Source organism: Meriones unguiculatus, chromosome 4 (genome assembly GCF_030254825.1).
Source record: "Meriones unguiculatus strain TT.TT164.6M chromosome 4, Bangor_MerUng_6.1, whole genome shotgun sequence".
In the NCBI taxonomy this organism is placed as follows: Eukaryota; Metazoa; Chordata; class Mammalia; order Rodentia; family Muridae; genus Meriones; species Meriones unguiculatus.
Window position 1 is genome coordinate 76810864 of NC_083352.1, and position 126941 is coordinate 76937804.

The window sequence follows — 126941 nt, forward strand, 5'->3', positions numbered from 1 at the left end:
AAGTGGAGTCTGCTAGCCACGAGCACTGTCCACACCCGGAAAAGCTATGGTGGCATTAACCCCAGCACTCTGGAGGCTGAGGCAGGAGGATCAATAGCTGAAGGGCACTAGGGCCCTCAAAATGGTCCAGTGGGTAAAGGTGCTTGCTGCTAAGGCTGAAGATCCAAGTCTGATCCATGGATCCCACAGGAAAGGAGCAGAGAACAGACTCTTACATGTGTCCTCTGACCTCTGCCTGTGCAGCACGGCCTGTGTGAGAGTGCACACACACAAAGCTGAAGACTTGGAGCTGTGGAAATGGCTCAGTATGCAAAGTCCTTGCTGCGCAAGCAAGAGGACCCAAGTTTTGATCTCCAGAGCCAGGGCTAGAAAGGCAGACACACATGGCTCCTTGGGGCTCATTGGCCAGTCAGTCCAGACAAACAAGTGAGCACTAGGCACTGAGAGACCCCATCTCAAGGGTGGGAGGGGCTGAGAAAGATTTGGCCTCCACATTCGTGTGCACATGTGTGCACACACACATATCACAGGAAGGTTAAAGTTCAGTAGAGGATACAGAGTGAGTTTTTTCCTTTTAAATATTGTTAAATGTTTTTTTAAATTTATTTCGTGCTCATTGGTGTTTTGCCTGCATGTATTGCTGTGTGAGGGCGTCGGATTCTCTGGAACTGAAGTTACAGGCAGTTGTGAGCTGCCTTGTGGGTGGTGGGAATTGAACCTGGGTCCTCTGGCAGAGCAGCCAGTGCTCTTGACCACTGAGCCATCTCTCCAGCTCCAGAGTGAGCTTTTAACCTTTTCAAAATCATCCCAGATTTCTAAGCCTGTATTTCCCCAAACTCCAAAGTTGAGACTTTCTTGTTCCAAATTTGCATACAAAATGCAGCACTCACCACCTGTCCTGGTGGACGTCATCTGCAAAACCTTTGACTCGCTTTAAGCTTACTTTTGAGGGTGCTGAATTACATCTGAGCACCAATCCTTTCCACCTCCCCAAACAGAGATTATAGGATCAGTTTTCAAGCGCGGTAAGTAAGCCTATCTTCGCTAGCCGTTTCCTGCGAATCCCCCACCTAAGCATGCAGGTTAAAGAAGATAAACCAAGCAGGTGACATACACTGACCAATTACCTCTAGTACCATAGGAATGAGCTGCCAGGAGGAGAGCGGAGCAGGCAGGGGGAAAAGATGGGGGGGGATCTTATTTCTCGGGAGACCCTGGGAGAATCACAGCAGGCTTTTTGGATTGGAAGTTTAAGCAAGAGAATAGAGATGGTTGGAGAGCTAGCTCAGTTGATAAAGTGCTTGCTGAATGCTCTTGTTTGTTTTCTGTTGCTGTGATTTAAAAAAAAAAAAAAAAAAAAGCATGACCAAGCCAGGTGGTGGTGTGTACCTTAAATCCCAGCACTTGGGAGGCAGAGGCAGGTGGAGCTCTGTGAGTCTGAAGCAGAAACCATGGCAGAATGGAGTCCTTCTTCTTGGCTGGATCTCTAGCTTCTGCTCAGCTAGTTTGTTGATTTGTCTGTTTATTCTTAAATTATATGAATGGGTGTTTTTCATGCATCTATGTCTGTATAAAACAAGGATGCCTGGTCCCCACAGAGGACAGAAGTGGGTATCAGATACCCTGAGAATGGAATTACATAGAGTTGCAAGCTGCCATTCAGGTGATAGGAACTAAATCTGGGACCTCTGGAAGAGCAGCCGGTTCTCTTTGCCACTGAGCCGTCTCTCTAGTGTCTCAGTTAGCTTTCTTATGCATCCCTGACCCAGGTTCCCCTGCCAAGGGATGGTACTGCCCACAGTGGTTTGGGCCTTCCTACTTTGACTGCAGTGGTGGTGCATGCCTTTAATCCCAGTACTGGGGAGGCAGAAGTTGGTGTATGTCCATGAGTTCAAGGCCAGCCTGGACAAATTCAGTACAGCCAGTGCTACACACAGAGAAACCCTGTCTCAGAAAACAAACAGCAAACAAACAACAAACAAACAAAAAGAAAACAAACAAATAAAAATGGTCCCATACACTTAACCACAGGTCAATCTGATCCAGGCAATAATTCCCTAATTCAGACTCCCTCAAATAACTGGACTATGTCAAGTTGACAGCTGAAACTAACTAGAGACGCAGCGTGAGGGCCTTAGAACCCAAGTTAACAGGTGGGTGTGATTAAACATATCTAAACTCCAGAGCTGGGAATGGGGACGGAGGGTCATGGGGGGCCAGCCTCTAGCAGAAATGGTGATGTCTAGTTTCAGTGTCTTAAAAACTGAGAGAAGCATTTGACATCAGCCTACACGTACACACACACACACACACACACACACACACACACACAAACTCGAGGCAGGTGGGCAGGTAGAATCCCAGTCACTTAGGAGGCTGAAGCAGGAGGATCTTGAGTTCAAGGCCAGCCTGGGCTACAGAGGGAAGAGCGGGAGGAGAGAAGTTTTGGGGAGTAGCTCTGTCAGAAAGGTGCTTGCTGCACAGTCTTGAGGATCTGAGTCTGAGTCCTAGAACTCACATTAAAACAACAACAACAAATGTAGTGATATATGTTTGTAATCTTAGCACTAAGGAGTCAGGGGTCCCCTGGGCTTACTGGCCAGCCAGCCTGGCCGGATATGAGAGTCCTAGGTCCCAGTGAACAACCCTGTCTTACCAAAAAAACAAGACACAGGGTGATCTCTGACTCCATGTGCGTGCAAACATGTCCACCTCCACGCACGTGTGCGGCCCTCCCACACAGAACAAAGCCAGAAATCATTCGTGGAGTTCAGGTTCTTCAGAGGCCAAGGTCGGGCCGAGTGAGACTTTAACATCGCTCATGTGAGGAGAGTGACTGCCTCTCCCCTTCCACTTCTCTCTGATGGTGGGACTCATCCCGAAGCTGTCTCCTACCCCATGTCATCTGTCTGTCATCAGAACTTCCTGCAGAAGCAGGAAAGTAGAGACGACCAGTTAATACCACTCACTACTCTTCCCGAGAACCTGGGTCCAATTCTTAGCACTCACATGGTGGCTCATCGCCTTCCATAATCCCAGTTTAAGGCCATCTGCGATGCCATTTTCTAGCCTCCTGGGTACCAGTCATGCACACGGTGTACAGACATATATGCAGGCAAAACACTATACATAAAACAACTAAAAATATTTTTTTTTAAGTGTGTGAGGGCAGGATTTTCTTCCCATCCCATCAGGGAGAAAAACAGAACAGAGTTGTGGCCAAGGTCAGACCTATGATTAGGCTCGTGATTTTTGACCCTGGACATCTGAACTTTGTTGACCCGAGTTGCCTGGCTTTGTGGGGTCATCTCAGCCCTGTGGGGCTAGCACCTCTTCAGGTTCATTTACCTCACACTACCCCACATTCTGGGTGAGCACGGGTAGCGCTTGAAACCGTGTTTATCTATCTAGTTGCTTTTGTTTTCAGGGTGCTCCTGTGTGGAATACATGTGAGGTCAGTAACAGCCTGTAGGAGTCAGTTCTTCCCTCTCATCTGGTGAGTTCTGGGATTAAACACAGGTCACCAGGTTTGGCAGTCTCACCGGTAGGATCTTTTTTTTTTTTTTAAGATTTATTTATTTATTATTTATATAGCACCCTGCCTGCATGTGTGCCTGTGCACCAGATCTCACTACAGATGGTTGTGAGCCACCGTGTGGTTGACTGGGAATTGAACTCAGGACTTGAGGAGCAGCCAGTGTTTTTAACTTCAGAGCCACCTCTCCAGCCCCCACAGGCAGCATCTTAAAACTGTGTTAGAGGGCTGACGTGACATTTGGGCTTTTATTCTTGGAGGGGACAGAGCTAGGTTCTCATGAATGCTAAATGCTCTACCAGTGTGTGTGTGTGTGTGTGTGTGTGTGTGTGTGAGAGAGAGAGAGAGAGAGAGAGAGAGAAGGGTTCTGTAGCCCAGCCTAGGCTGGAACTCATGTAGATTAGGCTACTCTCAAACTTGTAGCCATTCTGCTGCTTCAGAGTCCCAAATGTTGGGATTAGAGGCTTTAGCCACCATGCCTAGCTTTTACTGTAGTGTGTGTGTGTGTGTGTGTGTGTGTGTGTGTGTATGCTCACACACATGTGTATGTGTAGAGGCCAGAGAGCAACATCAGGAATAATTTCTCAGGAGCCTTTCACCTTTTAAAAAATACTTTATTTATTTTGATTTTATAGGTATGAGTTTTACCTACAGTTGCATTAAACAGGCCATGTGCATGCAATACCCACAGAGCCCAGAAGAGGGCATTAGATCCTTTGGAACTAGAGTTGTAGATGTTGTGAGCTGCAGTGTGAGTGCTGGAAATCAAACGACGGTCCTCGTCTGTGTTCTTAACTCCTGAGCTACCTCTCTAGCTCTTCTGCCTTATTTTCTGAGACACTGTGTCATTAAACTTCCTTTCAGGGGAAGACAGCTACCCTTCCTCCTAAAGACTTAACAACAACCGAGGCACAATTCTACTGGAGTTCACTCTGGAAAACCAACTTCTTGAGCTTCCTTACTGAGCATAAATGAGGGGCTACTTACAGGAGTGAGTGTGGGTGTCCCTCCACCAGAAGGCCACGCTGGGAAGTCTTGACCCAGCAGGGATGAGGACTTCTCTATAACCACATAGATAGTCATAGATCTTCCTTAGTCTCCCCAGTTTATATACAGCGGCTCCTTCTCCAGGCTGCATGCAGTTAAGGCAGAGCTGCTTATATCAGGTGGCAGGAGGTGGCTAGGTAGTCAGGTGAAGTTCTCGTGGTCCCTCCCTCTTCCATGAAAGGATATACCTGGTCAACAAGCCCAGCCAGGAACAATCTTTTTGCAAAGGGGAGTAGCTGAATCCCAAGATGTCAGTTGCCTGGCTCAAAGGACAGTCACACCCAATAACAGGCCTGGAGTTTGAGAAGCAGGCTAACTTGGTTGGCCAGCCAGCTCTAAGAATCCTCCTGTCTCCACTTCCCGACAACTGGGATTCCAAGTGGGTGTGGGATCTAACTCAGAGTCTAGGCTTGCAACACGAGCATTTTACTGAGTGAGCAACTCCCCAGCCCTGGTTTGTACTTTTTTAAAGGAAGAGATCTTGCCAGGAGGTGGTGGGGTAGGCCTTTAGTTCCAGCACTTGGGAGCAGAGGCAGGTGGATCTCTGAGTTCAAGGACAGCCTGGTTTACAGAGTGAGTTCCAGGACAGCCAGGGTTATATAGAGAAACCCTGTCTTAAAAAACAAAACAAACAAACAAACAAACAAACAAAAAGAGGAGGAAGAGGAGAAAGAAGAGCTCACATAGCTCTGGCTGGATTTGAACTCATAAAAATCTTCCTGCCATTACAGAAATACCACTCTGTTTTCTGGTTTATACTTTTTGAAAACCAACTGCTCCTCTTTGGCATCTATGAGGGACATTAGCACAATCACGCTAATATGGGGCCCTCTTTTTCTTCTTGTACAAAGGAGCAGCCACTCCCTCTCAGCTTGGGTAAGAGGGCTGGTTACATAGCCTTAGAGATGCCTGGTGACCTTGGAATACCTGCAGCTTCTATACACCCAGGAAGGAAAAGCAGCCAGAATGTAAAAAGCATAGAGAAGTCTGGGGCCAGAAACAGGGCTCCTGAGAATCATAGCTGGAGAGGGTTCCCTGGCTGGGAGCATAGAAGCTGTTCCGGTCTGAGAAATAGTGTCAACCCAAAGCAAGAGTGGAACAGAGCTTGCTGGGCGCTGAGTGGGTGGCCATGGAGAGCAGCTCTCAGGGGAGACACGGGGGAAGGCAGGCTCTGCGGGAAAAGCAAGGCTGGGATGGGTTAGATCTACTTGACCAGCCCAGGGGTAGTAATGAGGCTGGGTCACAGTACATCTTGCTGGGGATCTTCAAACACCTATGTCCCAGTTTCTTCTTTTCCTGTTGCTGTGATAAAAATACTCTGATACAAACAAGAGAGAAAGGGGTTGTTCTGGTTCACAGTTCTAGGACGCAGTCTATTGCACCCACAGCCAGGAAGCAGAGAAGAAAACACGCTACTACTCAGCGCCTTTTCCCCACTTACACAGCCCAGGATCCCATCGAGGGAATGGTACCCTTACATCAAGATAACCCCCCCACAGGCATGGCCATGAGCTCATCTTGGGGCTCATTCTAGATTCTGCCAAGTTGACTAATAGCATAAACCATGACAACCTATTAGTTGGGGACCTTGAAACAGCTACCAGATGAGATATTATCACCTGGAGACCTTTAGACACCTTCTAGCTGGGGAGCTTGAAACAACAATTAAACTAGGGATATTGACATACTTACTAAGCTGGGAACCTTAGGGTAAATCCCTTGTCTATACTCTGAATTTCTATACTCTTCTGTCAAGTATATATTTCAGAGAGATTTGCTATAATATGTAGAACACATTATATTTCAGCAGTATAGTACCTGCTTAGAATCCCACAGTGAGAGGCTGGGGTGAGGCTCAGGGGTGAGCACCTGCCTAGATTCACCCAGTAATGGGTTGTAGTGTGGCTCAGTGGTAGAGCACCTGCCTAGAATCTCCCAGTGAGGGGCTGGGGTGTGGCTAGTATTAAAGCATCTGCTTAGTATGAATGAAAGCCTGAGTTCTACTTCCAGTACTGCAAAGATAAGTGTTTTGCCATAGTTTGCTAGAGAGACCATCCAGTCCCCCCTGTAGATGCCCTAAGAAATGGATTGGGGTTGGTGGGGCTTGGGACTGTACCAACTGTAGCAGTAACAGGTTTACTATTCCTGGGGCTCCTCATGCCACTTCCTGAGCAGTCTTTTTGGCTACCACACCTGAACTTACACTAGGACAAACTTCTTTTCTCTTATTTTTGATGGTGAAGGTCCAAAAGATACAAGAAGGAGCCACGTCTTGGGGCAAATACAAAGTTCTTATAGAAACTAGTAAATGTTCTGAGATGAGAAAGTCCAGTCTCAGCCAGAATGTCACCCAAGCTTGGGCTCTGTACTACCAACAATTTTTCCAGGGGTGGGGGTGGACCGCTTTTGTTCTTGTACTTGGCTCTTTCTATATTTGTTCAGTTTGCACACACATACCCCCCGCCCACCTTAAGACAAGTTTCCTGTATGTTCTGGCTTAGAACTCACTATGTAGCCCAGGTTGAACCTTGGTCCTTCTTCCTCAGCCTCCCAACGGTTAGCATTATACACATGCCTCCTGGTCTTGCTTCCCATAACAAGCCTCCTGGTTTGGCTTCCCATCTGGACTCTTAATGATTCCTAGAGAAATGTTATGGAGATCCAAGTGGAAAGACAGATCAAGGCCAGACCTCCAATCCTTTGCATTCTAGGCTTAGCTGACCCATTCATTCACCAAATAAGGTAATGCATATATAATGAGAATGGCATTAACCAATCAGGATGGAACACAGAATTGTCAGCACTGGAGGCCCCATCCATCCCTGGAAAAGTTTTACAGCAGCAGCTTCAAGGAAAATCTGTCTTTCTTTTATACCTTAAGTTTGTTTCAGTGCTGGGGTTTGGACCCAGGAACACTGAGCCATGCCCCCAGTCCCTCAATGGGTTATTCTAGGCAAGTGCTCTATCAGCTGAGGTTAATTCTATTGGATCCTTTTAAACAGTGCCAGCGAGCCTCCAGGCATGGAAGGGCTGCACAGAAAGCACTTTGTGATTCTCATTTCAGGGATGATTGGAGAGGTATACAGAAAGAAGCACAGTGTGACAGCAATGTCACCACTGCCCACCTGACCTTCAGTTTCAGCTGCAGACCACGGAAAGAAAACCCATTTAGAACACAGATGCTCTGAAGCCTAAAAACGCAACACAGAGGCCCTGATAGTAGAAGCTGGAGGCAGTGATGGGGACAGAAGCAGGGCAAGGTGTACATTGCATAATGTTAAGAGATAGCGTAACTGTGACCAACTGCTCACGGATCAAAAACTAAAGGTCCAAGGCTGCCTCTTCAAGCAACATCGTGACTCAGAAGAACTAAATTAGATATTTAAGTGATTATATGGGAAAGATACGGGGCTGGGGTGTGTGGCGGTGAGGGTGAGCTCACCTCAGTATAACCTTAGTCATGAGTAATACTTAAACAGTTCTGGTCTACATAGTGAGTTCTAGGAAAGCCGGGGCAAAATGCAAGACCTTGTCACAAACAAATAAACAAGGAAACCCCCCAAGGATTTGATGACTTAAGAGACATCTAATATATCAGGCGTAGGGGGTGCTGAGGTGGCTCAGTGGATAAGGATGCTTGCCACCAAGCCTGACAACCTAAGTTCAATCCCTGGAATCTGTGTGGTAGAAGCAGATTGTCCTCTCATGTCCTCACTCATGCTGTGGCACATTTGTGCCAATTCACCCCCCCCCCACGATAAAATAAGTAAAAATATTAAACACACACACAACAACAACAAAACAGGCATAGTGCCGACCCTGGTGACAGAGACTTGTCATTCCAGCTACTCGGGAGACTGAGGTAGGAGGGAGCAAAGGTCTAAATGCCTGTCTGGGTTACCGTGAGTTCAAGGCCAGCGTGAGTAACTTAGTAAGACCCTATTCCAGAAGAAAAAGTTTTCAAAAAGAGAGCTGGGGATATAGCTCAGTGTCAGTCTATGGGCCTGCCAAGAGGTAAAAGGAAGGTTCTAGGTTCTAGAACATTTCGAGCATTACAAAACAAAACAAAAAAAAAACAAAACAAAAACCTAGCTTAGGGCAAAGCTGGTCACACAATCACCAATTAAAGTAGCTTCTGTGGAGGTCATTAGGCCTCACAAAAACAAAAACAAATACAAAACAACAACAGAAACTGATTTAATCAATCAGGTTTTTTTTTTTTTTTTTAACTTGGAAAATAAAACCAGAAGAAAGCAGGGAACAGGAATTGATGCCATCTGGGCAATAAGGAAAAGAAAATGGTATGGAGTTGACAGGCATCTAGAGTCTGGAACCACTCCGTAGGCATATATATATATATATATTTTTTTTTTTAAATTGAGAAATGTAAAGTATGATTTAGGTAAAGACTATGTTTAGTTATGTCTTTGTGTAGGGAGACACACGCCAGGACGCGTATGTCATGGTGTATACTGCGAAAGTCAGAAAACCACCTGTAGCAGCCGGTTTGGTCCCTCCACCTTGTCGGTCCTCTGAAGTCAGGCCATTGGGCCGAGCTGCAAGTGCTTTCACTGGCCGAGCCATCTCACTGGTCTCCCACCAAAGAAGGCCAAGTATGTCAGACTGCCATGCATCAGCCAGGAGCTTCTTTCCCTGTCCTTTCGTTCTTCAAGTAGCTGGGCGATCCTTCCTTTGCCTGTTTCGAAGACCTCTGCCAACCACCTGTCACCGAAAGTCTGCTTTTGGCTACAGTGCGGAAGCAGCCTTCCTGCTTAGCCAGGCTGCAGTTCACTTATCTTCTCTGTGCAAAGTCGGACACTTCATGTGGTGAGTGTGAGGTTTCAAATCTGGACAAACGGCTGAGGTGTTAAATGGCTGTCAGGTCCTCCCTCACCCCATCCCTCAGTCCCTACCAGTCACAGAGCCTTCCTGCCTGCTGTATCCCACCTCCCACCCTGAACTCTCCAGCCCAGGGGACCCAGAGCTGCTCTTCCCCAGAGAATCCAATCATTTCCCTCTTTGACCCTTTGGGCCACCTGGCTGCTGCACCTGCTTTCCTTCTCCCCTCTCCCTCCAGGGCCCAGTTCAAGATTCCGCCTGACTCCCAGCTGCCCCTGCCTCTGGCTATGCTCTAGGTGTCTATAATAACCCTTCCCCTCTTCCGTACCTAAGGCCTGTCATGTTTCCTTTCTTTTCCTTTTTCTTTCTTTTTCATCCAGTTAGCGTAGTTTGTACTTCCTTTTCCGGGAACTGCTGGGTTCTGTCTTTGCCCGCTTATGTTACTTAATCTTGCTTATTTACTAACTAGTAGGGACTCTATTGTGGACATACTCTTTGCCTGCAGCTGCAAATACTTTCCTCTAATTAGTTGTCTTGGAAATGTGCTTGGTAATTTCCACATACATTAAGTATCTAAAAGGAACTTTTATTCACCTGTTTCAATTGTTGTGACTGCTAACCTAGGCCTAGAACATTTTCAGCCTCTGAGACTTCTTAATAAGCTCACCCTTCCTTGTTCTTACTGAGCTCTAGGCCGGCTGGTTCATCTCAGTTGTTCTGGCTCAAACTCCTCTCCCAGCTGATTTATTCAATCTGGCTTCTCTTTCAGCTGCCTGAATTACTCTGCTTGTCCTCAAACTAACTCCAGTAATCTTCTCTAGTTATCTGGCTCCTTCTCATTCTCTGGCTTATTCAGTCTTCATCTGAGTTCTCTCTGCAACCTGTTTCCCCATTACTGTCCCAATAAAAATTGCCCTTCTCTCTCTCATTCTCTGTGTTGCCCCTTTAGTAGCTTCCTTTCCTCTCTATTCTCCTGAGAGCTAGTCATATCTTATTCTGTCAAATCTTTCTCTGATTTGTTACTTTTTTGCCACTCAATTAAACATCACTTTCAAACATGGGCACTTCCTTCTACAAACTAACTTTACCCTCATTGTTTGGGATTAAAGTCATGAATCACCATGTCTGAATCTAAGCTTTTTTTTTTTTTTTTTCTAGAAACTTGATCTATACCAGACTGACCTTGAACTCAGATCTACTTGCCTCTGTCTCCTGGACTAAAGGCTTGTTTGTACTCTAGCTGGATCATACAGACCTAGAGGGTCTTTGGCATATGATCTCTTGCCAGAACAGCCATGTTCTGAATTAACATTCCTCTACAATTGTTTGCTTTTGTTTTGTTTTGTTTTTTCTTTGAGATGGGGTTTTTCTGTGTGTAGCCTTGGCTATCCTTGCCTCACTTTGTAGACCAGGCTGGCCTTGAAGTCACAGAGATCCAGCCTCTGCCTCTCTGAGTTCTGGGATTATAGGTGTGCCCTCCCCCGGCTTGTTTCCTTTAATTTATTTTGGGTATGGAGGGGTGTGCAGTGCCTTGGCGAGTGTGAGGAGGTCAGAGAACAACTTTTGGCAGTTGGTTCTTTCCTTCTGCTGGCTGAGTCCTGTTGATCGAACTCAAGTTGTCAGGCTTAGCAAAAAGTGCCTTTACCTGCTAAGCCATATCTCACCAGCCCTGATTTGTTTTTTATAGATGAAATCTGATTTTGTAATCTAGGCTGGCCCCAAACCACCATTGCCCAGCTTCTTTATATCCTCCTCCTCCGAGACAGGGTTTCTCTGTGCAGCCCTGGCTGTCCTGAACTTGATTTGTAGTCAAGGCTGGCCTTGAACTCACAGAGATCTACGTGCCTAAGTTCTGGGGTTAAAGGTAAGGTGTACACCACCAAGCCATTTTTTTTTTTTTTTTTTTTTTTGAGACAAGGTCTTATAACTCAAGAGCGGCCTTCAGTTCTCCTGACCCTCCTGCCTCGGACTTCTGTGTGCTGAGATTACAGCTATGCACATCATATTTGTGTAGGCACACATGTGCCTTCTCATTTGATTTTTATGGGATTTCTTTTCTCCTCATCTTTGTCTTCCTCTTTCTGAGACAAGGTCTTGCTATATAGCCTTCTCCAGCTTGGAACTCACTATATAGACCAGGCTAGACTTGAACTGGTAATCCTCCTGCCTCTGTCTTAGAAGTGTTGGAATTGTAACTATTTACCACCATGCCTTCTGGCCTTTACTTCATCTTAAAATATATCATTTTATTCATGTAGAATCTGAGTGTGTATTAGTGTGAGGTATGTATCCAACCTACAGGTTTGTGGGTTTTTTTGGGTTTTTTTTTTCCTTAGCAAGGCAGTGATCAGGACAGTAAATGAAGAAATGTCATTGGCTGGGGAGTGTTGATGTGCTTAAAAAAACTTTTAAATTTACATTTCATTTATCTTTTTCTCCCTACTCCACCCTAATTCCTTCCAACACCCCAACACCAGGTAGGAGAGAGAAAGGGTTAGTGGGAGAGGGGCACAGTTCTCTTAGCTGCTTCCTGCTGGTCAGGGTCGTCAGGTTCCTTGGAGTCAGTCCAGTTCTCTTTTCAGAAGATCTCCAACTTCTTGTCTCACAACAGCAACCAGGAACAGCAAGGGGGAAGCAGGAGCAGCATTGTTCTTTGGGCTCTGGCATTTATTTTCTCTCCAGAGTTCTCAGATTTAAACTATCTGCAGCTGGCAAAGAGCTCCTCTCAGAGCCAGCAAGAAGCAAACAGTCTGCTGCTGTGGACCATCTGAATCAGTCCCACATCCCACGCCTGGGACCAAAGCAAAAACATGTTTCTATCCACACCAGGGGAGCACAGGAGAAACTGGAGGCAGCATACAGTCAGGACGTTTCTTGGAGTCATTTAGGTGAAATGTGAACTTATGTACATTGAACCAGGTAAAAATCAGCCAGAGGTGTGACTCAGTGGCAGATCACTTGCCTAGAATTCCCCAGGATGCTGGGGACATGATTTAGAGATAGAATACTTGTCTAGTATTTAGAGGCCTTGGGTTCAGTGGCCAGCACAGAAGGAAGGAAGGAAGGAAGGAAGGAAGGAAGGAAGGAAGGAAGGAAGGAAGGAAGGAAGGGGAGAGAAAGAGAGAGAGAGAAAGAAAGAAAGAAAGAAAGAAAGAAAGAAAGAAGAAAAAAAAAAAGGAAGAAGGAAGGAACCCCCCATCTTAATCAGACATATGTTTGTACTGTAAAAGCAGAAGCAGGAAGTAGGAAGTGTAACACCTACAGAGCATCTGGGGAGACATCCAAAGGGTGTTGGAAGGATGACACAGAATATCAGGCATGGGTTTCTTGTACAGCAACGCGCTGGGCTGCTGTGAGAGTCCCCTGTTGCTCATTCACCCAGCTGGACTGGGCCAGCCCTACCCTGAGGTCTGCAGCATTCACCAAACCAAGTCAATGGGGTTGACTCCATTTTTGTGTCGGACTGGTTCCTTCCTAGCAGTAGGAAGTGCAATCCTGGGTGCTATCATAATAATCTCTCTATGCAGGATTATACCATTTTGTTGTTGGTTGCCCGTTTTAAGAATTTCTTGTTGGATGAGGTGGTGTAAGCCTTTAAGCCAGCACTGAGGTTATTAATAATTATGTACTAATTAAGGTCTCTGAGAGAACTTGCTCACTGGCCCAAGAGGAATTTGTAGTAGAATACATATGTATTATTGTTATATTTTTATTATTCGGAGACAGAGTCTCACTATGTAGCCTTGGTTGGCCTAGAGCTCTCTGCGTCGACCAGGTTGGCCCTGAACTCATAGAGATCCACCTGCCTCTGCCTCTCCTGCGCTGGGCCATTGCAGAACCTTAATAATTTTTTTCTTGTGTTTGCTTATTCATTTGTGTGTTGTGCAGGTGGCATGCATGTGTCAGAGGACAATCAAAGGTAATCAGTTCTCTTCTTCCACTGTTTGTCCTGGGCATAGAATGAGTCAGGCTGAACAGCAAGCACCTTTACCCAGACAGCCATCTCGTTGGCTCAAGAACCTTCACTAATAATAGCAACAGGCACAAAGTTGTTCATTTCCAGAACACTCACTGTTGTCCCTAGGAACAAAGGTTCTGTCACCCAACCTTTATGTTTCTGTTACTCCAAACCTATAGGGGGCAGAGGTGGGATTCTTAACTCCAAGACAGCCTACTTTTCTGTTCTTTTCAGACAGTGACAAGTAGCTCAGGCTGGCCTCAAAGTCATAGGTGAGGGTGATTCTCCTATCCACTCAGTTCTGGGTGCTGGGGTGATAAGGCATCAAGCACGGCTGTTCGTAGCCAGATTTCCAAACCAGGTTGCCTTCGCCTCTTCCCGAGCCACTTCTCTCTCTTAAGCAAGCTAGTTTGCAAATCTCGGCGGAGGAACCCCGGGACCGACGGAGCCTCTATTAGCCTCTCCATCTTCAACTGACAAAGATATGAGACCACAGGTGAGCGGAGGCCGGCAGCAGGAACCCACACGAACAGCCACGACCCCGCACTGACCCAGGAGACCGAGCTCGGCTGCCTGGGGAAAAGCAGGGTTACGCAAGCACGAACGGCAGCGCCAGGCAGGCGGGCAGCCAGACCCCAGACCTAACCCAGGACTGGGCGGAGCTTCCTTGAGAGCCCGGGGGGACTTGGCCCTGAAGCAGAGCGAGGCCTGGGGGCGGGGCTTCTCTGAGGACAGATGAGGGGCGTGGCCTAGAAACTGACCGGGCGAACTGACGCCGCCAGGCTCCAGGGCGTGCCTTTTCCGAGGAGACGTGAGGGGCTTGTCCTAGGAACTGGGAGCTCGGCTTAGGGGCGGGGCCTTTCCGAGGAGCGAGCTAAGGGGCGTGACCCACGCGGGCCGTACCAAGAGCACGGACTTCGAGGGGTGCCCAGGGAGGACGGCTGGCCTCGAGGGCGCGCGCGCGGCTCTTGTGGGAGGGGCCTGGCCGTGTTGGCCACGCCCCACCCCCGCAGCCTCCCGGGCGGTGGTAGCGCCTCAGTGGTGCGGACTTGCGTCCGGCCCCGGAGCCTTAGAGATCTGCCCGGCCGCGCGCGGTGTGTGAGCGTGTCGGTACCGAGGAGCACAGGGTGAGTGAGGACTTGGGGACCTGAGGGGAAGCTCCGCGATCCCGGGTCACCTCCTGTCGTTGCGACTATCCGGTTTGTGACTCCCGGGAGGGTTTGTAGGCCGTTCTCCCCGCGTCTCACCCTGTGCGGAAGGCGACACTTCCCACCTCGGCCCATCTCCTGGGGTGGCGCTTCCCACCAAGACCTAACCTGTCGCGGGGCGCTTTGAGGGTCGTCGTTTCCAGACCTCACCCCATAGCTGCCTTCACCTGAGGATCGGATCTTTGCATCTGCGGGTGGAGATCCGGTCCTCTCGATTGCTCTCTCAGGCAAAGCAACATTCCCTCTCCAAGCCTCAGTTTCCCCACCTGTATGACGGGACGTTTGGGAAGCAGATTATGAAGACCACTCACATTAGAATGAGCTCCATGAGGGCAAATGGGACCCGGCAACAATCTGGTGGACTCCATTGAGGTGTCACCCAGCGCGCATCCCTGGGGCAGGCCACCTCTCAGGACAATGTCTGCGACACACCTTTGTCGGGCTCGCTTGAGCAGCAGTGACACCCTGAGCTCTTGTGAGCATCTGGGTGAGAGGTTCAGATCTACCGGACGGCAGGAGCGGGGCATCTTCCAGGGTACTTGACCTGGACTGACTTTTTCCTCGTCTCTCTCTCATTTTCTCTTCTCAAGACGATTCAGCATTGTGTAAGCTAGTGACCGGGATTGAGGATTTCGGGAACGCTTCAATGAAAGCAGTGTGTGTTTGCAATAGAACCGTAAAAGTTCAGCGGTTTGCTCCGAGCCCGGTCATGCTGGGGGGATGAAAACGCAAAGGGAGGCTCAACTGGTGGGGGTGGCCCTGGGTTCGATCGTGTCTTGCCACCTTGGCAGGATACAGAACTTCTTTGGGCTTCTGTTTTGTCCTTTAGTGCTCCAGCTACCCACCCATAGGGTTGACTTTGTGTGTGTGACAAAGTTTTATTACGCAGCCTAGGCTGGTCTTCGCTTTGCTTTGTAGCCCTTGAGATGAGTGATTCTCCTGGCTTAGCCCGAGTACAGAAATTATAGGTGTATGCCACTTAGCCTGGCCAGGGTTGTGACATTTTTTTGAGGACAAGAGATAGTCCTGGAGCTGTTCCAATACTCAGGAGGCTGAAACAGGATTATTTGAGTTCAAGGTCAGCAAGTTTCAAGTCATCCAGGGCTGCATAGTGAGACCCTGTCTCAGTAAAACTGAGAGGAAAGAGGGTCCTGGCCAGTGGATTGATTGAGAGCTGGGCTGTTCTTTGTTAGCCAAGGGGTTATCTAACCCAGGACATTTGTTTTTACTCTACAGAGCAGTAATTCCTGGAGCTGTTCGTAGCTTCGGTTCATTAACCTCACACAAACTCTACCCATATAGATCCCCTTTGAATTGTAATCTTTGAATTGGCTGCTAGTGGGGAAAGCCCAGATACTGAAACCAATAAACCCAGAATGGTCCAGCACAGTGGCCCCTTTAAAGAGTTTTCACTTTGGAAAAGTGAGTGATTCTTTTATACTCTCTGATAATGGGGATTGGTTTCATTGAGCACATTGCTCAATCAGTATCAAAAAGTGGCCAGACTGGAGAGAAGGGAATACTATCGTATTACCCTCAAAATTGGCACTTGAGAAAATAAGGTATATGTATGGACTGCAGAAGATTGCGGAGTTAGACTTTGGTACCTGAAAAGCATAGGTTTGATGGCAGCCAGGATATCTTAGGTGAAGACATCCTGGTAGTAGGAATTTTAAAACATCCACAGGGGATGTCTATGGCCTGATAAACCTGAAATTGTAGGACCATTCACTGTGCGTTGAGGTTTTCTTAACTCCTTGAAAATCAGGATTTGCATTCATTAGGTAACTCTCTGTGTACTTAGCAGGTAGACTGTTTGAAAAGAACTGCCTGCCAAGAACAAAACATTTACTTACTAAATCCATGGGACATTTCAACATCACAACAATAAATCTAGTTGTTTTGAGACACTGAATTCTTAAGTGTCCTGCCTCTGCCTCCTAAGTGCTGGGATTATTGCCAGCTGGATATGTAATCTAGTTCTTAGGATCCCCTTTACTTTGTGAAAGCTTACACAGTGGTAAGCTTTTTGTCAGTCTAGAGCTCCAGCAGCAGTCATTGCTGGTGTATAATCACTTGACACTGAAGGCCAGGCCTCTGGGCCTCCGTTGAGTGAGATGTAACGTTTGTACTGATTTTCATACAAGCAACTATTGTATATTGAGCACATTCCCTCACACTTACACACCCATACAACTCTATTCTTCCTTTTCCCATTTACCATGTGCTAGACAAATAGTCTCCCAGTTCACTCCAGGCTTGAGGGCTTGGTAATCTCCTCTCAAAAAAATAGAACCACTCTGATAAAGCACAACTGAGCACACAGCACCTCATATGTCTTACTACATATTTTATTACAGTAAAAGAAGCATAGTTTATATCTTCTAGAGACAGAAAATACTGTTTCATAGTTTTTTGCTTTGTATTTTGTTTTTTTACACTCTTTGTCTTGTAACAAGGTCTTACTAAGTAGCCCTGATTGGCCCAGAATTCTAGAACCCAGGCTGGCCTCAAACTTGTAGCAATGCTTTTGCCTCAGCCACTCATGTGTTGGGTTTACAGGGATATGTCCCAGCTTCCTAAGGCCAGATCCTCATTATCATTTACTTAACACGGGCTACAGTGCACAGCTGGTCTCTCCAAACAGTTCTGTTGTTTGGCATTTGCCAGAAATCTGGACTTGATGCAGCAGGTGTAGAAGCACCAGGTCAAAGGTAGCTGGGATGAGCCATAGGTACACGCCATGCTCTGATTTCTTCATCAGTAAAGTTGGAGAAAGAATCCCTATCCCATCGGTCTGGATTAGCTCAGAAACTTGCTTAATTTGTATTTTAATTAGTTAGTTTTATTTTTGTCATTTGCTTTTTCCTCATGCAGCTCAAGTTGACCTTGAATTTAGTATGTAGCTGCAGATGGCCTTGAACTCTTGGTCCTTCTGTCTCCATCTTCCACAACTTAGGGTTTTTTATTTGTTTGTTTTTTGTTTTAAATAAGGTCTTGCCTCCAAGTAGCAGTCCTCCTGCCTCAGTCTTAAGAGAGATGGGCTTTCAGGTGTACATCAGCCCAGGTAGGGAGTTGCTGTCGATTTTTGCTGTTCTTGGCAGGCTTAGGTCCCTATGGAATGACACTTCTAAGGCCCTCAGGGTGTATTTATGTGGGCTCTGGTTCAGCCCCTTGAGAACCTTGCTGAGAAGGGAAGCAAACAGAAAACTAAGTACAAATGGCAGAAGGATTTTACCCTCAAGGTGACAGATGTGAGGTCTTTGTAGTGCTGAGTGTTCAGTTGCCACCTGAAACAGAACATGAGCAATGGAGCATGCAAGAGGAGTTGCCTTGGGAGGTAGGGAACTATGCCAGGCTCTGGGCAGCTACTGCCATTTGACTCTTGCTGAGTCAGTAGGAATCCCAAGCCCATCAAAGAGTCCTGGTGCACCCTACCTCTGGAATTCCTAAGGTATAGGTGGCAGAGGCCACAGTTGCATGGTGGGCCTACCTGCAAGGATTTTATGAAGTGTGTGTGTGTATGTACCAAAAGTCACCCTGGGTGACATCACTCTTTTTCTGAGGCAGAGTTTTTCATTGACCTGACTCTCTGATTTGGCCAGGATGGTTGCCCTATAGCCTCAGGGATCCACCTGTCTCTGCGACAGCAGTGGGATTTTCAAGCACATGCCAACATGCTGGCTTTTTGGTTTGTTGTCACTTTTTAGTTTAGTTTAGTTTGTTTGTTTTTTGAGACAGAGCTTCTCTGTGCCCTGGCTATCCTGGAACGTACTCTGTAAACTGGGCTGGCCTAGATCATATAGAGATCCGCCTACCTCTGCCTCCTGCCACCTACATTTGTTAAAATTACATTTATTTATGGGGTGGGCGCATATGCCATAGTATATATGTGGAAGTCAGAGCACAACTTGGAGAGTCAGATTCTCCTCCTACTCCAGGATACCCAGGGATCAAACTCAGGTTCTGGTGCTGAGCGCCTCTACCCACCGGAGCCTCCTCATTTTCCTCCTTGATTTTTCTGTTATGGAGTCTTATGCTGTAACCCAGGCTGGCCTGGAATCACTGTGTAGCCCAGGCTGGCTTTGAACTCATCACAGTTTCCTTTAGCCTATCAAATGCTGGGAGGCTGGAAGAGGGCATCTAGAATTCAGATGTTCCTGAGTCACCTGCCATGGGTTTTGGGAACCAAGCTTGGGCCACTAGGAGAGCAAGTGCCCTTAATTGTTGAGCTATCTCTCCCGTCCCAGTCAAATTCCCCCACTCTTTTTAACTTTCATTTGTTCTCTGAACATGAAAACACAAAAATTATACATAGTATAAATAACCTGATGTTTTATTTCTGTCAGGTTTGGCAGCAACCTCTTTTACTCTCTGAGCCATCCTCCTTGTCCACTTATTTCAGTTTTATGTCTTAGGTGGAGGCCAATCTCAGAATTACCTTTTAATTGGCATGCTGGGGGTTGAGACCTCTGATCTCCTTTGTATACTATAGCTAAGAGAATTCTATGTGCTTTCCAGAAACCCAACAGTTTCTGACTGGGAATATGGCTCAGTAGCTAGAGTACTTACTTGGCATGTCTGAAGTCCTGGGTTCCATCGCCACCCCTGCAAAAGTGAGGCATAATGGTGCATGCATATCTACACTCCAACATTCAGGATGTGGAGGTGGGCCTATCAGGGGCTCAAGACTATCCTCAGCAACATAGTTAGTTGGAAGCTACCCTGTTTCATGGGGAGGGAGGGAAGGAAGGAAGAACAAGAAAGGAAGGCATTTGAAGGATAGAGGATAATTAGATGTCACTGTAGTCTGTGGTACCTTGGTAGCGCAGTAATCTGGGAAAGTTGTCTTTTGTCTGCCTGATTGTATAACAGAAGAATAATAGACAAGGGTGTGCCTAAGAAGGTGGAACTTACGTCATTTCACTTGTAAGTGAAACTTACAGGTGGTTTTGAGTAATTTGACTTTATGCCTCCTGGTCATAGCTTCAGTGTCTTTGGCCTCTTTCTGCCTAACCTTTTCCCAGAGTTCAGTCTCCACACTATCCTCCCTGGGACAGTTCATGTTCCTAACACCATGTACTTGTAAGACTTTGACCTTCACAGTGTGTATTGCATGCTGGGTCTGTATAAAGGTAGACTGGGTAGATATACACAAACTTTTGGTAACCTTCCCAGCACACAGATACAACGGTTGATGGTCACCCAGGTCGGTTTTCAACACAGTAAACAGATGAAGGCCCAGAGATATACAGATTGCATTAGCCGATTGTGCCAGGCTCGTTTGGGTTGGACTGAGGTAGGTACACATTCCAAGCATCACAGAGGTTTCTGACTCCAGTTTGCAGTCAGGTGAAGAAGGTGGTGTGTTGGCCCTGCTTAAGGGTTCAGTGCCTTTCTGGTTGTTTATGAAACCACAGAACCACTTGACCAGGTCAGTGGGGGGGGACCTTATATAATGTGATTTGAGGCCTGGGAATGTGGGTTAATATGTGCCTGTCATGGGTTTGCTTACTGGTTTTTCATTTAGTGTGTGTGTGTGTATGTGTGTATGTGTGTTTTCATCTGCCATGACAGTATGTGGAAGTCAAAGAAAAATTTTGTGAAGTTGGTTCTCCTGGGGAGAACTTATACAGCTCCTGGGGATGGAATGCAGGTCTTCAGACATCACAGCAAGCACCTTTTCCCAATGACCGGTCTCACCTGGCCCTGAAACAATATTTCTGGGGACTAGGGATGTCCCTCAGCATTGGAGCACTTGCCTACTGTGTGGAAGGGTCTGGGATTCCATCCCGAATACCATACAGATAATATAAAATAAAACACTTGCAGTATGATCTGGAGGTCACAGAGTACTTGAACAGCCATAAACTGCCACCAGCATTATCTCTGTTTCTTACAGTGAGTGGTCCTGCCATCTTTATGTTCCTGGTCCTTAGAGTTCTCTCGGGCAGAAGCTACCTTCCCTTTTCTCTTTTATTCTGGGTCTGCAGCTGCTATTAAGTCTTGTCTGGTTTTGGTCTTCAAATCTTTTTCTATGATTGCATGGTCTTACAGTACCTGTTGTTCTGGTCCCTAGATAGGCCTTTTTTTTTTTTTTTTTAAGTATTTTTATTTGTTATAAGTATGCATGTATGTGTGCATTTATAATGTGTGTGTGTGTGTGTGCCATAGCACAGGTGTGGAGGTGAGAGGACAACTTCTTAGAATCAGGCCTCTCTTTCCACCTGTCCATGGATCCAGGCATGAAACTCACATTGCCAGGCCTTTATTCACTGAGCCATCCTGATGCCCACTTTTCTTCTTTGAGACAGGATTTTTCCGTGTTCCAGGCTGGGCAGGAATTCATAATTTTTCTCTGCTTCTCCCCTCACCCACTTCCCAAGATCTGTCCGTTGTACCATTGCCAGATTGGTGTGTTTCTCCCCATAGTTTTAAAGTTGTGTTTGATTGTTTTAGCTGTATCAGTGCTTTGTCTACGTGTATGTATGTGTAACATAAAGTGTGTGGTTCTGGTGGAGCCAGCGGAGGGTGTCAGATCCCTTGAACTGGAGTTACAGATAGTTGTGAGCTGCCACATGGGCGCTGGGAAGTAAACCAGGTCCTCTGAAGAGCGGTACGTGCTCTTAACCACTGAGCCATCTCTCCAGCACTTGCTAGGCTGATCTTAAGGACCCATTTTTTTTTTCTATTTTTCTTTGTTTCTTTCATTTATTGAAATAGGTTCTCATATAGCCCAGGCTGGTCTTAAACTTAGCTCTGTAGCTAAGGCTGTTCTTCATCTCCTGGTCCTCCTGGCTTTACCTCCTAAGTGCTGGGATTTCAGGCACATACCACCACAATTCGCTCCAGTGCTGCTCTTTCCCATCCCTTCAATTTGCTTAAGGATTTTTGTGTAGCCAGAGGCAGGAGGCTCTCTGTATATTTAAGGACAGCCTGTTCTACAGCATGAAATCCAGGACAGCCAGGGCTGTTACATAGAGAGACCCTGTCTCAAAAACAAAAAAGTTTTTTTTTTTGTATGTTTGCAGGGTGGTACTGGAGGAGATGAAATCAGGGATTCATGTGTGCCAGTACATTCTCTACTTTTGAGCTATATCTTCAGCCTTGCTCAGGAATTTAAAACCATCCTCCTTATCTATTGAGTACATGTTTTTTTTTTTTTTTTTTTTTTTTTTTTTTTTTAACCTTCTGTAAAGCAGCCAATAACAGAAGGAGTCTAGCCAGGCATTCAGCTCATAGCGTAATCCTAGCCTTTGGCTGAGGTAGTCTGGGGCTAGCCTGGGCTACATAGTGAGACAGTGTCTCAGAAAATGAAATTATATATTTTATCCCAGTGCCAAAATAGTTGGAATGGAAGGTGAGTTCAGTGAGAGCAGTGGACTTGTAGATATTTCTATAAGGATAAGCTAGTGCCTGGAATAGTGCCAGGCATAAACTAGAACTTCAGTTGATAGTGACTAGATGAATGAATGAATCTGACCTCACTCTCCCAAGAACATTGCTGACCTTTGTCCTGTGCGTTGGCTGAGCCCAGATGTTCAATTAAGTCCTACCCATGTTTCATTGAAGATTGGTACTCTAAGATACGGTAGCTGTGGAATTTTTTTTTCACGGCAGGGTTGGCTGTCCTTGAGCTCAGAGATTTGCCTGCCTTTGTCTCCCGAGTGCTGGGTTTAAAGGCGTGCACCACCACCACTCGGCTATTTTAACTTTTTTATATTAAAAGTTGTGTGTGTTCATGACATGTGAGGACATCAGATCACCTGCAGCTGGGGTAACAAGTGCTTGTGACCTACAGGATGTGGGTGCTCGGAACTGAGCTCAAGCTCTCGGAAGAGCAGCAAGTTCTTTCAACCACCGCGCCATCTGCCCAGCTCCTTAGTTCTTTTTGTCGGAGCATTTTCTCACAGTTGGAAAGTAACAAGTATCCATGAAGCCCGTGCTGTCCTGTGGCACAACTGGCTTACAAGTTTATGAATCCCACACACTTTTCCTAGCAAAACCAAGAGTTTAGCAGGACCTGGGAGGCAAGTGGTTATAGCAGATGGCAATCAAGAGAAGCTATTGGACAGGAAAGATGGCTCAGTGGCTAAGGACACTGGCTACTCTTTCAGAGGACCTGAGTTCAATTCCCAACACCCACATGGCAGTTTATACCTGTCTGTAACTCCAGTTCTAGGGGATCCCACACCCCCACACAGACATATATGAAGGCAAAACTTACCAGTGCACATAAAATGAAAATACATCATTTAAAAGAGAAAGAGAGAGAGAGAGAGGAGCACAGAGCTGTCTAGAAGTCCAAGTGGAGGAAAGTGGGACGCACAGTTGACATTACTGAAGGCACAAGGCAAGTAGGTCTGTCACCAGGCATACATTTCCTGGGCCTTCCTTTATGTAAGGATCGTTGGCCAAAGCAGCCAGCCAAAGCCTCATGCTCAGGACTTAGTACCTGCCAGGCTGTCTCTTGACATGCAAGGATTATGCTTATGTGAGAACAAGACCAATGGGATGAAAGGTGATAATAGTGCGGTCAGAGCAATGGTTAGAGTATTCCGAAGGACAGAGGGTAGGGAGCTGGAGTGACGGCGCAGCACTTAAGAGCATGTGCTGTTCTTCTAGAGGACCCTTCAGTTCCCAGGGCCCACATCCTGCAGCTCACAGCTGCCTGCAGTCCAGCCCCAGGGGATCCAGTGTTTTCTTCTGACTTCCGTGGACAGGGTGCTCAGGTGCACATCCTTCCCACCCAAGAGTTAAAGATAGAATAGTTTTTCTTTAAAAGAAGGGATGATGGAGGAGTGCTACCCTACTGAAACCTGAGCAGCTAAAGGCGTGAGGCTTCAGGCTCCACCGAAACTCTTTAAGGGTAGAGCTTAGGATTCGAGAAAGAGGGCAGGGTCAGAATGGTGTGCTGTGGCAAGCAGGGCTCCAGCTCAGGGATCTAGGGCAGTGAGTGGGAAGAGATGGAAGTGACCAGTCTCCTGTGGAAGTGTTAGCGGCCTAGTTCTGCCCAGGCAGCTTCTTGTCATTCTTGTAGGGTACACGTGTGGAGGTCAGGCTGGCTGCAGGAATCAGCACATAGATCCCGGGGATGTAACTGAGCTCATATTGTCAGGCTTGGCAGCAAGCACCTTCACCCACTGAGCCGTCTTCCCTGGTGGGCAGACTGTAAATGGTTTATTAATTACAGATGGTTTTATAGACATCCCGAGAGGAGGAGGCTCCAGTTAATACTGATGTGTTCATGTTGTAGACTTAAAACACATGGCAGAACTCAGTAGACGCAGGTACTTAGTGATAGACATCACCTTGAGTTGATGCTTACAGAGACAGGGTCTTATGTAATGCAGGCTGGTCTTGGATTCCCCCCTGACCTCCTGCTTCCACCTTGGCAGTGCTGAAATGACAGGTGTGCACCCCACACCCGGTGTGTCCCCAGACAGACAGCGGCTTTTAGTGCTTAGCTGTGGTCTAATGTTAAGGAAATGCAAACAGACTCTGGAGTGAGGTGGGCCTCCAAACAGCATCATCAGAAACCTCAGTGCAGTGGCAGTCTTTGGCCCAATGCCTTGATCAAAGTCTGGACTCCGTTTTTTTCTGAGTCCGATGAATTCTGACTTATACAAGAGACGGTCAGAAGCCATTTTTGGGTAGAAGAAAGGCTTCTAAGGCTTTGTGTCTCTTCGAGTTGTAGGAGAAGCACTGCTCTTGTTGATGGCGTAGCCTGATGAATAGTCAGCCCTGGAACACCGGGCACTGTCGTAAGCTAGCAGTCAGGTCGCCTTCCCCGTGGTGCATAGCAAGTGATAGCTAGGATGGCAGCAGAAGGAGCAGAGAGTCCTTGCACCTTGCCCTGAAAGTTGCTGGCTGCGGGGCTCTGGGTAATTTGCTTGGCTGAGTGTTGGTCTGTGAAATGAAAGATTTCTCTAAACAGGGCTGTCATACAAAAGAAAGGACTTGTGTAGCGTGCTTAGTGTGGCGGGTGGTGTGCAGAGGGTTAGTGAACGTTGGTTCTGTTCAGTGAGCTGCCAGTCACACAGTGCTTTTTTGCTCTCGGCAGGCCTTCTGTAAGTCTGACCGTTTGTCTGTTTATTTGCAGTACTGGAGCTGGAGCCCGGGGACTCAGGTTTGCCAGGCAAGTGTTATACCTTTGAGCCACTCCTCTCGCCCCTCCCTGGGTGAGTCCAGGCAGGTGCTTCACCACTGAGCCCGATCCCCAGCCTCTTTTCATTTCCTGTTTTGAAACAGGGTGTTAGTGAGTTGTCCAGGCTGGACTTGAACTGTGTAGAGCATGCTGGCCTTGAACTTTCAGCCATGCTCCTGCATCTACCTCCTGAGTGCTGAGATTTGAGGTATGTGTATCACCATTCCTGCCCCCTTAATTCTGCATCTGTGTGTGTGTGGTATGTGTTTGTGTGCATGTGTGTACATGTAGAGGTCGGAGGAAACCTTACTAATTGTTCCTCAGGAGCTGTCCATCTTGTGTTTATTTAGTATTTTGCCTGAGTATTTGTCTGTATGCCAATTGTGTGCAGTGCCTGTTGGGGCTAGAGGAGGACATTAGAGCCCTGGAACTGGAGTTACAGATAGTTGCAACCTGTTTCCTCTGCAAGGGCAGCAAGGGCACTGAGCCATATCTTTGGCTTCCCATCTTGTTTTTTGACACATGGCTCATTGGCCTGGGACTTACTGACTTAACACTTGGGTCAGACTGGCTGAGCGATGAGCTCCAGAGATCCTCCAGCCTATTGCTCCTACTCCAAGTCCAGGACACCCAAGGCTAAAGGAGAGCACAAGCTGAACCCTCTGTGCATGGGTCCTGGGGATGGGACTCAGATCCTCATGTTTTCAGCGCAAGCAGTTTACTGACTCAGTCATCATCATTTCCCAGCCCTAAGTATTTAATCTTAGTCAGTGTTCTCCTACAGGAACTTGCAAAATATCAGTTTCTTTGTTTCTCACCAAGCTTTCCTGATGCTCATGTCTTACATAATATGCACACTGAAATGATCAGGAACCGGAAGCAGCATCATCGGTACAGAGTGGTTAATTAAGTCAGACATGCTGACAGACTTCTTTGTGAAGGGCCAGATAGTACAAGTCTTCTGAGCTATAAGATCAGGTGAGCAACTGTTTTATTTATCGAGAAGGCAGCTGTAGGTGGCATGCTAGCGAATGGGCATGGCTGTGCTCGAAATAAAAATATCGTAGGTACTTTTATTAAATAAAAAAAAAAGTAGCAGTGTGCTTTGAGTGCGGCCAGACCTTGCTGATGCATGAAGATGCCTCATTAGAATGGCACCCCCTTTTCAGCTTTTGACCCCTGCTCTGGTGGTTAGTGTTAACTGCCAACCTCACAGAGGGTAACTGCGAGATGGGCCTCTGGCTGCTGGGCTTGATCGTGTCACTGATGTTGGGACCCACCTTGACTGTGGGTGAGCCTATGCTATCATGAACTATATAAAATGGAGAAAGGGGGCTGGAGAGAGCCTCAGTGGACCTAAGTTCGGTTCCTAGCACTCAGATCAGGCAGTGCACAGCAGCCCAGAACTCTAGCTCCAAGAGATCTCACAGCCTCTTTTGGCCTTAAACATCTGAGCTCGTGTACACATAACCACATACATATACACATAATTAAAACTGAAAAAAATATATATACATATATAGCAAATGCTACCTTACGGTGGAGAAACTGAGCTGAACACTAGCCTGCATTCGGTGCCATCTTTGATTCTGGGCATATTGTGACCACTGCTTCACTGTGTAGCCCAGGCTGGCTTTGAACCCATGCTCATTTCTCCTGCCTCAACTTGGATTACAGGCCTGAGTCACCATACTGAGCTAATTTACCCTATTTTCCATCTGGCCTTTGTGTCTTCCGTCCTTCCTCTTTTGTCACCTGCCATTCCTTTGGTCAAGAAACCTTCCATGACATCGGAGGCTTATTTTAGACTCAGGCAATCAGGCTCTTGGTATCTGGCTTGTATATTTTGGGCAAGAAGTAAATGAATATCTTCCTCTAAGAATGGCAAAGGTCCCACTCTGGCTTGGTTTGTCCTTTCTTTTGGGGCACAGGTGTCCTGGCCTCCTTGGACTGTTCCCTGTAGGTTATAGCTAACTGACTTGTCTTCCCAGGCTCCTGTCGTCTTCCACAGTAGCAGGCAGTATGCTGTGACAAGGAAGGACTGTTGGAAGGCAATTGTTTTTTCAAAGCTAATTTGACAGTAAGTCAAAAGCCTTCAAATAGTCCTTTTGATTCAGATTTATATGTTTGTGTGAGTGTGGTAGACTTACGTACACGTGTGTTTGTATTTGTGTGTCTCACTGTGTTCTGTGTATATATTTAGAAATATGTATGTGTATATGTATGTGTGTCTGTTAATGTGTGTGTTTGTGTATGTGTGTGCTTCTGTGTGTATGTGTCTGACTGCATGTGTCTCTGTGTGTATGTATATGTGTGTGTGACAGAGTAAGCTGGTGTTGGAGATGGGGATAGAGCCCAGAGCCTCATACACTATTCAGTCTGAGCTTTACCTCTTTTATGTTTATTTTCTACATAAATTTCAAGTCATTTTCTCCCATAACTGTAGTGCAGTGAATCCACATCAACAGAAGAATGCTGTGTGGGAGTTAGCAAGGCACAACCCCTTCACAACTCCTCTGTCCATTCCTTTGTAGAAGTCTGCTTTCCAGGCTAGGATCACATGGTAGACCTAGTTCACTTATCATTTCCTTTAATCTGGAGGACTTTTGTTTGTTTTCCTTTTATATATATATTCCTGTAGACCAGGCTGGCCTTGAACTCACAGCCTTCCACTTGCCCCTTCTTCCCTGAGTGCTGAGGATGAGTTCTGGCTCATCCTGGCTGATGAGTTCTTTTTTTGTCTTTTGTGACCCTGACATTTTTCAGAGAGTAGGACTGTGTGGTCGGTCAGTTTGGATTCCTGTGGTGGTTTCTTATTGTAAGATTCCAGTTAGGTATGTCAGTTCTGGGCCTGTCAGTCAGCTTTTATCCATTGATTCTTTTAGTGCTAGCCATGTTCTCTGCTATGAAATTCAGGTTTCCTCCTTGTTTGTTTGTTGAGACAGGGTCTCTCTACATAGCCCTGGCTGTTTGTCCAACTACTATGTAGACTAGGCTGGCTTCCAGCTCACAGATATCTTCTTGCCTCTGCCTCCTGAGTACTGAATTAAAGGTGTGCACCACCACTGCCTGGCTTCAGATTTTCCCTTTATGTTCAGGAATTTTCCTATTATTCCTCAAAGTTCTGGGATGGAGGCAGGAGCTGATGTCTGCTGTCTTCCTTGACAGTATGCTGCTTTCTTCTTTGAGACAGGGTCTCTCAGTGAACTGGCTCATCAAGCTATACTTGCTGGCCAGCCGCCCCCAGCACGCTCTGTCTCCAGCCCCTGCTGCTGAGATCACAGACAAACACTACCATGTTCAGCTTTTTACACGTTGCCGTCAGCACTTTAGCCGCTGAGCTGTCTCCTCAGGCCAACCGTTACAAGTTCTAATGCTCCTGGTTGGTCACAAGGGTCAGAGCTTGTGATTTGGATCTGGCTGTGTCCCCCCAGTGGCTCACGTGTTAGAAGGTAGCCCTCTGGTGTCCTGATGTTGGCATTTTAAGATGTAGGGCCTATTGCAAGTAACTGAGTCAGTGAGGGTACTGCCTTCAGGAAACTTTAAAAATGGATTTATTTTATTTTTAAATTATGTGTTTATGTGCACATGAGTGTAGTTGTCCCTGGACCCCAGGAAAGGGTGTTGGATCTCTGGAGCTGGAGTTACAGAGATTATAGACTGAGCACCAAGAAGATAATGTGATTTTTTTCCCTATGATTAATTACAGAATATTTGATAATCATACAGTTTTCATGTGTTTGGGCATTCTTTCTGTGAGAGGCTGTAGTTTATATTTATTTTTTAATTTGCTGCATTTGTTTAGATTGAGGTCTGAATGCCACAGTGAACAGGCTACCAGGCCAAGTAGGGAGACTTCTTCCAAGCAGAGTTAGTGAATCCAAGGGACTGGCATTCCTACCCTACCCCCATGAGAAAATAGCCTTAGAGCTGGGAAGATGGCCCACAAGGCCCAGCACTGGAGAGGCAGGTGTGGCTCAGGCAGAGATCACTTGCCCAGAATCCTTCTCTGAGGGCTGGGGTCATGGCTCAGCAGTAAGAACACTTGCCTGTTTATCGGCACACGCCAAGTGTTTATTTCTTTACCTACCTACCTTTCTAGTTTTCTTTCTTTTCTTCTCTCTTTCTTTCTTTCTTTTATCTCTGTGTGTATAAATGAGTACAGGTGTGCCTGTGCCACAGCCTGAAAATGAGCAAAACCAGAAATCTGTTCTCTCCTTCTCCCCTGTGTGGCCCAGGGATGAAACTTAGACCATCAGGCCTGGTGGTCATTAGTGCCCTCACCCATTGAGCCATCTCACCAGCCAAAGTGTTTCTGAGATCTCACATACTATGTAGCTAGGCATGGTGGTGCAAGCCCTTAGTCCCCAGTGCTTGGGAGACAGAGGCAGTCGAATTTCTGAGTTCAAGGCCAGCCTGGTTTGTCCACCAAGTTTCAGGATAGCCAGGGCTACAAAGAGAGACCCTGTCTCAATCCGAAACACAAAACAACAACAACAACAAAACAAGTCACAGTATGACTAGTTATATCAGGCTTTGGTCAGGATATGTGTCTGCATGTTTATATATTATGTGCTGCTTATATAAGGTAAGGGAGATAAATTCTAAAGAGAAAATCACCCCCCATAGGGTGAGATTCTGGCTGGACTTTTTATCCTTGAACCTATAATGGTTTTTGTTTGTTTTTGAGACAGGGAATTCTCTGTTTAAAACTCACTCTGCAGACCAGGCTGGCCTTGAACTCAAGAGATTCACCTGCCTCTGTCTACCAAGTGCTGGATTAAAGGCATGTGCCACTACCACTTGGCAACTTTTTTTTTTTTTAAATGAAAATGTTTTATGTAAAGTCTGAGAACAGCTTGTGGGAATGGGCTTTTTCCTTCCACCATGTGGATCCCCGAGATTCTAAGCTCATCAGACTTTGTGAGTGCCTTATACACTGAGTTCTGCCCAGAGGGAGGGAGTCTTGGCTCAGCTGGTCGACAGCTGGAGGCTGGAATGCCACTTGGCAGAATGGGTGGGTGCTGCGGCAGGAAGGCCTGCAGCCTGGGATCCCGTCCTCTTTGCCAGAAGGAGCACGTCTTTTGTCCCTGGAGATCTGGCGGGGGGGGGGGGGGGACATGCTGTTTATTTACTCCTCTAGTTTGTTAGAGCCAGATTCCTGGTTCTGAGCACAGGCTGTTCTGGAAACTGGTGGGGTTTTTTGGGTTTTTTGTTGTTGTTGTTTTGTTTTAAGTGTGTGTGTGTAGGCTAAAAGAGGTCATGATTCTTGGAGCTGGAGTTACAGGTAGTAGTCTGTGCTGGGAAACAAACCTGTGTCCTCTGCAAGAGCGGTACTTACTGTCCCCTTAATCTCTGAGCCATCTCTCTACCCGCCCTCCCCCCAGTGTGGGATCCATGTTTTAACTAAAGAAGTTACTGTCTTTCTTTTACTTCCGCCTTTCTTGAGCTTAGGATCTGCCAGGGGCTTCTGTGCTCATTGCCCACCTTGTCTTTCTGTAGCTCTTTGTGTTTGTTTTCTGAGCCAAGGTGACCAGAACTCACAGCCCCTAGTGGATTGCAGGCAAGCACCATTATGTCTAGCTTGCTCTTGTTTGACACGTGCATATAGGAGAGGTTAGAGATGAATGTCTGTTTTGTTTGTTTGTTTTAAGACAGTGTGTCTCTTTGTAGTCCTGCTGGCCTGGGATTCACCATGTAGACCAGGCTGGCCTCCAACTCCCAGATATTCTCCTACCTCCCCACCTCCCAAGTTCTGGTATTTCAGGTGTGCATCCCATGCTGGGCTTATGCAGTGCTGGACATGGAACCAAGGGCTTCATGTGTGCTGGGCAAGTGTTCTACTCAGCCACACCACCAGCCCTAGCCCAAGGCCAAATCATTCCCTGAACTTGCTTAACTGTATCTGTGCAGGAAGAATGCTTCATGCTAAGTCATGCTTTCACTGGAGCCTCTGGTGGCCAGCTTCCTCTTTCACAGCACTGCCTCAGCCACGCGTCAGTCACGTGTTTCCAAATTAAGCCCTGTTATGCAGGGGAAAGGCCATCACCCAGGGGTGTTGCACACTTGGCTGGGAAAGCTTCTCTAGGATGCTGAAGTGAAGGCCAGGCTGGTTGGCACAGGAACTGTGAACATTGACCTTCCTGGAGAAGGCTTCGAATCAGGCCACTGCTCACCCAGTCTCCTGTTTCCTCGGACTCTAACTTTGGATTTACATTTAGGTCTCTTGGTTTGGCCTTGGGCCATTGTCAGTGCTCAAGTTGTAATTCACCTCCTGTCCACCCCTCCCACAAATACTGCCTTTTGCTCCTTACTGAACTCTGACCATGTTCAGCCAGCCCAACGAGTTTGTGCTTCCAGTTCTGTCAGAAAGCAAACAAACAAACAAACAAAAAACCAAAACCTCAGATAGCCCTGGCTAGCCCAGAACTTGCTATGTAGTTTAGGTTGGCCTCAAACTCAAATCTGCCTGTGTTTGGTGTGTGCCAGCATGCCCGACCTGTCTTGGTATTTGCCTATCATGTATGTTAGGTGATTGGTCACTTCCAGTGAGACATTGTGTGGAAGTCACCAGTTGTCTATAGTCAAGTGGATTTTTAAATGTGGGACCTTCCTGAACATATTTACCTAGAATCTCCCAATGAGCGACTGGATGGGTGGCTGATACAGTGCTTGTCTTCCATGCACAGGCCCTGGGTTGCCATCCTAGCAAAAACAAGAAATTTTCTTTGTGCTAGTATCTGAGGAACTTTGCTGGAAATATGGTTTGAGCTCAGGGGAAAAAAAAAAAATATATATATATATATATATATAATTTTTTTAAAAATAGAATTGAGATCTCATTTCATGGTTTACTCTTGACCATCCAGAAACTGTATACAGTTAGGTTCTGCTTATAATTTATACCATATTTGTTTCATTATTGTAGTATAATCTTCACAGGTAATTTTAGATTAGTCTTGTTGAAAAATCAAGGTGTCCTGGTTGCATGCTTTTGATCTCAGCACTTGGGAGGCAGAAGCAGGCAGATCTCTGTAATTCTGAGGTGAGCCTGGTCTACAGAGTGAGTTCCAAGACAGCCAGGGCTACATAGAGAAACCCTGTCTGAAAAATAAAAAAGAAGGAAGGAAACAAAAAATCAAGTTCACAGCAAAAACTACCTTCCAAGGACATTCAGTGTTATTCTTTGTTTAGAGAAATCTCCATCTAGGTACAGACAGAGTAGTCGCACCAGTGCTGGGCACACAGTGCAGTTGGTAGAGCACTTTCCAAGCACACAGGCAGCTCTGGGCTCTATCCCCACCACCACATAAACCAGGCATCTCAAGCCTAGGATCCCAGCACCCAAAAGGCAGAGGCAGGGAGATCAGAAGTTCAAAGCTAGCCTGGGCTACAAGGCCTATCTTTAAAAAAAGAAAAAAAAAAAAGTGAAACTTTATCCTTGCCATTCCCTTAAGTGCTGCAAAGAGAGACAGGCTGGATATTCAGCTCCTGGTTCTGAAAATCTGTAGAACACAGAGAGGTGAAGCATTGAGAGCCCATAACATGCAATGGTGACATTTATGATTGTGACATCATACTTTAAATACTATCAGTGCATTGCTTGCCTGAAGAAAGAAAGATAATCACAGCCTTTGAAAATTTGTCCAGCCTGCTCAACCTTCCTAATGTTGACTTTTTAATACAGTTCCTTATGTTGTGGTGACTCCCCAACCACAAAATTATTTTCATTGCTACTTCATGACTGTAATTTTGCTAGTTATAAATTGTAATATATGGGACTGGAGAGATGGCTCAGAGGTTAAGGGGTCCTGAGTTCAATTCCCAGCAACCACATGGTGGCTCACAACCATCTATAATGAAATCTGGTGCCCTCTTCTGGCGTTCAGGTGTACATGCAGGCAGAAAATTGTGTACATAATAAATTATAATATAAATATCTGGTATGCGACCCTTGTGATAGGATCATTCACCCCCAAATGGGTCTCGATCCACAGGTTGAAAACCATTGGTTTAAGGCCTTCCCTGCTCCATGATTGGCTTTTTAAACTATGGTATAAGAACTCTTAGCAGAGCCCACTTCAGCTTGTGTTAAGCTAGTAGGTAGCTGTGCTGGTCAGTGTTTTGTCAGTTAGACACAAACCAGTCACCTGGGAAGAGGGAAGGCCCTTCAGTTGAGGAATTACTTCTGTCAGATTGCCTGTAGGCAAATCTGTGGAGCATCTTCTTGATTAATGATCAATGTGGGAGGGTCTAGTGCCCAGCCCACTGTTGTCAGTACCACCCCTAGGTAGGTGGTCATGGGTGGTATAAGAAATCAGGCTGAACAGCAACCTCACAAGAAGACCAACAGAGACAACTAACCCAGTCCCATGGGGACTTACAGGGACTAAAACATCAACTATGGAACATGCGTGGTCTGGACCTAGGCCCCCTGCACATATGTGGCCAGTGGGCAGCTTTGTCTTCATATGAGGCGCCTGGCGAATGGTGGGGGAGCTGTTTCTAACATGGGCTCTGTTGCTCACTTTTGGATCACTCCCCCTGGCAGCACTGCCTGGCCTCAGGAAATGAGGATATGCTCAATCCTGATATGACTTGATATGCTGGGGAGGGTTGATGTGGGATCGACGACACGGGATTCCCCTCTTCTGGGGGAAAAGGGAGGGGCAGGGAGGAGAGAAGGGAGGGGGCACCCTTGGGATATAAAGTAAATAAACTGAAAAAAAATCAGGTTGAGTTACTAGGTGGTGGTGGTGACACATGCCTTCCCAGCACTGGGGAGGCATAGGCAGGTGGATCTCTGAGTTCAAGGCCAGCCTGATCTACAGAGCAAGTTCCAGGACAGCCAGAGCTACATAGAAAAACCCTGTGTCAGAAAAAAAAAAAAAAAATCAAGTTTAAAATAAAAACAACCAAAACTCAGGCTGAGCAAGCAAGTATGCAGTGCTCCTCCATGGTTCCTGCTCCTGTTCCTGTTTGAGGTCCTGCCTGACTTCCTTCAGGGATGGACTGTGATGAGGACGTGTAGACCAAATGGACCCTTGCCTCCCGCAGTTGCTTTTGGTTACGGTGTTTATCACAGCAACAGGAAGCACATGCATACAATGGGTGTGTGTGCTTGTGTGTATGAAGTACAAGTGTTACTGAAAGTCCCTCCCTGGGGAGAACCCCTCCTCCAACATTCCAGTGATGATCCAAGGAACAGTTCCAACAGAGTTTACCCTGGGAACCAGTGAGGTCATTGGAGTTAGCTGACAGAATGGGAGTGGAGCTACTGACAGAGTGTGGGTGACCCCAAAGCAAGGACCCTGGGAGGGTGGGCTCCTTACTACTGCAGAGACAGATCCCCACCCCCACCCCAGCCCATATAATGAGGCTTCATGCAGTTAGGGCAAAATTGTGTATATATATATGGCCAGGAAGAGTGGCTCACTTAGGTACAGTGACCCTCCCTGCCCCTCCTTCTGTGAGGTAACTAACTTCTTAACAGCTCACAGGTTTGACTGTTGAAAAGTAGGCACAGCTGATCTCATGAACAGGACAGCTGTTCGGCTCTGGGGATAACAGCAGCACCTGCTCACATTGTTCATATGAAACACAAATAACCTTGAGCATTGCTCTTCAGGCGCCTTCCACCATTTTTGTTTGGTACTGAAAGGCTCATTTCTTCGAGTTTGCCAACTAGGTTAGTTTCACTGACCAGTGAGCTCTGGGGAGCCCCCGTCTCTGGTTTCAGTGTTGCCACTGTTGGGATATAAGTATGTGCCACCACATCTGGCTTTCCCCCGTGTTGACTTGTAGTGTGTGGATGTGTGTACTCCCATAGCATGTGTGGAAGTCAGAGGACAACTTTTAGGAGTCAGTTTTCTCCTACCACCGGGTGAAACCCTGGGTTCTAATGTAGTTGTCAGGCCTGGTGGCAAGCACCTAATCATCTCAATGGCCAACCATGCTGGGCTTTTTCTGTGGGCTCTGGGAAATGAACTCAGGTCCTCTCACTTGAGAAGCAAGTGCCTTACTGACTTAGCTGAATCCTCTGCAAGAGGCCAGTATTCTCTCAACTCCTTCCAAGGCTGTCTCATGTTGATTCCAGAGTCTCATCGAGCTTGCTCTCGGTGCCATGCACAGCCAAGCATTGTTAGTAATAGCTTTAGAGTCATCAAAAGCCAAAGAAATCTCATTTCTTCGAGGAAGCCATTAAATCACTCTGCTTAGGAGAGAGACACCACAGGAAGCCTTTGGCTGCAGCATCTTACTATCTGACAATACCAGCATGACAGAAGATGTCAGTGGAAGCCTGTTGAGGAGCCATAATCCTTCAAGAGAATTTTTCGCCTTGTATGAAGACTAAATTCTCTCCCAGAGCAACAGGTTGGCACCAGCTAGCCTTAAGCCCCAGCAGGCGACAGAAGAGTCCTGCTGAAAGAGAAGAATCAAATAAAACCCAGGGTCTTACAGCATAATATTCAGAAACAGCCAGGGTCCACTCGTGGTGGCTCATGACTGTCATCCCAGCACTTGGGATGTGGAGGCAGGAGGATGGGAGCTCAAGGTTGTCATCAGCTACATAGTGATTTAAAAGCCAGCCTGGGCTACATGAGAGTCTGTATTTATTTAATTATTTATTTTTGTTTGGTGTTTTGAGACAGGGTCTGTTTCTCTCTGTAGCCCTGGCTGGCTGTCCTGGAGCTTGCTGTATAGGCCACCCTGGCCTTGAACTCAGAGATCTTTCTTCCTCTGTCTCTCCCAAGTTCCAGGATTAAAGATTGCACCACTGTGCCTGACCTGAGACCCTGGTTTTTGTTTGTTTATTTGTTTGTTTGTTTAATCCAGGATGCAATTTAAAAAATTATATCCAAGAACTAGGAAAAGCTGAGCTTGAATGAGAAAAGGTAATAGGTAAATGCAGACAGCAAGATAACAAAATATAAAAAAAGAACCAAACATGCTGGGTCCACATGGTTCAGGCCTGTAATCCCAGCACTCCCCAGCACTCAAAGGCAGAAGCAGGTGGATCTCTTGTGAGTTTGAGGCCAGCCTTGTCTACAGAGATTGTAGAACTGATGAAAATGACAGAGGAAGCCAGGCATGTTGGGGCATACTTAACGATCCCAGCATCTGAGGCCAGCCAGGGCTACACAAAACATTCAGAAAACAAAGAGTCAAAAGGACTGGGGAGGAAGATTGCCTAGCATGCACAAGACCTTTGGCTCTGTTCCATATTCCTTGTTGTTGCTATGTTAAAATACTCCAAACTAAAACCACTTAGGGAGGATAAGGTTCATGTCACCTTTCAGGTCACAGACCATCATTGACAGAAGTCAGGGCAAGAACTCAGGCAGAAACCATGGAAGAACTCTGCTTCCCGGCTTGATTATTTACTCATGCTTAACTAGCTTTATCATCCGTCTTAGTACTGACTGTGCAGGGAATGGTGCTGCCCACAGTGGTCTGGACTCTCCAGTATCAATTAGCAATCAAGACTGTCCCACAAATATGCCCACAGGCCAATTTGATCTCAATGAAAGCTTTCCTCCCAGATGAATGTAGGCTAGGTTAGGATGACAAAGCTAACTAGGACTTTTTCCAACCCCCATCACTGGGGCACGGAGAGGCGTCTGAATATACATACCATCAATGAGCTTGAAGATAGAGCTTTAGACTCTCTAGTCTGAACAAGAGGAAAACTGGATTTTTTGTTGGAAGAGGGAGCCTCACAGGCTTCTGAGAGCAAGAATAAATCTTAAGGGAACTGGAGAGAGGGCTCATTGGTGAAGAGTGCTTGTATCCACATCAGCCTGTAACATCAGTTCCAGGGAATCCTACACTGGTTTCTGGCCTGGCAGGCACATGCACCCACATTTCATCTACATACTCATCTACATAAATTTTTTTAAATTTTATTTAAAGATTTATTTTATTATGTATATAATGTTCTGACTACATGTACAACTGCATGTCAGAAGAGGCCACCAAGTCTCATTATAGATGGTTTTGACCCGCCATATGGTTGTTGGGGCTTGAACTCAGGACCTCGGGAAGAGCAGCCAGTGTTCTGAACCTCTGAGCCATCTCTCCAGCCCCCTACATAAAATTTTATCTTAAAAAAATAGGACTTAGTATGTAAGGAGAAGAAAGGGGTTAGAGCCAGAAAAAAAAAGTTGAGTAAGTCATGGCTAAAAAGATCCCCAAAGTGACAAAAGACATAAACTGACAGACTAAAAAAGCTGTGAGAATGGATTAAAAAAAGCATCCACCCCGGGAAAACACAGTACCACCCCAACAACACATGGGTTCAGATGCAGACTTCTGGACAGCATGGACACAGCTCGCAGTAAGCCTTGCGGGCAGGTTGACGTGGGGAAGTTTCCCTGAGTATCTGGCAGGGGAGCTGTTTATTATACAACAGTATAATGTGTTTCCTTGAAGGTCTCAGTCCCCTGAAAGCCTCCAGACCTAGGCAGAGTTTTGTGAGCCTAAGCAGACCCTCTTTCTTTTCCTCCCTGAAGCTGCAAGGTGGCCGGGTCCCTTGTCTAGGCATCTGTGAGTTGACAATGACTGCTACTAGGCAACAGCCTGTGCAGTGTGAAAACATGGAATGGCTAGTGTTTTCCTCCCTTTGCTGTTTTTGCACAAGTGTTGGTTTCTCCTCAGTTTGGTATAATGACCAGAAGTTGGACCAGTGCTGACTGCAGGATGACCTGTACTCCAATGCTGTGAACAGTCTCCTGGAGAAAGAGAGAGGCTTTCTGTTACTCAAAAGACCCATCTTTTAATCCCAGATCTTGGGAGTCAGTGGCTGATGGATCTGTTGAGTTCAAGGCCAACCTTGAAGCTCCACTAGTGTCTGCTAGCATGAACACCTTGCACTCTTGCCACTCCTTACTAGGGTAGATGGTGTGAGCCGTCGCTCCCGGATCTAAATATTTTCTGAGGTTGGCTGAATCACACACATAGCTCCCGAGGGTCAACCACACACTGTGGCTTGATTGTCAGTCTTCCCACTTTCACCAGCTTCCTATTTCCACCAACCTAGTAAGGCACAGGGGTGGCAACTCCGCTCCAGGACACAGCAGAGCAAGTTGGACAGATATTTCTGCTAGTGGATACTTGCTGAAATAGCTCAGTAGATCTACAGGCCTGTACCACCAAGCCTGGCTACTTCTCGAGTTCAGAGTCAAGATTAAAGACTCCTGCTCAGCTGAGGAAATGAAGGAAGGACAGAGATAAGCAGTTGAACAAAAAGGTGAGCTTTTTGAATCAGGGTCTCATATAGCCAAGGCTGGCCTTGAACTCATTATGTAGCTGAGGAAGACTTGAACTGTGACCCTTTAGCAGCTAGCTGCTGGGATAACAGGTGTGCCTCTGTACGTGGCTACTTTTTATTGTTCTTCTCTGAGATGAGGTCTCACTGTGTAGCCCTGGTTGGCAACTGTGTTAAGTGTGTTATGCATTGCCGTGACAAAACACCCGACTAAAGTAATGGAAAGGGACGGTTTATTTTGGTTCAGGTTCAAGGGTACAGTCCATCATGACAGGAGAGCATAGTGTGAGCTTGAGGAGGTGGTCACATTTCATCCATAGTCAAGAACGGGGAGAGATGAATGCTGGGACCCAGCTTTTCTCTTTTCACTCAGCCCAGACCCCAGCCCATAGAGTAGTACTGCCCATATTTGGGGTGTCTTCTTACTTCAGCCAACCTTATCTAGAAGCTTCCTCACAGACATGCACAGGGGTTTGTTTCCATGGTGATTCTGAACACCGTCAAGTTGGCCATCAGTGTTCGGTCACTCCAGGTGTGGTGGTACCTGTCTGTGACCCTAGCACTCAGACTGAGGTGGGAGGATCTCTCTCACCTTTGGAGCCAGCATGAGCTACATTGTAAAAAATAAAACTGAAAAAAAAAAAAAAAAGTAATAAAAGGACCCCTGTGTAGGGAGTGGTCTGACCATCAGACGCTCCTTGCAGTACAGTTTGGGGGATAGCAGGTACACCAGTAAGTACCCCATTTCTCAACACTCTGCTGTCTTAGGAACTGCCCACAAGGAAGGCACTTCTTTTGAGTTTTGCAGGCAGCCTGTGACTTAGCTCTGTTTGGATCTGTCTACTTTTCTGGAAAGCAGGGGTCCAGGCTACCTGGTGTGGCAAGGAGTCAATATTGCCTGCTGCCCCTCAGGGATCCAAGTGCCAGCTTTTCTGTGTTGGCATATCAGTCCCAAGCAGACCCAGACCGGCTGCAGTTGACTCTGAACGTCTGTTTCATCCCACTTCTGTGAGATAGACTCTTCTAGAACCCGCCATGAAAGCAGGTCCTAACCACCTCCTGGTCTGATTTTGTGAATGTTTGACAGAAGGTGCGTGGGCTTTTCAGAGACAATGTTGGACAGACACAACCAGCCCCGAGTACATAGTGGAGTTGAAATATTTAATACAGTGTTCTTGAGGACAGCAGAATTAACTTTGTCCGTGAGTGTCGGGTGTCAAAAAGGATAAAGGCTGGGGGCAGGGGATGCCTCAGCAGTACAGTAGAACCCTTTACTGAGGCTGGGAGCTTTGCTCAGTATTAGAGGGCCCGCCTAGAACTCCCAGTGAGGGCTGGAGGGCTCCGTGGTAAGCACCTATCCACAGTGTGGGAAGGCCTGGGTTTTATTCCCAGTACCACCCCATAAGGACAAGTAAGGATTGTGCAGCTGTGGGAAAAGCATGTCTAAAATCAGAGAAGGAGGCTGACTCTTGAGTGGGCTATAGAATGGAAGGACAGATAGCCCAGATTGAGGCTGGCTCCATGCTTGAGGCTATGACAGCAAACGGAAGCTGATAGGAAGCCACCTCTATTGGCTTACATTGCTGAGATATGACTCAGGCATTTCCAACTGAGTTGTAACTGGCAGGTCACAAGACTGTGAGAAAACAGAAGGCGTGCCTGCTCGGGTTCAAGACCTTATTATGCTGTTCAGCTGTGACTCTGAGCAGATCTATACCTACCTGCCAGGTTTCCATGCTGACTAGGCCAGCCTAGCATCCTCAAGACCAACTCAGGTTAGATGTCTCCCCAGAACTAGGAATTAAGGAAAGCTTTCTAAATTTAGGATTGTGGCTTATTATAGCGTGAGAATGAAAGCCAAAACATGGAGGAGAGTACAGGAGAGGCAGGGGCTGCATTTCCGAGTGGCCTCTCCTTGTGGGGCACGTGGATCATTGCGTTTCATTGCAATGATGGATGACTTCCTGTATGAAGCAGAGATGGTCCCTGCTTTACAGTGACATGAAAAGTTCAAGTCAGCATTTTAGTATCTCATAGGCTTTGCGGGGGCTGGTTTTGTCCAACAGACCATGGAAGTGATTAGAGCATGTCTCATGAAGCCAAGATGTTATAGTATTTGTTGGGTTGATTAAATGTTGTGTGCTGTGTGTGTGTTTGTATACACATACCCATGCATGTACATACCAGAGGACAACGTGTGCAATGAGCATGTATACACCAGAGGAAAACCTTAAGTATTTGTTCCTCAGGAAGGCCAGTTACCTGATTTTGAAACAGCCCCAGGTCAGCAAGCCCCAGGAGTCCTCTTGCCTTCCATCTACCCAGCACTGGGATTACTGCCACAGCCGGCTTTACAATTTTTTATTGTGTATATGTGTGGAAGCATGAGTGTGTATGTGCTATAGCACCCATGTGAAGGTCAGAGGATGACTTTCAGGAGTTCATTCTCTCCTTACACTGTGGGTTCCAGGGATGCTACTCAGGTCATTGTGCTTATACCTGCTAAGCCATCTCACCAACCCTATCCAGTTTGTTTTGTTTTGTTGTTTTTTAATATGGGCTCTGGGGTTGAACTCAGTTCCTTAGACTTGCAAGTTCACCCAGCCTCTTAAATACACTTTTAAATCAGTGAGGTTTTCCATTTATGATGGCAGTCTCAGGACCTGACCCAGCATCAGTTGAGAATCAACTCTGACCAACTGTAGATGTCCCTAGAGCCTTGACATCAGGGTATTGTGGGAATGAGACTTACAGATGTGGCAGCCTGCACTGTGTCACTAGGGCAGTGGATGTCAAGCCGGCCCAGGGTTTCCAAGTGCGAGGTGTGTGTCACGGTAAGCCTCATTGTTAGTTTCTCCTGTTCTTGAGGCCCAGGGTCTCAGGTAGATGCATTCCAATGAGCCAGGATCTCCAGGAGCCTTCCAGGGCCAGTCCCAAAGCCTGAGGAGCAGGTCCCCTCAGACAACTCAAAAACCCAGCCTTTGGGATAACATAGCTATCTCTCTACTGGGGTCTTTGTGTCTTTCTTTGTGGGCTTGTGTGGGGGTCACAGCCACAAAAGTGTCAGTCCAGGGGAGGCAAGCGGGAGATTCGACTCAACACCACTCAGTAGGCAGGCTTGGTTCAAATTTCAGCCAGTTTAGGCATATTTAAACACAGTACACTTTGGAAAAAAACAATTCCTGGTGGTAGTTAACTCAGTCCTGTTTGTGTAACAAAGCTCAAGACATGATTACATTGGAACTCTTGTAAAGTACAAGTGACATCTTCCATAAAGGTAGGTTCCATAGATTAACTAGGAAAGCAGCTTCAAGGTAAACAGTGCTCATGATAAGCGTCTCCGGAAGGATAGTGGTATAGATTGAGTGAGATAAACATAGGAGTCTGGGGGAGCCGGTGCGGCCTGTCCATACACATAACACAGAGGTCACCAGGCTATTAGGAAAGCAGGTTTAAAGAGACAGCCTTGTATATTTAACCTTCCTGGTGTCCCTGGTGCTTAACTGTGAGCATAAGGACCTACATGTCTCCTACAGGGACCTTGGGAGCCCATGGTTTCTGTTCTCCTTGGCTAAGGGGCTCATCCTGACTTTGGCAGAGCCGACTCCATTGGGGTAATTTGTGGTGTTGGTTCTTTCCTAGGCTGTAGCTGCCTGGACTGAAGCCTTGCTGAATTAGCTTCCTTCGCTCAGTCCATGCAGCCCTCATAGGAAAGCGCTCAGAACCTCTGCCAGCTTCATGGCCACTGTATTCCTCCTCACTAACATCTGTTTCTTTCCTGACAGTTCTGTCACCAACATGGGGGACTCTCATGAGGATACCAGGGCCACCATGTCTGAGGCAGTGGCTGAAGAAGTGTCTCTATTCAGCACAACGGACATGGTTCTGTTTTCTCTCATCGTTGGGGTCCTGACCTACTGGTTCATCTTTAGAAAGAAGAAAGAAGAGGTACCAGAGTTCAGCAAGATCCAACCAACGTGAGTGGTGCCCCTCAGAGTTTCTTGGCTATCCCTTTCGCTGAGCATCCTTGGCACCTCTTCCTTCCATGCTGTTCTCCGTGCTGGGGCTACAGGCTGGAAGAAGGCAGCTTCCTAGGAATTTGAGGCTTTTAATTTGGGGTATGACTCAATGGGTAGACGATGCTTTGTCCTCTTTAATAATAAGATACACCACACACACACACAGACACACACACACAATAACAAAATAGAACCGCATTCGGTCTTACCTTCTTCATCAATGATTTACTGAGATGGTGTCTCCTGGTATCTTTGCCCCACTATGTCCCAAATCCTTCTAGGATTTGTGGCTGTGACTGACGTAGACTTCTGGCTTTCTTGAGTTTATGGTCTCTTGATAGACCAACCTGGTGAGTTGCTGGACCTTATTCTCTCTCTGTGATTTGGTCTACTTAGTGGCCCACAGCGCCACTCTCCTGGGCTCTGTGAGCACTTTATGAGGTCATGGCATGAACTTATGCACTGAGCCAGGATCTCCTTGCTGCTGCATATGTTAGCATTAAGGTATAGTTTGAACAAGGCATCCTAAGGACGACTAAGATTATATCACATGAGAGAAAGCTGAGGCCTACAGTCCCAGCAATTAAGTGAAGGCAGGAGGATCAGGAGTTCAAAGTCATCCTCCTAAGCTATATGCCAGCCAGCCTGAGCTATCAGAGTCTAAAAAAGAAAAAAGCCGGGGTGGTGATGGTGTTCATCTTTAATCCCAGCACTTGGGAGACAAAAACAGGCAGATCAGATCTCTGAGATCGAGGCCATCCTGGTTGTGTTCCAGGTCAGCCAGGGCTGCAAAGAGAAACCCTGTCTCAAACTCCCCCACCCACCCATAAAATGTAGATGGTTGAGAGTGATGGCAGTATTTGTAGAGAGTAGTTTATGGAATGCTTTACTCTTCACTGTCTGCCTGGGAGTTCACCTTCTGCCCCTTTTCTCTAGGCAGTGACAGGCCCGGGTGGCTAAAAACTAGCAGAGCTAGACTAAGGGACACATTCCAGGACTCCCCTCTGTACAGGAACTTGGACCCTGTCCTACAGGTTTGGTCACAGTAGAGACTGGGGACGTAGGAAGGGCAAGTGAGTTGGAACAGCTGGTCAGGATGCATTGTGGGTGGAAGGAGGGCAGGGCTTGTGGTGAAAATGTGTCCTATTGAAGAGAAGATGAACGGTTACCTGGTCCCAGCTTCCAAGCTGTCCCCACCATCTTCTCTGAACAAGACTGTGGGGCCTGGAGCTGCCTCTTTATTTAATCACCCATTTATTCTCACCATCACTGGCTTTGGCCCTGTAAGATGGCCCAGCCTCGAAACCCGGCTCTATACCATCCACTCGGGAGACTGAGGCAGAGAACAGAAGGCTTACCAGCACAGCTTACAGAGATCTTGTCTCAGAAACAAAAAGTAGGGTCAGGAAAATGGCTCTTTGGGTAAAGGCGCTTGCCACCAAGCCTGGCAACCTGAGTTCAATTCCTAGGCCCCACCTGGCAGGAGGGAACAGGCTCCTGCAGTTTGTCCTCTGACTTCCACTAGTGCACTGCTGCTCAGCACCATTCTCTCTCTTCTGTCTCTCCCACACAATGTATATAAATAAATGTAAAGTAAAAGGCCGGGAGCACATGTGTCATCACAGAGCTTGGGAGGTGGATGCAGAAGGATCAGGAGGTGAAAGTCATTCTCAGCTCTTCCTTGCGAGTTTGAAGGTAGCTGAGAAGCCAGGGTAATGAAAGGTGCTTTGTAGAAGCAGGTGATAAAATGTTACTGTGTTCTGTCTAAATAGGGCCTTGATGCTACAGCCCTGATCTAGGCTCTTCCTGAGGCTCAGACAGAGCCTCTGCCTGCTGCCTGGGGAATCTTGAGGGTGAAACTAGGAGACACATTCCTGGAATGAGAAAGAAAGAGTTTCCTTCTGCTTAAGAATCCAGGCCCCTGTCCTGAGGGTAGAGCCACACCTAGGTTGCTAAGGGAGCCTAACTAAGGGAGGACCTGGAATCCAGCCTCTCTGGTGTGGGCTGGCCCTAGATACATTCCTGTGGTGGGGACACTGTTTGTGGTGAAAATGTCCACACCTGGAGATAAAGGGATCAGTAGCCTGGTCCCACCCTACAAGCTGGCTTTGTTCCACCATTTATAAAATGGAGGTTCTGCTGTTCCTCAAAAGGGATATGAGATGCAGAACCACCCAGCCTTTTTCAGGGGATAGGCTCAGCTACAGAGCAAGATCAAGGCTAACCTGGGCAACTTCAGCAAGATCCTGTCCCAAAAATCAAAAGTTGCCAGCCTAGATGGCATACACCTGTAATGCCAGCATTTGAGGGATGTAGGAAGATCAAGAGTTCAAGATTCAGAAAAGGTGGCACATTCCTTTAATCCCAACACCTAGGAAGCAGAGTTAGTTTTTGGTTTTGGGTTTTTTGTTTTTGTTTGTTTTATTTTGTGAATATCAGAGTGAGTTTATAGGATTTGTTAAAACACATTAAACACATCTTTTTTGGATTCTTTGTTGTTTTAAACAGTCTCATGGTACAGCCTAGGCTGGCCTCAAATCAGTGATCCTCTCTGCCTCCCCATTTCTGGGGAAAAAAGGCATGTGCCACCTGGTCTATTGTGCATTTCAAGAATTATTTATTTATGGGTTTTCAAGACAGGGTTTGGGTGTTCTAGAACCTGCTCTATAGAGTAGGCTGGCCTCCGTGGCCTCAGACTCATAGAGATCCACCTGTTTCTGCCTTCCAAGTGCTGGCATTAAAGGCATGTGTCACCCCTCAGTCCCCTTCCCCCCCAAATCATACATTCTTATCATGGCTTCTGGTGATTTCTAGAAATGAGGTCTCATAAGGTCTCTAAAAGCCTTAGGTCATGGTGCATGAAACCATCAAGCTTGGGTTATGAGTATTTTCCTGTGTGTGTGTATGTGTGTGTACATATGTGTGTGCCATGTTGCACATGTTAAGGTCAGAGGGCAGTGTGTAGGAGTCAGTTCTCTTCCACCATAGGGGATCCTAGGTGTCCAACACAGGCCATTCAGCTTCTTAGCAGGCACTTTATACACTGAGTCATCTCACTGATCTTACTTACCTTTTGAGGGCAAGTCTTATGTAACCTCTGACTTGCTCTATTGGATTCTGATCCTCCACCGGCCAGCTAGTGTTACAGGTGTACACCACCTCGCCTGACTTATGTGATGCTCAGCACCAAGCCAGGCTTTGACTTTGTGCATAACCGGCCAACACTTTTAAACTGAGTTACATCCTTAGCCTCAAGGGTATGGCTGTTTATACAAGCCAAAGGGATGAGACAGCTGCAATCTGGCCAGCAAGCACTCTTGAGTGCAAAGAGGTACAAAACAAGTCAGGAGGTGCCCCTGGCTGCCCAGGCGACTCTGCCACAGATCTAAATGTAGCTCTCTGAGTCTCTGAACCTGAATACTGTCCCTGCTGCCACTGACCATGTGTGGCAGGTCAGGACACCAGCTGGGAACCTTCTGCAGGCTGCATCCTGTTGTCATACCTCTACCTCCCCTCCAACCCTTATTCCTTCCAATCCCCCAACACTAAGTAGGAGAGAAAGAAGGCTCAAGGGAAAGGAGATGTAGACCTCTTTAGAACTACTTCCTGACGATTAGGGGGTCTTGGATTCCTTGGGGAAAGTCCAAACTCCGTATCAAGATATTTTAAACTTCTCATCAGACTGCAACAGCACAAACCAAGAGCAGCAGGAAGAGAGCAGCATCGACTTTCTTCTTCTTTGGAGTGCTCCCCGGCCCCTCTGGGGGCTCTCCCATTTTTACCGTCTCTAGCGTCCCCAGAATTAAAGTTTTTGCAGCTGGCAAAAATCATGACCCCTGCTAGTGCACCAGGCAAATCATAATCATCTGCTGTTGAGCAACCTCTTAATTCCCACCTAGGATTGAAACGGAACCATAGTCACATGATGTAAGTGGTTTTAAAAGAAACCCAAACTCTCACTACAGCACCCAGAGCCTGGAAGTACCTGTTTCCTGGGCCAGGTCAGCATCATTGTGCCAGGAAGCCACTTGGACTAGTTCACCCTCCTGGGACTGAGAGATGGCACATTGTCCTGAACTTTCCTTGAACCCTGGGCAGAACTCCTGCTGAGAATTCTACAAAATGGCACCCACAACAAAATGGAGTGTAGAGCATATCCCAGGCCTCTCTGGTACAAAGAGAGGGTGGAGATGGTGGGTGCTATTGAAAATCTTGGGACACACTTGCAAACATCTGTGCCAAAGCCTCAGAGCAGAGCAGTCCCGGTCCTGCACACAGATCCTCTGGGGTACACTGTACTGGAACCAAAGGTGCACAAACTTAGGGAGCCTAAGAGGTGGGGAGAGATTCTGACTGACGATGGGGAAAAAGGGTCTAGAAAGGTTTGCATTATGACTCTAGCTCCAGACGCAGAGCACAAGATTTAGGAGCAATGATACTGTCTAGCCACAGTTGGAGGATATGCTAGGGTAACAGGCTTATTTGGGGAGCGGCGGGGGAATGTGGGAAGTTCAGTTAGAAGGGGCAGGTTGGGGCTTGACACCAGAGGGCTGTGGAAGCAGCAAAATGACCAATCCTGATTTCACAGTGGCTGCATCCAGGTGATGGAGGAGGCGGGGTGAAGGCAAGGGCAGGGAGGAGGCTGGAGAAGCCCTTCCAGAATATGGTCTCTGGAGAGATGATGCTGTCTCTCCAGAAATGAGCATCTGAGGTTGAACTGTGGATACCTGGAGTAGATAGGAGGGACTTGGCTGTGCTGTCCAGGCTGGAGCAGATTTGAGAAGGAGGGTCTGAAGGGTAGAGTTTGGGGATCTCCTGGAACATTGCATATGGCCTATTATGACTATGGATTGAGGAAACCCCAGATTTCAGAGATTCTCCCACTATCAGAAACAATGGGGAATAAGGCATGGCTGAAGAGAAGAGAATAGGGGGGTTCTAAGGGAAAGGGTAAGGGCCAATTAAAAGAAAACAAGTTAAGCCAGGTGTTGGTGGCACACACCCGTAACCCCAGGTAAGAGAGTGAGGAGATGACTCAGTGGGCCACAGTGCCTGATGTGTAATCGTGGGTACACAGGTTCCCAGCACCTGTGTAGTAAAAGCCAGGCACTGCCAGGCATCACTCTGCCCTGATTGCCAAGAGCTCAGAGGACAGGTCCCAGGAATTGGTTCTCCCCTTTTCCCATGTGGGCTCCAGGGACTGAACTCAGTTATCAGGCTTGGTGGTGAGTGTGAGTTGTCTCACTAGCCATTTTAGACATCACTCCACTCACATTGCTTTAGACATCACACAATTAATTCTACCCTCACAATCCCCAAGGTAGCAGTAGTTCTTCCCCAGGCAGCATTTGTTCTCATCTCTGATTGGCTGATCAGAGCTTTGTTTTTAGATTTTTTAGGTTGGATTTTTTAAAAATTTAGCATCTAAACCCCATTTTTTGCAGTTGATTAATACATCGTATGTCTCTCTCTTCTTGGAAGGGAATCAGATATATTCAGGTATAATTTGCATATAATAAAAATCCCTCTTCTCATCTTTTGGTGATGGGGATGGAACTCTGAGTGGTGTACACTCAGCAAGTGCTTTACCTCTGAGTCACACACCCAGTTCTAAGCCCCCTCTTTAACAATACACACGGGTCTCAGGGATTGAACTCAGATCATCAGGGTTGGCAGCAAGTGCCATACCCATTGAGTCACTTCCACAGCCCCATGGTTGAGTCTTGACATATACACAGTTACGCAACCAGTATCACAGTCAGCAACGTCCCGCAGTACCCACGGCTAGCCCCCAGCTGTAGTAGATCTCCAGTGCTGCCTGTCTGAGAATGGCAACTTTTCCTAAACACAGCCTCCATTCCATGTCAGTCCTCGGCTTCATCCATTCTCCTGTCTCCCTTGAAATACTTGGATGAAAGAACTCCAGCCTGCTGTTTCATAGTTTCCTACGGTCGGGATTTGGCTAAGGGTGCCCCTCTGGGGCTTGTTTAGAAAAGCCGCAGAGACTCTCATTTCCTCAAGCAACCTTTATTTTGAGATCTGATCTCCTTTGAAATCACAGCACTGCCGAGAGTCAAGGCTGTGGGCAGCTCTTACGTCCGTCTTTATCTTGGCTCTTCAGCAGATGGAGGAATATCAGGGGGCTCTTGCACTTTCAGTCAGGGCCACCCTTTTTTATGTCCTTGTACTAGTGATCACAAAGCTAAAATTACAGATGTGTTTCTCAAAGAAAAAGGCACGGCTGGAAGGGTGGCTCGATGGTTAAGAGCACTGGCTGCTCTTGCAGAGGACCTGGGTGGCTCACAGTCTCCAGGGACCTGATGCCATCTTCTGACCTCGGTAGAGCACATGGTGCACAGACAAATGCAGGCAAAACACTCGTACACATAAAATACTAAAATGAATAAATCTAAAAAAATAGTTTTTAAGAGAGAGAAAGCCAGTTGTGGTGGTACATGTCTTTAATCCCAGCACTCTGGTGACTAAGGCAGGCGGATCTCTGGGAGTTCAAGGCTAGCCTGGTCTACAGAGAGAGTTCCAGGACAGCCAGGGCTACACAGAGAAACCCTGTCTTGAAACAAGAAGGAGAGGGAGAGAGAGGGAGGGAGGGAGAGAAGAGGAGAGGAGAGGGGTCCTTAGGAGGTACCTGTCCATATAAAGGGCGGGCAGGGCACAATGTCTGCCCCAGAAGTGGCTAGAAGGGGCCCCTCTGCAAGCACAGGTCTGGAACCTCTTCTGCCACCTCCTATCAAGTGAAGTCTGCCCTTCTTGCCCTTTCTGTTGACACATCTGTCTCAGGATAGCTATGCAACAAAAGCATTTTAACCCACTAAGTCATTTCATTGGTCTCTTAGTTGGGGTTTCTACTGCCGTGATGAAACCCCATGACCAAAAGGAACTTGTCAGGAAAAGGGTTTATTTAGCTCACATATCCTGAGTCACAATCCCTTGAGGGAAGCCACGGCAAGAACTCAAAAGGGAGGAAAATGTAAGTAGCTGATGCAGAGGCCATGGGGGAATGCAGGGAGGGGTCTCTGAGGCCAGCCACCGCAGCCAGTAGAGTAATGATCTACAGGAAGCAAAGATTCAACACCACTAAGCAGCCAGGGTTGAGTGAAACTTAGGGAGTCTGACCCTGAATGGTTTGCTTTAGGCACATTTAGGTACAGGAAAAACTTTTCTAGTGATAGTTAACTCAGTCCCATGTATACCTCAAAGCTTAAGACATGACTGCATAAAAATTCTTTGGAAAGTACATGTGACAGCTTCCATAAAGATGGGCTCTGTAGATTTGACTCCATGTGACACCTTTCATAAAGATAGGTTCCATATAATTGACATGCTCATGGTAAGGGTCTATGGTGGATCTGGTGTGGCCTCTGTCACACAGATGGCACAAAAGCTCACCAGGCTATTTATTAATCAGCCTTCTGGGTGGATGGCAGAGTATGCAGTGTCCTCCTACAGTAAAGTGCTGCTTACCGGATTGCTCCTCATGGCTTGCTCAGCCTGAGCTCGTACAGAACCCAGGAACCTGCAGCCTAGGGATGGCCCCACCCACAGTGGACTGAGCCCTCCCATATCAATCACTAATTAAGGAAATGCCCTGTAAATTTCCCTACGGTCTGATCTAATGGGGGCATTTTCTCAATTGGGGTTCCTGCCTTTCAGATGACATTTGCTTGTGTCAACTTGATAAAATTAGCCAGCACATTGGCCCTGGTTTTTTGTTTTTCCTCTTTTGTTGTCTCATTAGCTCAAGCTGGCCTGTCCTTTTTTGTGTACCTGTGTAGAGGATGACATTAAACTCCCATTCTTCACCTCCTGAATGGGAGTTGAAGGCACACGTCTCTGTGTCTTCCTGTCTCCAACTTTGAGTGCTGGAATCACAGTGTATTCCCATTCATCCCTTTGTTAGTTTACGTGGTACTAAGGGTGGGACCCTGGGCTTCCGTGTATGGTAGAGAACTACTCTGCCCACTGAGCTACACCTCCAGCTATCTTTGGCTTTTTGAGAAAACAAGACCTATAGTCTAGACTGGCCTTGAACTCTGTGCTCATGATTTAGCCTCCAGAGTGCTGGGATTGGAGATGGTCACTGCTGCCTGACCCAGCCCTTTCTTGAATTTGGCCTGAGGCCCCTGTCAGCCCTCCACCTGCCCTTGGGTAGCTCCCAGCTCCCCTCGGCGGCGCTTGACCCTGTGGAGAGCTACCCATTTTTCTCTCAGCACTGCACAGACCTGGTGACAGCAGAAACTCCTGGGATCTGCCGTGCTGCTTCTGCTGCCACCGTTGTCATCCCCTTTCTGCCTGTTTACCTTGTGACCTGGAGACAGTCGTTGCCAGACAGCCCGGCTCTATAAGTTCAAAAGCAGCTTCTCAGGGGCCCCCTCCCCACCCCTCGGCAGATCCCAGGAGGAATCAGTTCTACCACACAGAAAATTAAATTTGAGTTGCCTCAGCTTTTAGAAGCGCTTTTCCTCATTGCCTGGGACAGAGGCAAAAAATGCACCCTCTTGAGGCAGCTGGGTTCACCCTGTGACTCTGCCTTCCCTGCCCCTCTCCTCCCCTTCTTCTCTTTGGCCCACTCTGGTGGCCTGCAGCTGACTTCAGAGGCGCCTGCTCCCAGTGGAGGGCTGGTGTGGGGGCGCTGATTGGAACCGGTCAGGCTCTGCTTCAAAGCCATGTGGTGTCTGGGCTCCCACAACTTGGGCCAGCTGCCACCTGCATAGTGCTCTGGGGTCTGAGCCTGGGTACGGAGAAAGGAATTTCTTAAGGCATGTATGTAACCCTGTGCCGGCTGCTGCATGGGGCAGGAGGGGAAAACATATCTCCCTGTAGTGCTCAAGATGTCCCCAGATGATGGGGTCCCAGTTGTCTTTTGGGGGTCTGGCAGCAGCGATGGCTGCCTTGGCTCTTATTGTTGCAACCTGCACACGTCTCTGTGTCAGGGCTGGGACAGCTTTGTTCTCCATCCTTTTTTTTTTTTTCTCTTAATGGGAAAGGGGGAGGGTGTGGGGAGCAGGGCTTTGATATAAACAGTTACCAAGGAAACTGAGTGGGGCTGTGTGTAGAAAGGTTCTCTGTTTCCCTCAGTCCATGGGGGGGGTGTTACCCCTGCCGCAGGGGATCATGGGAGGCTGCAGTCTCAGTTCCGAGTCCTGCTGGAGCTGCCAGATGTTACAGAGTTCATAGGCTCGTGGGGACAGAGGCAGGCAGAGGTGCCGAAGGATTCTGAGAGGACTTCCGGGATGTCTGGTGGCACTTTGGGAGTTTCTGCGCTCAAGCAGCCTACCCCACCACACTGAGAATGGACAGAGCTGAACTTCCTTTCTGTGGGCTCCCAGCCAGCTGCAGCAGAGCTCAGTGTGGGACCCTCCTTTTTCCTTAACCCCTGTTGGGAACAGGGGCACCATGGGGTGTGCGTACTCATCTCCACCGGACGAGCCCACCCTGAGAAGGTCAGTTCCAGCCCTAGTACAGATGTGTGGGTAGCCCACGGGCAGGGGGCACGTGGCTTCTGCCATCCATTGCCAAAGGGAGAGGCAGATCTCTGGGCTTAGGGTCAAATGGCCTGCTGTGAGTTTGGTGCTACTGGCCCTGCTTCCTTGAGCTGGTGGGGAGCTGCTCAGGAAGGGCTGGGACATAGTGGGGTTGCCCAACACAGGGTCCCCTGACTCTACTGCCCCTGTAGATCTGCGTGAGTGAGGGAAGCAGATGGAGAGTTCTTCCTGTCCCCCCAGGGCCATAGCAAAGCTAATCAAGGGACAGGCATTGGGCCTCAAGTGCTCGGGTGGGTGGGGAAGTGACTCTGTAAAGCAAACGCCTGCTATACCAGCATGAGGATCTTTCTGAGTTTGATCCTCAGAACCTGTGTAAAAGTGCTGGGCATCCCAGCGCTGGAAGGCGCTGGACAGGCAGCTCCCTGGGGCTTGGTGTCCAGTCACCCTAACCAGAACGTTGGACTCCAGGCAAGTGAGAGACCTTGTTTGAACAAAGGTGGATAGGGTTTGAGGATAGATACTCAAGGTTGACCTGCCTCCACCCCCAACACACATGAGGACAAAGGAAGTTCTCAGTGTCATAGTCTTCGACCCCAGGGTCAAGGAGAGTGTTTCCAGGCAGACCTGTCCAGGGCTCTCCCCTTACCATGGCCAGTGACAGCTGGCCTGGAGATTGGCCTTTCACCTATATCAGGAGACTAAGATCAGGACCTATGCAGTCCACCCCAGCTATGTGTCTGTATCCCATGCCCTTGGGAGCCTGCTGCTCAAGTCTCTTGAGAATGGAGCCCAGCCTTTCCTGTCTTTGGCACTGGGCACCAGTACCTTTGTGGCCCTGTGCCACCTTAGGTTGCTGAGTATCTGAAATCACAGACTGGGCCAAACAGCTATTCACTTTCCAAGAAAAACCTTTGTCCTCTTGAGTGTCACCCAAGTTCCAGGTGCCTGACTGGGCACAGAAGACACTGTGGAAGTCAAATTCAGTAAGTAGCCGAGACCTTCAGAGATTTGGGCTGGGACGTCTCATGCCTATGTGGTGACAGGACCTAGATTTGCAGTCAGCTCTATCCCTAATGTGGCTTCTCTTCTTCTGCTGTGATTCCCCTGGGCTCTAGTTCAGGGATAGGACAGGCCCTTGTAAGACAGAGATGGCACTGGCATGTTCTAGTTCCCACCCTCAGCACCTGGCATGGTGCCCGTTCCCGCCCTGCGTGCCTGGGCTGGAGACATGAGTCCTAAAAAAAACATCTGTCTTACGAGAAAAGCCAGAAGCTGGCTTCTCAGCCCAGAATGGGAAGGGAGTGAGAAATGTCCCCAGAGGCCTCCGGCTACCTCTGCCTGCCAGATGCTGGGTGGGAGACCAGCCATTTGGGAAAGCCATGAATTGTGTGCCGAGTACTAGGCAGACACACAGACACCTCCCCTCAAGTTATTAAAGCCAGTTCTCAAGAGAAGTGATTTGCATATGTGGTGGGAAGTGCTCCATGGACCTATGTGCTGTCAAGGACAGTGCCCTTGATGATGTGGGAAGGCAGAGAAGGGTTGCTCTGAGGAAGCTCTGATGTTGTGTTGAAGGACAGTGGTAGTTGGTTGGAAAGGGTCAAAGAAGGCCAGGCTAAGCCCAGGAGACATCAAGTCCACGTGTCCACTCACAAGGGTATAAGGAGGCTGTGGCTTGGCCGGCCAGAGACTCAGGAGCTGGGGTTTTCTTCTGGAACACCTTCTGTCACACCAGTCTCTACCCAGTCTCTCTCGCTCCCATCCCAGGCTGGCCTTGAACCCATAGAGATCCTCCTGCCTCTGCCACCTGAGTGCTGGGATTAAAGACATGTGGTGGCTTCTCAATTTTAATTGTCTTTTTATTACTATTATTATTATTAGTTACATTTTATTAACTCTGTATTCCAGCTGTAATTGTCTCTATTTTCTTATGCATTTGTGTGTGTCTGTATGAGGATGGGTGTTCATGTCCCTGAATGTGATGCAGGTTTGTAGAGGCCAATAGTCACCTCAAGTGCCATAGCTTGCACACAAAAGCTGAAAGGGTACACAGGACGCCCAGCTTGTCGAGTGGCATCCTGTGCATCCAAACTCTTGTCCTCATGAGTGCGGATCAAGCCCACCTAATTGCTGGGCTCTCTGCCTCCCCAAACATGCTTTTTGACAGAGTCTCCCACTGGCTTAGTGTCTCAGGCTACAGCTAGAGCATCTTTCAGCTTGTGCCTTGTTTGCCTGAGGTGAAGGCAAAGGAGGAGAAGGGACAGAAGGTGGAGAGGGAGAGAAGAGCCAGACATTGAGAAGGAGAACATGAGCAAATCAGCAGGCTAGACCTGAGCGGTCCTGAAACTGACTGACCTCTGTAAGCTCATTAATGATTCAAGGCACACAGAGGAGTAAGTAGAACAGTCCCAGCTGTTGGCTTCTTCACTACGGCCTAGCACAGGTGGGCTGTCCCTGACCGACTGTCACAGCCTCTCACACTGCTACAGCCTATCACACCCATCCTGTAACAGCTGTATCTGTGCCCATCAGACTGTCTTGTTTTTCAGGGCCTCACCTGTCAAAGAGAGCAGCTTCGTGGAAAAGATGAAGAAAACGGTGAGAGTGCTGTTCTGCTTAGTAGAACCTGGCCTTGGTGGGTACCACTAGTCTTCCTGACACGAGGGCTGAGGGCTGTTGGAGCGAAGCAGGTCAGAGTACTAAGGGCATCCTCATCTTACCACTGCACAAGGGCCCCTACTTTTGCTGGAATTTTCTTGAATAAACTGAGATAAAAGAACACATCCTTCCTTATCAGAGTTTACATTTTGAGTCATTCCTAGAACCCACATAAAGAGCCAGACCTGGCAGCACTTGTAACCCCAATACTCTGCATTCCTGGGATGCACTGGTCAGCATAGCCCGTAGCTGCAGACCAGAGAGCTTGACTCAAAAAAAAAAAAAAATCCCAAAACAGTGATGGCACCTGAAGAATGACATCCACAGGTCCATGCTGACACATACATACCAGTACCACATACAAGTCTGGTATATTGGAAGCCAGGTATGGTGATAGATACCTGTAATCCCAGCACTAAGGCTGAAGCAGGAAAATCAAATATGGAGGCCAACCTGGAATACCATAGTAACTCCTAAATTTTTTAAAAAGAGGACCAGAGATGTTTCAGTGATTCAGAGTGTTTACTGCTCTTGCACAGGACCTGGCTTAATTCCCGGCATCCACATGGGTAGCTCCCAACCATCTGTCTGTCACTTCAGTTCTAGGGGGTCAGATACAACTGGCCTCCAAAGGCTCCTGAGTACACCTGATGCACACACACCGAAGACAAAAAGAAGTATAGTTAACAGTTTGAGAAGTATAAAGCTCCTGTGAAAATGCCTGTTTTAAGATCTGTTTTTGTTTTTTTGGCGGGAAGGGTTGTCAAGACAGGGTTTCTCTGTGTAGCCTTGCTGTCCTGGAACTCACTCTGTAACAGGCTGCCTACAAACTCAGAAATCGACCTGCCTCTGCCTCCCAAGTACTGGGAATAAAGGTGTGTGCCACCCCTGCCTGGCTTCATTTTATTATTTAAATTACGTGTATAAAGGAGGGCTGTGCACAGGAGTGTAGGTGTCCACTGAGGCCAGAGGCCATTGGATCCCCGAAGGTGGAATTACAGGTAGCTGTGAGCCATCTCACATGGGTACAGGAACTGAACTAGGTTCCTCAGCAAGAGCAGCAAGTGCCTTTAGCCACTGAGCCATCTTTCCAGCCTCAACCTCATTGTGTTATTACAAGAGACTTTAGCTCCAGCAGAATTTGTTATCCTATGTGTGAATGGGGATCATGAAACCCCACAGACACCAAAGGATCCCATTCACTGCCTGTGGGTAAATACAAACATACGTAAAGCAAGAAGGAGGGCTGTTATCTGTATTTTATCAGTCACCGTCCTTTTTTATACTCTATGTTAGGTTGTGTTTTTTCCAGGGTAGGAGCTTCAGTGCTATGCATGAGATTTACTTGGACTCCAGCTGGAGTCTTTCAGGTGATGTCTGTCCTCATTCATCCTAGCATCTATGACCCCCAGATCTCAGATAAGAACTGGGCCAGGAGAGAGGGCCCTTACGAGGGCTCCGCTTGCCAGGCCTGTGTCCGCTTGTCCTGTGTCTCCTGGAATTCAAAGGCTGCTCTGTCCTAGGCCCCTTACTGACCCTGTGTGTCTGCCTCCTCCCCAGGGAAGGAACATTATCGTATTCTATGGCTCCCAGACGGGAACCGCTGAGGAGTTTGCTAACCGGCTGTCCAAGGATGCCCATCGCTATGGGATGCGGGGCATGTCCGCCGACCCCGAAGACTATGACTTGGTGAGTGAGCTCTGTGCGTCCCACGCTGCCTCTTCCCTGTCTCTGGAAGGTGCTGGATGGGGTCATCTCAAAGAGCTCTAAGTCTGCCTTATGTGGAGGCACGTTAAAGCCGACGGAAGAGGGGGCAAGGCTGAGAATTTGGTGAGAGTCTGTGGTTAGGGGCAACGGAGTCCCATATCCTATCCATAAGCCGGGATGGTCATCCTGCCTTGTTGTTCCTCTTAAGCCAGTGTAGGATATGACAGACCCAGCCATGTCCTTAAGGGCAAGGGCCAGGGGCATGATTGCCTGCCTGTTTACTGTCTGCCTCCATCCCTAAGAGTGGCTCTGTGCAGGGCACCAAACTGTCACCAGCCAGGGGTAGAAGGGAGGGAGCAGATGGCCTTGGAGTCACCTCTTTGGCTCTCATGTAAGGCTATTGGCAGTGTGCACACAAGCACTGCCCAACTGAAGAGATGTCCAGTATGGTGTACCTTCTCTCAGAGTCTCCCTCCCCTGAATGCCCGATCCTTCCCTTCCACCCATCCACTCTCCCTCCACAGGGGTCTTCTTCCGTCTCCATTTAAATTCGTGAGAGGCTTTCTCACCTGCTGTTCTGTTTATCAGCAGCTGCGGGCTCAGGCCACAGTGGTGACACCCCTGTCTCTCTAGGCCGACCTGAGCAGCCTGCCTGAGATCGACAAATCCCTGGTAGTCTTCTGCATGGCCACCTATGGTGAGGGCGACCCCACTGACAACGCCCAGGACTTCTATGACTGGCTGCAGGAGACTGATGTGGATCTCACTGGGGTCAAGTTTGCTGTGAGTCTCTACAGAATCCTGCGGGCACATGCTGGCCTCTGGCAGCTCTCCAGAACCCTAGGATTCTCCTTTACAAGCTGCCTCTTCTGTTCCTCTATGGTTTTGTAGCGCAGCGGCTTCCAGCAGAGGGCCTGGTCCCTACTCTGCTGGAGTCTCCCATACAGCATCCCACGTTGCTGGGTGATCCCTGGAAACGTTAGTTACTGGACAAGAGGCCAAAACTCTAAATTGGATTGGAGCTTCCAGCTAAGCTGGCTACTTGGGTTTGAGATGTCAGAGCTGGTTATAAAGAGCCACCGTAAACTGCAGGTCCCCTAAATAAAGCCATTGGCTCCTGCCAGTGCCCACAGTGCTACAGGCTCCCAATGTAGGGTACAGTGCCCCCAAGGACATCAGATCCCACCCGGTGGTCTGCAGTCCTGACCTCAGAGCCTCCCCTGCTGCCCACACAGGTGTTCGGGCTGGGGAACAAAACCTATGAGCACTTCAACGCCATGGGCAAGTATGTGGACCAGCGGCTGGAGCAGCTCGGCGCCCAGCGCATCTTTGAGTTGGGCCTTGGTGATGATGATGGCAAGTAAGTGCCCCACCCCAGTTGCACAGGTCCCCACCTGGCTTTTGGGCCACCCTCTTTGCCCTAGCAGAGTTAGCCACAAGAGTAAGAGCAGGCTTGCTAACCCTCTCCTCTCTCCAGCTTGGAAGAGGATTTCATCACATGGAGAGAGCAGTTCTGGCCAGCCGTGTGCGAGTTCTTCGGGGTGGAAGCCACTGGGGAGGAGTCGAGGTACGTGGAGGGCCACAGCTGGGGCTGGGTGGCCCTAGGGACACAGCATGGTGTGGTGGCCACAGCTCCGGCATAGGAGCTGGGAGATCCTTGTTTCAAAGGAAGGGGCTCCCTGAAGGTGAGGGGGCGAGGTGGGGTCTCCCTTACTGTTCCGTAGCATTGCCAAAACGCTGGCTTCCCTCCTTCCTGTGCGTCAGGGCCAGCTAGTTCTCTCAGGTTCTTGGGGGTCAACCTCAGCCCTTCTCCTGCCTTGTGCTTCTGTAGGTCCGCTTCAGGGTCCCCTGCATCCTACGGTCATACGTCTTGTACCTGTGTCCCTCTGTAGTTGAAGCTTTTTCTCTATGGCTGACCCTGAAGCTTCGATCCTCCCAACCCTGACCCCAGCCTTGGTTTCCCATTCCTAGCATTCGCCAGTATGAGCTCGTGGTCCATGAAGACATGGACACCACCAAAGTTTACACGGGTGAGATGGGCCGCCTGAAGAGCTATGAGAACCAGAAACCGTGAGTAGGGGAAGAAAGTGGGGCAGACAGCTCTGGGGCCCCTTGTGTATCCCCATCCCAGGTAGATGTGTGCCCCTCTAGACTCAGTGAGTGAGCACAGTGCGGGTGCCATGCTTTCATGTCCACTGTCCAGAAGGGCACAGGATGCCCAAGGGACAGGTGGTACCCCCCACCCAGGCCTTGGGAGCCATGCCCTGGCAGGTCAGACTTGGGCAGAAAGTCCCCTTCCTTTCCTTAGGATCCACCGCCATCGGGCATGTGTGAGTGCTTGCTTATGTGTAGGGCCCTGGGTTCCATCCCCAGGACTGTATAAACTGGGCATGGTAGCACAGACCTGCAGTCTCAGCACACAGGACTGGAGGAAATCAGATCCAAAGTCCAAGTTCCTCATCTGGGTGCTGCCCAGATTCACGCTGGAGCCTCCCAGACATCCTGCTCACACTGAGTCAGTCCTGCTTGGGGCAGACCCCTCCACCTGTCCCTTCTAGCCACGCTGTGGTCTCTGAATGTGATTGGAAAGCCAAGTGCTCTGCAGATAGGCAGGGCCTAGGTAGCTTCCGCCTTGTGGCCAGGACTCCTGAGGCAGAGCGCAGAGGGTCGTACACGCTCCTTAGGGCCCGCTTTCATGCCTGTGTCCCCTTGCACTGCCCACCTCGTTGCACTTACAGGGCTGAGACAGCCATATTCAGTTTGGCTCCCTCATTACCCTTGATGGGTCAGAGCCTCCCCCACCCCCACCTCCACCAGCTCTTGTTCACAGTGTTTAGTATAAGCAGGTCACAAGCCAATCACTTGATCTTCTTTCTTTCCATCAGCCCCTTCGATGCCAAGAATCCATTCCTGGCTGCTGTCACCACCAACCGGAAGCTGAACCAGGGCACTGAGCGGCATCTAATGCACCTGGAATTGGACATCTCAGACTCCAAGATCAGGTACCTGCTGCCTCCCATCTCTCCTGGGGCAAGCCTGGCACTGAGTCAGCTGCTGGCTTCCTCCTGAGCCTTGCACCTCTATCTAGGTATGAGTCTGGAGATCACGTGGCTGTTTACCCAGCCAATGATTCAACCCTGGTCAACCAGATTGGGGAGATCCTGGGGGCTGACCTGGATGTCGTCATGTCTCTGAACAATCTCGATGGTGAGTTCTAGAATCCAGGGCGGTGTCTAGGCCTGAAGGCTGAGCTTCTGCTGTGGTCTGTGGCCCAGGTGCTAACGGCTCGAGCCCCCAAGACACCATCTCCACGTGTAGAGGTCATAGTGGACACCTGCGGCCAGGAGGCAGGGCCAGCCCTGCTTCCCAGGCAGCTAGGAAGCCACGCAGCCGGCACAGCCTCCTGGAGAGGTGCTGGATGCTGCCGAATTTTGGGGCCTTTCACTGTGGACACAGCATCTTGTACCCACCATGGTCCTGCCTTTGCCCTCAGTGACCCCCAGTCAGAACACATGAACCAGGAGCTGGTTTCTGTTCAAGCTGGCTACACTGCCTCCTGCCCCCCCCCCCATACTGCCTCTAAGGCCTGGCAGCCTACAATGGGCACTTCCTGCCTGGCCTGAAGTTCAAGTCTGGAGAAAGCCTGAGCCTTGACACAGTGTCTAAGTGGCAACAGAGAGCAGGCTGGGATGCCAGCTTCCTGCTACAAAGGCCTGCAGTGTCCCTACCCTCCATCCACTCCACCCTACCCCGGGGGGTGACTTCACCCCAATCCTATTTATCTTCCCTGCTGCAGAGGAGTCCAACAAGAAGCATCCATTCCCCTGCCCCACCACCTACCGCACAGCCCTGACCTACTACCTGGACATCACCAACCCACCACGCACCAATGTGCTCTATGAGTTGGCGCAGTACGCCTCGGAGCCCTCGGAGCAGGAGCACCTGCACAAGATGGCGTCATCCTCAGGCGAGGGCAAGGTGAGCCCTGCACCCTCTGCCTCCCCGCATGCCGTGTATCCACACCTCTCCCCAGTCTCCCGGCTGCCCACACCTTCCCGCCCTGTCTCCTCAGGAGCTGTACCTGAGCTGGGTGGTGGAGGCCCGGAGGCACATCTTAGCCATTCTCCAAGACTACCCATCGCTGCGGCCACCCATCGACCACCTGTGCGAGCTGCTGCCTCGGCTGCAGGCCCGCTACTACTCCATCGCCTCATCCTCTAAGGTGAAAGGCACCAGCTCTGCCAGGGAGGCCCCACGCAGGGCGGTGGACTCTGGAGACGGCAAGGAGAGCCGCTGAGGAAAGGCTTCTAGGGGGTTGAGGCCAGGCTCACACCAGTCCTTCCTCCAGGTCCACCCCAACTCCGTGCACATCTGTGCTGTGGCTGTCGAGTATGAAGCTAAGTCTGGACGAGTGAACAAGGGGGTGGCCACCAGCTGGCTTCGGGCCAAGGAACCAGCAGAAGAAAATGGCCACCGGGCCCTGGTACCCATGTTCGTGCGCAAATCTCAGTTCCGCCTGCCTTTCAAGTCCACCACACCAGTCATCATGGTGGGCCCTGGCACTGGGATTGCCCCCTTTATGGGCTTCATCCAGGAGCGAGCCTGGCTTCGGGAGCAAGGTAAGCCATGAGGCTCTGGTTCTGTGCTCAGCCAGGCCAGGCCAGAGAGCTCCCTTTCAGCACAGCCTCACCCCTGCCCAGGCAAGGAGGTTGGAGAGACCCTGCTCTACTACGGCTGCCGGCGCTCGGATGAGGACTATCTGTACCGAGAAGAGCTGGCCCAGTTCCACAAGGACGGCACCCTCACGCAGCTCAATGTGGCCTTTTCCCGGGAGCAGGCCCATAAGGTGAGGCTGCGCTGATGTGCTGGGCTGCCCTGGGAAGAGGCGCTGCTGTGGGGTCCAGACCCTGCTCACAGCTGCCCCCTCCCCCAGGTCTATGTCCAGCACCTGCTGAAGAGAGACAGAGAACACCTGTGGAAACTGATCCATGAAGGTGGCGCCCACATCTACGTCTGCGGGTGAGTAAAAAGGACTGGGCCCAGGGTGCTGTCCACCTACCTACAGGGTGGCTCCAGTGAGACCCGTCACACCCTCCTGTCCCCTCTCCACCCAGGGATGCTCGGAATATGGCCAAAGATGTGCAGAACACCTTCTACGACATTGTGGCTGAGTTTGGGCCCATGGAGCACACCCAGGCTGTGGACTATGTTAAGAAGCTGATGACCAAGGGCCGCTACTCACTGGATGTGTGGAGCTAGGAGCCGCAGCCCGCCCGCCCCTCGCTCCCTGTAATCACTTCCCTTACTCCCTTCTGCCAACCTTCGCCTCTGGTGGTTCCTGCCTGGCCTCAATACAGGGAGGCCCAGAGACTGACTCCTCCTGGCCTGAGTGATGCCCTCCTGGGCGCCTAGGCTGAGCCTGGTCCACTGTACCAGGCAGCCCAGCCCCAGGGCATATGGCAAGAGGGACTGGCCCCACCTTTGGGTGATGGGTGCCTTCGGCCCTCGGCAGCTGCACAGAAGGGGCTCTCCTCTCCACTGACCTGGGGTGCAGCCCCACTGTGTGATTTTGAATGAGTGTACATAATTTTAAATAACCTGGCCCTTGGAATAAAGTTGTTTTCTGTACTTGCCTGGTGTTGCTTGAGCTGCTATGGGGTCTATGATGGGATCTGTTTCAGTTACACAGCCCCCTAAACCAGGAGCCAAGAATCAGTGCCATGTTGGGGGCCCAAGCCCCGCCACCTCCCCTGGAAGGACACATCCACAACTTATCAGGCATGTCCATGCCTCTCTTCCTTTATTGAGGCCCAGAGCCCAAATCCTGCACGCTGGGCTCCAGGCCCAGGCTTTCCTCAGGGCCCACAGAGCCCACGAAGCCCAGGGGGCACAGAAGGGAAACCCCAATACATACAGGGCACCCCAGCCTGCCACCCCACTTGGCACACAGGTCAGAAGCCCCTTTGGGGCTGGCATCACATCTGTCTCAGTCCTTCTTGCTCTCGTGCTGCTGGCTGTGGAACTTCTGATGGACCACTCGGAGGGTGGTGAAGAAGTTGCCGAGGAAGAGGAGGAGGAAGGGGAGGCCGCACATGAGTACCTGCAGGGGCCAGGGAAGCCAGGGTCAGGACAGGCGGGGTCAAGATGGGTTCTCCTGGGCACCCCTTCCAGACCCCTGGCTCACCTGCCACTCCTTGCACTCAGGGTCCCGGGCCAAGTTAAACAATGTCAGCGCATTAAAAAGCTGCCAAAACTGTAAAGGAGGGAGTCTGTCAGTGAGCGCAGTGTCGCTGGGGCTCAGAGGCAGGTGGACACCCACGGGGAGGATGGGGACACCCAGGTGTGACTTACATGGCCAAAGAAGAGGAACGGAAGGAGGAAGGTGAGGCCTCTCCACATCCAAGACTGGAAGCCCTCTGGGGGGGAAGGGAAAGCTGAAGTAGTGACAGGCTGGAAGGGACAGGGCGCCTCCACTCGGGAACCCCCTCCCCCTCCCGTCCTCTGCCCAGGCAGAGCAGGGTCACCCGACTCACCTACGGTGAGATCCATGGTGTGTCGTTCGCCCAGGGCCCGCAGGCGGTACAGGCACCCGCTCTGATAGTAATACTGCAGGAACTGCACAAAGCCTGGGTGGCCCGGACCGGTGGCCATGTTAGACCCGCTCTGGGCCACAGGCTCTCTTCCCCCTCGTCCCCTCCCTAGCAAGGAAACTCACTCTGGTACATGGAGAAAGATAGAAACTGGTTCCGGAACTTCTGGTACATGAGGCCATCTGGCCTAAGTTTAGGGGGAAAGCAGAGAAAGGGAGGTATGAGAGCCTGGACCTCCCCCCTCCCCCCCCTCCCCTGCCGCTGAGCTCTTGGTCACTCACCAGGTCAGCATGACTCCTGACAGGAACGTGGACACGTAATGATGGAAAACCCACCAGCCTTTGATCCTATAAGAGGGCAACAGTTACTCGATGCGGAGTGGCCCCCACAGACACAAAGTACCCGTGTGCCGCAATCCGCCCCACTGCACGCGCGCACCTGGAGCCATTGTTGATGAGGATGCTCTCTCGGATGGTCAGTGTGCAGTAATACCACACCAGCAGGAAGTTGAAGGCAGCATCTGTCACCCTGGGGAGCAGGGTACAAAGAAGTGATGCCAGAGCCTTGTCTCTGATGCTGTCCCAACCCACACCAAGACACTCACCTGGAGTTGAGCAGGAAGCGGCAGGTGAAGGAGATGACAATGAGGATGATAGTGAGGTAGAGCTTGAATTTCTCATACTCGTCTTTGTAAGCGAACCTGGTAGGGAGAGGGACAGGCCTTCTCACTCATGGTGAGCAAACCACCTGGGAGGTGGAGGGGTTGGGGCTCTGTTTGCCACCATGCCCAGAGGTCACAGAAGAAGACCTAGAACCCAAGACCTCACCAACCAAAGTCAAGGCAGAGGTTTTTGGGGACCCTGGGTGAAACCCCGCCCTTGACAACCACCACCACCACATACTTAGCCTGCTTGCTCAAAAGTGTCACGTTGACATTCCCCAGAACCAGACTCAGGTACAACCTAAGGGACAGAAGAAGGCCTGAGTGGCAGAGAAACAGACCTGCTGCCTTCCCCGCAGCCTTGGTTTGTCGTTCTAAACTTAGGGGGTGCCACTGACCAGCCACACACACTGTCCCCTGCCTCTCTCCCTGCCTGCTCCTGAACCCTGTCCTTGGGGTGAGCAGTGTCTCCAGCCTGGGACCTCCTGTTGGCACCCTGAGAGCCCTGACCATCCTTCCCCATGAGAAACCATCCCCACGTGCCAGACCACCCCTCAGACCTGGGCATGGATTGGCATCTGAGCTGATGGTTGCTGTCTCATAATTCTTTGCTTTCGCTTTTTTTGTTGTTGTTGTTTGTTTGGTTGTTGTTGTTTGTTTGGTTGTGTTTGATTTTTGGGACAAGGTTTCTCTGTGCAGCTCTGGCTGTTTTAGAACTACTCTGTAGACCAGGCTGGCCATGAATTCGGGGATCCGCCTGCCTCTGGCTGGAATCAAGGATGCGCTGCTGCCCATCCACCCACCCTCACACATAGCCCTCCCCAGCTAATTCTTTTCTTTTTCAACCCAAAGAAGCTTAGGCCGCAGTTCCTTCAGGGCTTCCATACAGCCACACACAGACCTCATCCCCACTCAGTGCCTCCTTCAAAACTGCAGTCACATCGCTGTGATGAAACATGATCAAAAGCAACTTGGGGAGGAAAGGGTTTATTTGGCTTACATATCCTGGACTGAATTTCACTGAAAAAAGGCAGGGTGGGAATCTGGGGGCAGGAGCAGATGCAGAGGCATGGAGGAGTGCTGCTTACTGGCTTGTGCTTCATGGCTTGCTCAGCCTGCTTCCTTCCTTCCTTCCTTCCTTCCTTCCTTCCTTCCTTCCTTCCTTCCTTCCTTCCTTCCCTTCCCTTCCCTTCCCTTCCCTTCCCTTTCTTTCCTTCCTTCCTTCATTTTCTTCCTTCCTTCTTCCTTTCTGTTTTGTTTTTTGAGACAGGGTTTCTCTGTGTAGCCTTGGATGTCCTGGACACACTTTGTAGGCCAGGTTGGCCTTGAACTCACAGAAATCCGCCTGCTTCTGCCTCCCTGAGTGCTGGGATTACAGGCATGTGCCACTACTGCCTGGCTGCTCAGCCTTTCTTGTAGAACCAGGACCACCAACCTAGGGATGGCACCTTCCACGATGGGCGGGCCCTCCTCCTCAATCACTGATTGGAAAATGCTCTACAGGCCTCCCCACAGCCTTATCGTACTGAGGCCATTTCTTAACTGAGGTTCCCTCATCTCAGGTGACTCTAGCTGTGTCAAGTTGACCAAAAACTAGCCGGGACAACTGACCCCTTGTCAAGCTGACACTGCAACACTATTTAACAATAACCTTTCCTTTCTGGTTCATCCCCAAGATCGCCTATTAATAAATATCACAATATAAGACATATTACCAACTTGAAATTAGTACAGACTTGACAAACTCAAACACTTCAGGAGTTCAGCCTCTTTTACAAAATCCCTTTTAAGAATCAAGTCTCTGTAAAACCCCAAAATCTCTTTCAAAGTCTTAAAGCTGTGGGTGCCTATAAAATCAAAATTAATTAAACATTTAAGAGGGAAGAACCAGGGCACAGTGACAATCTGAACAAAACCAAACTCCAGCTGTATAAATAACTCAGTACACAGTGCCTGGGACTCACTCTTCAGAGCGGCTCCCAAAGGGCCTGGGTTCCTTCTCTGGCCCCACCCTCTTCAACCCACAAAAACAGTGTCCTCTGCTCAGGCCAGCTACACTCCATGGCTGCTGTTGTCCTGGTGGTATCTCAAAAGTACTGGGGTCTGCTAGCTGAACCTGGCGGCGCTTTCTCTAAGAGCCTCTCCCAGGCTCTCTTCACGACACCAAGCTGCTCTCCATGATATCATGCCTTCAAAACCACTACCACCTGGGAAAGTCTTACACATTACAAGTGCAGCTGCCAACTCAAGGTACAACCTCGGCCACTTCTGGAACACAGCCTCCATGTTCTGACTCTGAGGAAACGCTTCCCAGAAGATTTCACCTCAGTGATGCTGGTTTCTCTCTCTTTGAGGGTGGTGGTGGTGGTAGTTTTGTTGAGACAGGGTTTTTCTTGTAGCCTTGGCTGTCCTAGAACTTGCTCTATAGACCAAACTGGCCTCGAACTCAGAGCTCCAGCTGCCTATCTCCAAAGTGCTGGGATTAAAGGTGTGCACCACCACTGCCTGGCCGCTGGTCTCTTCTTAATCACTGCTAATTCTTCAGTCCCAGCTGACCTGAATGGCAGAATCTTAAATTTTTTGTTTTGTTTTGCTTTTCAAGGAGGGTTTCTCTGTGTAGCCTTGGCTGTCCTGGACTTGCTTTGTAGACCAGACTGGCTTTGAACTCATAGAGATCCCCCTGACTGCTTCCTAAGGGAATTTCAATTCTAAATAGCAAATGTCCTTGGTAGAATCTTTAAACTTCCTCCTGAAGCTCACAAGCCTGGCCTCCATTGGTTGCACTGCTATCAGTAATATCTTCCAAGCTCCAACAGAACAGCACACTGAGTTCTCAACACCCAATGACTTTTTTAGCCCACATTTCCAAAGTCCTTCCACAATTCTCCCAAAAACAACATGCTCAAGTCTGCCACAGCAATACCCTACTATCCTGGTACCAATTTCTGTCCTATTACTGTTACTATTACTCTTATGAAACAGAATGACCAAATACAACTTGAGGAGAAAAGGATTTATTTAGCTTACGTGTCCTGAATCATAGTCCACTGAGGGAAGCCAAGGAAGGAACTCAAGCCATATGGAAATATGGAGGCAGGAGCTAATGCAGAGGCCATGGAGAGGTGCTGCTTACTGGCTTGCTCCTCATGGCTTGCTCAACCTGCTTTTTTTTTTTTTTCTTTTTTTTTTTTCATAGAACCCAGGACCACAGACCAGGGATGGCACCACCCACAATGGGCTGGGCCCTTTCCTGTCAAAAACTGCCTCACAGACCTGCCTACAGACAAACGGGAAGAAGGCGTTTTCTCAGTTGAGGCTCCCTCCTCTTGGATGACTCTAGCTTGTGTCAAGTTGACATAAAAACTATCCAGGACGCAAACTCACCGCCCCATACAGACCCAGCCTCACTGCCAGGGTTACCAATCATATTTTGCAAGCATTTTACCAGTCAGCTACATCCCTGCCCTTGGTTTGGTTTTGGCTTGTATGTTATTTTTGTACGTATGGGTGTTTTTCCTGCAGTTATGTGTGTGTACCATGTGTATGCCTGGGGCTCTTGGAAGCCAGAAGGTGGTGTTGGATCCCCTGGAACGGAAGTTACAGACAGTTGTAAACTACCATGTAAGTGCTGTAACCATTAAGCCATCTCCCCCCCTGCCTTTTTGAGGGAGGGTCTCACTGTGTAGTTCTGGCTAGCCTGAAAGACGCTGTGTTGGCCAGGCTAACTTTGAGCTCACTATGTAGTCGAAGAGGACTCTTCGTCCTCCCCGAGCTTCCAGAGTGTTAGCACCACAGGCATGTGCTAGCTCCTTCTTTACCTCTGAAGACAACTCAGGCATCCCTACACAGGAGGCTGTGCCTGGCCTTGTGGGGCTGGATGTCCATTCCTGAGGCCCAGTTCCTTGAACATTCCCCTTGAAGCTCCCAGTACGGAAGCTGTCAGACAAGCAGGCCGGCAATACGGCCTCCCTCACTGACTGAATGACCGAAAGCCAAGCTAGGGCGCCACGGCCCTGGAGCCGGGAAGAGAGAGGGCTCACCCATTCTTCTTAGGCAAATAGGCTTCCATGTCAAAGAAGAGGCCTTGGCGGTCCTTCATCTGGTTCTCCAGCTCCTGCGCAGCCTCCATGGCCTCGGCTGGGAGAGAGGGTCTGCATCTGGGAGTATGGCAGGAGTCAGTCAGAGCAGGTCGGGGAGCCCAAGCCCTGCAGGAGCCCCTGTGGGAACCCTTCGGGACAGAGAAAAGGAACAGAGCCCAGGGAGTGGAAGCGTAGAAGAGCCGTGCCAGGGTTAGCCCCGTGGCACCCCAAGTCAATGGTACCCACCCCCGGTGGGGCATCACCCCCACACTCACTTTTTCAGCACCAAGGCCAGCTCCTGGAGCCGCTTCTTCTGCCGGGCGATGGAGTTTGTGCAGTTGTCCTGGAGTTTGGTCAGCTCCTCTAGCTTCAGGCGGTACAGGCGGTGTGTTTCCTAGCGTGAGGAGAAGGCATTAGTGCCTGGGCTGGCAACCAGCCCTCTTGGAGGCAGAACTTTCTGTGCTTGCCCAGGGACCTCCTAGAGATACTCTTCCCCTGAGGCAAGTCAGGAGCTAGGTGTCTTGATGCATGTCCTCAACAACAGTCAGTTGTCCCCAGCTCTGCATGGGTTCTTTGTGCTACCTGAGTCTGGCATCTGGACTCTCCGTGGCTCTCAAACTTCCTAATGCTGAGATCCTTGGATACAGTTAGTTCCTCATGGGGTGGTGACCCCAAAAACAAAATTGTTTTCATTGATACTTTCATTGCTGCTGTTGTGATTGTATTGTAAATAACTATGTTTTCCAATGGTCTTAGGTGAATCCTGTGAATGGGTCGTTCAACCCACCCCCAAAGGGGTCACAACCTCACAGCTTGAGAACTGCCGCTCCTGACCAAAGGGGCTGCCTGAACCCACCCCTTACCTTCTCGGTTCTCCGACCTACCCACCCGGAAGGAATGGAAAACAGCAATATCCATGATGCCTTCCGAAACCCATGCATTCCTGATGCTTCCTCTCAGGTCAAAGGTCACCGGACTTCTAGCCCCAAGGCCAGTCCCTCCCATCCACTCCCTGCCTGCAACCACCTTTGGTCCAAAGCTTCCCCAAGCACTTTGCCCTGGTGGGTGAACCTTGTAAGTTGCAACTTAAAGACAGGACAAGGGGCAATGTGGGGAAATCAAGGCAGAGGCTGAGGCCATCACAGTGATGGCGAAACTGGGAGTCTTGGAGCTGTCTAGGCCTCTAGAGAGTCCTAGTGCCAGCAGGCTGGGAAGAGCTGGCCTGCAGCGGCCACACGAGGCTGGAGGCAGTCCAGGAGAGGGAAAGGTCTAACCTAGTCTCCAGTTGGCCAGGCTCCACTGTTTGGGTCTGCCACGTCCTCCTCGGGCTCTAGCACTGCCATGTCCGCCCAGTGGCAGCCTTCCTGGAAGCAGCGGCTTCCTTCTCTCCGGTATGGGAACAGCGCGGCCACAAACAACCTCATCCTGCGACTAGGAGGTTTTCTGGTGGCCTCTCTACCAAGCCGGGTCCCGTTACAGTCTGCCCCGCCCACCTCTACCCTACAAGAAAGCCACGCGCTCTGGGTCAAGCCTCCCCCTGTCCCTAGGTGGGCGCTGTTCCTCGGTCTCAGGTGGCTGAGACCCCCAGCCAGGCCTGAATTTTACCTAAACTTGCTTTCCTGCAGCGCTCGGCAAGGAGTTAGCCAGGGGCGGGGAAGGCACTGTCCAGCTGCACGTTTGCAGGGTGACTGACCCAACGGGCTGGGCCCTTCTGGGCTTTGCCTCGGCGACTGCTCTTTATGAAGGGAACCGGGTCCCAGATCGAGTAGCGGTGCAGAGGGAGGGCAAAAGAGGAGTCCTGACCTGTTTTCAAGGCCTTTGCACAAAGTCGAGATGGTCCAGTACAAGGCCCACCCAGGCACGCCGGGGACCCGAATCGGGGCTGCCATCGGACAGATAGGAGGAAAAGAGGGGGACAGCTTCGACCCCTGACCCCTCCGAGCTACCCTATGTGTAACCTAGGACTGTCCGACCCTTGTCCCCGAGACAGAGAGACGTGGCTCGGGGCACGGATGGCCGCAGGGACGCTCACCTGGATACCTTGGAAGTCCTGCTGCAGATCCTCCCAGTTGCGCAGGCAGTCGCCCAGCGGGTCCGGGGGCGGGGACTGCATGTCTTTGTCCACGCCACGGGACGCCGCGAGTGGGGAGGACGGAGCTGCAACCCCGGCCGGCCGGAGGCGCCTCCGCCACCGCCCCCGTCCGCTTCCGGGCTCGCGCTGCCGAGGCTGCCAACGGGAAAAGGCCCGGCGTAATCCGAGCGCGAGCCCCGCCCCTAGGAGCAGCCAATCGGGGCCGGAGACGGGAACTGGGCGGGGCCACGCGCCGGCAGGGCGTCTCCTAGCTCAGTAACCGAACCTGGGCGCCCAGCGTGGTCCACTTCCTCCGGCTACTCACAGAGCAGGAGCACGTGCTGCCACCACTTTAGTTTTTTAAGAGAGCGCCTCATTATGTACCCCTGGCTGGTCTGGGACCCAGAAGTAGCGCTGCCTCTGCCTCCCCGCGTGCCGAGATGAGAAGCGTGCGCCACCACGCCCTGCGCTTCCTACACTTTTGTCCTTGAGAAGCTGCGCCTCTCTAGGGACATTCCTTGCCTCACAGCTGTTACAGATACCCTTTCCTGTCCCAGAGCCCTCCGCACTCACCTCCCCTGTCCTAAGCTTGAAGACTGGCTCTCCTAAAGTAGAACACGGAACTCCCCAGCGTGTCCCTACTGAAGCCTCACCACTGCGGCTCCAGATGCGGCTGAGTCTGTACAGTGCTTGCCTAGCATGTAGGAAGCACGGAGGTCAATCCCAAGCCAGCACCGCATAGTAAACCTGATGCGGAGGCGCATCTCTATCATCTCAGCATTTGGGAGGCGCATCCCTAAGGCTGGGCTGGAGGATCTCCAACCTGAACACTGTGATACTCTCTGGATGGGCTGACGCAGCAATCTGCTAAGCACCCCAGCCCAGGTAACCTCCCAAGAGTCCAAATCATCAGTGTGTTCAACAGCTGCTCCAGCAGCAAGAAGGAAACATTATTCTGCTCTGTTGGATGGACCAGATTAGGGCCTAAGAAGGCCACTCATGATGGAACACACTTGTAATCCCAGCACTCAGAAGATGTAGGCAGGAAAATGGCATGGCTAAGGACAGCGAAGGGTATGTAAAGAGGCCTCAGCTTTGAAGGTGGAGAGATGGTTCCGTGGTTAAGAGCACCGGCTGCTTTTTCAGAGGACCCAGGTTTGGTTCCCAGCACCTACACGGTGGCTCACAACCATCTGTAATTTCAATTCCAAGGGATGCAATGCCCTTTACTGCCATCTGTAGGCACCAGGCATATACATGGTACATAGACATACATGTAAGCAAAACATCTATATACATAAGATAAAACCAATAACTCTAAAATAAATTTTAAAGGGGTATGTGGAATGGATAAGGAAAAAAAAGTGCAGGGTTGGGAGTGTTGTTTAATGGGTAGTGTCTGACTAACATGCAGGAAGATGAGCCCATCCTCAGTGCCACATAAACTGAAGTAGTGGTACAATCTGTAATCTCAGCACTGGAGAGGTGGAGACAGGAAGAGCATGAGTTCAAGGTCCTCTTCCAACACACAGAGTTTGAGGCTATCCCAGGCTACATGAGACCTTGTCTTAGAAGAAAGAGAGGGAGAGAAAGAGGCCAAGGGTATAGCTCAATGACAGAGAACTTGCCTGACACGTGAGAGGCTCTAGGTCAGTGGTTCTCAACCTATGGCTCAAGACCCTTTTAGGGATCCAATGACCCTTTCACAGGGGTTGCCTGAGGTCATCAGAAAACACAGATGTTTGCATTACAACTCACAGCAGCAGCAAAATTACAGTTAGGAAGAAGCAACGGAGTAATTTTGCGGTTGGGGTCACCACAACATGAAGAACTGTATTAAAGGGCGAGCATTAGGAAGGCTGAGAACCACTGTTACAGGTTCAATCCCCAGTATAGAAGGGAAAACACAAAAAGAACCACTCTTAGGACACAGACATGAAATTCCAAGCAACAATGCTCTTTTTCTAGACCATTCCATTTACCCTAGCCCCCCACCCCCGAGTGCCCCCAAACAAGGTGTAGTGACCATGGTTGGGCCACAAGTGAAGGTCAGTAGATAGGGTTGGAGATGTCAGTGATATATTCCCCGTGGATAACTTTCTCCCACTCCAACAGCTGAGCCACCAAGCCTCGATTCGGACGCATGTTGTTTTTGCATTTCTTCACATGGGCCCAAGACCTCTGTGAAAGCAGAGATTAAAAAAAAGGCTTCAGGACAGGTGTTAGGCTCCTTCCAGACCAGATCACAGCCAGTTCAGGGAGGGCAGGAGATCCCTTCCCAGAAGCCCACCTGGTGGCTTAAGATCAGATGCAGAGACAGGGCCTGGAGTGGCAGTTGGTAGGCAGGGTGCTTTTAGTGCATGAGGCAAGACATGCGTCCAGTCCACAGGACCCAGGCACAAATGCTGTTTGTGGTGACACACTTGTGCCTAGTGATGGGGAAGTGGAGGCAGGGGGATTCCTGAGGCTCACTGGCCAGCTTGCATAACTTAATTGTGGAGTTCCAGGCCAAATCGAAGGGGGAGGAAGAGAGGAAGAGAGGGATGGGGGGAGGGAGGAAAGGAGGGAGGGAGGAAAGCAGAGGAGAGAAGAGAAGAAGGGAGGGAAGAGGAGGAGGGGAAAGGAGGGGAGGGGAGGAGAGGAGAGAAGAGGAGAGAGAGAAGGTGAGGCCCCCCAAGATGATGATCTGAGTTCAATCCTAGTGACTCATACAGTGCATATGCACACACTGTACACAAACACACAGACACACAAGGCATACATGTGCACACACACAAACATACTCAAAGGAACGGAAGGAAAAAAGAGTTTAAGCACAGACAGAACAGTAGCCCAGGTGAGGGCATCAGGACAAGGAGCCTGCGCACAGGCTGGGCGGTGGACAAGCTCCTTTGATTCTGACTTGGGGCACAGAAGTCAGTTGTTTCAGATGGCTGCTGTGAGACAATGCATGCAACCTCCTGTGGGCATGAAAACGCCAGGCTGAGCCTGGGGCACACAGCAGCCTCAATAGGGGTTTGCACTGAGACTGACCGAATCACTGGAGAGATGACAAGAACCATTAGCCGGTTCTCTGAAGAGGAAAGGCAAAGCTGCCTTCCTCCAGCTGCCGCATCCGCAATAAAGCGCAGACAGAACTCGGCTGGCCTTTGTCTGGGTTAAAGACAGAGGAAGCATAAAAGCAAAATGACACCTTAGGGGCTGGAGTGATGGCTCACTCGCGCTAATAAACACAGCAAAACGGCAGAACAACAAATTCAACACATAACTCCCAGGTGTATTTCTATATGCTAATGCTAAATAGCCAAAAAGGAGGAGGAGGAAGAGGAGAAATAATTCAGAAATCAAGGGCCTGGAAAGTTGGGTCAGGGATGCAATTGCTGCTCTTCCAGAAGACCCAGGATCACTCCCCAATATGCACATAGTGGATTCCAACCACTCGTAAGGACAGTTTCTTCAGAGCAGACGATTTTGGCCTCCACAAGTGCAAGCGCGCGCACACACATGCACATGCACACGCACACACACACACACACACACACATACATATATTCAGATATTAAGAAAGCAAGAAGAAGCTGTGGCACACACTTTTAATTCCAGCATTCAAGAGGCAGAGGCAGGTGGATCTCTGTGAGTTCAAGGCCAGCTGGTCTACAGGGCAAGTTCCAAGACAGCCAGGGCTACACAGAGAAACCCTGTCTCGAAAACAAAACAAGGAAGGAAGGAAAGAGAGAAAGAAGGAAGGAAGTCAGTTCCAGCATTGGGTCAGTAAAGCCATTGCCCTATGAGCACAAGGACCTAAGTTTGATCCCCAGAAGCCATGTTTATTCCCAGCACTGGGAAGCTGGAGACAGGGAGATCCTTGCAGCTTGCTGGCCAGTCAGCCTACTCTACTTGGCAAGCTCCAAGCCAATGAAAGAATTTGTCTTAAAAAAAAAAAAATTCAAGGTGGATAATGCCTGAAGATGGCTATCTGAAGCTTTCCTCTGACCCACATATACACACCCTCATATGCGCCTACAACATGTGCCCATGCACACATGCACGCAAACACACAGAAGGGAATTATAAATTATGTAAGGTATTGGATGTAGACAAACTGCAACCCAGGGGTGGCTGCCAGAGCTAGGATTAGGAGAGAACAGGAGGGGCTATCATCCACTAAGCACACAATTTCAGTTTTGCAAGATGTGAAAATTTACGAGCTGGGTTTCTCAACCTGCGTGCACTTAGCCCTAAAGTCCACGTCTAGAAATCATTAAGAGGGATGGGATGTGGCTTAGTTGGCAGGGTGCTTGTCTACTCACACTGGGCCCTGAGTTTGGCCACCAGCACCATATAACACTGGGCATGGGAACTGGAGAGGTGACTCAGGAGCTTTTGCAGAGGACCAGAGTTCAGTTCACAGAACCCACACTGGGTGGCTCACAACCACCTGTAACTCCAACTCTAGAGGATCCAACATTCCCTACCAGCCAGGGACAGTAGGACACCATTACAAGCCCAGCACTCAGGAGGCAGGAAGAAGGCTTGTGAGCTCCAGCCTGGAGTTGCAGCATGATTCCCTGGCAGCCTGAGTTATATAGCCAATGGAGGATGGGCCTGGTCATAGAGTGAGTTCCAGGCCACCAAGAACTACATAGCAAAATCTATGCAACACGGTGACTCTCTTTAAAAACAAGTTGGGCACGGTGGCACATATCTGTAATCTCAGCACTCCGGGAGGCAGAGGCAGGTGGATCCCCGAGAGTTTGAGGCCAGCCTGGTCTACAAAGCAAATCCAGGATAGCTGGGGCTACACAGAGAAACCCTGTCTCAAACAACAAAAAGTCAATAAATAAATACATTAATTAATGCAGCAAATAGAAGATGGAGAGATTAAAAGCTCTGAGGCTAAAAGCACTTGCTGCTCTTCCAAAGGACTCGGGTTCAAGTCCTAGCACCTATAAGATACCTCACAACTGTCTGTAACTCCAGTTCCAGAGCATCTAACTCCATCTCCTGGCCTCTGAGGACACTGCACGTATGTTGTATACAAACACACAGGTAGAGAAATAGCAGTACACATGAAATAAAATTAAGCAGTCAGATGGTGCTGGCACACGCCTTTAATCCTAGCACTCAGGAGGCAGAAGCAGGTGAATCTTTACGTTCAAGGCCAGCCTGGTTTGCAGAATGAGTTCCAGAGGATCCAAAGCTACATAGAAAAGCCCTGTCTTGAAAACAAAAAACAAAACAAAACAAAACAAAAACCCACAAAACTAAATCAACAAAGAAATGCAAATCTTAAAATAAATAACCTTACATGTTCTAATCACGTGTGCATGCTATGGAGATGGAGGGGCACACATGCCACTGCACACTGTGGAGCTACTGTGGAGTCATGTCTCCTTCCAGCTTTAGTTCCAGGAGTTAAACGCAGGCACCAGGCTTGCAGGCAAGGGTTTCCATGCTTGGTCACCTTGCCAGCTGCTTTTCTACACACCTTTAATGGGCAGATACCAGAGGGTTCAGTGTGCCCACTGCATGGGGACAGAGAACCCGCCCCAGCACATCAGCTCCATGTCAGCTCCTGGAGTCAAGCCCAGGCCAAGTTATGCTAGTGAGCCTCCCACCCTGGCAGCTGAGAAGCAGGCACTCCTGGCCACAGCCGAGTGAGCTGAACAGCTCTTTTTGGCCAAGAGTTACCTAGAAGGAATCCCTGGGAAGAGTGCTCAGTGTTGGGACTTCCTACAGAGGACAAAGATGGCTACTCCAGAAATAAGTACTAGGGTTCCTCCAGAGTCCAGACTCACCTGGACCAGAGCGGGTCCGGCATCAACCACTGCCGGGGACTAACAAAGCAAGCAGTAAGGGCTGTGCACACCCTTTAGGCTCTAGCTTAGCTAGGAGCCACACCAGAAGAGGGCTCACTTCACCCTCCTCCCCACCCACCCTGGCTAGAAGCCTGTGAACTACCATGATGTGGCCAGAAAGGACTGACACTGTCACGTTGGATGGCTCAAAAGCTTTTGGGGTTTTGTTTTGTTTTTCCAGTGCTCGGTAGGGATCAAACCCAGGGCCTTGTGGATTCAAGGCAAGCACAACCACACCCCAGCCACTCCTGCAGGCCCTCACCAGGGGACTCTGAGCCCTCTTCCACTGAACCACAGCCTGCACTGGGAGTTTCTAGGCAAGTGCTCTACCATCAAACCACACCCCAGGTTGAATCTGGAGGCTCTTTAGAGTCATGCCCTCTGAGGCTGCAAGCAGGCTGTGACTAGCAAAGTTTAGCATGGAAGACTCTAGGGCAGGCTTCAGCCTGCCATTAGTTGTGAGGCCCTGGTGCTGCTATGCAAGCTCCCGCTTTTTTATCCCTCTGCTTTCAAGGTAAAGGAAAATTGACTGGCTGAGGCCACATGCTTGTGCCTCTGTGAAATTCTCCTTGGGACAGACCCAAACTAACTTGGGCACCTGTGGTAGTTAACTTCAGTTCTGAGCTCAGCAGGCTTTGGAATCACCTAGAAGGGAAGGGGGTCTGGATGAGCAACTGTCTAGAACAGGTTGGCCTGTGGGTCTGTCTGTGGGAGACTGCCTTGACTGTGTCAACTGACACAGGGAGACCATCTTTAAGGCGGGTAAGACCATTACCTGGCTGGGACTCTAGAGTGTAGACATGGAGAAAGTGAGCGCAGCCACAGTGTGCACCCACCATGGGCACAGCCGCAGTGTGCACCCATCGCTCTGGGCTTCCTCATCAGGACTCAATGCTGCAAGCACCTGCTGCCTTGACCATCCCCACCACTGTGGATACAGCCTGAACTGTGAGCTAGAACAAGCCCTTTCTCCCTTTAGTTGCTATTGTGGAGTATGTTATCACAACAACAGAAAAAGAAGCTAGGGGCTGGAGAAATTTCTCAGCAGCTAAGAGCAGCCTATGCTGCTCTTGCAGCAGGCTGGAGTTGAGTTCCACAGTGCCTATAACTCCAGGGGATCTGGATAGACATAGACACACACACACACACACACACACACACACACACACACACACAGCAGAAGTAGGGGGAAAGGCTACCTTCAGGAAGCCTTAGACTTGCTCTGTAGTTGAGGATGACTTTAAACTCCTGATTCTCCTGCCTCCCTCTCCAGTTCCAGTCCTAAAATTACATGTCCCAACATACCTGATTCATGTGTTGATGGGAACTGAACCCACAGTCTTTGTTTGTTTGTCTGTTTGAGACAGGATCTCAATGCATAGCCCTGGCTGTCCTGGAACTCACTTTCTAGACCAGGCTGGTCTCAAATTCACAGAAATCCACCTGCCTCTGCCTCTTGAATGCTGAGATTAAATGTATAAACAAAGCCACCATGCCTGGCTTAGATCCATACCTTTTTGCAAGCCAGGTGAACATTCTAACAGAGGAGCCCCAGCCCCAGCCCCAGCCCCAGCCCCAGCCCCATAACACATACCTTCAAGGTCTCCTCATTATAATGCATGAGGAAGGCCACAACAGCAGCACTGCTTCGGCTGATGCCCCGGGTGGAAAAGACCAGGATGACAGATTGGAGCCGGAGGTGAATCTCTGCAAAAGGAAGTGGGCAAGAGGGGCTGTGCATGGCCCCTATCCTGGGAACCTCAGTGGCCATCAGAAGACCAGCCTTGCCAGGCCTAGTAGTACAGGTCTGGAATTCTACATGTTCAGGAGCTAAGAGAAAAAAAGACTGAAAGTTCAAGGTTAGCCTAGGCAACCTATGGAGATGCTGTCAAAAGAAAAAAGAAAAAGAGGACTGAAGGTCCTACAGTCCCCCAGTGAGGGGCTGGGGTGTGGCTCAGTGGTAGAGTACCTGCCTAGAAACACCCAGTGAGGGGCTGGGGCGTGGCTTAGAGGTAGAGCCACACATGTGTTTCATGTTGTATCCCTCAAGTTGAAAAAAATAAAAAGTGAAAGTGGTGAGTTGTGGGCAAATGAGGGGTGGTGAAAGCTACTATTCCACTCTTAGCCATCTAAGCAGCAGCTCGGACTGGGGTCCATGTTGGTCCCTCGCTGGTAGCAGAGACCCCTGACCTGAGTCAGCCTAGCTTTGCCCAGGAATCTTGCTTTTCCTGGTGAACTCTGGGGCTGACTAAAAGATCTGCACTTATTGTGCTAAGCAACTGATGAGCTGTGGCAAGTGGGAGGTCAGAGCAGAGCCAAGTGGACACATGAAGCATGACGGGAATCAGATCTGGATGGGTTTGGGGGAACCTTTCTTGCCTTACCCATTCTACTGACTAGAACTGAGTACAAAAGCAAAAAGAGGAGCATTTTTGAGGTCTCAGACCCCACAGAGGTGCAGGCGCCCAAAACATCATGCACCCATGCTTGGCTGGTATCTTCACCATAGGACTGGCTCAGGAGGCATGGCCATCTAGCTAAGGTTCAATCAGATACAGTGTGGTGTTACCATGGCACAGGAGGGCACTCCTCCTAAGCTAGTCATATATGTATATATAAATATGGCTGAGGACTTCTGAGCAGCTGGGTGTGCTAGATTCTGTATTCTTTCCCAAGTCCAGAGGTTCTCAGACAGAGACTGGTGAGCACAAGAAAGGTATTCCCTGATCTGCAAATTCTCCTTACCCATGAAGTGACAGATGTGGCGGAAAGAAGAGAAAAGGCTGGAACCTGAAGAATCTTCAATCTTGATATGCAAGAGTTTATTTTCATCACCTACAAAACTTTAAAAGACAGCATGGTATTGAGTATCTGTTTCCTCATTATTGGCACTTTCCTTCCAGAAGGAAGGTTTCTTGAAATTCAGGAAGTAAAGGGAACTTCCAATGTTCAGGAAGTAAGCAACTTGAAAACCCCAGCAACTTCCTGAAATTTACAATGTTCACAGGGTCCCCTCCCAAGCTATACAGGCAGTAACAACTACAGGTAAAGGGGACTTTGTAGCCTGAAGAGCTGTCTGGGAGTCAGGAAGGGAGTTACAGGGTCCTAGAATTTCCCAGAGAGGGACTGGAGGTGTGGCCTAGTAGTTGAAGCACTCTGCTAGAATCCTCCAGCAAAGGAATGGGGCATGGCTTAGCAGAAGAGAATCTGGCCAGTGTGGGACAGACCTAGTGCTGAAGGAGGAAAAAAAAAAAAGCCACAACAAACTATGGCAGTAGGAAGCATGAGTAATTGCGTGACTCTTAACCTACAATAAAAACCACGGGCAGGGTCAATGGCCCAGTCACCAATATGCCTGCTGCATAAGCGTAAGGACCTGTGTCACAATCCCCAGCATCAGCCTGAAAAGCTGGGTTAATGGGGGCACACATCTGAAAACCTAAGGCTGGGGCACAGAGACAGATTCCCCCCAAGCTTGCTGCCGAACCAGATTATCCAGTCCATGAGCACCAAGTTGAGTGAGAGACCCTATGTTAAAACTAGTGACAGAGGAAGACACCAACACCAACAGATGGCCTCCAAATGCACAGGCAGGCACGCACACACACACACGCCCTAACAGTAACACCTTTACTTACTACGGTGTTGACTCCATGGAAACATTAACATGAGCTTTAATTTTCAAATCCTTGTGAATCCGAGCATTGCAAGCTTGACTTAATTTGCCCAGGAAGATTTTGCCTGGAACTATCTCAATAGGGTATGGCTGGAAGGCATCCAGTTCCTGGGATGGGGAAGGAGGAAGGCTGTTGTGAGTATGTGCTCACTGAGGAGAAGTGGGGGTCTGTCTCTGGAGGCGTGGCTCTGGAGGTAAGCTCGGAAGAGCCATCCCAAGACAGAGATGGAGACTGAGAGACTGAGCTTCAAATACATTGGCAATGAATACCTCACCTGAGAAGTCAGATGCCTGGGTGTACACAGGCATCCCACAGCACTACAGTGCAGAAACGGGTCTCCATGCTGATGCCCCCTTCCCTCATGGCACCTGTCTGTACCTGGCCATACACACAAAGGTTAGACTTGAGAATCTGTGGCCCAAAACTTGTCCAGTTGAAGTTGGTCTTTACTGCCAAGCCCTTGAATTCAAGCACTTGAATCCCTGGGTCCCACGTTAGAAGAAAATCTGGCTTCCATACATGCATCATGGCATGCCTCATACACATACGTGCATACACATGTACACACACATACTCACTCACAAAAAAAATATCAATGTTATCAGAAAAAATAATCTAGCAATACTCCTGGTACAAAATACTGGAAAGGAAAAGGTTTATTGGCTCTCCATTAACCTGCCATGGCGGGGAAGCCATAGTAGTGGGGTCCTGTTCATGGCGGTAAGGACAGGTGCATGGCACAGAACAGAAAGCAGAGTTAGCAGCCCAGAAAAGGGCTGAGTATAACGCTTCATTTCAGGCCCACCCCTAGGACCTGCTTTCACCAGCCAAGCCCCACCTCCTAAAGGCTCTGCGGCCATCTAAGGTGGGACTCTGGCTGGGGAACAAGTGTTCAAAGGATACAGCTCTGGGAGAATGTTTCAGAGTCGAAGTGCACGCCGTCTGACTTGCATACCGCCCCTACCCTCATGGAAACCATCCCCTGCTCCAGAGTCCCATTTTTGACCTCCTGTAATGTGTTAGCTCGGAATTTGTCATTATAGACTGAACACCCCAGGCATTTCCAGCTCATTTCTCCATCTCCACTTCCCCTGTGTCCCCAAACCCATCTTCTGTCTACCTCCACCTACCTGTCAGTCTCCAACCTCACTTCTTAGTAGCCTGCACTCATCCTCCTGCCTCACCTGGGGCATCCAGATAATCTTCTGGGTCCGGAAGAAGTGGTACAGGCCAGAGAAGCATTCATAGCCCCCTTTGAGGACATAGACAGGTTGGCGGGTGAAGTGGATGAGGATTTGTGCAAATTCCACAGCAGGTCCAGGTAACAATTCTGCAGGTGAAGACCAAGCAGTGCACCGTGTGCTTAGCATTGGCCAGTGTTAGTGTGCATGGCCACTTCCACCTGAACACAGTTACTCAGAAACCCAAGTCAAAGAGCACAGAAAAGAAAATTAGGAAAAATTCTGAGTAAAGGATAGAGAGGAGTGCTACAAGGAAACCTGATTTGTATTTACCTCACCTGCATGTATTTGTGCACCATATCTGTGCAGGGCCTGCAGAGGCCACACGAGGGCAACAGAGCCCCTGGAACTGGAGTTACAGACAGTCGTGAGCAACCGTTTGGGCGCTGGAAATCAAGCCCAAGTGCTCTAGAAGAGCAACCAGTGCTCTTAATCACTACGTCATCTCTATAGCCCGAAATTTTATTATTTTTAATAATGTGTGGGTTTGCGGGTCTGTGCACGTAGCTGCAGGTGCCCATGGAGGCCAGTACAGGGCACCGGATCCCAGGAGCTGGACTTGCAGGAGGTTGTGAGCCACTTGCCGTGGGTTCCGAGAACTGAACTTAGGCCCTCTCCCAGAGCAGCAGGTGTGCTTAACCACCGCCCCCTCGCCAGCGCCCCAGCACACCTTGTCCTTGCTGAGTAATGTTCTACTCTGTGGATGTACTGTATTCTGCTTCATCCAGTGGCTTATTAAGACGTCTGTGCTGCTTCCACTGTGGGCTGTTATGAACATGGTACAAGTTTTTGTGTGATGTGTTTTCATGTCCTTGGAGTATGTTCCTTAACACTGAGGAATCACCATTGCAATCTTTACTAGACCATTTTATATTCTGTTCTTATAGTTGTATTTTGTTTGGGTTAGTTTTGTTGTTATTTGGTTTTGTTGGGGTTTATTGTGTGGTTTTTTTGTTTTTTGTTTTTTGTTTGTTTGTTTTTTTAGGCAGGGTTTCTCTGTGTAGCCTGGCTGTAATAGAACTCAATACCTCTCTGTTGTAAATATAAACCTATTTTTGTTTTAAACCCAGGTGTGGGATGTGGGACTGATTCAGATAGTCCACAGCAGCAAACTATTTGCCTCACACAGGTCTGAGAGGAGCTCTCTACCAGCTGTAGTTAGTTTAAATCTAAGGACTTTAGAGAGAGAAGAAATGCCACAGCCCAGAGAGTGTTGGGGAGCTCCGAAAAAGAACAAGGTGTTGCTGCTCCCCACTGTGGCTCCCGGTGGCTGTTGATGCAGTGAAACAAGAAGTTGGAGACCTCCTGAAATGAGGACTGGACTGGCTCCAAGGAACCTGACGACCCTAACAGCAGCAAGCAGCTAAGAGAACTGTGCCCCTCTTCCACTAACCTTTCTCTCTCCTACCTGGTATATGGTGTTGGAAAGGATTGGGGTTTAGTAGGGAGAAAGAGTTATAAAAAATATAAGTAGACATTGTAAAAAGTACACCAAGACCTCTGCCTCCTAAGTGTTGGGATTGAGGGTATGGAAAACTATTGCCCAGCTTTGGGTTTGGTGTGCGTGTGCACATATGAGTTTAGGTACCCATGGAATCCAGAAGAGGGTGACAGGTCACCTGGAGCTAGAGTTAGAAATGTTTTGTAAGCTGCCCTACACAGGTTCTGGGAACCTAATTCTGTTCCTCTGCAAGATCAGTACATGCTCTTAACCACTGTACCATCTCTCCAGTCTGTTTTGAAAATTTACACGTGTGTGTGTGTGCCACAATGCACATATGGAGATTGGAGGCCGACTGGTAGGGGCTGGCTCTCTCCTGCCTGCTTTTGGCACTCAGCTTATGGGTCTGCTTATAGGCGCTTTCTACCATTTTACTGACTCTGGTTTGGTTTTGTGTTTTGAGTCAGGGTCTCACTTTGTAGAGAGTCCTGCCTAGAACTCGCTATGTAGCCAAGACTGTCCTTGAAAATGCAGAACTCCTCCAGGCGCAGTCTCTCCAACAGTGGATTACAATTGTGAGCCACCATGCCCAGGCCCTTTTACTATTTGTTCAGTGGTGTACAAAGGTTCCAGTCTCCTTACATTGCCAACACTTGTTATTATCTGTCTTTATTCTTATTATGTCCACCCTAGTGAGTGCTTAGTGATAGATCCTTGTAGTTTAGTCTTGTTTCTATGTAGTCGAGAACTATGTAGCTCAGCCTGGCCTCAAACTCACTATCCTCCTGACTCAGCTTCCTCAGTGTGGGGATTAGAGGCATGAACCATTGTGCCTGGCTGCTTCGTGTGTGTGTGTGTGTGTGTGTGTGTGTGTGTGTGTGTGTGAGAGAGAGAGAGAGAGAGACAGACAGACAGACAGACCGACTGTAACTGTACATGCACCCATACGATGGTGCATGTGTGGGTATCTGTCACATTACAAGAGTCCATTCTCTTGTTCTACCATGTGGGTTCCAGGGATCATCTCATTGATCCTCTTTTTATGGCCTAATATATATTTAAACCTTAAACCCTTCATGAATCATAATTATGCTATATAATAGTTAACATCCACTATCCATTTCTCTGGACTTAAGATTACCCAGGACTGGGAAAACACATCTGTGAGTGCAAATGTGAGGATGCTTCTAGGGAGAATTGAAATGAGGAGGAAAGATCTATCCTGAATGTGGTGGCACCATTCCATGGGCTGGGGCTGGGAAAGAATAAAAAGAGAAAGTAGAGGGCCAGTGACTGTAGACCGAACCCTCTGAAACTGAGAGCCAAAAATCAGTCTTTGCTCTCTTAAGTTTTTGTTAGGTATTCTGTCACGACATGAAAGTAACTAATACAGACCTCATGCAGCTTCAACCGAAAGTCTGCATATCCTGTCTCGGCCAAGATACTCTGACTCAGGAAAATTGGTTGGCAGACCCTCAAGAGCACACCATCAGGAGAAGGGCATGGGCTCTGTCCTCCAACTTTCTGGGGCTCAGACAGTAGAATGTCATGAACCTGAGGACATGAGTTCCATCCCAGAGCCCATATAAAATTCTGGGCTTGGTGGTGTGTGCTTGTAGTCTCATCAATGAAGATGGACAGATCCTGGGGTTCCGAGGCTGGCCAGCCCAGCTGAACCACTGAATTATACCTAATGAGAGAATCTCAAAAATTAAGGTAGAGCCAGAAAGCCACTTCAGTGTTTAAAGGTGTCTGTCACCAAATCAGATGCCCAGGCATCAATCTCAGGACTTCCACACGAGTCCCGTGACACTCCTATCCTTGTTAAATAAATTTTTAAAAATGCAACTTAAAAAACTTTTTAGAAGGAGGGCTGCACCTGTGGATCAGCACTCTGGCTTCCATGGGTGCACTCCACATACACATAAAATAAAATCAACCAGGGAAAGAACTCCCGTTCCTGAAGAAGGGACACTTCCAGAAGAAACTGCTCAGGACATAAGTGGCAGGGACCTGTCAGGAGGATGGACCTGGGTGTGTAAACCATGGGAGAGCTTGCAGGTGACGGAGTGGAAGTCATCCCCTCTCCCTATGGGGCCTGGCTCAGAAGTCCCAGGTCCAGACAGTGGCTTACAGGGCACCAACCATGTCTCTCTTGAGCAAGAGACTAGTGGGTCAGAGGCCACGAGGGAGCTGGATAGAAGTCTCAGGCCACAATGATGCTGTTACCTTTAGCCTAGATGTCTATCTCTCTACTGCTAGAGGCTTAGAGTCCACAACTACAGGGTCAGCGCTAGAGACAGCTAGGACTCCCACAGAACCTGGCCACCCCACCAAGCAGCTTCAGGAACTATCACACTTACTGTTTCAGAAAAGGCTGTTCATCAAGAACAGAAACTAGGCTTGTTGGTGCATGCCTGCAATCCCAGCACTAGAAGAGTGAGGCAGGAGAATAGCAGATTTGGGATCCTGACCCCTTGGGCCTCAACCTTACCAACGGTGAGACTGCAGGTGTGCACATATTCCCTATGTGGGTCAGGCTGTCCCTGAATTCACAGTGATCTCCTGTTTCTTGGGTGCTGGGAGGAAAGGTGTATTCCACCGGGCCCAACCTAAAACACATTATCATTGTAATTAAGGAAGTTGCCTCGAGTGGAAACGTTACATTTGACTGTGGTATCTTTCTGAGTGGGAAACTCATTAGCACAATGGTGCCTCTTATATAACACAAGTGTTATTTGTTAATTCATATTACTTATTTGTGGGTGGGCATGCATCTGCTATAGCATGTATATGGAGGTCAGAGGACAACTTGTGGATGGTTCTCTCCTTCCATGTGGGTGCCAGGAATGAAACTCAGGTTGTCAGGCTTGGCAGCGAACACCTTTATCGCCAAGCCACCTCACCAGCCCGTGCTTAAGGCTCCAAGGCCCAGTCTGCAGTCCCAAAACTATGAGCAAGCTGAGCTTGTGGTGCACACCAGCAATTCCAGCACTGGGTGGTGGAGCAGGGGATCAGAAGTTCAAGCTACAGTGATGTTGAGGCTTCATGATGTTGAGGCATGGGCTTCATGAGGTCCCAAAAAGGTGAGGCCAGTGGGGTGGCTCAGAGAATAAAGGTACTTGCTACCAAGCCTGATCAGCTGAGTTGGAGCCCTATGACCTACATGGCAGAATCCACATGTGTGTCTCTGTCTCTCTCTCACACACACACACCATCCATATATACATAAAACAGAATTTTTTTAAAGATTATTATAGTGTACAGTGTTCTGCCTGCGTATATACAAACGTACCAGTAGAGGGCACCAGATCTCATGGTTGTGAGCCATGATGTGGTAGCTAGGAATTGAACTCCAGACCTTTGAAGAACAGCCAGTGCTCTTAACCTCTGAGCCATCTCTCCAGCCCCAGAAAACAGAATTTTAAAAAGCTTTTAATGAAGTGTCGGGGTGGGGGTGCACATGAATGCAGGTGCTTCACAAGGGTCGGATGCCCTGAGGCCCTAGTTACAAGTTGCCACCCTACATAAAAATGCTGGGACTACAACTCAGGTCATCTACAAGAGCATTACATGCTCTTAACTGCTGAGCCATCTCTTTAGTCCAAAATGTACAAACAACTAAAAGGGTTAGGGATGTAGCTCGTAGAGATTGCCAAGCATGCCCAAGGTCCTGGGTCCATCCCTAGCAATGCATATAACATGGTGGCATTTTCCTATAATCCCAGCACTCAGAAGGTGGAGGGAGGAGGATCAGAAGTTCAAGGTCATCCTCAGCTACATAGTGAGTTGGAAGCTAGCTTGGGCTACACTAGACTCTAATTCGAAACTAGCAAATATCTATAAAGTGTAGCCCAAAGGAGCCCACATAAGGGAGGAAAAAATATTTGTTCGTGTGTGTGTGTGTGTGTGTGTGTGTGTGTGTGTGTGTGTGCGTGTGTGTACATATGTGTGATGTGTACATAGTGCGTTGGAGGCCAGCCTGGGCTACACAAGACTCTGATTCAAAACTAGCAAATACCTACAAATGTAGCCCAAAGGAACACACAGGGAAGAAGAAATTCCAAGCCAAAAACCACTTGGGAAGTCTCGGCATCAGGTCTTGTTAAAAGTGGAACCATAGCACCACCCAGTTGCAGAGAGTATCAATAGCAACACTCATCCCAAAGCCATGGCCTGAAAAGACAATAAACCACATTCAAAACTATAATTAAATGTCTTGGAACTGACTACATGTGTTTTTGAGAGTCTCTTGACTTCTATTACTTTACTTATTCATTTGTGTGTGTGTGTGTGTGTGTGTGTGCATACATGTCTGTAATCACACACGTGGGGTCAGAGGACAACTTTTGCAGGAGTAAATTCTCTTCCATCATGTGTGTCCTGGGGTCAAACTCGGGTGGCAAGTGTATCTGCCTGTTGAGCCATCCTAGCATTTTGGTTTTTTTAATTTTTTTATTTTTTGCATAATGGTGAGGATTGGACCTTGGGCCTTATGCATGGGAAACAAGTATTATACCACTGAGCTATAGCTCTGGTCCAGTTTTATTTGTTTACAAAGATAAAGTTTCTCTGTGTAGCCCTGGCTATCCTGGAACTTGCTCTGTTGACCAGGCTGTGCTCAAACTCAGAGATTCACCTGCCTCTGCCTCCGGAGCGCTGACGTTAAATGTGTGCATCATTATACTCAACTATTTATTCAGAGACAGGGTTTCATGTTCACTAGCCTGACCTTGAGCTTGCTGAGTAGCTGGTAACAGTTTTGAGCTTCTGCTCCTCCTGCCTCCACACTCCAAGTGCCTACTATCACACCCTGTTTCTGTGGTATGGGGTGGACCTCGGGCTTCATGCATGATAGGTGAGCACTCTAACTAAACAAGCTCCAGTCCCAGCCCACTTTCTTGTTTTTCATTTGAAACATGGTCTCTCTCTGCAGCCCAGGAAGTCCTGAAAAGTAACCCTCCTGCTTCAGCCTCCCCAGTGTTAGGATTATATCCATGTGCTACCATATCTGGCCCCAGCTGACACTTTGATCATAACTTCTGGAGAAACATTGGTTCTCCTGGATGAGGGGCCCCTGAATTCTGGACCCAAAGATATGATGAAAAACATTTTGACATTTAGGGCCACTGAGTTTCAGAACATCAAGTGCAGGCAGAGAGCTTACTCTAGGCATGTGAGTGATTTCACCTTCTCCTCCACATTCTTCTATCTTCTATGTGTATGTATGTGATATACACGTGTGTGCATATTTTTGCCTGTGTGGAGGTGCACGTGTGCAGGAGATGGCTTAGTTGGTAATGTGCCAGCCTTGCAAATTGAGGACCTGAGTTCTGCCCCCAGAGCTGGTGTGAAAAAGCCAGGCCCAGTGGCACACTTTTGCCATGCTGCCACCTGCACAGGTGAATCCTTAGGACTCACTGGCCGGCCAGCCTAGCCTTCTTGGCAATCTCCAGGCCAACAGAGACAGTCTCAAAAAAACAAAGTGACTTGAGGCTAATCTCTGCTCTCCACAGGCCTGTACACACACAGAGACATACTTACAAAGAAGTAAAATAGAGAAATCATTCTTTCCTTCTTCATCTCCCTCAGCCAATGTGATCACAACCACACAAAAACAGGAATATAACCACTCTCTACTATTCTTCCTGTGGTTGTAAAACCTACCTGAGAAGGCTGGGATGGGGCTCTGCTGGCAGTGTGCTCGCCTAGTATGCTCAAGGCCCTGGGCTCCACTCCCACCATTGTGTGATTCAGGAGTGACTGCACCTATCTGTAGTGTCTGTAAGCCAAGCACTTGGGAAGCAGTGCCTTTCAGACAACCAGGGCTACATTATGTCTGTCTCTTTCTGTCTGCCTGTCTGTCTCCCTCTCTGTAGACCAAGCTGGGCTCAAACTCAGAGATCTGCTGGTCTCTGCTTCCTGAGTGCTGGGAATAAACACCAAAAAGGAAAAAAAAAAAAAAAAAGCCAAGAGCAAAGTGATTACCAGTTTCTTCCTCCTCGTCATCGCTCTTCTCCTCTTCGTTGTCCTCATGCCGTCGTATGCCCAGCTCCAGGGAACTGGTATTGCTGTCGTACACGATGCAGTACCTCACGCACTCCAGATCCACGGACTCCGGGATGAGGTACTGGTCATCTTTCTGAGGAAACCATGCGGGTGCGTTGCTGGGAGCTCAGCTGGGGATGCTGTCCCTGCACAGCATCCCAGAGGGGCCTGAGGTAGGGTTCGGGGATCCTGTCCTCCTTCCCCTGGTGACTCATGAGCCAGGGAACACCAGTGGCAGAAAAGAGCCTCCTGAATCCTGGAGTGGTCTCCCCTACCCACAACTAAGAAGGATGGGAGCAGGTGACTCTGGCCTGGCTGGAGAATGGCTGATACATCATTGGGCTCACAGCCCATCAGAGTCACTGTGGCTGGATGAATGGGAGACGTCAGCAGGAGAACAGTCTGAGGTACGGTCAGTTGCAGATGAGGTGTGCCTGCTAGAGTGTGAAGCATCCGCTCACACTGTATCCACAGTCAGGAAGCTGTGAGATGAGTGCTGGTACTCAGCTCACTTTCTTTTGGGGTTGTGGGATGCGGGAGGTTGAGACAGGGTCTCTTTGTGTAGCCTTGGCTGTCCTGAAACCTGCCTCTGCCTCCCAAGTACTGGGATTAAAGGTGCACCATCACTGCCCTGATGCACTTTCACATTTTTATTGGGTCTTGATCCAGCCCAGGGGATGGTACTGACCACAGGTTAGGTGAGTGTCCCCACTTTGTTTAGCCCATTCTAGAAACTCCCTCCCAGATGTGCCGAGAGTTTTGTCTCCAAGATGGCACTAAAGCCTACCATGAAGCTATTATTAACCATTACACTAATGTACTTTGAACTTCTGGGACAGTCTCTGGCATGTGATAGACCTTAAATGTATGTTTCATCTAAATGATAAAGCAGAAGCCATGAGGTGGAATAGCATTGGTGAATGGTTGAGTCATGAGTGAGGGGTCACCAGAATGTAGGTCCCAAAAATGGAAATAAAAGGTGTAGTCGTGCTTTCAGTGTGAAGTGATCCCACAGGCATCACCAGAGGATGACACTATTTCGGTGGGTGTGGAACCTTAAGTGAAGGCAGCCAGCTGAAGTGGGTCACAGTGGATGAGCCTTGAGGTTTCATAGTCCAGTCTCATTTCTGGTCCACTCCCTGCTCCCTGACTATGAACAAAATGAGGCCTGCTGGCTCACATGTCTGCCACCATGCATTTCTCACTAAGACAGCCCATATCCCTCAAACTGTGAGCCAAAAGACCCTTTCCTTTCCTTCCTGCAATTGCTTTCTTCACTGCAATGACTAAGAAAAGTAACTAATAAAGGCATTCTGTACTGAGGTGATGAGTTCACCGGAGGAAGAGCCCACCTGGGGAGGGGTGCAGCCTCATAGTACTAGACACATCCAGGTACCTAACAGCAGAGCTCAAGTATTCTTGCCTAGGTGACAGCTCAGGGTGTGGCCTTCACTTGCTCTCAGTGTCCGCTACAAGCTGCCATCGCTAAGGGGAACCTGAGCCCAACAATGTCTGTTGCAACCTGGCCTATCTGATGCAGCAGTCCCAAGAGAGGACAGGAAGGAGGCTGTGACAAGTGCCCGAGCACTCCTTACAGAGTATCATCAAGGCAAGAAGCAAGGGCAGAAGTCCAGACTACCAAGGATCTCTGGAACACAAAGGGGAGAAAGCTCATTTGTCTAGAAGCTCAAGAGAACATTCAGGAAGATGTCTGTTGGCAGGTGGGGGTCCATACATGTCACCCCAGCATGAGGAGGCTGGGGCAGGAGGATCTTGAGATCCAGGACAACCTAGACTACGTACTAAGACTCTGGCTTAGAATAAGTAAGAATAAGGCCCAGTAAGATGGCTCAGCCGGTAAACATGCTTGCTGATAAGCCTGAGGACCTGGATTCAATTCCTGGGACCCACGTGTAGTGGTTATCTTCTAATCTCCACATGTGACATGGCCTGACCATGCCCAGATACATACCCACTCCCACCTCCAGAGAAAGGGGAGGCAGAGAAAGAGAGAGGCATAATAAAGTAAGTATATAATAAATAAACTGCTGGAGAGATCACTCAGCAGGTAAGAGCACTGGCTGCACTTGAAGACTTGAGCTCTGTTCCCAGCACCTCCCTTCGGAGGCTCACATCTGCTGTAACTCTAGCTCTAGGAAAGTAAATGGATCCAGGGGTGTCTTGTGGACTCTGCAGGCACCTGCACTCATGTTTACACATGTACACACACATATGATTTTTAAAAAATAATAATGTAATAAAAACTTTCAAGAAACATAAGATGGAGTGATAAAAAAGATAACTGCTGTCCTTTGGCTAACACACATATAATCAAATACAAACACATGATCACATAATACACACATGATCATATAATACACATACATCACTAACACACACATACACATGAGGTAAACAAAGGTCAGGAAGTGATCAGGGCAGAGAGAAGGCCTCCTTCTGGTCACTGGTTCTTGCCAAGCATCTGTACTGACCAGCTGTCCAGGACTAGACAAAGAAGGCAGGCCCACCAACAAGCTCACAGACAAGGCCTGGAGGGCTGACAGAGCAGAAGTGCAGGGCTGTATGTCAGACACCACTGACCGGAAGGCATGTTGCTCACTTAGAAACAGCACAAACAGGCAGTGTCTACCAGGAAAAGGGACGTATACCATACCACCACCTGTCCGTCAGAGTCAAGCCACCCTCTGGATCCAGGACAAAACCCCTCTCTCCTCCCTGCCCTCAGCCTGCCGAACTCTGACTCAGCCCGATACCTTCTTCACTCTCATGGCAGTGATCACGTGGCTCTCATCATACAGCCTTTTGGGTCGAACATCTGGCAAAGAAAAGGGTTGAACTCAGAACTGAAATGGTAAACACCAGGGAGTAGGTGAATAACTGTCCACTCAAAACACAGCTGTGAACTCAGCACCCAGTGAGTGTGTAGGGGAGGAGTGGAGGCAGGATTTGAGTTTGAAGCCAGCAGTGTTTCACAGTAAGTCTTGTCTTCAAATAAATAATTTCTGTATGGGGGAGGCAGCGAGTGTAAGTGCCATACACAGGTAGAGATCAGAGGATAACCCGTGGGAGACAGGTCTCTCTTCCCACTATGTGGGTTCCAGGATGACTCATGTCATCAGGCCTGACAGCAAGCACCTTTACCCACAGAGCCATCTCCCCAGTCTTCAGACTCTGTCTTAAAACAGAACTTCTACATCCACCATCTCTTCATTTTCTCTCTTTCTTTTTTGGTTTTTTGAGATGGGGTTTCTCTGTGATGCCTGTCCGTCCTAGAACTAACTCTGTAGACTAGGCTGGCCTCAAACTCAGAGATCCACCTGCCTCTGCCTCCTGAGTGCGCCACTGCACCCAGCTCAGCCTGAAGCTCTTGATTGAGCTGTCTTGGTGCTGGAACCACAGGCCTGAGCCACCATGCTGTGCAGAACTTTCCTTGATCTAATCTTCACTTGTTTTTCAAGTAGTGTAACACTCAACTGCAGCATTGTTTCCCTTTGTTTGCATGAATGTGTGTGTGTAATGTATGTATATAAGCATGTGCAGAAGTGTATGGAGGTACATGTGTGCGCATGCCTCTGTCTTCCTCAATCACTCTCTACTTTATTTTCTGAGACTAGGTCTCTGAACCCAGAGCTCATCTTTGCACAGATTCTAGCTAGCCTGCCTGCCTGGTGTATCCTATTTCCCGTCTTGGGAATTACAGGCAGGGATTACAGGCAGGCTACTATATCTGCCTTTTATATGGGTGCTAGGGAACAAACTCTGTTCACCATTGCACGTAAGTGCCTTACTGAGCCTAACCTCCTCAGCATAATCACAGGCAACGATTTGAACCAACCTTTCATTTCCCCCTCTGGAAACACTGCTGAGCTTCAAAAGGAAGGTTTGTAGGCAACTGTTTTCAACATACTAGTTGAACAGTAGACTGATGTTTGTGGGTGGGGTGTTTGTGTTGGTGTGTTTGTGTGTCATATGTCAGTATGTTGGTGTTGGTAGATATATTGGTTTGAATAGGCATGGCCCCCATAGATTCATGTGTTTGAATGCTTGAGCCATAGGGAGTGGCACTATTAGGAGGTGTGGTCTTGTTAGAGAAAGTGTGTCACTGTGGAGGCAGGGCTTTGAGGTCTCCTATGCTCACGGGATAGTCTTCTTCTGCTGCCTTTGGATCAAGATGCAGAACCCTCAGCTCCATCTCCAGTCTACCTGCCTGATTCTGGCATGCTTCCCACCATAATGATAATGGACCAAACCTCTGAAACTCTAAGCCAGCCTCCATTAAATGTTGTCTTTATGAGTTAGTATGGTCATGGTGTCTCTTCAGTAATGAAACCCAGCATGTGTGTTTGGGTTGGTGTGTTGGTGTGTGTATCTGAGTTGGTGTATGTGTTTGAGATGGCGTGTATGTTTGGGTTGGTGTGTTGGTGTGTGTTGGTGTGTTGCTGTTTTCTACTTACCCAGTAAACAGAGGTAGTTGGGCTCAGCTAATCTGGACAGCTTGGAGACCTGATTCAAGATGTTATAGAGTTCTGTTGGCTCACATAAAAGCAGGTCAGCCATCCTACTGGGGAGAACCAACAATGTAAGTTTAACACATAGCTCTCTATTTACACAAATGACCAGAAAATGAGATACTGATTAAACACTTCAAAACTGGAAATCGGGGGCTGGGGTTATATAGCTCAATTGACAGAGTGTTTGCCTAACGTGTAAATCACAACATCTGAATATGCAAATATGACATATGAATATGTAAACATGTTACAATATGTGGAGTCATATACTACCAAGGAGGCTATAAATAGTTACTTTTTCATTTGTTTTCTCTCTCTCTGAATCTCTGTGTGTGTACATGCACTTGGGAATTGAGCCCCACATGCTAAGAAAATGCCCTGCCCCTGAGTTATTACAACAGCTCTATTTTTCATTAGCAAACAATTAATGATCACCTATTATGCCAAGTATTAGAAACAACCAAGGTTATTTTCTGAGTTGTTGCTGATTATTAATATTATTGATTTATCTTTAGTTAAACAGTGGTTATTCCTAAACCAGCTGTATACCCAAATCACCACACAGAGACTAGTTTTATTTAATTAACCTAGAGGACAATGCTGGGCAATAGTTACTCCATCTTTAACCTCCAAGCCCGCATAGTTTTCTCCCATTCAGATTTCCCACATTACACTTGCTTTTAGTCATATCTTAGGTCCGGTTCATCTCTCCTGGTATTTCCAGGTCCTCTTCTCTGATCTCTCTTCTTTGATCTTCCTCCCCCTCTATTCTTTCTCTTCCCCTCTGGACCAGGATGTCCTACCCTATTCTATTGCTCAGCTTTGGCTGGTTGTTTTATTGGCAATACAGAGAACAGATGGTGGCATGTTCACACAGACTTGAGACAGGCGATGCTTATCACTATGCAATGTCCAGACTGAAACCAAGTGGGGAAGAGAAATCAGCATGTGAATGAACAGGGTAAATTGTATACATTCCACAGACACTTTATACCAACACTGAGTGTTTTGCCTGTCTGTCTGTATGTGTACCATGTGAATGCCTGTGCTCATGGAGTCCTGAAGACCGTGTTGGGTCCCCTGAAACTGGAGTTATGGATGGCTGTGAGCCATCATGTGGATGTTAGGAATCTTGGCAAGAGTAACAAATGCTCTTAGTTACTGAGCCATCTTTCCATCCTCTAATAATTAAATTTTAAAAAGCGATGGGGAGCTAGTGAGAGGGCTCTATGTTCAAGAGTGTGTAATGCTCTTGTAGAAGATCTGAGTTTATATCCTAATTCCCACACAACTGCCTGTGACTCTAGTTCCAGGTGATCCAACATTCTCTTATAGCTTCCACTAGCAGCTGTATTTATGTGCATCTACCCATACACAGACACACATGCATAGACATAGTTTAAATATTTCAATAGTCATTTTTTTTTCAAGACAGAGCTTCTCTGTGTAACAGCCCTGCCTGTCCTGAACTTGCTCTGTAGACCAGGATGGCCTCAAAATCACAGATATCCACATGCCTCTGCCTCCAGAGTGCTCGGATCAAAGGTGTGCACCACCATGCCTTACCCAAATGTTTCAATACTATGGTTTGAATAGGAAATGTCTGCAACAGGCTCATATTTTGAATACTCCTTCCCCAGCTGGTCAGAGGCTGTCTATAGATGTGGCTGCTAAACTGAGATGACAGGAGGATGGACAAGGTAGAGAAGGAAGGGTGAGGGAAAAAAAGAACACGATTCTTTCTCTTTTTTTTAAAGAGCATTTATTTATTTTATGTAAGAGTGCTCTAGCTGCATGTACACCTGCATGCCAGAAAAGGGCATCAGATCCCACTGTGGATGGTTGTGAGCCACTATGTGGTTGCTGATAATTGAATTCAGGACCTCTGGAAGAGGAGCCAGTGCTCTCAACCACTGAGGCATCTCTCCAGCCCAAGAACACTTGTCAGTGGAGCAGGAGTGAGCTGGGTGCATGGGAGGGTTAGGAACAATCTGATGCAGCTGGAGAGGAACATGACACTACTCAACAGCATTGTGGTAAGGATCTGATGTCAAGTGGGGGTGGGGGGACAAAATGTGTACAGAGCTGGCTCTGGCTCCTGTGAGGAGGGCTGCTCGTGGGACACTGAGTCCCAGGCACACACAGTAGCGTCCTGCAGAAAAGCTACCTTCTGGAAGGGTTCATCAAGGAGACCAGCAGAGTAAGAAACTTGATTCCAGGGGAGTAACCTTGCTCAAAACAGGCTCCACTTGAGTTACTGACACAGTGCTCTGAACAAAGCTAATATTTGGGACAGGAGAGATGACTCCGCAGTTAAAAGAATTTGTTGCTCTTACAGATGACTCATGTTCAGTTCCCAGCACCCAGACAGTGGCTCACAACCACCTATGGCTCCAGTTCCAGGGAATCCAACCTCTACTGGCACCAGGAACACATTCAGTGCAAAATTTACATGCAGGCAAAACATTCATACAAACCAAATAAATCTAAAAGCTACTATCTTCATCAAAGACCTCAGTTCCGAGATCCCAACCTCAGCCCCACACCTGCAATGAGCCCTTCCTGAGCACACGGCCACACTCTTGTACCCTCCTCCTATCTCTCTTCTTCCTTGAACCACCCCATCCTAGATAGGCATGTATTCCTTATGCATGTGGAGCACAGAGGACATCCTGGGGTGTCACTCTTCGAGCTCCTTCCACCTTTGAAACAGGCTCTTCTCTAGCTGGCCTGGAGAGTCATGAAGTAGGCCAGGTTAACTGGCCAATGAACTTCCAGGAGCTGCCTGTCTCCATATCCCACCTCACCTGAGGATCCAGGCCTGAGCCACCGTGTGCTGTCATGTCTTCACACTTACATGGCCAGCATGAACCAGCTGGGCAGGCCACCAGCCTCTTGTCTGTTCTTTCGGGTAAGGTTTCCCAAGAGTGTGATGTCTTTTCACTGATTCCTCTTCTTCACTTCAGTGTCAGTCTGTCTAAGGTCTGGTTTGGGCTCTGCCCAAACTTGCTCTTGGCTGCATTATCTTGGGGGCATGGTTAGCTTCTTTATGCCTCAGCCTCTACCTCCACAATTTGGCAGTAACGTCCCAAGGCGGGGTGTGGTGGTGCACACCTGTGACCTCCGCACAGGGGAGGTGGACTCAGGAGAACCACAAGTTCAAGGTAATTTTCAGCTACAAAGCAAGTTCAAGTCCAGCCTGGCTTCATGAGACCTTGTCTTAAAAAAATATATATATATCACATTGCCGGGTAGTGGTGGTGCACGCCTTTAATCCCAGCACTCTGGAGGCAGAGGTAGGCAGATCTCTGGAGTTTGGTACCAGCCTGGTCTGCAGAGCAAGTTCTAGGACAGCCAAGGCTACACAGAGAAACCCTGTCTCAAAAAAGCAAAAAAAAAAAAAAAAAAATGCCATTGAGTTCAAATTCATTTTCACCAGTCAATGTGAGACACAGGATCTCAGTGATCCATACAGCCTTACATTACCTCACCTCCCACATGCTATCATACTATCAAGCCTTGACCTCTAGACTCCAGACTCCACTTAACATGTCTGATGGATATCTCAAATCCAACAGGGCCAAACCTTTTGTTTGTTTGGTTTGTTTGTTTGTTTGTTTGTTTGTTTTTGCCAAGGCTTTGCTACAAAGCCACGGCTGGCCTCAAACTCTCAATCCTCTTGCCTCTACCTCCCAAGTGCTGGGATTACTTGGAGCCATCACACTTCCATAGTCTAAAACCTTTCGTGTGTTTGTGTGAGTGTGTGTGTGCGGGGGGGGGGGGGGGGGAGGGGAAGGTTCAGAAGCTGATGTCTACAATTTCCTTCGGTTGTTTTTATACCTTATTTTCTCAGTGAAAGCATCTGTCACTGAACCTGGAGTTCATTAATTCAGGTAGTCAGACTGGCCATCTGGGCCTAGGGACCCTTCTGTTCCTGTACACACACGCAGAGAAGTTTAGGCCAAATAATCTAAAAAATGACAATAGAATCACTGGTGGAAGATTCAAGAAACCAGGGCTATGGCTTTGAAAATATTAAGACAGAGGGAGGGGGCTGGAGAGATGGGTCAGAGGCTAAGAGTACTGGTTGCTCTTCCAAAGGTCCTGGGTTCAGTTCCCAGCAACCACATGGTGGCTCACAACCATCTATAGTGAGATCTGGTGCCCTTTGCTGGCATGCAGGTGTACACGCATGCAGAATACTATATAAATAAATAAATAAATAATTAATTAAAAAAAAGACTGGAGTGTAAGCATGCTTAGCCAGAGGAACTGTAGGTAGTAAATAAATACTCACGAGAGCACTGTGTGGGGAAACAAATCAGCCCAAGCTCCCCATGGGAACTTTCTTGCCCCATCTCTACTTTTAACCCCACTCCACCAACAACAGGTGGTCAGAAGCCACAGCTCACCTGGGGTAAGGAAGTGAATTGAGGAAGAGAGATGAAGTCAGACAACCTACTTCCCAAATGCAGGCGCTTATAGAAAAACAGGAAGCCCAAGGCATTCGGTGCCAGAGCCTTACTATTGAATTAACTGCAGAGTTTATTAACTCAGTGACAGGGTGTCAGGCTGCTAAAATAAGCTTGATGTCCAGAAACGATCTAAAAGTTGCAAAGATTTAAAGAATGGTGCGATGGCTCCACGGGTAAAGGTACTGCCACCATCCCTGAGGGGCCACACGGTAGAAGGAGAGGAGAAACCCCTTGGGGCAGGGATGCTGCACAAACGGGAAAGACTAACGGTGTTGCTGGCATGCTTTGTGCAGAAGAGTGCTGCTCTCTCCTGTTCAAATCTAGGTTTGAGAGAGTGGAACTGAACTCGGGTCTTCTGCAAGAGCAGTACAAACTCTTAACCACAGAGCCATCTTTCGAGCCCACCCACATCCCTTCAGTTTTCAGACAGGGTCTCATGTAGCCCAGGCTGGCCTCACACTCTATGGAGTCAGGGGTGATACTGAATTCCTGATCCTCCTATTCTGTCTGTATTTCCTAAGTGCTGGGATTAGAGGCTGGCACCGCCATGCACACTCCCACTCTGTGAGGTGCCGAGGATCCAACCCTGGACTTCATGCATGCTAGGCAAATACTCTACCAACTGATGTATACCCCAGCCCCCTCCACATCCCTGTCACTCACGCCTCAGAGCTGGTTAACCACCAACTCTTACCTCTCTGCCCTGCCACTGGTCCAAACCTCTGTGCTTCTCTGGCTACCCATCCTTCACATCGCAAGCATTTCATTGTATAATCATCCCACACACTCCTGCAGCCACTCCATCACCCCAGACCCTCAGGCCCGGGGATCCTTTGCATTTAAATCAAGTCTTGTTTCCTCCCAACATGCTGGTAATGGTCTCAAAAGCTCTTTCTAGACACATCCCAAGGAGTAAGATCCAGTAAGATCAGGTAGTTTTCAGGGACCCTGAATCATCTGATGTTTCCAAACTTCTCTAAACTCACTCAACTCTACCAAAATTGATTGAGGCTCACTCTCAGAATGGTCTCAAGTTGGACAAACAGTCCAAGAGATGAGCTCAGTTGATACAGTTGTGGCCTCCTGTTCACAAGGCCCTGGGTTCCATCACCAGCATTGCATAAATTGGGTATAGTGGTGCAAACCTATAATCCCAAAACTCTTGAGTTAGAGGCAGGAACATCAGGAGTTCAGAGCAATCTTTGGCTACCTGGAAACTCTGAGGATAGCCTGGGGTACACGAAACCCTGCCTTAAAAGTAATAACATCCAGGCAATGATGGGAACGTGTCTTTAGTCCCAGCACTCAAGAGGCAGAGGCAGATGGATCTCTGAGTTCAAGGCCAGCCTGATCTAAAGTGAGTTCCAGGACAACCAGGGCTACACAGAGAGAAACCCTGTCTCAAAAAACCAAAATATAATAATAATAACAACATAGCCCCTGATCCCTAGTTAAACAATGACCAGAGCACACACTCAGGAGACAAGATCAAGGGCAGTGCTTATTCAAATATCTTTACCCCAACAGAATGTGTTTCTCTGAATATAGGTCTGCATTTTCCTGCCTCTTCCTTTTCTTTGCCTACATACTTCCCACTACTCAAGAATCAATAGCATGTTGATTTTTCCTTCCACTGTGTGGGTCCTAGGGATTGAACTTGGGTTGTCAGGCTTGGCAGCAAGCGTCTTTGCCCACTGAGCCATACCCAATTCCAGACTGGGCTGGTAATACACTTTACCAATCCAGCAAAGAGGTGGAGGCCAAGGAAGAGAGAGTAAGACACCACTGTGAATGCTCGGTGTGATGCTATGTTCTTTAGCTCTCAGGTGGTTTGTTACTCCCACTCTTGCTTTCTCTGTCACTGTCCCCAACCAGACTGAATCATTTATTTAGGAGTTACACTCCTCTATTGAGGCAGCAGCCTATGGCACAACTGTCTACCTCTCAAACCTGAACTGCTGTGAGCTGTGTGTCTATGTGACTGGGGATAGAATGCCAGGCAAAAACTCTCCTACTGAGCTAGGGGCTAGCCCTCTTTTTTTAATCTCCCATTTTGACATGAGGTCTCACTATTTGGCCCCGGGCAAGCCTTGAACTTGCTATCATCCTGCTTCAACCTCCAAGTACCTGGGATTATAGGCCTGCTCAAGCAGAGCTAGGATACTTAACTTACATCTTCTTGCTTGAATTTCACACACAGAGCAGACTCCTGAGTATCTTTGTGTGTGTGTGTCTCTGTGTGTGTGTGAACCTCTGCTGTCACTCTTCGAGTGATTTTTAATTTTACATTTTTATCATTTTAAATTACTTTAGATTCTGTGTGTCTCCTGGGCGTGGTGGGGCACACCTTTAATTCCAGCATTCAGAGAAGCAGAGGCAGGTGGATCGCTGTGAGTTCAAGCCCAGCCTGGTCTACAAAGCAAGTCCAGGACAGCCAGGGCTTTGTTACTGCGGCAGAGTTTGAGGGCTAGAGGACCAAAGTCGGAGTCAGTCTCCTCAGTTTCCCTCCCCCACACCACCAGGGGTCCTGCATACAGCCCGGGGCTAAGTCAGTGTGAGTACTTTGCTACTGCCATCAGGGTGTGTGCAAAGCCTGGACACTCAACAAGGTACCGAGCATCATCTGGGAATGACGGCTCTGACGGGTGCAGCGGGGACAATGCTGCCCACCCGTCCCAGGACTCAATCTTTCCTCGGCTCCCCACGATCCAGCCTAGCTCCGGGGCAGGAAGGCTGGGCCTGGCTGAGGTCAGGAGCTCGGGGACCGCCTGACCTGCTGTGGGACTTCGGTCAGGGTCTCCGGCAGGACGTCTGTCTGGAGCCCCACTTGCGAAGTACTTTTTTTGATTTCTTGGTGCGCGCTCCCCAACGCTTCCAAACACCAGGTTGCTAGGGGCGTTCCCGGGATTCCCACTAATCCAAGTGGCCGAACTAACCGGAAGTCCCAAAAGTGGGCAAGGCCTAACGCCGGGTCTGTGGCCTGGAGAGGGGAAAAAGCCGGAGACCTGATAGGAGCAGCCGCTCTAGCAAGATCTCGAAAGTGGGCGGAGAGTTTGGTTTAGACAACAGAGGGGAGTGACGGCAGCATTCTCTCGCGAGATCTTGCAAGCGGGCCGGGTCATTTCCTGCGAGACGAGGCGGCGCTTCTCGCAGGATTTGCTGACGCGGGGGCTGGGCTCCTCTCGCGAGATCAGGAGGCTCCGAGCCGGGCGCGCACTGCGCACAGTGGAGGTCGTTGGAGTCACTGCAGCTGACGGCCCGTTCCCTCCCCGCCCTAGCCATGCTGTCCGCTCTCGCCCGGCCTGCCAGCGCTGCTCTCCGCCGCGGCTTCAGCACTTCGGCCCAGGTACGGGAGGCTGAGCGGGAACTCCGGGGCCACACCAGCATCCCGCTGTCGGGGGGCTCTCAACAGGCCGGGCTCAGCCCGGCTCTATCCCGACCAACATCCTGCGTAGGAAACCTGGAAGAGGGGCAGAGCCCGGTCCAAGTTCCCCCAGAGAGTCTGCCCTCCCGTAGGTGCAGAAGCCAAGGCTCTGTCCGGAAGCAAATTGCATTATATGCCTTGCTTCGACGTAACTAGTTTTCTCCTCGTAGTGTCCACGTGAGCTCTGCATGGATAGGAGAAATAACGTATAACGTTAACTTGGTAGTGCAGACAGCCTGAGCTGAGGGTAGAGAACTGAGTCATGGTTACAGTGGTTCGGCAGAATTGTTTCAAACTCAGCGCTGCCGACCACCGCCGGTGTCCTTACACATAAGGACTTGCTTTCTTTACTTATTTAGACCAGGCTGGCCTCGAACTCACAGATATCCGCCTCTGCCTTCTCAGTGCTGGGATTAACGCCGTGCTCGTCACTCGTTTCTCAAAAATTATTTTTCTGTGTGTATGGTGTATGTGCGCGTTTGTGCTCACACTAGAGGAGGACGTTGCCTTGCGCCCGCACTCCAGACCAGCGGTTCACAACCTTGGAGTTGAATGACCCTTTCTCAGGGGTTCATATCAGGTAGCTACATTACTATTCATAAGAGGAAAGTTACAGTAATGAAGTAGCAGTGAGAGTAATTTTATGGTTGGGGGAATCACCACAAAATGAGTAACTGTATTAAAGGGTTGCAGCATTAGGGTTAACCACTGTTGTAGGCCATATTTCTTTGAGACAAGGTCTTTGACTAAACCTGCATGGCTGGGGAACTGGGGATTTGAACTCGGGTCCTTATGCTCTTACCCACTCAACCATCTCCCCCGGAGCCTTCCTTCTCTTAAAAATTATTCTTAAAATTTTTTTTTCTTGGAGAAGCATCCCTGCTTTGGGTAGACTTGGCCTTGGACACTTACAGCTAAGCTATTTTTAGTCATCTGCTGGGACAGTGGCTCTTTAACTAGTTCACGTCAGAATCATCCAGAATCAATGAAGAAAGGGGTCCCAGGATCCTGTCCAGAGGGTAGGGTCTGTATTTTTACAAATCTCTAAGAAAACCGATAAAATACATGGGGAGTATGGTGGTGCATGTTTATAATCCCGGCTACGCAAGAGTTAGAAGCAGGAAGATTAAAAGTTTGAGACCTGCCTGGATGATTTAGGAGAGCTCTGTCTGAAAAGAAAACAAAATGCTCGGGACATAGTTCAGTGGTGTACACTTGCTTAGGCATGTACAAGGCCCTGGATGCTCAGAGGTTCAGCGATGAATGAGAATTAGTCTGGGGTAGGCCAGAAGTAAGTTAGTTTGTGGTAGGTGGTGATGAAGATGAGTGCAGAGGAGGAGAGTAGGATTAGCTCCACAGAGAGAGTGAATAAGGCAGCTCAGTGTTGCTGTGTGTTTATGGTCCTGAGGGTGGAATTCAGGGCCATATGCATGCTAAGCAAATGTACCACTCAACGGTATAACACGTTCAGCCCAGTTGGGTTTGTTTGTTCTTCTTGTTTTTAGAATGAATCACTGTGCGACCTTGGTTGTCTTGGACCTCTATATACACCTAGCTGGCCTCAAACTAGAGATCCGCCTGCTTCTGTTCTTCCCACGTGCTAGGGTTTGCACCACTGTGCCCACTTTCCATTTGAATTTTGATAGTTGCATCCATGTACCTTGCAAAGCACAGAATTCTGTATTTTGATTTTAAAAATTTAAATTTATTAGTGTGTGTGTGCACACCCGCATGCACGCACACTTGCCATGGTTTGCATATGGAGGTCAGGACATATTTCAAAAGTTGGTTTTCACCTTCTACCAGGTAGGTCCTGTGAGTTGAACTCAAGTGATCAAGCTTGGCAACCAATCTCCGTTACCTGGTGAATTCAGCCCCTGAATTCTGTTGTTTAGATATGTTGTTTCTCCCTTGTTATAAAATATCTCAGTTAGTTGTGAGCCTCAGAGGTAAGAAAGAAGAGGTTGACAAGGAAGGAAGTTGAGATTTTATTTTTGATTAGAGGAGGGGTAAGGTGTGTGTGTGTGTGTGTGTTTTTCCACCGCAGTGTGAAATGTAGAGGACAAGTTCCTGCAGTCTTGTTTTCTCTTTCCAGCATGTGGGAAAGGTTAGAAACTGAATTCATGTCCTGGAGCTTTTGAGGCAAGTGATTTTACTTGCTTCTCACAGGCCCAGCATCAGGAATCTTTCAGTGAAGACCAGAAGAAAGCATAGATTACATGTAGAAAGAATTCCAGGCAGGGAGACTTTGAGTCCAGTGTGTGGGGCAGGGAGGCCTGGAATTGAGAACATCAGGGGACGAGTAGAGAGAATTCAACAAGCCTTGTAATCTTTGGACATTTCCTCAAGAGTTAGGGCAGTGTTTTGAACAGAGCAGTTACTCAGGCAAATGGAGACCAGGTAAGAAGTCATTGTAATCTCCTTGACAGCTGCTGATGTGGGGGAAATTGATGGAACTAACTGAATTGCTTCTGAGATGACAGCGAGAGTGGAGTCATGGGTAATGCCAAGGTTTGGGGCAGTGTTACTGGTATTTATTGAAATGAGTAAGAGCTCTGGAAGAGCTTGCTAGAGGTAGCATCCAGTGTAGCGTGCCTGGCTGGAATCCCCCAGTGAAGGCTCTGTGGTTGAGCACTTGCCTAAAATGCCCAGTGAGGGTATCTGGGTGTAGCTCAGTGATAGAGTGAAGACTTCTGGGAGAGCAAGTTTGGGTTAGTGGCAAGAGTGAGTTGCTCAGCAGTGGATAGATTTAGAAAAGCTAAATACAAAAAGAAAATGCCAGTTGGGCATCCAAAGTAGCTCTTGAGAAAACAGTGGATTAAGTCCAAAGGCAACTGGAACCAAGCATGTTTGGGCTCCTCTACCTCGCTAGTAAAGTGTAACCAAGGGCCACAGTGTATCCTCCCCAGCCACATATGTTTTTCTAATCTATGTGCATGTCCATGTACTAGAAACGCAAACCTAGAAGTTTTGAAATTCTGAAAGCAAAAGATGTAATGAAATGTGTTCCAGGATGTCCATCCTCAGAATAGTTGCCAAGCAATGGACTGTCCTGGACTCTGGGCTTTCAGCAAAGGTCAGCGGGCGTGGAAGGACCCCCTGTGATAGTGCCATGGAAAGATCTCACTGGGTTGGCCAGATGACTCAAGATAAAGGCATTTCCCCTGCCCCCAAGCTTGTCAACCTGAGTGTGACCCTCCCTTTCACTCAGATACCCTCATACTGAAAGGATAGAGCCGCTCCTCCAAGTTGTCTACTGACTAGAAGAAAATCAAATGTAGTAATTTTTTTTTAAAGAAAGCATTTTTAAAGCTCTTCTCTTGAGGACCAGGTTTGGGTGTGTATTAGCAAAATTGCTGGTGCCCTACAAATAAGACTGTACCTCAGTGCACAGCATAGGACCAAGTGAGAAAGACCTCCCTCCTCCTTTCCCCGCACTGGGTTCCCTTCAATACTGTGGAGCATGCCACCTAAAGACCCGAGGGTGGGCACTAGTTCATTTTATTGCTTGGTAGCATTTAAGATTTTTACTTGTTAGATTAAAACAGCAGACTTTAAGCTGGTGTCATGGGAAACGTGAACCCAGGCCGCTCCTGTGTGAGTTCCAGGCCAGCCATGGCTACATAGCAGGCGCTGTCTCAGTGCAACAGGATAAACAGAAGCCATGGAAATGGTGTTCTTCTATTCCCCATTTGGGATCGCCTGGTGCTTTCCTCAGTGGAACCACTACTGCCCTGTCAGCTTTAAGGCACCAGGAGCTTCCAGAGATTTCTGATGAAAAGATGGAGGCATGCTTATGGAGGGCAACTTGGAGGTGCCTAAGTGGAGGGTGGGAGACAGTGAGGCAGGCCAAGGTGTGAGGCAGGCCAAGGGGAGACCAGAGAGACTGAGTTCTTCATGTACTGGTTTCTTTTAAGCTTTGTTTTGAGACAGGGCCTCCCAGTGTAGCCCATGCTGTTCTCTAACCCAAGATTTTCCTGTCTTTTCTTCTGAAGAACAGCATCTCTGAATGCTGGGATTACAGGTGTGTGCCCACTCCTTTTTATTTTTCTTCCAGTTCTGGGGATGGAACCCAGGTCTCCTTTGTGCTTGGCAAGTACTCTATCAGTGAGCCACACCCCGACCTTGGGCTTTGGTGTTTGATAACTGAAGCCCATTATTACTTCCTATTGGTATCCACGTGGCTTCTGCCCACAGGTCCAGCAGCCTTGGACTGAAAATGTCCGAGAAGGAAAAAATAGGGACTGGAGAGATGGCTCAAGGGTTAAGAGCAGTTGCTGTTCTTGCAGAGGAATGAATTCAGTTCCCAGCACCCACATTGGGCATCTCACAACTGTTTGTAACTCTAGTTCTGTAGGGTCAGATGTCCTCTTCTGGCTTCCATGGACATGTACATACTTACATAACACACATGTATAAGTAAAAATAATAAAAATGTTTCAAAAGCACAATCACTTACATACTGAACATGTGCTAACTTCTTGCCATTATTCCATAAACAATAGTCTTCACAGCTCTCTGCATATTTACATTGTAGTAAGTGTTACAAGTAATCATTTCATTTTTTGTTACATGTGGGTTTGCATGAAGATCAGAGAACAGTTTTCTGGAGTTGATTCCATATGTGGGTCCTGAGGATTGAACTCAAGTCCTCACCTTTCCAGCAAGCACCTTTGCTCACTGGGTCATCTTGCCAGCCCACAAATAACCTGGAGATGGTTTAGAGTGCAGTTGAAGAGGGGCTGGGGATAACAGGAACAAAGCTCTTGATTCAATTCGCAGTACCTTAAAAGCAGCAGTGGGGAGGAGATGGAAGAGGGGAGTAAAGAGGAAACAGGAGGATGCATGTTAGTACTGTGCAGTGCTCTGGTTGCTGTGGGATGAGATCCTGGAACAAGTCCTCTGTGCTGACAGGAATATTTGTTTTTCAGCTCGCCTACTTCAGTCCTAGAGCAGTGAGGGAGGGCCGCTGCTCTCTAGTAATATAGGTAGTTCTTAAACTATTGATTAAACTATAGATCAAAGGACAGACTGCTCTACACGGCTCCAGCTGGCTGCCTCGGTGGAGCTGCCGCCTTATCTTGAAGAAAGACATTTGGAGTGGTTACCCCTGTGTCCCGCCATCTCTTGGCTTGTGTTCTTTCCACTTGAACTTGAACTTTGGGGTGGAAGTCCAGAGTTCTACCACAGTGAAGCACGTTGAAAGGGCTGCTGGGTCTTTCTTTGGCATTTCGCCATCCAAAGTAGCCCCATGTTACGTTTTGCATTGTCCTGTCGGTTCTGTCTTAAGTGTCACCTCTTTGTTTCTTTCTAGAGCAATGCTAAAGTAGCTGTCCTGGGAGCTTCTGGGGGCATTGGACAGCCCCTTTCGCTCCTCCTGAAGAACAGCCCCTTAGTGAGCCGCCTGACTCTCTACGATATCGCCCACACGCCCGGTGTGGCAGCAGATCTGAGTCACATCGAGACCAGAGCAAACGTGAAAGGTACTGGGCGCGGCTGCCCTGGACACTCCACTGTGTCCCTGCAGTAAGCAAGGGTCCAAGTTACAGAACAGGGTCACAGATAACCCTGACGGTTACAGGCCTGGAGCCTCCAGGCTCATTGGAGAGTGCAAGTTCACAAATGGCTGTGGTGTCTTGTAGAAAGCTGAGGCTGTCAGGATGGTGCAGTGGGTGGGTGGGTACTTTCTCTGTAAGCCTGGTGGCCTGGGTTCATTCCCCATAACCCACATGAAGGTGGAAGGAGAGAACCAGTTCCAGAGAGTTGTCCTCCACAGATGTGCTATGATGTACACACACCCCGTAATAATAAACAATTTGTTTAGAAGTAGGAAGCATGGTGATACACACTTATCCCAGCACTTGGAGGAGTTAAGGCAGAAGGGTCAGCAGGTTCAAGGTCACCCTGGGCTATATATTGAAACCTTGAAACAAAGGGTCTCTTGTAGCTTATTTGGTAGAGTGCTTCCTTGGCATCCATGAGGCCCTGGGTTCAGTTTCCACCACTCAGGAAGTGGAGACAGGAGGATCCTCTTCCTCTTAGACAGTAGCTGTCACTTCACAGGTGGGCCCCTCCGACTCTGTGTGCCCTCCCCTTAGATGTGGTGGCTTCCCCAGGCTCATAAAGGTGACACTGCTCTAATGGGGTGTTCTTCCCAGGCTACCTCGGACCTGAGCAGCTGCCAGACTGCCTAAAAGGTTGTGATGTGGTGGTGATTCCAGCTGGAGTGCCCAGGAAGCCAGGTTTGTGTGTGGAAGCCTCCTGGGGTGGGGGCGGGGTAGACACAGTACTCAGCTGTTGTGGGCACTTCCTGCAGTATAAGAGGATTGTGGATCTCAGTGCTCCCCACTGGGCAGCTCACACTTGTAGCTCTGTAGGCCACCACATACAAACATGCACACGTATTAGTAAATAAATACTTTAAAAGCCTTACTTGGAGTGTCCTTACATAGCTGAGAAAGGCTTTCTGCTGACATGTGTGGATTACTCCCCCTCCTGTTCCAAAGCTCTCCAAAGATTTTCTCGTTGTCTAAGGTAAAACAGTCACATGTCCAACTGCCAAATTAAGTCTACAGGTGTCTGCTGCCTCTGGTGCTACTTACAAAACTTGAAGTTGACACTAAATGTCACTCTGTTTAGTGACCTTGGGACTTCTGCTAACCCCTGATCTTCCTCATTGATACACTCCCATCCCCAGACCCCAGGACCTCTCTGTACTGCCATTTGCCATAGTGTAGTATTTTCTTTGTAAGACGGATTTACTCGAAATGGGGTCGCTGCTCATGCTGAGTTTAATAATTAGCAACTAGTACCTATTTCAAAACTATGTACATAGTTTGGATATGTCTTAGTGGGTAAAGGTGCTTGCCACCAGGCCTGACACCTCAAGATCAATTCTTAGTACCCACATTGACAGGGACCTTATTTTAACCCCTTTTCACAGGCTGTCTTTACTTTAGTAATAAATATATGTGTGTGTGTGTGTGTGTGTGTGTGTGTGTGTGTGTGTGTGTGTGTGTGTAAAATATATATATGAAGTTGCAGAGCTATAACTCTACATGTTTTATTCCTTTGGATCGTAAGAAATATTTCAGTAATTGTACAAAATGCCTTGTCTCAAAGGACTGAGAAGAGCCCATATTTAGTTCCACTCTTACCTGAATATTACGACCCCATTTTAGTGAGAGGACCCAGATTCCCTAACCCCTAATCTCCAGGAAAAAACTTCCTACTTTCTCGGAGGGTCTTGTGCCCAGCACTGGGCTTCAGCTGAGGGTCCTGCAGGTACAAGTCAGGGAAGTGAACAATAAGAGATAAGAATAAAATCCCAATACAGATGGACTTTGTCAACCCGGATCAGACTTAGGGGATGCCAGGCGGTCCACTGTCAGCATATTTAAAACACAGTACAATTTGGGAAGAGGTTTCCAGGCAACAAAGAGTCCAGTTCCAGGTGCACAGTAAGCTTACAGTGTGGCTACATAGAAACTTCTATGTTCTTCTATAAGTACATGTGACCACGAGGGTGGGTTCTAAGCTGAAAGGCCACAGAGTCCATGTGACATCTTCCCCAAGGATGGGTAACGCTTAGTTAGGGAGGGGAGAGGTCACCAGGTCATTAACAGTCCACTCCCAGCCTTTGGGGTGGGAAGATTTTCTCTTCTCCACTGAGAAGAGGCCCCTGCATGATTAATATTTCTAGTTTTCTTAGTACAAAGACTCCTGTGCCTCAACAGTGGAAGGTGAGTGCTAGCTCTTACGAGTTGTCCTTTCTCCCTTCCTCATTCCCTCCCTCTTCCTCTCCCTTCCCTCCCTCTCGCTTTCTTACACGTAAACCGTGACATACGTGTATACACAAAGAAAAAAATAAATGAAAATACAATATTTTTTAATTTTATTATGTTCTGTGTGCCTCTTTTACCCTGGATCATTCCAGGAATGACACGGGATGACCTGTTCAACACCAATGCTACCATTGTGGCCACCTTGACGGCTGCCTGTGCCCAGCACTGCCCTGAAGCCATGATTTGCATCATCGCCAACCCGGTGAGTACAAGCAGTCAGGGCTGGTCTTGTATGCATGAGGGAGCTGAAGGGCTACCGAGGAACAAGTGTTACTGCGGTTTGCATGGTTTGGCCACCTTTCCAGGTGCTGGCAGGGCCTTTGCTGGACTCTGCTCTAAGCTAACGTCTTATTTTTCCAGGTTAACTCCACCATCCCTATCACAGCAGAAGTTTTCAAGAAGCATGGCGTGTATAACCCCAACAAGATCTTTGGTGTAACGACCCTTGACATTGTCAGAGCGAACACATTTGTGGCAGAACTGAAGGTGCGGGCCTTGCGGGCAGCTCTTGAACTACTCAGCCAGCCTTGCTCGTGGGCAGGCACGGAAGATGGCAGAAGACGTGAACCGAAAGTTTCAGTCTTTGTAACCAGCTTCAGTGCTTTTTGTAGGAGAATAGGCAGTAGATCCACAGGCTCATACTGGCAGGCTACTGCCAGGGTTAGCATGCTCTCTGCCCTTGACGTCTTCCCAATGCATCGGGGTTCAGTCTTTCTCTAATCCACTCTTGGATGGTAACCACCTGCCACATTAACAGTGCTTTGGAAATACTAGATTTACCTGCCAGTCCTTAAACACAGCGGTAAGGATTTAGGAAGGTTCCAGAAATCCTGAAATAGCTGACCTGTCATCCAAGGCCTCTAATTCTGCCACCTCTTGTTGGATAACCTAGAGTAGCTTACCTGGAAGGATTCACATCCTGCCAGCCCCCCCCTTTTTTTAATATAGACATGAGTAGATACAATTTTCTTATTTTTAATTATATACTGGGTCTACATGGAATTGTGCCAGTTTGCGTGCAGTGCTGTCGGTAGTCACAGGAGGGTGGCAGATCCTCTTGGAGCTCTAGTTTACAGTTATGAGCCATGCATTGTGGGAGCTGGGACCCAAAATGGTCCCCTGGATGAGCATCAAGCACTATTAGCCACTGACCCATATCAGCCGGTGTCTGGTGCTGCCCTCGGCCTTTCGGTTCTGCTGTCCAGCTCCAGTGTATGGGGCAGTTTTCATTTCTCTTGAGTTGAGAACTCTTTCTCTAGGACAGAGTGGTGGGGCACTTATTTGGGTCTGCTCATGAGTAAGGACGTTAGCCCTAGGAAGGAGTGTTGCCATCCTCTGGCTCCATGAGGATGTCAGGTGACTAGAGGTGGACAACACAGTCTGGCCTTGTGACAGAGCAGCCTGTGGTGACCTACACAAGCTGTCCCAAGCGCTAAACACAGCTGGGACCAGACTCTGGGCCCTCTTGGTTTGGTTCTGAGCAATCTGGGATTCCAGTCTGCACTTTGGATGCACTGTGACTTGTTTTCTGCTCAGAGAACTTGTTAACAATTAACGAGGCTTCCTGCTTTGGTCAGTAGGGTTTGGATCCAGCTCGTGTCAATGTGCCTGTCATTGGTGGCCATGCTGGGAAAACAATCATCCCGTTGATCTCTCAGGTATGAGTGACTATGAGAGATGAGTCTGGGGGTTGGGGTCACTGATAGATGGATCATGGGATGCTGTAACATCACAAACACCTTCTTGAAGCCCTCACCACAGTCTGGGACAAGTCTAACCGGCTTCTGTAATGGAGGGTTCCCTGCTGGGCCTGGGCCCGAGCCCAGCTGTCTAGGGTTTTCCTGACAACAGCCTACGGGTCTGGATGTAGTCAGAAATAGAGGCTCCAGCATAGTGTGGGAAATGTCTCGTGAGATCAAAGCTGGCACTATAGGAGGACAGATGTGCACAGCTATAATCCCCACTCTCAGGAGATGCAGTCAGGAAAATCAGGAGTTCAAGGTTATCATCAGCTATGTAGTAAGTTTGAGGCCATCCTGGGCTACATCAAAATAATTGTATTGGCCAGGCAAGTGGTAACGCACACCTTTGATCTCAAGACAGCTGACCTCAGCTGTCAACCTCAGGCCTTAGTATAATTACTTAGCACACAAGTAATTATGGTTGCCATGCATGTGGAGGTAGAGGCAGGAGGATTAGGAAATCAAAGGTATTCTTGGCTGCATTATGAATTCAAGGCCAGCCTGGGCTACATAAGAGCTGTCTCAACCTAAAAATAATCTAAAAAAAAAACTTGAAAAAGTGGTTTTGCCTTTGTCTGTATAAAAGGGTTTTGGGGTCTCTGGTTGAGTGCTGGAGACCTCTGTCTGGCCTTACGGAGACCTTGGTTTACATCCCCACTACTGTTTAAATGGGGGTGGTGATGGAACCTGTTCTGCAGTAGTGCTGGGGTGCAACATGTGGAGGGGCCATTGGGTCAGGCCTGGGGGGGGGATGGACCAGGAAGTTGCTTACACAGTCCCTGGCTTGCCCTGCAGTGTACCCCCAAAGTTGACTTTCCCCAAGACCAGCTGGCCACACTCACGGGGAGGATCCAGGAGGCTGGCACAGAAGTCGTGAAGGCCAAGGCTGGAGCAGGTGGAGTGGCAAGCATCCCTGGGGTTGGGGACACTGAGTGCGGGAATTGGTCCTGTGTCTGAGAAAGACTGCTTGTCCCTGGGTAGGGAGTGGGGCTCCATGGTGTATCTGCCTTTGTCTGAAGAGAAGGTTCTAGAAGGCAGCTGAGATTTCCATGGGGTGAGGGTGACTTGACAGTTGGAGACAGTGAACTGCAGATATGTGGATCCAGATTCTCCATGACCTGTGGGGTGTAACTCCTTTACTGGCAAGCACACCCCCTGGTTTCTGGGGTCTGGTGCTGGCGGTGCTGACCCACCATTCTCTCCTAGGTTCTGCTACGCTGTCCATGGCTTATGCCGGAGCCCGCTTTGTCTTCTCCCTCGTGGATGCCATGAACGGGAAGGAAGGAGTTGTTGAGTGTTCTTTTGTTCAGTCCAAGGAGACAGAATGCACCTATTTCTCCACACCCTTGCTGTTGGGGGTGCGTATCCAGGGCGAGCGTGGCTGTGGTTGTGTTTTCTTGGGGCTCCACTTCTGCTTTTCCCTTTGTCTCACTGCCTGGTACCTGCTTGGCTTTGGGGAAGGGAGAGCCACTCTTAGACGGTAGAGCCAGGGCATCACAGGGCAGTACAAGTATGAATGGCTGTCAAAGCCAGATGAGCATTGAAAGAAAAGGCCTCCTGGCCTGGTGCACAGCTAAGATGCAGCTGCTTCTGCTTAGAACCCTCCAGTGAGGTCTGGGGTGATGGCTTGGTGGTAGAGCGCTTGTCTGCTTGGCCTTTGGGGTGCTAGGATTTCAGGCTTGTGCTGCCAAACCAAGCTAGAAATGTGGTTTCACATGTTACCATCTCCTCAATCTCTTCCAGAAAAAGGGCCTGGAGAAGAACCTGGGCATTGGCAAAGTAACTCCTTTTGAGGAGAAAATGATTGCCGAGGCAATACCCGAGCTGAAAGCCTCCATCAAGAAAGGCGAGGACTTTGTCAAGAACATGAAGTGAGTGAGCGTTTTGAGCCTGGAGCAGCAGCACCCTAACTTATTCCGCATCATGTCACTGAAGGCACTGGAGAGTCTTAATTTGCTTTGATGGAGGGTGTCCTGTCCACATCAACATCCCTTCTGAATTTTGGCTAGTCTGTTAACGATGACAATAAAGCAGACTCCGATTTTCTTTTTTTCAGGTCTCTGTAACTCTTCTTCCCCATCAGCTCACTTAAGGGCCTCATCACCACACTGTACTGAATTAGAAACAGTCTATGGCTGGCCATGGTGGTGCACGCTTTTAGTCCCAGCCCTCAAGACATAGAGACCAGAGGAGCTTTGATTTCAAGTCCAGACCGGTCTACGTATTGAACTAGCCAGCAGAGGTTATGTAGGGAGACCTTACCTTTTAAAATACAAATTAATGATGATAATTTCAAGAGCTAGAGGCTGTTCACATATTAGAGTCCTCTGAAGCTTAGAAGTCCCCAGCCGAGCATGCCTGTCATGCCAGCTACCCCATGGAGGATGGAGCAGGAGGCACTGAGGGTCAAGGCCTGCCTGTACTGCAGAATTGAGAGCAAACCCAGGCAACAGAGACCTTGTCTCTGCTTGTGAGAGCTGTGGGGTGGAGCTCCGCTGTAGAGCACTAGCCTGAGATCCTTCAGGGCGTGGCTGGGGTAGGACATTTTCTAGCTTGTTACTTAGATTCTGTGGAGCTTAGCTCAATTGCAATTTGACACAGTCTAGTCACCTAAAAGGGCAGTTTTTGTATTGAGGAGTTGTCCAGATTGTGTGGACCTGCCGGCAAGTCTGTAGGGGGTTGTCTTGGTTGGTAATTGCTGTAAGGAGGCTTTGGCAGTTGGCTCTGGGCTGTATTGGAAAGCTCGCTGTGGGGCTGGAGAGACGGCTGTGTTAAGGGCCTGCACTATTGTAGAGCCTCCTAGTTTGGTTCCCAGCACACTTGCCAGGCAGCTCAGAACTGCCTGTAACTCCAACGCCAGGGGGTCTTACAATGCCTCTGGCCTCTGGGCAAAGATGCACATACCCATACAGAAATACTGATAAAGGAGCTGGGCGTGGAGGCTCATGTCTTCAATCCTAGCACTCAGGAGGAGAGGCAGGTGGATCTTTATGTGGCACTCAGCCTGGTCCACATAGTTCAAGCCAGACAGCTCCGTAGTAAGACCCTGTCTCAACAAAACACGTCTTTCAGAAATGTGGCTCAGCATAAGCCAGTGAACTCCTGCCCTGTTTGGCTGTGAAGGGAGTTCCTTGGTCTGAGGCAGTGTGTGATCAGCAGGCAGGCTGCTAGGAGGTTCCTGCGTTGATGGCCTATGACCTGCAACTGCAAGCCGCACAAGCCTTCCCTCAGGCGGTTTTGGTCATGGTGTTTGCTACAGTAACAGAAAGCAGACTGGATCAGGTTCAATTCCTAACGCCATCAAAAATAAAAGGTCTGAGGGTTGGCATGAGTCCATGGTCAGCCCAGGCTACATAGTGCAGTCCTGCTCCAGGAGGAAAAAAAACAACTTCATTGTCCTTTCTGCCTCACAATTCTGTGCCTGACACACTGCAGACCTATTTGGGCAATGTGCTGTTTATAGGATCCTTGCAGTCACCTGACAGGTTGGGTCTAAGGCAGGTCAGGTGACATTGTGGTTGTGGACTGTCACTGCTCACATACCAGGGCTGCCCCACGGATGCCAGCAATGGCTCAGGCTCCTGGGAAAGCAGCTAGTGTTCTGACCCGCTGAGCCATATCTGTAGGCCTTTATACATCTACTTAAAGATACACAAATACATTTTAAAGATACAAATATACATATATATCTTCAGATGGGTACTGGGAATCAAACTCAGGCTCTTAAGCTTGCATTGCTAGCCAGCACTGGACTGAACTATCTGCCCAATCCTGGTTAGTCTTTTGTTTCTATAGGCTTTATTATTTTAAAAAACCTTATAAGTAAATAGCATCACACACCAAAAATTAACCAGATCCAAAGTCCATACAACTTAGAGCAGTTAGAATTGAATTGACACTAGAAACAGAAATTGTAGCATTGTATGGGGTGCACGCCTTTAATTCCAGCACTGGGAGGCAGAGGCAGGCAGATCTCTTTGGCTTGGAGGCCATCTGGGTCTACATAGTTCCAGGACAGCCAGGGCCACATATAGAGACCTGTCTCAATTGAAAGAGGAGGAAGGGGGAAAAAAAGCCAGCTATGGCGCATCACCGCATTAAACTTTTCGGTATCAAATATATTTTGTGTCCTTACCCACCACCAAGCAAAAATCCACGGAATAATTGAGACTAGGGAAACAATTACCTTTATATCCTCTGGTTAGATGCTTTCTTGACAGTTTCACTTTGTAGTCCAAGTTGATGTCAAAATCCTGCCGCCATTTTCTGAGAGCTGGGATCACAGGTTAAAATACCATCATGTCTGTTAGCCCCTGCCTGTCAGGACTTGCCTGACAACTCTGAAAATTAGCAGGAACAATGCAGGTGAAGGGCCAGGACTTCAGGGCTCCGGAGAAGAAACCTCCAGGTGTCTTTTGGAAGAGCAAGAATCTTATGTCTTTCCTGGCAGTCTCTTCACGGAAAGCAGCACTGGTCTAGCTTTGAAGACAGCATTTCAGGCAGCTAAAGGAGCAAGTGTGTTCAAACTTCTGACCCTGAGACATGGCCTTGCCAACTGCAAAGTTCATGCTCAAATGTCCCACTTTAAGTCTCACATTGAAGGCAGTGGTTTAGTGGGTAAGAGTGCTTGTTTGTATTAACACAAGGACCTGAGTTTGAATCCCCTGCACCCATACAGGAAGCTAGGCATGGCTGTGCAGAAGCCAGATCCTAATCTGGGTTGGAGACTAGGATCCTGAGAGCTTGCAGGCCAGCTAGTGTAGACAAAAGCAAGCTTCCCATTCAGTGAGACAATAGAGGACAGTCAATAAAGACATCAACACCCTGTTAGTGCTAGAAGCATGATCATGAGGACCTGAGTTCAATCCCTCAACCACATAAAAGAAAGTCCAGGTGTGATGTGTGTTTGTGATCCCAGCACTGGAAGCCAGGGACAGAACCCCTGGCTCTGTCAAGGGGTTCTCAAGGGGCTCACGGGCAGGCCCTTGAGAGATGACATGTTCCAAGGAACATCTGAGATTGACCTCTGGCCTCCACACCCAAGTGCACACGTGGACATACGCACCTATATACACGTACACAAATGTAAACCTGACAGAAGGTATTTAAAAAAAAAAAAACTTCAAGTTTACGATTTTGTGTTAGGCCACAGACCAAAGCTTCTTCAAGTTCAGTGAGGAAGGCCATCTTTGCATGCCCAGTGTGGCTGGTTCTGATTCTAAATTACATTCCCGGAAAGCCAGCTTCAGATGACTCCCTGCAAAGGCCCAAACTCCATGCTGCAAGTGTGAAGACCAAAGAAGAGGACGGAAGGGCTGAGGGCCAACGTTGGGGTGATGGAGCAGCATGGGAAGGGTGAGCACATTTTGCAAACCCGTTTCCACTCCCTCAGAAGTCTGTCAGCTGTACTGGGTGATAGCTCAGTGGGTGAGGTGCCTGCTTCGTCCTCATGGAGGACCCTAAGGAAGGCAGCACTTGGGAGATTGGGGGTGGGGCAGAAACGGCACGGTTCTTGGCACTTGGCTAGCCAATTGGGGAGCTCTGGGATCAGTGGAGACCAGGAGGGGCTGGAGGGATGGCTCAGCACCTAAAAGCTTATACCTCAGTTGCAGAGTATCGAATTAACCCCCTCCTGACCAACTCTTGTCCCCTGGCAGCCAGAAAAGCAAGGAAAGGGTGGCAATTGTTAATGAGCACATGAAGCCAGCTCAACAGCTCTGAGGCAGTGGGGACCTGGATGAGGACAGTGGATTGCAGAAGCTTTGCTGGGGTCAGGGGAAGGAGCCACAGTCCTGTTGGAAAATTCAAAAGGAAAGCGGTATAGTGAGTTCTCTGTGGAAAAGCATGGAGTGCCTTATCCAGGCTTTGTAGGCCAAGACTCTCTGCAGTTTCCTCTGTGCCCACAAGAGGGAGTGAGAGGCCGATGTTGGGAACAGCTTCCAGGCAAAGCTAGGTCACTCAAGAATGAGATTAGCATTCCAGAGCCAAATCAGGCTAGCTGTGCTGTCTGGTCTTCTGTCCTCCAGGCGGGAAGGAGGGAGGGAACAGCGGAAAGCCCCCAGAGTAAGAACAAACAAATAAGGGGGAGGGAGGCTGTCATGGAAAAAAGCTCCCAGGTTGGAAACATAGCTCCTAGTCTCTACAGGCTTAAGGGAGTGGTCAGACTAACCTTGGATTCCTTCTGTCCTCAGTGTCCAGGACAGTGGACAAGGGCACTGCCGACATCCAAAGGAGAAAGGGAGCTGATAGTCAAGCCCAGGGTAGAAGAAAACTCAGGTGAACAGGCCCGGCCTGCCCTGCAGAGTCTGCAGACATCTGGGGCAAATTTTGTAAGCTGAACCAGGGTCTGGCTTTTGCCAGAGGCTGGGCCTGGGCCCTGTATTCTGGGCTCAGAATAGGTCACCTGAACCCACTTTAAAAGACTATTGTTTCCCAGCACTTGGGAGGCAGAGGCAGGTGGATCTCTATGAGTTCGAGGCCAACCTTGTCTACAGAGGGAGGTCCAAGACAGGCAGAGCTATATAGAGAAATCCTATCTCAAAAAGCCAAAATCAAAACAAAGAAAAGTTATTGTTGAGGGGAGGGAGTGCCTGGAGAAATGGCTCATCAGTTAAGAGCACCGGCTGGCTGCTCTTCCAGAGCACCCCAGTTCAATCCCCAGTACCCCCACGGCAGCTCACAACTGTCTGTAATTCCTACTTCAAGGTGTGACGCCTGCACACACACATACCTGCAGGCAAAACACCAAGGTACATACAATAAAAGTAAATAATTTTTGTTAATCATCTTTTTTAATTAAAATTTTTATTTTTTTAATATTAGTTACAGTTCATTAACTTTGTATCCCAGCTGTATCCCGCTCCCTCATCCCCTCCCATTCCTACCCTCCCTCCTTCATCTTCTCCCTACACCTTTCCAAGTCCACTAATCGGGGAGGACCTCCTCCCCTTTCATCTGTAAATAAATTATATTTAAAAATCAGTTAAGACAGCTTACTACTGCTCTTTCAGGCGACCCGAGATCAGTCACGAGCACCCGTGTGGGGCAGCTTACCTCGAGGATGCAATGCCCTCTTCCAGTTTCTGGGGGCTCCTGCATTCATGTGGTGCATCTAAACCCATGCAGGTGCACACATACATCAAAATAACACGTAAATCTTTAAAAAATAAAAAAGAAGCCCTTGTCTCCTTTTTCTGTTTGTGTCCTGGCATCGGGGGACGCTGTCGCTCAGGGGTTAACACCTCACGAGAGCCAGGAGGCTAGAACTCATTCTCTCTTCACCCTCTTCGTTCTGCTTGATGGCGTCTAATGGGGTCGCTGTGGGGCAGACAGCACTAGCCAGGAGTGGAGAACCTCTTGAAAATAGTTACACCGGACAGCCAGCCTGCCGGTGAGGTGGAGACATCCCAGCCCACCCGTTCCTGATGCGGCTCTGTCTGAAGCCTCTGCCTCTAGAGCTCCCCAGCACCCATTTAGTAAATGGGTAACGTTTGGCAGCAGCGGTCCCTCAGTCCACTGGTCAGCACCCGAGTGCTGCTAGTACCCACTACAAAAAGATTTCACCTTTAATTAGATATGTATATATACATATATAAATACATAGAGAGAGATATATGTTGCAGGGGCAAGAAGGGGTATGTGCATGTGTGTGCGAGTGTCTGTGGCATCCAGGAGAGGGTATCAGGCCCCCAGGAGCTGGAGCTTCCTGATATGAGTGCTAAGGAATTGAATGCCAGTCCTCTGCAAGAGCAGTAAGAAGGGCTCTCAGGAAAAAAAAGAAAAAAAAAAGATGCTCTTAGCTGGGCACGGTGGCCCACGCCTGTCATCCCAGCTCTCAGGGAGGCAGAGGCAGGCAGATCTCTGAGTTTGAGGTGAACATTATCTACAAAGTGAGTCCAGGACAGCCAAGGCTACACAGAAGGCTTCCTTCCTTGGTTTTATTTTTGAGACAGTGTCTCGCTATGTAGCCCAGGCTACCCTGGAAACCATGATTCTTCTAGCTCAGTCTCCTGAGTGCTGGGGTGTACCATCACACCCAGCTTATTAAATCCTTTAAAGGATTTTGTTTCCTTTTATGCGTCTGAGTGCTTTGCCTGCGTGTGGGTCTGTGCACCATGAGTGTGCAGTGCCCACAGAGGCAGAAGAGGGCATTGGATCCCCTGGGACTGAAGCAAAAATGGCTGTGAGCTGCCATATTGGTGGTGGGAACTGAACCTGGGTCCTCTGTAAGAGCAGCCAGTGCTCTTAACTGCTGAGCCATCTCTCCAGCTCTTTGGTTGAATATTTTAATAGCACTTTGGACCAGCACTCCTCCTAGAAGCAAGCTGAATTTCAGGGGTCCAAAGAACAAATTACATATCCCACAGCTGCTCACCCCACCGAACCAGTTTGGTTCCTGTAGGAGGTTCAGATCCAGGACTTGGGAGTGGTTTTTAATGACTTCCATTCACCCCATTTTCCCATCCCTGTGGTAGTTAACCTCCATTGGCAGCTTGATGGGATTTGATATCTGGCTGTGTCCATGAGGACATTTCTAGACAGGTTTAACTGAGGAGGCAAGAACCACCCTGAATGAGAGTGGCCGCAGCCCACAGTCTGGGTCCTGAAAGGGATGCAACAAAGAAAGCAAATGGAGCCCCCGAATCCATCTTTCTCTGCTTTCTGATGCACTGTGACCAGACACCATGCTTTCCCTGCTAGATAAACTCGCTGTGAGACAAAACCAACCCTTAGTCCCTTAAGCTGCTTCTGTCATATTGATAAAAGTAATTAATACACCCCAAGGCCAAAGAAAGGATTTCTCTCTCAGAGTCCCGCCTCCCTGGACAATTGCATTTGTAAATAGGAGTCCTCGGGAAAATGTGACTGAGTAGAAGCCCAGTGGTACAGAGAATTTAAAATGTTGGCAAGACCATCTTGGGCTAGCCTTAGCCCTCTTATTACCCACCTCTGTGTGTGAGCTAATATCTTTTTGAGCATTAGGAAAGTACTTCAGAATGTGCACACGGACCCTTAGCTTCCACCAGCTCCCAGCTAAGAATGCCTTCAGTTGGCACCTGAGGCCCACAGCAGTTTCTCTTCCGCCTGTGACCCGCCCACCTGACGTCTCCACCGGCGTAGATGAGAAGTGTCTTGATTCATTGCTTTCTTTATCCCGTCACTAAAAAGTCCCTCAGCCTATCCCCACATGGGAAGCTGGGACCTGGGTCTGTGTTACTAGACCATGTTGGCTTCTATTTGGCTCCAGAATAAACTCTCCTTTAAGGACACGGCTTATTGATTTTATTAGTGTGTGTATGTGCGCACACCTGCGTGGGTGCCTGTGTACTGTGTGTGCCCAGGGCCCTTGGAGTCCAGGAGAGTTGCAGGAACTGCAGAGGTCCAGAGGTTGCGAGCCACCTGAGGTCGGTGCTGGAAACGGAGCCGGGGTGCAATCGAGGAGGATCGTAGGAGTCGGGAGAGAATGTCCACGTGGGAAGAAGCGATCCGGGAGACAGAGCAGCTCCATCTTACACTGCTGTCGCTGAGGAGGAGAACGAGGCGACCAGCAGAGGAATGCAGGCAAGCCCAGGAAAAGGTCAGAAGCAAGCAAGCAGGAGGAGAGAGGGGAGAAGGGGTGAAGGGCTGGAGGGGATGGTTCAGTGGAAACACGAGGACTTGAGTTCCAGTCCCAATACCCATTTAAAGTCAGGCAGGCATGGAGGCCTGCATCTAGTTCCTGCACTCAAGAGAAGACTCCTGACATCAGCCTCAGGCACACACATGTGAACAGGCATGCACACATGCATATCACACACCTTCCCATAGGAAAAAGCAAAACTAAACAGGAGCAAGGTTAGAAGCTCCCAGAGAGAACCAACCATGCTGGCTCTGGAACCATTATGTCACTATTGATTTTTTGTTTTTGTTCTGGCACTGAGGATTGAACCCAGGGCTTCACACACACTAGGCAAGCACTCACTCTCTGAGCTACCCTCAGCTTGTTTCCTCTTTCCTTCCTTCCTGCCTTCCTTCCTTCCTGCCTTCTTTCCTCCCTTCCTTCCTTCCTTCCTTCCTTCTCCCTCCCTCACTCCCTTCCTTCCTTCACTCCCTTCCTTCCTTCCTTCCTTCCTTCCTTCCTTCCTTCCTTCCTTCACTCCCTTCCTTCCTTCCTTCCTTCCTTCCTTCCTTCCTTCCTTCCTTCCTTCCTCTCTTCTTTCTTTCATTTTTTTTGGGACAGGGTTTCTCTGTGTAGCCCTGGCTGTCCTAGACTTGTATTGTAGACCAGGCTGCCCTTAAACTCAGAGATCCGCCTGTCTCTGCCTCCTAAGTGCTGGGATTACAGGCATTCACCACCTCACTTGGCTGTCCTGGAACTCACTACATAGGCCAGGCTGGCCTCAAATGCACAGACATCCGCCTGCTTCTGCCTCCTGAGTGCCGGGGTTACAGGCACACACCACAGTTTGTTGTTGTTTATTTTGAACAAAGTTTTTTTTTTTTAAACTTATGTTTATGCATCTGTGTGTGCGGTGCCCACAGCGGTCAGAAGAGGGCATCAGCTCCCTTGAGTTCTAGGCAGTTGTGAGCCACCGGAACTGGGAACTGAACTGATCTTGGAAGAACAACAAATGCTCTTAATGAGATGAACCATCTCCCCGGCTGAGCCATCTCCCCAGCTCTAGATGGGCTGCCTTTTTTTTTTTTTTTTTTAATTACATGTATATACTCTTTCTTCACACACACCAGAAGAGAAAATCAGGCTTCATTACAGATGGTTGGGAGCCACCATGTGGTTGCTGGGAATTGAACTCAGAACCTCTGGAAGAATAGTCAGTACTCTTAACCACTGAGCCATCTCTCCAGCCCTAGATGGGCTGCCTTTAACTCTCATTACAAACTGTCCAAGGTGGCCGTTCTCCACGCCTGAGAGACAGAGTCCAGGGTCACACAGTGGGGAAGGGGAGCCGAAATTTGAACCCAGAGCAGTCTGCTTGTGTAGCATCCCCACTTCGACAAGAAGTTCATCTTGAGGGTTTCCCGGTTGTTCCCTTAGTCGCTAAGTCCCCCCTTGGACAGAGCAGGAACTGAATGGAAAACCTTCAGATGTCTGCTGGTTCGATCAAGTTCTCATGTCTTGTGGTGTGCGCGCGTGTGTGGTGTATAGTGTGTGTATGATACAGAATGTACTGTGTGTGGTATGTGGTATGTATGCTGTGTGGTATGTGTACTGTACATGGTGTATAGTGTGTGGAGTGTGTAGTATGTGTGTGTAATGTTTGTGGTGTAGCGTGAAGTGCAAACGATGTGTAGTCTATGTGCTGTGTAGTGCACGCATGGGTTTTTGTGTGTGGTGTAGTGTGTGTGGTGTACAAGGTCTGAGTAGGGAGAACCAGATTAGGTGGTGAACCCCAGGAGGTCACATTCCTATCTAGCAGCTCTTGGGGGCCCATGTTTGTGTGTATGAACATACGTGTATCTGCCTTGTGTGCATGTGGGTTGTGTATGTGTGTGTGTGCCTGTGTCTGTCTGTCTGTCTGTGTAGCTGTCGGTGTCGGGCGGTGGGCTGTCAGATTACACTCAGCTCTTCTGCCCATTTTGGAGTCTTTCCTGCTCTTCAGAGTCTTGGGACGCTTTGCTCGGTCCCCAACCCCAGCAAGCACAGCTCTGTCTCAGAACCAGAGACTAACTCTTGGGTCCTCCCACTTCCCTGGGGACCCCATAGCTGGCCTGGTCCCCATTAGTTTTACCAGCCCTCCTTCTGATAACCCTGTGCCCTGACCTCAGCCCCTCCCCTCCCCGGCCACAAACCCACCTGCTACCTAAAAATAGCTTCTTTCCTCTGGCTTTCTCCCTGCCCGGCTCCTGCTGGTTTTAATATGCTCCCAGCTGGGCGGGGAGCTGAGCTGTGTACCAGGCAGCCCCAGGATGGTAATTAGGTTACCTCTGCTCCAGCTTCAGCCGGAAGGAGGCCGCCTGGTTCAGCCAGGCGGGGGCGGGGGTGCAGGGGGATTGGCAATGCTCTTTTCGCAGGCTTGAGGTACAGTCTCTGTGTGTGATGGGTAGTACTTGTGTATCTATGTGTGTGATCTCTGGTGTGTGTGTGGTGTGAAGAATACGTGTGACACCTGCATGTATGTCTGTGCTGTGTATGTCTGTGCTGTGTGCCAGGGTGTTGGGGCAGATTTCTAGCACTCCGACAACATGCCTGAGGTAATTAACTCACAAGGAAACAAGGATGTGCTCAGTTGGCAGTGCTTGCCTAGAATTCACAAACCCTGGCTTTCATTCCCAGCAGAGCGGTGAACTAGGCATATTGGCCCACACCTGAAATTTTTGCACTGGGGAAATGGAGGAGGGAGGATTGGGGTCTCTCCACAACATGAATGCTGCCCATTTGGAATAAACTCTAGAAGTGGCGCTGTGCAAAGTTCTTCTCTGGCTTTGTTGTGCAAAGGTCCTCACTGCCTGGACACAGTGTTAAGGAGGCCTGAGGACTGTCACTCACCCTTAGAAAGAATTGTGAAGGTTGTCAGCACCAAAATGAGTGAGAGCTGAGGAGGCAGCGCAGCTGGAGAAGCACTTGCTGCAGGAGCTTTTGATCTGAGTTCAGATGCCCAGAACCGCAGAAAAGGCCAGGCATGCCGGTGGTGGTGCAGCCTTTGATCTCAGCACTCGGGAGGCAGAGGCAGGTGGATCTCTGAGTTTGAGGCCAGCCTGGTCTAAGGGTGAGTTCCAGGACAGCCAGAGCTGTTACACAGAGAAACCCTGCTTCAAAAAACCTCAATAAATAAACCACAAAGGCTAGGCCTGGTGACACTCACCGAATCCTAGAACTGGGGAAGTGAAGTGAGCTCCAAGTTCAGAGAGACCCTGCCTTGAAAACAAGGTGCACGAGAGATGGCTCAGCAGAGTGCTCTCCCAGAGGACACTGGACAGTTCACTACTGCCTGTGACTCCAGCTCCAGACCATCCAGTACCATATTCTGGTCTCCTGGGCCTTCTGCCCTCCCGTGTGCACACGAGCGGGCGTGCACACACACATAGGACATAGCCCGGTTGGCCTCTAATTCCTGGCGTCCTTCCAGCCTCAGTCCCCTGTGTGCTGGGCTTGCAGGTGTGAGTGGACACACTCTGCATGCTGTGGAGAGCTTTTCGAGCGTTGCTTTCCCTCTCTGAGCCCCAGCTCTGCACCGGTTACATGGAGGCACTGGGCAGGAACAGCCTGGGAGGGGCGAGGCTGGAGAGCTGGCTTAAGGAAGGTGGAGCTTGCCCCTGAGCCTGACAGCTTGAGCTTTGAGTTTGAGCCCAGGGCCCACAAAATTGAAAGGAGAGAACTCAGGGCCACAGGCTGTTCTCTGGCTTCCGTACACATACACACAATACATACATACATACATACATACATACATACATGTAACAAAAGAAAATAATAGACTGTCTTTAGGATATTCCTCACTTGGTGGCAAGGTGCATCAGCAGCCTGCTGTGAAGATGGGTGCTGTGCATTCATGTGGGTGCCCAAAACAGGAAAGACTTGGGTATCATGTATGTTGGGGCTACAAGGATGTGGTATGTAGCAGAGGCGTGAGTTTTGAGCACAAGGAGGTGGTCTAAATATATCTGTGGACATACTACAGGAGAAGAGAATCAGGATGCCGGAAGAGCACATCCTGGAGGCCTGGGCGGAGCGAGTGTGTGGGATCCACGTATGTGGCAGGAAAGGACACTTGTCTGCTGCTTCTGAGTCTCTCACGCTCGTATTTAAGTGGGGTGTGGGAGCGCGCAGTGAGCTCAGGTGACTAAACTCTGCTCTGCCAGGAGACAGATGCTGGGGACAAAACTGGGTCACATCCTCCCAGGCAGCCCCAGCTGCCGGGGCCCCCACCCCTCCCTGCCTGCCTTGTCCCTAAGGGAACACGTGGACCCAGGTGTGCGTTCCAGGTGCACACGGACACAGGTGTGCGCTCCAGACCCTAAGGGGGAAGTCACTGCATATTTCCTGGAGGGAGCATTTGCATGCGAGGCGCCTCTACATGTACATAGAAGAGGCGTGATGTGCGGTGGAGGCAGGGCAGGGAGTACGTCACAGTTGGTAGGATTTTGTCAGGGGTTAAGAGAAGTGGAGTAAAGCAGTTGGCTACCCTGAATTCAGTCCCCTTCGCCCCCAATTGCCCTTTCATTCCCATCTTGCTCTGTTCTCGCTCTCTCTCTTCCTCTCTTTCCAAGATTTATTGTTACCTGTGAGTTGGTATGTATAAGTCTCTGTATGTGTATGAACACATGAGTGCAGTGCTCAAGGAGGCCAGAAGAGGGCATCAGATTCCCCTAGAGCTGTTTTTACAGACAGCCGTGAGTCGTCTGGCATGGGTGCTGGGAACCAAGCTCAGGTCCTCTGTGAGGCCAGCAAATGCTTTGGACAGCTGAGCCATCTCTCTAGCCCAACCTACGCTTTTCTATTCTATCTTTTCATTTCATTGTGTGTGGGGGGGGGGGGGATGTGCGTGTGTGTACTGGCTGTGCGTGAAGAGGCCAGAGATGGGTGTTGGTTTTTGAGACAGGGTCTCTCCCTGAATGCCGAGCTCACCGACTGGATGGACTGGCTGGCAGGGAGCGCTCAGGAGCCTCTTGCTTCCCTTCCTGGTCTACAGGTGTGCATTGCCACACCTAGCTATGTACATGGGTGCTGGGTCTGAACTCGGTGTGAGGAACGCTGCAGCAAGCATGTTACCTGTTGAGCCGTCTCCTAAGACCCTTTATTCTACTTTATTTTTAATTGGTGTGTGTCAGGGGTTGGGGCTGGGCTCAGGGGTGCCGCTGCCCCATGTGGTAGCCAAAGGTCAGCCTATAGACGTCCATTTTCTCTTTCCACCAGTAGGAGCTCCTGGAGACCAAATTCAGCTTGTCAAGCTTGGGGCAAGCACCTCTACCCACTGAGCCCTCTCACTGGCCCCGCCATTGAATCGTATCTTATTTCATCTTCCTGTCAGAGGACAACTTGTGGGAGGAAGGGGGGTCAGTTTTCTTCTTCTTTGTGTCTTCAGGATTGAAGGGCCTTTACCTCCTGAGTGTTCTCTCTCAGCCCCAGCACCGTCAGCTGGGGAGCAAAGGAGCTTTCAAAGTTTGAGGCTGTAGAAGGGAGCATTTCAGATTCAAACCACAACACACACACACAAACACAACACACACACACACACACACCCCACACACACACACCACACACACACACACACACACAGAATGCCAGGGAGGGAAAGCATCTGAGACTGAGAGATATCCAGAGCTTCAGGGCTTCCCCCATCCTTGGTAGGATGAGGGCTCTGAGTAGCTGGGGAAGATTGTGTGCTTGTCCAAGTTTGCCATTCCCCTGAAGCAGCCCCCCACCCTGTGCACCCCATCAAAGCCAAAGAAGCGGTTGCTGCAGAAATCAACAAAGGAAGGAAGAGGGATGGCTGCTCAGCCAAGGCAAGGTTCCCAGTCTCAAGTTCCAAAAAAAAAAAGATATTCAAAGCCAGGGCTGGTCAGGGACCAAGATTCAGTGGCAAGCTTTCATAAAGCCAACTTCACTTAAGGGGTGATCTCTACACTGAGATGGGGGAACGCCTCGTCCCTGCACCTCCCCTGGCCTGCCTCCAGTCTTTCCCACACGCCCAGTTATGGCTCTTCAAACAAGGACAGACTACGGGCTCTCTGAGGGTGCTTTCCTAGCCACTGAGCTCGCCTGCCGCCCTCTTGCTCTGCCTTAGAAAAAGTCCAGACAGACAGAGGCCAGACTCCCTGAAAGGAGAGAGCAGTCCGACTGGCCAGCCCAAAGCCCCAGCTGATGAAATATTAATTCCGTAGGAAGGTGGAAGAGCAGCTGAGGACTTGCCCTTGGGCTCTGAGGTGGCAGAGCTGCCAGTAGCAGCGGTAGCCCGATGTCTTACCCTTACCCACTCCCAACCTTTGTTCTGTAAGGATCTTACACACACACACACACACACACACACACCAAAGACACTGGCAAGGAGACCTGTGGGGAGGAGGAGGGGTGGAAAGGAGGGCGCATACAGACAGGCTCCAGTGAGACAGGCAGCCACAGATGGCCGAATATACTCACAGACCTGCATGCCAAACCCACACGCTCATAAAAAATACACCCAAATCCACAGATCTCTCTCTCTCTCTCTCTCTCTCTCCCTTCCCCCTTCTCTACCTCTCGTGTATGTGTGTGTGTATGTGTGTGTGTGTGTGTGTGTGCATGTGTGGGTATGTGTACGTACGTGTGTGCACCACGTGTATACCTGTGTGCCTGGTGCCTGGGGAGGTTAGAAGAGGGTGATGGGAGCCAGGCTTGCTAGTGCACACCTTTAATCCCAGCCCTTGAGTGGCAGAGGAAAGCAGGTCTCTGTGGGTTCAAGGCCCGATATAACATAGCAGGTTCCAAGCCAGTCAGGGTTACACAGTAATACCCCCATCTCAAAAAAAAAAAAAAAAAAAAAAGAAAGAAAGAAAGAAAAACACTGAGGAGACAGCAGGCCCTCTGACACCGGGGCTACAGGTGGTTGCGAAGCACCTCGAGGGCGCTCCGTCCACTGCGGGCCACACGCGCCACTCTTCTGAGCCATCTCTCCAAACCTCCAAAACTGTTCTTAAATTCCACATTCTGGCTTTCCTCACTCCCGTCCTGTCACTTCTAGACTGCTGTGGCATCTTTAACACTGCTTTCGGAGATAGCGAGGGGAGCCACTTGAGGGCACGAAGCAGAAACAGTCAACTCCCGGATGACACCAGGCAGCAATCTCTGGAACCCTTTCGTGGCTGCTGTTGAGTTTCTCCCATCAGCACGCGCAGTGGGGGACTAAAACAGGACAGTTGCTGGTGCAGACAGACAGTTCAAGGCCACACACAGTCGCTAAATAGTGACTTGAACTCAGGATCTCATGACTTCCAGCCTAGAAATACCAAAACCCCAACCACTCATTCTCAGGCTTCTTTACCCAGCCAGGCCTGGCGGCCAGCCCTTGGAAGCCTGAGGCAGAGGCATGAAGAACCCTGAGTCTGAGGCCAGCCTGGGGCAACATCGCGTCTCACAGAACCATGGCTGAGGACAGAGCTTGGCTGGTAGAGTGCTTGCCTATCACTCATTAAAGCCTGAATTCCATCCCAGCATTGCACAAATCAGGGATGGTGGCTGGTGCGGGCCCATAATCCCGGCATTCTGGAGAGGAAGGATCAGCTCAAGGTCATCCTCAGTTTCATAGTGAATTTGAGTACTGCAGCCAGGAGCACAGGACACGAAACAGAGAGAGGAGAGTAAGCAGGCAGGATAAAAGAAAGAATTCTCTCCTTGGTGGGTTCTAGTTTTACACTCCTACACAGCCTGCCTGGTCCAGCCACCAGGACATAGTG

At 49.0% G+C, this 126941-nt stretch overlaps 4 protein-coding genes across 9 annotated transcripts; 2 read left to right on the forward strand and 2 right to left on the reverse strand.

Moving 5' to 3' along the window:
- The first annotated feature begins 14350 nt into the window (after window positions 1–14350).
- LOC110555861 (NADPH--cytochrome P450 reductase) lies at window positions 14351–61516 on the forward strand. 2 transcript variants are annotated; one of them, XM_021649334.2, is made up of 16 exons: window positions 14351–14506; window positions 41787–41978; window positions 54073–54121; window positions 55742–55870; window positions 56522–56671; window positions 57124–57248; window positions 57366–57455; window positions 57860–57958; window positions 58774–58890; window positions 58977–59095; window positions 59685–59866; window positions 59961–60110; window positions 60237–60507; window positions 60589–60734; window positions 60822–60907; window positions 61003–61516. In XM_021649334.2, exons 2-16 carry the CDS (start codon window positions 41800–41802, stop codon window positions 61145–61147), a joined length of 2037 nt encoding a protein of 678 aa, XP_021505009.2. In that variant the 5' UTR covers window positions 14351–14506; window positions 41787–41799; the 3' UTR covers window positions 61148–61516. The 2 variants fall into 2 exon arrangements, with proteins under 2 accessions (XP_021505009.2, XP_060238191.1); XM_060382208.1 differs by lacking the exon at window positions 14351–14506 and adding an exon at window positions 24706–24725.
- A 143-nt stretch (window positions 61517–61659) lies between these two features.
- Window positions 61660–69456, reverse strand: Tmem120a (transmembrane protein 120A). The gene is made up of 12 exons (XM_021649322.2): window positions 69251–69456; window positions 67494–67612; window positions 67180–67296; window positions 63381–63440; window positions 63083–63178; window positions 62917–63006; window positions 62760–62825; window positions 62604–62665; window positions 62422–62514; window positions 62240–62304; window positions 62073–62141; window positions 61660–61988 (listed from the first exon to the last, which is right to left on the reverse strand). Exons 1-12 carry the CDS (start codon window positions 69329–69331, stop codon window positions 61875–61877), a joined length of 1032 nt encoding a protein of 343 aa, XP_021504997.1. The 5' UTR covers window positions 69332–69456; the 3' UTR covers window positions 61660–61874.
- A 1212-nt stretch (window positions 69457–70668) lies between these two features.
- Styxl1 (serine/threonine/tyrosine interacting like 1) lies at window positions 70669–99614 on the reverse strand. 5 transcript variants are annotated; one of them, XM_060382213.1, is made up of 9 exons: window positions 99498–99614; window positions 92030–92136; window positions 90329–90390; window positions 87495–87648; window positions 80009–80154; window positions 78786–78931; window positions 77893–77990; window positions 76742–76854; window positions 70669–71470 (listed from the first exon to the last, which is right to left on the reverse strand). In XM_060382213.1, the coding sequence occupies exons 2-9, from the start codon at window positions 92130–92132 to the stop codon at window positions 71339–71341; spliced, it is 954 nt and encodes a 317-aa protein (XP_060238196.1). In that variant the 5' UTR covers window positions 92133–92136; window positions 99498–99614; the 3' UTR covers window positions 70669–71338. The 5 variants fall into 5 exon arrangements, with proteins under 5 accessions (XP_060238196.1, XP_060238197.1, XP_021505030.1 ...); XM_060382214.1 differs by having other exon boundaries at window positions 92030–92133; window positions 99498–99587; XM_021649355.2 differs by lacking the exon at window positions 99498–99614 and adding an exon at window positions 99335–99488 and having other exon boundaries at window positions 92030–92133.
- Window positions 99615–99742: 128 nt separating this feature from the next.
- Window positions 99743–111622, forward strand: Mdh2 (malate dehydrogenase 2). Its single transcript, XM_021649339.2, has 9 exons — window positions 99743–99907; window positions 105300–105468; window positions 106144–106227; window positions 107922–108031; window positions 108190–108315; window positions 109410–109487; window positions 110367–110466; window positions 110778–110929; window positions 111315–111622. The coding sequence occupies exons 1-9, from the start codon at window positions 99842–99844 to the stop codon at window positions 111444–111446; spliced, it is 1017 nt and encodes a 338-aa protein (XP_021505014.1). The 5' UTR covers window positions 99743–99841; the 3' UTR covers window positions 111447–111622.
- The last annotated feature ends 15319 nt before the right edge of the window (window positions 111623–126941 follow it).

Bases quoted from the DNA above. Each gene is read 5' to 3' on its own strand.
- Styxl1 (XM_060382213.1), bottom strand. From the start codon at position 92,132: ATGGCTGACCTGCTTTTATGTGAGCCAACAGAACTCTATAACATCTTG. The intron at 78,932-80,008 runs GTGAGGCAGGAG...TCCCCATCCCAG, and splicing joins AGATTATCTGGATGCCCCAG to GAACTGGATGCCTTCCAGCC. The intron at 71,471-76,741 runs GTATGTGTTATG...CTGCTTTCACAG, and splicing joins ATAATGAGGAGACCTTGAAG to AGGTCTTGGGCCCATGTGAA.
- Tmem120a (XM_021649322.2), bottom strand. From the start codon at position 69,331: ATGCAGTCCCCGCCCCCGGACCCGCTGGGCGACTGCCTGCGCAACTGG. The intron at 63,179-63,380 runs GTATGTGGTGGT...TCTCCCTACCAG, and splicing joins CTTTTGAGCAAGCAGGCTAA to GTTCGCTTACAAAGACGAGT. The intron at 63,007-63,082 runs GTGAGTGTCTTG...CCTGCTCCCCAG, and splicing joins CGCTTCCTGCTCAACTCCAG to GGTGACAGATGCTGCCTTCA.
- LOC110555861 (XM_021649334.2), top strand. From the start codon at position 41,800: ATGGGGGACTCTCATGAGGATACCAGGGCCACCATGTCTGAGGCAGTG. The intron at 57,249-57,365 runs GTAAGTGCCCCA...TCCTCTCTCCAG, and splicing joins CTTGGTGATGATGATGGCAA to CTTGGAAGAGGATTTCATCA. The intron at 60,508-60,588 runs GTAAGCCATGAG...ACCCCTGCCCAG, and splicing joins AGCCTGGCTTCGGGAGCAAG to GCAAGGAGGTTGGAGAGACC.
- Mdh2 (XM_021649339.2), top strand. From the start codon at position 99,842: ATGCTGTCCGCTCTCGCCCGGCCTGCCAGCGCTGCTCTCCGCCGCGGC. The intron at 99,908-105,299 runs GTACGGGAGGCT...GTTTCTTTCTAG, and splicing joins GCTTCAGCACTTCGGCCCAG to AGCAATGCTAAAGTAGCTGT. The intron at 109,488-110,366 runs GTATGAGTGACT...CTTGCCCTGCAG, and splicing joins TCATCCCGTTGATCTCTCAG to TGTACCCCCAAAGTTGACTT.